Source organism: Dasypus novemcinctus, chromosome 22 (assembly GCF_030445035.2).
Source record: "Dasypus novemcinctus isolate mDasNov1 chromosome 22, mDasNov1.1.hap2, whole genome shotgun sequence".
NCBI classification, from domain to species: domain Eukaryota; kingdom Metazoa; phylum Chordata; class Mammalia; order Cingulata; family Dasypodidae; genus Dasypus; species Dasypus novemcinctus.
In genome coordinates, this window is record NC_080694.1 from 19,346,750 (window position 1) to 19,490,928 (window position 144,179).

General features: G+C 41.5%; 1 long non-coding RNA gene across 1 annotated transcript; it reads left to right on the forward strand.

The window, feature by feature from the left end:
• Positions 1–43,386: 43,386 nt before the first annotated feature.
• On the forward strand, positions 43,387–44,673 carry LOC131275197 (uncharacterized). Its single transcript, XR_009182603.2, has 2 exons — positions 43,387–43,754; positions 44,540–44,673. It is a non-coding gene; the product is annotated as an uncharacterized lncRNA (long non-coding RNA).
• The last annotated feature ends 99,506 nt before the right edge of the window (positions 44,674–144,179 follow it).

Here is a 144,179-nt window from a genome sequence, read left to right on the forward strand (position 1 = left end):
ACCCCGATGAAGGAAAATGCATAGCATGAATTATTTGAATCTGTCTTTTTTATTATCATTTAAAGGTTTAGACATAGGGATATTTATTCTAGAGAAACAGGGCAAAACTGTTGTTTGTAAGATAAGACTTTCAGATAAAGCATATAAATCTAAATGGCAGCATTATTGTACAGTTTTTGACTATGCTTTGAAAAGTTATGGTTTATACTTAAGATGAGAATTCTGAGGGAAGTGTTTTTGATGGCCAAATTTAATTTAATCTAAGTATATGGGTGGATACCTATTAAAGGTACAAATTGAAATGCAAATTCTTGAATAGTAAATAACTTGATTAGTGTCATTAAAATGTTGACTCACTGACTTTTGTTCTATGATAAAGGAAATAATTGATTGAATTTTATCCTAGAAATATACTGCTGTTAAATTTCCACTCTCTTTTCCTTGCTTCTATAGAGGAATTTTGTCACAAGTCTTAAATGTTTAGATTCAATGTTGTGGCTTTATTATATGTGGAATTTTTGAAAGTTCAGCTAAAAATACATGCAAATGTGAAAATTCTGTAGTTTCCCTTAATTCTGATTTGCGCTTAAGTTTCTGGTTTTAAAATGGTTATAACAATGGCAGTTGCCTCTTTCGGTATTTGTTAGATGTGTGAAGTGGTGATAAATGTCACAATGATGCTTTTATTTTTTAGATTATTGCTATAAGTAAGTTAGTCTTTACCACAAGAGAGTCATTTTTTTCAAACGTGCATTTTTTTAATGAATGGCTTTTACAAATACAACATTATAAATGTTACCGCTACCTTGAAAAAGGGGGGTGGTATAGGGGATGGAGAGCTTACATTAGAATCCCTCAAAAAAAATTTTCTTTCTTTATTTTTTTTAAATGTTACATTAAAAAAAATATAAGAGGACCCAATATATCCCCGACCCCCTCACCCCACTCCTCCCACATCAACAACCTCTTTCATCATTGCACATTCATTGCATTTGGTGAATACATTTTGGAGCACTGCTGCACCACATGGGTAATGGTTTACATGGTAGTTTAAACTCTCCCCCAGTCCACCCAGTGGGCCATGGCAGATCATACAATGTCCAGCATCTGTCCTTGCAGTACCACCCAGGACAACTCCAAGTCCTGAAAATGCCCCCACATCATATCTTCTCTTCCCTCTCCTTACACTCAGTAGTTACCATGACCACTTTCGCAACATCAGTGCTACAATTTCTTCCATTACTAATCACAATAGTTCCGTAGTAGATTATCACTAAGTCCACAATAAACCATACTCTATTCCTCCATCCTGTGGACCTTGGGATGGTTATGTCCACTCCAAATCTGTATCAAGAGGGGACTTAGATTCCACATGGATGATAGATGCAGTTCTCCTGCTTGCAGTTGTAGGCACTCCTGGCTTCCTGGTGTGGTGGTTGACCTTCACCTCCCTGTTAGCTGGCCAGGGTAAGTCCAATAAACCAGAGGGTAGGAGTTGCAAGTCTGCTGAGGCTCAGGGCATGGCTGTCACATGGAAGATCCAGAGATTCAGGTCTCCTGAGTATACAACAACCCCAGTGCCAACCACAGGTTCAGAAAAAGTGACAGAAGAAGCTTGTGTAGAAAGGTCACATCTGAGTCCAACTCCATCACACTCAGGAAGACAAACTCCAAAGTAGGGCCAGTTGACATGGCTCTGAACTCCAGAGCCATCTGCCATGACCATAGAACCTGTTGGTCTCTGTAGCCCTCATGAGAACCAGTACCTGGGGTTGTATCTACTTTGGCTGTTTCTGGGACCCTGCCAAGGCATGCATAAGCATGACTCTTCTGATGACCTCCAGACACTCTTCTGGAGACTCATAGCCATAGAAAATCATTTGTCCATTCCATTTCTCCCTTTTATTCAAGGTCAAAAAGCAGTTTTTAACACCTGATACTTTTGATATAACTTTTCTGTAATCTAAAGCAACAAAATTAAAAATAATTAGAAATAAATCCTCTCTTAATATAAAGTCCATTATATTTTTAAAAATTTTAAATAATAATAGTCATCTTTTTAAAAAAGATTTATTTATTTATTTCTCCTCCCTCCCCCATTGTCTGTTCTCTGTGTCCAGTCACTGTGTGTTCTATGTTCGCTAGTATTCTCATCAGATGGCACTGGATATCTGTCTCTTTTTGTTGTGTCATCTTACTGCATCAGCTCTCTTTTTTAGAAAACTGAATTTACCCTGTATTACTGTAATTATAGATACATGTTATTGTACATTTGTTAAAACACAATTAACTTGTCAACACAAAGAATGTACCTTAATTATGCTAATTAAAAATCAATTACAAGGTCAAGGGAATCTCAGATAGAAAAACATGTTGCAAATCTAACTTTATAAAAAATGTAGAATTTGTCCTGACAGGAGGGGCTGAAGGCAAAGGTGCTGGAGAGTAGTACTGGAGATGAATATAGAGCCCGTAAAATTAAGTCAAAAGAAATTGGGTATAAGTACTGTACTCTAGTTGATAAAATACCATTTCACCATGTATGGATTAACAATCCTGAAATTGTCCACTAGAATCAAGAAATCCATAGATAGATGGCAGTTAAAGTAATATTTTTCTCACTATGAAGTAAGAGCTTACAGATAAGCAAAGGGAGAAGGCTAGGAAGTTCTATGTGATAATGGTTTAGAGTTAGACAAATCAGTATGAACTCATGTGTAAGTGAATAATATGCAGAAGATTGTATGTACACGTATTTCTAGATATGGGCATGTTCACATCTTAGTATATACACATATATTTCCTTACACTCTCTGCAGAGAGGCCCTTGAGGCTGCAGTAACAATGAGCAGAGATAATGCCCAGGCTCTAGGTTTTAAAACCATTCTCCAATAAATGTCTTCTTAGAGAAATTGCTCTTTCTAGGAACGAAATATACAAGAAGGACCTGGAATATTTTGTAGTACGAAAAACTAAATAGGTGTAAAATAAATCCCTCAATGATGGGATTATAGTAAAGAGCAATAGGGTGCACTGGAAAGAGCTACCATGGCTGAAAAGTAGAACACATTGAAAATAAACAAAAGTAGTATCGTATCACACCCCAAAGTTTGAAATAAATGTCAGGAGTCAATCCTGTTAGAACTGAGGTAACTTCCCTCAAGAGTCTGTAGGACTTGGGTGGTCTTTGCTTATGTACTGCCTTTTGGCTCCCAGCTCTGAAACCTTCAACTAAGGCCCTATGGAAAGTTTCTAATCAGTTGAGCCTGCTCATGTCATTGGGATCCCATTGGGGGTCCTGGTCTGGGAACTGAGTGTGGGCATATTGATCACTGTCCAGGCTTCCACCAGATGGGTGCTCCTTGAGCCAGGTGAAAGCTCCTTTTGTGACTCACATTCTCTCATTGAAGTTGAGTAAGGTCATGAGGAGCTGTTCACAGTCAGCCCAGGTGGGTTTGTGGGTCTGAATGATGGACTGGAAGAGGTCCATCATGACCTGAGGCTTCTCCGAGTATGGTGGGGTGTGACTTTTCCAGATAAAGAGGTCAGTGGTAGTGAAGGGTTTGTAAATGAACATTTAGTTTTCTCCTTGTGTATGGCCATCAGCATCATAATAAATTGGAGCCCAGGCTTCAGAGAGAGGTAGCTGCAGGGTGGCCCTTCTCCCTGCTCCACCTGTCCCTGGGGCTCCCCGTGGTCTGAGTTGTCATCTTTCAAGGACTCCTTCATGAGTGATGACTGGCACTATGCTGCCAGGGGTCAAGATTGGTGGAGACAGCCATTGCAGAGGTGCAGAGGTACAGAGGCTGCGTTGTTTGGAGAAAGCAGCTGTGGCAGCGGCTGCGGGTGTGGCCGGGCCATGTTGCTTGGAGAAACTGGCTGTGAAACCGGCTGTGGGAGCCGCTGCGCTGTGTAGCTTGGAGAAAGAAGATGAGAAACCAGCTGTGGAAACAGCTGCAGGAGCAGCTATGGGAGCAGCTGGCTCTTGTTGCTTGAAGAAAGTGGCTGTGGAAGTGGCTGCAGGAATGGCTGCGAGGTAGTGCTGCTCAGGGAGGACGGTGGGTGTGGGGGCAGTAAGGTCACGCTGTTCAGGAAGGATGGCAGTGGAGACAGCTGTCAGGGTAGCGAGGTCATGCTGCTCAGGGAGGATGGTAGTGGAGATGGCTGTGGGGGCAGCGAGGTTGCATTGCTTGGGAAAATTGGCTCATCCCCACTCCTCGGCACTGGCACTGTAGGAACAATCACATAAGGTGGTGGGAGATCATCTTCATCTGGTCCTTCTAGAATGGATGAGTTGGCACTAGATTTGGGGCTCACTTTCTCTGGACCCTTTGCAAGGCACATGTTTGGCCTGGTTCCTGAGACAGCACCTGTGGGCTTTTGTTATCAGGCAAATCCTGACTTCCTTAGTCATACATTTCCTTAACCAGGGCAGACTTTGACTCACAGTTTCCTGCCAGGCATCAATGTAGGGGAACTGGCCAGGGCACCCTGGTTTTCTGGTTAACATCTCATGTACTTTACGGATGATCCGGGGTCAAAGGTGCCCTCCTGGGGCCAGCCCATGCCAAAAGTCATCCATTCTAATTTGCAAAGCATTTTAAGATTTCCTGGCTGGAACTTTATGCCACATACATCTTCGTGGAAAGCTCGGGGAAGTTTTCCGCATACAACTTAATGGCTTCCTATTCTGTGTGCTTCCCATGTTTCCTCTGTGGGTTGACACTGCACAACACTCACTCAGCCTTTTGTTTCATCCATCTCCAGCTCTGTCCCTCGTGGGAACACACGGTGCCTCTTAGCCAAAGTAGGTCAGTATAAGCCCAGGACTCACAAGAGGGTCTTTTTTCAGGGAGGTGCCCCAGACTGCCCTTGAACAGAGTGGTTACCACAGAACTGTGGATGTTTTCATGTGCTTTTTGGCCATTGGTATTTCTTCCTTAAAGACATATACAAAGAATATTTAAAACTAAACCATATATATTCTCCTGTTTCTAGCATTGATGGAGAATTAACAATGAATCATAACTCATGAATCTATTTTCCTGGTTAATCATAAGCATGTCTAACCTAGTACAGCTCATGATTAAATGTCTCATTGTGTGTTTGCAGCAGGCTATGTTCTGAATGTCACAGTTACTTTCGATGGGGAGAAAAATGAAGGAAGGAAGCTTCTTTTTGACCATTAAAAAAAACCTCAACCATAAGAATACAAACATTCTAATTTTAGAAATAGCTAAGTGATCCTAATAGTACCTTTTTAAAAAAAATACATAGGTGGGAAATAATATATGAAAGAAAAGCTCTACATAATAGCCATGAGAGAAATGCAAATTAGAACCTCATGAGATACAACTGCCACTAGTTTGAAAAAAATGAGAATATCAACTAGTGGCATGAATGCAGAACAATAGGAACTCATATGTTTTACTCATATGAATACCAAACAAAACAAAACAGCCACTTTGGAATATAATATCAGTTTCTTCTAAAGTAAATCATACACTTAACAAATATTCCTTTAGCCCCACTTGTACATATTTACTCAAGAGAATGGGAAATATTTCCACATACAATCTTGTACACAAATATTTAAGCAGCTGTTTTCTTGGTCACAAGAACTCAAAAAAATAAAAATGATCATCAACAGGTGGAAAAAGAGGGGAATGAGGAGAAAGGGCAGACTGGTAAGTATAATTGGGGGTGTGAGTGGCCCCTCTCATCCCAGAAAAAAAGAGAGACAGAGGCAATTGACTCCTAACGCTAAAGACTCTGAGGCCCTCCTCTATTTATGTGCAAAAGGAGGGAGACAGATCTCTGCAGAGCTGGCTGATAGACAAGGCAGATACCCACCAACAATTCATAAGGCCAGGTTTTTACATAAAAAGATGGAGATGATGCTATGGACAGAAATTTCTTTGAGCCTTGTGATAGAAGATACCCTGAGTATATCTCCAGCCTTGGGAAGGCCCCTTTGACACAGTCATGGAACATTTTTTGTGAGGAAATGCCTCTGCCCATGTTACCAGGCAGCCTGGATCAACCAAGGCTCCTGCTACCAGCAAGCCTTGGGCCAGGTGAGCTATCAGCAGGAGGGAGGGTCACACATCAGTCACAGATCAAACCCAGGCACCCACTCTACATGGGTCCACACACCCCTTTACGGAAGGGTCCCTGCCTCCTCCTCCTGTATAAAAAGCCCAGTCCCCTGCCCCTTGAGGAACTGTGACTATTGGAACAATTCTTATCCAAGAGCAGTGACTAGTAGTCACTTCTATTGCTCTTACTTCCCATAGTATTGTTATTGATGTTTTAACACCTTGCCTGGAATAAACAGAATCCCTGACAATTGCATACATAAGATCACAGGTGGTTCCCATTTGCCCTTCCCCAAGATCTAGGGATCAGTGGTCTCTGTGTTCTCAGGTCAAGGGTGGCATCAGCCCCATATAGTGGCCACTGGCTGGCCATCCTATGGTCTTCCCCTACCAACCTCCTTCCACAGGCCTCCCCAGGATTTTCTCAGCCAAAGCCAGATCCCAAAGCAGAGATATATGAAGGGCAGTCCCAGGATAAAGGTCTCATCCCCAAATGGGTCACCACCTTGGGGACTTTGCCTAAAACACCCATTGAATTTCAGCTGAAGAATTAACTTGCCTTTAGAGACCAGTCCTCACACTGTTATTCCACAGGAAGCTTCTGAGCTTAGATGGAACAATGTCACCTGTCACAGGAATTTAGTGCAGGTTCCCAAATGTGGCATTAATTAAGTTCTTTTAGTTATCTGAGAATAATTTCCTATAGATGGCTTCAGGCTTGGTTGTTCATTTAAGAAGCAACTCTAAGGAAGCAGCTGTGGCTCAAGCAATTGAGCTCCCATTTACCATATATAGGACTCAGGTTCAATTCCTGGATTCTCCTGTTAAAAATAAAGGCATCCCAGACCTGTGCAGTGAGGTGCAGCCCCTGCCCCCACATGCAAAATGAAGCACCAAAAAGAGGATGGTGCAACCAGATAGAAAAAAAAGATACAATCCCTTACCTTTGCTCCCAAACCCATAGCAGATTTCAATCACTTCTTTCAAATGCAGACATTCTGAAAGCTAGAAGCATCAGTGTAAATGCAGTATGGGATATAGCCACAGGCTTCTTTCAACTACTCCTGCCCAGGTGGCAGGGTAAAAATTAGAGGGCCTCTAGGACACTCCCCAGTCTGGGGCAAATCCCATTCCTCACTTTTCCTAGCCCTATTAGAGAATCACTGGCATGGAGGCAGACATTTAGCTTCTACCCAGATGAACTTTCTAGATCTCTGTGGACATTTCCTAAAAGGACACAGCAGAGAGTTGATGGGCATAAGAGAGGGAGGGCTCTGAGAGGGTGGGGACTCCATGGAGGGAGCCAAGCACCTGGGGGGAGGAGGGTGATGTGAAATGGTGGCCCAGTGTAACATCACATATATCTGATCAAGATGTCCCCGGTGCTACAATCGGAGCCTGGGCGTGACAGCTGGAGCTGGGATAAAATATGGAGAGAAGAGTCTGGGTGAAGGGAGGATGCTCTCTGGCACCTGTTCCTCCTTCTTGACTCCCCATGACATGTTTCCCAGTTGGGACATACTCCTGTCCAAATCTGGGGCCAGGATCCAGGTATCTGCTCCCCTTCCACACCTTCCCTCTCTGCCCTTGGGGCAGCTAAAGAAAAAGCAGTGGAACACCAGGTGAAGCCCCTTTTTGGGTCAGAAAGGAACTCTACAATTCACATGCTCAGGGAACACAGGAAGCCCATTAGCAGGATGTGCAACTGTGGGGAATTTAAATGGAGGATTTTGTCATTGACCCAGAAGACATAACCACCAGATGGCAGTGACAATCTATTCATCGGACATGGTGTTGACTGTTTTGTAGGATGGACCCCTACAAAAAAGCTTCCAAATGCTACAGGTGGGAAGGAGTCCCCGAAGGGGAAGCAGGGCAAGGCATGCCAAGGCAGCATGGGACCATATAAACATCCCTGCTTACCTACAAATTGAGAGCCTATGTTGGGCTAATTTCCTGGGGTATGCAAAACCAGTTAATGCTAAATGCCTAAAAAATGTTTATTGGGCTAATTTTAAGACAATTGCACGTGTAATTATTTGAGTTTAGCTGCACCCCAATAATCTCAAAATAAATTTATTTCTTCACAGGTATTTTCTCAAGAGGATTTTCTGCAAAAGTGACAGCTAGGCAAGCCAGTCATGAGAGTTTTAAAGCTACTATATCTGAAATGACTTATCAGCATTCCCAACACTGCTAAGCCCCTCCCACAAATGATTTGTCCCTGACCCTGTGCTGAGGGCTTTCAATGTGGAGGGATTCCTAGGGAAGCCTCCTCCTAGGGATGCATCCCCAAGGGCTGCTGCACAGGATGACAATCATCATGAGAGTTAAATACACCATTTGGAAGGCCTTTCATTTCTTGTAGTGTAAGGGTAAGGCCACATTGGGAAAATAGGAATAGAACTACATTAGGAAATAGGAATTGCAAGTGCCTTCAGATAAATAAATAACTTAGGCTGTCTCCATGGAGGATGCCAATAAATAACTTAGGCTCTCTCCAAGGAGAGTGCCAATAAATAACTTAGGGCTGTCCCCAAGAAAAGGGCCAATAAATAACATGGGGCTGCTCACAAGAAAGGGCTTTTTAAAAAGAAAAAAATAGATACACTATCTTCAGCTAACCACAGTGTTCTGCTTCCGTGCCTGCTTGCTTGCTAGTAACTCCCCCCCCCATCCTCAAAGGCTATAAAAACACCTCTTCCCTTAACTCAGGGCTGCTGTCTCCTCCGCATAGAATGAGACAGTCACTACGCAGCTAATGAAGCTCTCAATTGGACTTTATTCAAAGTCTGAGTCTGGTCAATATCACTAATCTAAAACAGTAGATAGATGTTTGTTTATTAAGAGACAATTCTAGGCCAAGTAATGCCATTTATAATGGCTTCCTGATTCTTTTTTCAATGTCAACTGACTTTCTTAAATAAACTCCCATGGGGATGTCTAAATCAAGGCAAAGTCCCACCTGGGTCTCTTATGACCACTTTCTGTCCTGGTCTACAGACCACAACCCTGTTTCCTACTCAGGCAGTTGCCTAAATAAGGCTGACTATAGGCCCTGGGGCCAGTAAGGCCAAACTAACAGTGGCTATATTTACCTACAGACACATTCACACCAATATTAATGTCTACCTATTTAGATATGTCTATGCATATTAACTTAAAAGTACACAATAAACCCTCTCTATCACTCTGTTTACAGGTGCTTTGACACAATTGTACATGATTTTTTTTTGCATGGAAACATGACAATTTAAGACAACTCCTTTCCCCCTCCCTGTCCTTTTTATGTAGTCCCTAACCCTCCCATTCCTCCATAAGCTCAGGAAAAATGCTGTTTTTGGTCAGCAGAATCCTGCTCATTCTCTGTCTTTCCCCACCAGCCATCCCCTGAGTGGTCACCTTCTCTGAGTCCTGTTCCTCCTGGGCCCCAGACCCACAGATACACAGCCCCCCTTTCACAGCTCTGATCCTGTGGGCAGAAGATGCAGATTAATGCCACGTGGTGGTCTAGGGTCATGGCAAACCTAGGCATCCCTGTTAGCTCTGATGATGATTTCAAAGTAGAAATCTTAACTACTTACAGATGCTTTTAGCTCTTGGTATGTATTTTATTTAAAGGATTTCTATGAACAGGAGAGCCAGTTAGGAGAGTTTGGTACATAAATGAAATAACAAACTGGTGTTATATTATTTATGGAAAAATAAAACAATAGAGGAATTTCTGTGACTGGATCTGCCAGGTAAGGGGCTTTGAATTTTTGTGATGTGGTGGGTTTTTTTGAGGTCCCAGGGCCAGGGATTGAACCTGGGATGTTTTAAGTGAGAAATCATCACTTATCCCCTGAGGTTTTTTTTTTCATTTGTTTCCTTGGTGTTTCTTTTTTGTTGTGTTTTTCAGAAGGCACCAGGAACCAAACCCAGAATCTCCCATGTCGGAGACAGGCACTCAATACGTAAGCCACAGTCACTCTCCTGAACTGTTTTTAGGTAACAATAACTCCCTGATTCTTTTAATTGTTCACAATAATTGGGAGAATAATAGAAGAGCAATAAATCCCTTACTCTGTTAATGTCTTATTTATGCCCAGTCATTTTAGGATTTTAGTTAGGGGTCAAGAGTCAAAACAGCTTTGAAATAATTTTTAAACAAAAAAATATCTGTGATTAAAATATTAGTTTCTTTTTCATAATAACCATTTCCAAAGATGATCATGAATTTAATTCTAGACATAATTTGCTTATGTTGGCTTATTCAAGGATAAATAAGGTAAAAGATAGTGAATCAACAAAAGCTCCCTCAGACTCTATTTCAATTCTACAATTGACATATGTGTCCTAGGCCCTCATTTAGGGATGGGGACACTGAGGCCATGTGAAGGAAAGGGAAAGACCAAGACCCATAAACCTGAAGAGGCAAGGGAGAACCAGGGTCAGCACTGGGCTCTCTTTCACATTCAGGACTGACCTTTGGTGTTTTGTCTGTGGGGAATGGGGCGGGTTCTCTCTCTCTGAAGCTATGTGTAATAGTCTGAAGATGTTGCCTGCAGACCAAGGTGGGGTGCAGAGAGGAATGGGGTGACCCTGAATTTCTGAGGTCCAGACCTCAACATGTGTTCTTTACCCTTAAACATGGCTACTGCTTACTGTGGTCTCATCAGCCCTGGCCCCACTGCTCAATGTCTGGTGGCCTTGGTCAGACCCAAGGGAGGAGAAGCAGATTTCCTGTTTGCTATGCAACCAGAAAATGACTCAAATTCAGAGGGCAAGTGCTGGGGGTCTTGAATGAGAAGAGCCACTTCTCTTCTGGGCTGAGGGTTCTGGCTCCAGACAAAAATGAGGGAATCCCAGTAGAAAGCTGTGCCCTACAGAGTTAGATGGTATGTGGGGGGAAAGGGTAGATATCATTCCCAGGTTTCTGCTTTTAAAATAGTTGAATAAACTGAGAAAATTGATTCACTTGTGAAAAGTACTTGAAATCATTATGTAAACTGTGATATGATAAAATTCTTTAAGCAATTGCAATTCATTCACCAACAAGGTGACAAATCCTATCAAATAGCAGTGACATGTCCTTCACCCTGTCTAGTTGCTGGGTTTGGCATTCCTGCACAAAGGTCCTTTCACACTGACCCATCCCTTCCTTCACCAGCACTCTTCCCAACTTCTCTTCCTTCCTATATTAACTTATTTTCTTCTGAAATTAACAAAGACTTTGCATAAAGAATTCAATCAAGAAAAAAAAAATGGAGAGAGGCAAGATGGTGACAGATTAAGTGCACCTACATCATCTCGCCTAAATAAAACAACTGAGTGCAGCAAAATCCTTCCTGACTGAGCTGTTTTGGGAACCCAAAAAGCAGGAGGCTTAAGGGCATCCATCTGCAGAGAGCATAACAAAAAGAATGATTGTGCAAGGTGAAACCATGAGTTTCTGATGCTTCATGCAGGAGCTATTGGACAGCTGAGCCCCTCCCTCAGGGCAGGAAGCCACAGCATTCCCTGACTCTTGCCAGTCAGTCAGCGAGAAGAGACAAATTCTGAGAGAGGGAGGGTTCTGGTGAAAGGTGGAGAGGGGTCCCCTGAGTGTGGGTTCTATGATCTGGACCCCCCTTTTTTTAGCTTTCAGAAGCATACCAGCTGGCCTCTGGAGAAACCAGGAAGAAGGGAGAGGTATTTCTGCTGAGGCAGTCTGATTTACCTAACCTCCCTGGGATAGGGAAAATTAGTCTGGGAGAAGGTGGAGCCAGGCAATTAACTAGTCCTGTACAACTCATCTAAGGGAGGGGGACAGTAGGAAGTGCTTAATAAGCTTCCAAGAGCATATTTAGGGTTCCCAGGAAGGTGTGGGTGCTCTCTTTCAAAGAGACTGAGAGTCATTTCGATGCTGCCAGCTTGTTTCTTGATTGGTGTGATTCCACTTTCTTGATTTTCTCATTTCTGTGTGTACTTATTTTGGCAATCAATGCTGTCTCATTTCCCTCCTGCATCTTTCTAACTTCCACCTTCTGTTGTTGTCCTTACATTCCAATTACCTTTGTTTAGTCCCCAATTTTTCTGACTTTTTAATTCTAACCGTTTTGTTTTCTATCCCTTATTAACTTTCTATTTTTATCCTTTTTTTCTCTTTCCCTCTCTCTTCATCATACTGACCTGTTAATTCACACTATATTCTTTTTGATATTCAGTTCCCCATTTCCTTGGAGGTGCACCACTTTTTTATTCCTGTATTTCTACACAGTTACATGAGTTTAATATCCAATCCCTTAGGTCTTATATGATTCTTCTGCTAACATTTACTATCAATATTACTATTAAATCTTTTTTTTTTTCACTTCTTTTGCTTCCCCTGGATGTAAACTTTTTCATTCAAGGGAACTTAGACAACAACAAGGAAATAAAATAAGAAGAAAAAAGTGTAAAATAGAAAACTTAATACACCCACAAAAACAGCAACTAAATAAAACCTGAGACTACATGGAGGACATAACCAACTGAAGAAACCCATCAAGATAAAATGATGAGCAGAGAGCCACAAAAAATTACAAAACATACCAATAATCAGGAAGACATGGCCCACACCAATGAAAAAACTTAAAATCAGGAAGAGAAGCAGAACATTGAACAACTAAACAAAGATGTCCAAACTAATATCATGGATCATTATAATGAAGTGAAAGAAGAGATTAAGGATATTAAGAAAACACTTGCAGAGCGTACTGAAGAAATTGTAAACATATGGAAAAAGATAACAGAATTGTTGGTAATGAATGGCACAATCCAAGAAATAAAAAAAAATTTAAAAAAAACTCTAAGAAAATAACAGCAGAATTGAATAGGCAGAGGAAAGAATTATTGAGGTGGAAAGCATTAAATCTGAAATCAAAGAAAGAGTAGAATTATTAGATAAGAAGTTAGAAGAAATCCAATAGAGACTTAGGGATCTGAATGACAACACAAAATGCACAAATATCTCAGAAGGAGAAGATAAGGGAAAGGGGACAGAAGGTTTTTTGGAGGAAATAATGGCTGAAAAATTCCCAAACTTACTGAGGGAGATGGATGGTACATGCCCAGGAATCACAGCACAACCCAAACAGTATAAATCCCAAAAGGCCTAGTCCAAAACATATCTGTGAAATTATCTGATGCTCAAGACAAAGAGAAAATATTGAAAGCAGCAAGAGAAAAGAGAACCATCGAACACAAGGGAGGCTCAATAATATTAAATGCTGATTTCTCATCTGAAACCATGGATGCAAGAAGACAGTGGTATGACATAGTCAAGATACTAAAAGAAAAAATTTTCCAGCCAAGAATACTCTATTGAGTAGAACTGGCATTCAAAATTGATGGAGAGCTCAAAATATTCACAGATAAACAGAAACTAACAGAGTATGCCAATAATGAATGTGCTCTTCAAGAAATACTGAGGGGAATTCTGTAGCTTGAAAGAAAAAAACTGAAGTCGGAGTTGGAGGACAGTTTAAGATGAACAAAAAAGACAAAAAAGAAATAAAAACAACATATGACACACACAAATTCAAAGAAAATATAGCTAATGTAAGTAATTTCTTGTGAGTAATAGCACTGAATGTTAATGGATTAAACTCACCTGTCAAGAGACACAGATTGGCAGAATGGATAAGGAAATGTGACCCATCTACATGCTGTCTATATGAAATTCACCATAGACCCAGTGATTTAAGAAGGTTGAAAGTGAATAGCTGAAAAATCATATTACAAGCAACTAATAACCAAAAAAGGCAAAAGTAACTATACTAATATCAGACAAAACAGACTTTAAAAACAAAACTATTGTGAGAGACAAAAATGGGCACTACATATTAGTAAAAGTGGTAATCTATCAAGAAAGAACAATCATAAATATTTATGCACCTAATCAGAGTGCCTCAAAATACATGAGGCAAACACTGGATAAACTAAATGGAGGAATAGATGACTCCACAATCATTGTGGGAGACTTTAATATACCATTATCATCACTAGACAGAACATCTTGACAGAGAATCAATAACGAAACAAAGATTTGAATAATTTATTAGAGAATCTGAACCTAATAGACATATGCAGAACACTACAAAAAAAAATACAGCATAAATATATTCTTCTCAAGTGCATATGGATCTTTCTCCCAGATAGACCACAGGCTAGGCCACAGAGAAAGTCTCAATGAATTCAGAAAGATGGGAATCATACAAAATAATTTCTCTGACCACAGTGGGATGAAACTGAAAGTCTGCAAGGGCTGGAGAACCAGATTAGGCACAAGGATATAGAAGTTAAGCAACACACTCTTAGACAAACAGTGGGCCCTGGAGGAAATCTCAAAAGAAATTAGCAACTACTTTGAAATAAGTGAAAATGCTAACACAACATATTAAAACTTATGAGATGCAGCAAAAGCTGTACTGAGAGGGAAATTTTTAGCCATAAATTCATATATCAAAAGAGAAAAATAGCTAAAATCAAACAAATAACTGCACATTTAGAGGAATTATTGAAAGAATAAATAACCCCAAAGGATGAAGAAAGAAAGAAAGAACTAATTTCAGAGCAGAACTAAATGAAAAAGAAAATAAGAAAGCACTAGAAAAAATAAACAAAACAAAGAGTTAGTTCTTTGAAAAAACCAATAAAATTGACAAACCCTTAGCTTTTTCCTGTGTTTGTTTAACACAGAAAAAAGAGCAAAGATGTGAATAGACAAAATAAGAAATGAGAAAGGGGATATCACCACTGAACCCACAGAAATAAAAAGAATCTTAGGAGGATATTTTGAAAAACTATATACCAACAATAACACATAAGCAGTTGACATTAACAAAGGAAGAAACTGATGATCTCAACAAACCAATCACAAGTAAAGAGAAAAAACTTGTCATTAAATCCTCCCAACTATGGAGAGCCCTGGGTCAGACAGCCTCGCAGGTGACTTCCACCAAACATCTGGAAGGAACTACCTCCAATTCTGCTTAACTCTTACAAAAAATTGAAAGAAAAGAAACATTGTGTAACTCATTCTATGATGTCAACATTACCATAATACCAAAGGCAAACAAAGACACCACAAGAAAGAAAATTAACAGACCAAACTCTCAAATGAACCTATATACTAAAATGCTTAACAAAATACTTGCTAATTGTATTCAGCAACACATCAAATGAATTATCGACCATGACAAAGTGGATTTCTTCCCTGGTATGCAATGAAATCTAAACATAAGAAACTTAATCAGAGTAATACACCATATAATCAGGTCAAATAAAAATCACATGATCATATCTATAGATGTAGAAAAAAGCATTTGACAAAATACCCACCCTTTCCTAATAAAAATACTGCAAAAGATAAGAATAGAAGGAAACTTTCTGAACAGGATAAAGGATATATATGAAAAACACACATCTAACATCATATACATGCTGAAATTGTAAAATCTTTCCCTCTAAGATTAAGAACAAGACAAGAATACCCATTATCACCTCTCCCATTTAAAATTGTGTTAGAAGTACCTTGTCAGACATGAGGCAAGAAACAGATATAAAAGGCATCCAAATTGGAAAGGAAGAGGTAAAATTTCACTCTGCAGATGACATGATTCTCTACATAGAAAGCCATGAGAAATCTAAAACAAAGCTTCTAGCATTTATAAATGTGTTCAGTAAAGTCACAGTGTATAATACCAATGTGTAAAGATCAGTAGGATTTCTCTACACCAATATTAAACAATCTGAGGAGGAAATCAAGAAAAAATACCATTTGCAATACCAATTATAAAATCAAATACCTAGGAATAAATTTATTTATTTATATTTTCATTGACTTTGTACTAATATTACATTAAAAATATATATATATGAGGTCCCATTCAACCCCACCGCCCCCACCCCACCCCTTCCCCCCCAGCAACACTCATTCCAATCATCATGACACATCCATTGCATTTGGTAAGTACATCTTTAGGCACCTCTGCACCTCATGGTCAATGGTCCACATCATGGCACATACTCTCCTCCATTCCATCCAGTGGGCCCTAGCAGGATTTACAATGTCCAGTGATTGCCCCTGCAGCACCATCCAGGGCAACTCTAAGTCCCAAAGGCGCCTCCACATCTCATCTCTTCCTGCCATTCCCCATACCCATATCAGCCACCCTGTCCACTTTTCCCACTCCACTCCAATGCCAACTTTTCTCTGTGGACCTTGGATTGGTTATGTCCATGGCATCTCTATGTCAAGGGGAGGCTCAGATTCCACATAGATACTGGATGCAATCCTCCTGCTTTCAGTTGTAGGCACTCTAGGCTCCATGGTGTAGTGGTTGTCATTCCTCAACTCCATCTTAGCTGAGTGTGCTGAGTCCAATAAATCAGATTGTAGGTGCTGGAGTCTGTTGAGGCTCAGGACCTGGCTATCACATTGTCAGTCCAGAGATTCAAATCCCCTAAATATATCTTAAACCCCAACACTAACTGCAACTCCAGCACATTAGCATGGAAGTCTTATGAAGAGACATCCCATCTGAGTCCAGATTCATCACACATAAACACCAGTTCCAAAGAGGGGCCATCTGACCTGGTAGTTAACCCCATCGGCCATGACCATAACTCCCATGGGTCTCTTTAGCCCTCAAAGGAACCAATATCTGGGGGTTATATCTGCTTTATCTGTCTCTCTGACTCTGCTCAGTTGTGCATAAGGGCAATCCTTCTGACAGCCTCCAGACTCTTTTTTAGAAACTCGTTGCCATATAAACTCATTTCTCCTTTCCATTTATCCCTTACTTTAGGTCAAACAGCATTTTAAAGTCATGTTATTTTATGTAGACAGGGATATTCTGCTGATCTGCATTGAACCTTCTGTACAAGGTCATTTTCCAGTTGCATCATCAGTTGCTAGTTGATAGTGATGTGCCAGGGAGGCTCATCCCCGGGTGTCATGTCCCATGCTGGGGGGAAGGCATTGCATTTACATGCTGAGTTTGGCTTCGAGACTGGCCACATTTGAGTAACATGAAGGCTAACAGGAGGAAATTCCCAGGCACAATGCTGCTCTAGGCCTTGTTCTTATTTTAGGCTTATCAGCTCACAAGCATAGTCATTAGCATCAGGGGCTCACTGTTGAACCCTCACTCCCTCCCGGTCCCCGCCGCTGCACCTGGGAGACTGTCGCTGCTCCCCTAGGGACCACGACAGAGCACCACTGGCCAGGAACCCAGTACCCCCCCGCTGTGGTTTTTAATTGTTGCCACTATGAGTATATCCAAACATTACCATGCACCCTGGACATATGTTCTGTACAGCTCCCTGTCAGCCATATATCAGTAGGAATAAATTTAAACATGTAAAGGACTTATATTAGAGAAAACTACACAACATTGTTAAAGGAAATCAAAGAACACTTAAATAAATGGAAGAATACTCCCTGTTCTTGAATAGGAAGAATAAACATCATTAAGATGACTATCCTATCCAAACTCATCTACACAGTTAATGTGCAAACCCAATAAAAATCAACACAGAATTTTTTAATGAACTGGAAAGACTAACTATGAAATTTATTTGGAGGGGAAAGTGGCCCCAAACAGTCAAAGACATTTGAAAACGAAAAATGAAATGTGAAGAAAAATATTACCTGATGTTAAATCATACAATAAAGCTACAGTGGTCAAAACAACATTGTATTGACAGAAGGATAGACACACTGACCAATGAAACTGAATTGAGAGTTCAGACACACATCCTCATATATACAGTCATCTGATATTCAAGAAAGTACAAAGCCCACTAAACTGGGAAGAATGGCCTCTTAAACAAATGGTCCTTGGAGAACTGGATATCCATATGCAAAAGAAGGAGAGGATTACCAACTCATGCCTTATACAAAAATCAACTCAAATAAATGAGAGATCTAAATATAAGAGCCAAGACCATAAAGACCTTGGAAGACAATGTAGGGAAGCATCTACAGGAACTTGTAGTAGGAAATTGCTACATGAACTTCACACCCAAAACACAAAAGCCAAAGAAAAAATAGATAAATGGGATCTCCTCAAAATTAAAGCATTTTGCACCTCAAAGGAGATTATCAAGAAAGTAAAAAGACAACTTGCCCAATGGAAGAAAATATTTAATAATCATATATCTGATAGGATCCTAATATCCAACATATATAAAAAATCCTATTTCTCAAAAATAAAAAGACAAACAACCCATTCAAAATGTGGGCAAGAGATTTGAGCAGATGCTTCTCCAAAGAAGAAATACAAATGGATAAAAGACACATGAAAAATGCTCAACATCACTACCTATTAGAGAAATACATAGCAAAGCTACAATGAGATACCATCTTACCAATTAGACTTGAGGCTATTAAAGAAATAGAGAACTACAAGTGTTGGAGAGGATGCAGATGAATGGGAACCCTTATCCACAGTTGGTGGAAATGTAGAAGAATCCAGCCATTCTGGAGGACAGTTTGGCAGTTCCTCAAAAACTAGCTATAGATTTGCCATATGACCAGCAATTTTACTGCTGGGTATATCCCCAGAAGAACTAAAAACCAGGACATAAACTGATACATGCACACCAATGTTCATAGTGGCATTATTCACTTTTGCCAAAAGTTGGAATCAACCCAAATGACCATCAAAAGACGAATGGATAAACAAAATGTAGTATATACATACAACAGAATACTACTCATCTGTAAGAAAGAATACAGTACTAACACATGGGATAACATGGATGAACCTTGAGGACCTTATGTTGAGTGAAGTAACCCAGACATTGAAGGACAAATACTATATATCATCTCTGACATGAATTAAGCAAATCAGACTGTTTCAGAGAGCTAGAGACTGGACGATATGCTTATAGGAAATGGGGGGGGTGTTGTGTGTGTGAGCTGATGTCTACATGAGAGAAATCTATGATAAAATGTGGGTAAGTTTTTGTGGAGTGAAAGGATAAGATGATGACATAGGTATACTATTGGGTGGGACTTTGAAGGCTTGGGGGGTTAGGGTTGGGAGGGTGGGTCAGCTGGCCCACGTAGTTGAGGAGAAGGGTTGGGTGAGGGGGAAAACATGGGAGATTGTCAGGTATGTGATTAAAACTATATGTTGAGAAAACTCTTTAGAAAATATATTAAGGAAAGGATACTTGTTTAAGGTGTTTGATGGGGAACATTTGGCACAGGATGTACCTGGGACAGACTTCTAGGGAGTGTGTGAGGGTTCATCTTCTAATATTGTGTTTTATTAGTGGGTGGAGATACGTACTATGAGTGGGAAGTTATTGTACCCCCATCCTGGGGAGGCCTGATATTCTCAAACAGAGGAGAGGGTGTCTCTCAAGAGCATGGGTGGTTCCCAAAGGGGGAGGATAGACTAGAGTGTCAAGCCCTCAGCATTGTTATAAGTATCTATGAATCTTGTTCTCCAAGCAGTGAAGCTTGGTTGTCGCTGTGGGCCCTGAGGGGAGTGGGAGAGAGGAATAGAATAGATGGAAGTGGGGGTTACTGGAGGGCAATGGAAGTGTTCCACAAGATCTTACAAAAATGGATGTAAGCCCTGTTAAATTTCACCAAAAATATATAAAAGTGAATAGTCAAAAATGTAAAACATAATGTAAACTATACAGTAACCAAAAAGTATACAGTCTAAAATATAAGCCATAATGTAAGCCATAACGGAATCACAGTTAGTAGTTATATTTTAATATCGGTACATCAGCTGTAGCAAGTGCAACATGCACATGTAAAAAGATCATTGCTGAGGAAGGGGGAAAAGGGTTTGATATTGGGTATATGGGAGTCACCTAATTGTATATGTGATTTTACTGTGATCTAAAACTTTAGAAGTCAAAATTAAAAATTTTTTACTGATGTAGATACTGCAGAAGGAATGAAAGAGATTGCCTTGCCACTGTACTTGCAGGGCAACACCTATTACAATGATGAAACACAGAATATCAGGAACAAAGTTTTATGATATTTTTCATTTTTTAATACCCCAATTTATTTCTTTATTTTAGTTTTTCTAAATTATTATAAATTCTATGTCTAATCTATAAGCATGCCAATACTGTTTCATTAACCTTCTAATTGGATTTGGCAATATATTAGACTTCATTTTTGAAGAAATTTTGGATCACAGAGGGGGTCCACTATGACATGGGAAGAGTACTGGTGAGCGGTGTCATTGAAAGGGAATGCATGGGTGGGAGGGAGTTCTCCAGGGTATGCATATAGGATATATAGATATGTTCAGATGTTCATTGGATATTGTCATAGTGAATAGAGTTACACATGACAACTGAGGGAATGCTGAGTTCCCATCCTGGGCAGCTCTGTTGCATCCCCCAGTGGAAGAGCATAATCCCCCAGGTGCAAGGGAAAAGACCCATGAAGAAGAATGGTCCAATGATGGGACCTTTGTACTGATGACTATGCTTATGAGCTTCTGTGCTTGATATTTAAACTAGGCCTTGAGCTACAGGGTGCCTAAGAGTTACCTCCTGAGAGCCTCCATGTTGCTCAAATGTGGCCACTCTCTAAGCCAAACTCAGCATGTAAATGCACTGCCTTCTCCCCAGCGTGGGACATGACACCCAGGGATGAGCCTACCTAGTGCTGATGGATTGCTACCAATCACCTGCTGTGATGCAACTAGAAAAATTCCTTAAATCAAAGGGGGAAGTGGTAAAGACAAATAAATTTATATGGCTAAGAGATTTCAAAATGAGTTGGAAGGTCATCAGAGGGGTCACACTTATGCACATCTCAGTAGGATCTGAAAGACAGCCAAAGTAGATACAACCCCAGATACTGGTGCTTCTGAGGGCTACAGAGACACACAGGTCCTATAGTCATGACAGATGACTGTGGAATTCATTGCTTTGCAGTGGGCCTTACTTTGGAATTTGTGCTCCTTACTGTGATGGAGTTGGACTCAGATGTGACCTCTCTACATATGCCTCTTCTGTCATTTTTACTGAACCTGTGACTGATGCTGCAGTTTGTGTATGCTCAGAAGACTTGAATCTCTGGATGGTCCATGTGTCATCTGGGCCCTGAACCTCAACAGAGTTGGAACACCTACTCTGTGTTTCATTGGACTTACCCAGATCAGCTGATGGGGAAGTATAATGGTCAACCACCACACCAGGCAACCAAGAATGTCTACAACTGCAAGCAGGAGAATTGCATCCATCAGTCATGTGGGATCTAAGCCCCCTCTTGATTTAGAGATGGAGTGGACATCTCCATCCCAACTTACACAGGATGGAGGAATATATTACAGATTTTAGTGGGCTTGCTGGTATTCTACTATAGAACTATTGTGACTCTAGCAATGGAAGAAAATTATGTCACTGATGTGGAGATTGTGGTCATGGAAGCTACTGAGGGCAGGGAGAGGGAGTAAGAGGTGTGATATGGGGCATTTTGGGGACATGGAGTTGTCCTGAATGATATTGCAGGGACAGATGAAGGACATTTTATATCCTGCCATAACCCACTAGGTGGACTGGGGTAGTGTAATCCACACCATAAACTATAATTCATGCTGTGTAGCAGTGTTCTAAAATGTATTCAGCAAATACAATGAATGCACCACACTAATGAAAGAAGTTGTTGATGAAGGAAAAGTGGGGAATGTGGGGGTGGGCCATATGGGAACCTCCCATATTTTTTCATGTAACATTTTGTGTAATCTATGTATCTTTAAAATATTTATATATATATAAAATATATATTAGAGGAACCAGCAAGATGGTGGCAGAGTAAGGAGCTCCTAGAATCAGCTCCTGCTACAGGGCAGTTAGTAAACACAAAGAGCTCTCTGGAGCTAGCTGAAGCACCTGTTTGGGTGCTCCAGGAAGCCAGAAGAGCATCCTGCAATGTCCTTGAAGGAGTAGAAGATTCATCTGAAGATGAATCTTCAGAGAAGACTCATAAGTAGAGTATTCCATGCCACGGAGGTCGGTGCTTATCATCCACTGGAGGCACAAGCCACCTTGGGAGCTGTTCCATGGCTGGAACTGAAAGCTCCACTTCCCCAAAATGGGGGAGGAAGAGTCAGTTGGGCACGAATTTCAGCTACTGATGAGTAAATTCAGTGTGCTATGGTATAATCCTAAGAACAGCTAAAGTTTGAGCCTGTTCAAGTCAGAAAGAGGTGGGTAGCCACCAACTTAACTCTGCGCCTGGCACGACAGGAAGCGGGGTAGACCGAGGATCCCAGTGCTGGTGGGGACCGGCTTCTTCCCACCCAGATCATATTACAGCTCAAGCCTAGGCCCCAGTGCCATATCCAGCAGGTAGGAAGCTGCAGAGACCTGCATCAGCCTCTCTGGGAAATTATCAGCCAAGCCATGGAGGCTGGTGACTATCCTACTCTGGCTGCAGGAGCCACCCCAGAGGCTATTCTGTGGCTGGAATTGGAAGCTCCATTTCCCAGAAATGGGTAAGGAGGAGACAGTTGGCTGCCAATTTGGGCTGCTGATTGGTAGACTCAGCTGGCTAAGATATAACCCTGGGAACAGCTGGGGTGTGAACCAGCCCAAGTCAAAAAGAGGCCAGTAGCCACTGTTCTGACTTCACCTCCAGCCTGAGGGGAAGCCAGGCTGACTGAAATTCTCAGTGTTGGCAGGAACCAGTTTCTTTCATTCAGATCAGCCTGCAGCCCATCTAGGCTTTCAACCCTGCCTCTGGCAGGGAGAAGCCTGAGGAGCCCTGCACCAGCCTATACAGGTAACTGCAGGTAACTTTGGCTGTAAAAGACTGAAAAATCAGAAGTCTACCAGGGCAACTGCAGTCATCTTGGACCTGCACTGCATAGATTGCTGCCCACACCTGCAGCTCTATCCCTGTCCCAGGCAGGGGAGAAAAAGTTATGAAGCTTCATCAGTCTCTCTGGGCAACTACAGTCTAGGCCTGCACTTGGGTTATTCTACATAGCTGTGACTCTGTCCCTACCCCTGGCAAAGGAGAAAATTGGAAGAAGCTTCATTGGCCCCTGGCACAATGAGGGCAGCTTGATCCTCCATAGCTTACAGCACCAACTACATGCTTGGCTCCTTCTGCTCAACCAGCAAGGGAGAAATGATAGGAAGCCCTAAACTAAAGAGAAAAACTGCACCCAGAATAAATACTCTAGTAAGCCAGATGCCAAAACACCAACAAAAATAGTACAATCCACACCAAGAAATAGGAAGCTAAGACCCAGTTAAAGGAACAAGATAAGCCTCCAGATGACATAAAGGAGTTGAGACAACAAATTATAGGTGTTCAAAGAGATCTTCTTAATAAATTCAATGAGATGGCCAAAGAGATTAAGGATATTAAGAAGACACTGGAGGTGTTTTTGGGACTTGGAGTTGTCCTGGGTAATGCTGCAGGGAAAGTTACTGGACATTGTATGTCCTCCCATGGCCCACTGGATTGAACGTGTAAGAGTGTGGGCTATAATGTGGACCATTGACCATGAGGTGCGGTGGTGCTCAGAGATGTGTTCAACAAATGCAATGAATGTCTCATGATGATGGAGGAGGTTGTTACTATGGGGGAGGGGGAGTGAGGGAGTGGGGGGTATATGGGGACCTCATATTTTTTGACTATAATATTAAAATATAAAAATAAAGACAAAAATAAAAAATAAAAAAAAGAGGACACTGGATGAGCATGAAGAAGAATTTGAAAGCATACATAGAAAAATAGCAGATCTTATGGGAATGAAAGGTGCAATCAATGAAATTTAAAAAACATTGGAATCATATAAGAGCAGATTTGAGGAGGCAGAAGAAAGGATTGGTGAACTTGAAGAAATGGCCTCTGAAAGTGAACATACAAAAGAACAGATGAAGAAAAGAATGAAAAAAAAATTGAACAAGGTCTTGGGGAAAGAAATGACAGCAAAAGGGGGAGAAGAAATATTTGAAGAAAAAATGGTAGATAATTTCCCAACCTTATTGAAAGACAGATCCCTGTCCAAGAAGTACAATGTAATTCCATCCAAAAAATATCCAAATAGACCAACTCCGAGACACATACTCATCAAAATGTCAAGGGCCAAAGACAGAGAATTCTGAGAGCAACAAGAGAAAAGAAATACATAACATATAAGGGACATCCAATAAGAGTATGTGCTGATTTCTTAACAAAAATCATGGAGGCAAGAAGACAGTAGTCTGATATATTTAAGATACTACAAGAGAAAAACTTCCTGCCAAGAATCTTATATCCAGCAAGTCTGTCATTCAAAAATGAGGGTGAGATTAGAATATTCACAGATGAACAGAAACTGAGAGAATTTCTAAGCAAGAGACCAGATTTTTTAGAAATACTAAAGGGTGTGCTACAGCCTGAAAAGAAAAGACAGGAGAGAGGGGCCTGGAAGAAAGTATAGAAATGAAGATTATATCAATAAAAGTAACTAATACTGTCAAAAGAGTGGTTAAAATACAATATAACAGATAAAACTCAATAGTCAGGAATAAACCTAACCAATGTTGCAAAGCACTTGTATTCAGAAAACTGCAACTCAGTGTTAAAACAATTCAAAAAATGGCCTAAATAACTGGGAGAACATTCCATGCTCATGGATTGGAAGACTAAATATCATCAAGATGTCAATTCTACTCAAGTTGATATATAGACTTAATGCAATCCTAATAAAATTTCCACCAGCATTAAAGAAAAAATTGAAAACACAATTATTAAATTTATTTGGAATGGTAAGGAGTCCTGAATAGCTGAAACATCATAAAAAGGAAAAGCAAGCCCTCATCTCCAGACTTTAAATCATAATACATACATATAGTGGTAAAAATAGCATGGTTCTAGCCTAAAGACAGACACAATAGACCAATGGAATCAAATTTATGGTTCAGAAACAGACTCACATATATGTTCAAGTGATTTTTTACTAGCCTGTCAAAGTCACACAGCTTGGACAGAACAATCCACTCAACAAAAGGCATTGAAAATATTGGACATCCATAGCTTACAATAGGAAAGAGGACTCCTATCTCACACCTTATCCAAAAATTAACTCAAAATATATCGTAAACTGAAAATAAAAGCAAGAACCATAAAACTTATAGAAGAAATTTTAGGAAAATATCTTCAATACCTGGTGGTGGGTGGTGGATTCTTAGAAGAGATAAGAGAAGGACTGAGTGGACTACTGATGTTTAATGTATGTAGAATTTTTAATTAGCTTTACTGTAAAGGTATGGAAATGTATAGAGTGGATGGTAACACACAGTGAGTAACAGCTGGTTTATAAATGGGGATGCTGCTGAAAATGGTAGTCTAGTTATATAAATGCCAATTGACAGAATGCTAGGAAATAATCTAGGAACTAAGTAGCATAGTAAACTAAGAGGTGGGTGAGAATTGTGATTGATGATACAGATGCAAGAGTGTCCTTTGTTAGGTAAAACAAATGTAGATCACTACTGCAGGGTGTTGGGAATGTGGAGAAGGATGGGAAAAACACAGCTGGAGTCACCTATGGACTGTGGTTAGTAGTAATAATATAATATTCTTGCATCTGTATGAAAGATGTACTGTGTTGGTACTGAGGCAGTACAGAAAAAGTGAGCCAAGTGTACACTATGGACATGGTAACAATCAGTTGATATTATTTCATCTGTAGCAAATGACACACCACATTGTGGTGCTTTGATGGAGGAGTTTTGTTTGGGAATTCTGCACATGTGCATGATTTTTTATAAGGTTACAACTTCTGTCATAGAAAATATTTAAAAAATAATGAGGTGGGTTGGGGGAAAACACAACAAATGTAACATAAGGACTATGATTAATAGTAAGATTTTGACAATATTCTTTCATAATTTGTAACAAATGTCTCATGACAGTGCAAGGTGTTGGTGGAGGGTTAATGTATGGGACCCTTGTATGATGTTATGCAGGTTTGCTTTGTAAGTTCACAACTTATACTATACACTTAATTGTTTATGTATGCTCATATATGAATGATATAAAGATAATTGGATTGGTTAGGGGAAAATTGTTTAGTAGTAATATTTTGACAATACTTTTTATTGGTTAAAATTTTTAAAAATAATACAAGTTATTGGTGGTAGGGTGAGATATTATATATGTTTGTTTGATGTTATATATGTTTTGTAAGTTTACAACTATTATACACTTACTGTTTATGTATGTTTATGTATGAGTGATATAGTTCAATGAATTTAAAAATACATTAGAGGCAATAAAAGCAGTTTTGCAATGTTCAATGACAGAATTAGTGATTTCAAAGACAGAACACCTGAACTGGAAAAGACAGGAAAGTAAAAGAGAAGACAGTGGAAAAAGTGAAACAAGTGTTCAAGAAATCAAAAAACAATGCAAAGTGCACAAATTTACACTATTGGTTTCCCTGAAGAAGAGAATGGACAAGGGGTAGAAAGAATATTTGAGGGAATAGCAAATGGAAACTTCCCAACCCTTATGAAGGATATAAATATCAAAATCCAAGAAGGACAATGCACCAGAAGTAGAGTAAATCCAAATAGACCTACTCTGAGACACCTGCTATTCAGAATGACAAACATAAGAGATAAAAAGAATTCTGAAAGCAGCAAAAGAAAAGCATCACGTGCAATAGAACCTCAGTAAGATTAAGTGCTGACCTCACATCTGAAAATGTTGTGGAATTTAAGAGAAGTCCAATTATTTGAGTATAGAGAGGCCAGGACTCAGCAATGATTTTGAGAAGGAAAAATGGTTTATTGATGGCCGGCCGGACTCGGGAGCTTTCAGTTTGAATCCTGAGCCCTGAACAAGATTTTCAAACGTCTTTTATACAGAGAGGAAAGGCCAAATGGTCCCTTTGTTTCAGTTCTCAATAGGCTTCAATTAGCATATATCTTCCACATCTTAGGTAAGCTTTTAGCATGGACTCCAGACATTCTAGATAAGCCTTTAGCACATTTGGTTTTTGCATTTCCCCTAAATACTTAAAGTTTATAGCCCCCGCATTGTTAAACATTTCCTGGGACTGGAGCCGCTGCCAGTCCCCAAGGGCAGGACTGCAGCCCTCCACCGTTCCACACCCACAAGTCAAACAACTTAGTTATCTCTGAAGAGACAAAGAGCCCTCCACCCATAGCCCACATCAAAACCATGAAGAAGAGAAGAAAGTGGTATGAAGTCCTTAATGTACTTAAAAAGAAAAATCCATCAGCCAAGAATTTTGTATCTGGCAAAGCTGAACTTCAAAAATGAGGGTGAGTCCAAAGTTTTCACAGGAAAAAAAAACGAACACTAATAGAATGTTACCAAAAGACTTACAAGAGATACAAAAGGGACTACTGCATCCTGAAAGGGAAAAAAAGAGAGAGACTTGGAGAATAGCGTTGAAATGAAGATTATTACAAAGGGTGAAATAAATGGTAAAAAGACAGAAAATAGTATGATATTGTTGTAGAATTTGAGAGAGGTTCAATTATTTGTGTATAGAGAGGCCAGGACTCAGGAATGATTTTGAGAAGGAAAAATGGTTTATTGACGGTTGGTCGGACTCAGGAGCTTTTTGTTTCAATCCTGAGCCCCGAACAAGATTTTGAATCCCTTTTATATGGAGGAAACATTAAATGGTCCCTTTGTTTCAGTTCTCAATAGGCTTGAATTAGCATATATATCTTCCACATCCTAGGTTAGGTTTTAGCATGGACTTCATACATTCTAGATAAGCTTTTAGCATATTTGGTTTGCATTTCTCCTAAAGACTTAAAGTTTATAGACCTTGCATTGTTAAACTGTTTCCTGGGACTGGAGATGTTGCCATTGTCACCAAGGGCAGGACTGCAGCCTCTTACCATTTCACACCCACAAGTCAGACAGTTTAAGTTATCTCTGAAGAGACAAAGAGCCTCCCACCCATTGCCCATGTCCTAGAGACCTTCCTGAGGTAGCACAGCCTTCCCCTTTGCTAGCCCATGGAAATGTCCACAGCCAGTGATTGCTAAATTCTCTTAAATATGGTCCCTCCCTTCTACCCCCATGAGATTATCTCAATTTGGCGTTTATGGCAAAAAGAACACAAAAGGAAGATTTTTCTTTCCTGAGGCTTTATCAGCAGTCTTTCTAACCAATAGGCCTTAAAAGCAATCAGCATTATGATCAGAGTCTACCTGATGAAACTCTGTGCATACAAGGGCCTGGCTGAGAGGGGTTCCCCCAACCCACCTGCCAGCAGTCACAGCATCACCTGGGAATTTGTTAGAAATGCAAATTCTCAGACCCAGATCCAGACCTGCTGAATCAGAAACTCCAGGGATGGGGCAGGCTGTTTTATTTAGCAGTTGTCCAGGAGACTCTGATTCAAGGTCAATCTTGAGACCCTGTGGCTGAGAGTCCAGGCACTAGACCAGCCCCTGTATTTTACAAAAACAAAACTGAGTTGCAGAGAGGATAAGGGACTTCTCCAAATTTTCACAGTTGGCCAATGGCTGAGGCAAGAGTGGAATGGATATTTGCCTCTTCCCTGAATTCTAAGACAGAGTAAAACCTACGCAAAGCTTCAGGCAACTGAAAACAACTCTATGAGCTAAAAATGCAAATCAGAAGCCTTGGAGTTCACTTCTGTCAAGCCAATGAACAATGGCATCCATAAGTGAGTAAAAATGCCCATACTCAAAGTTCTCCTAAACCCTTAAGCTTTGTAGGAAGTATTCTTTCATTAAAATCACTTTAGGGGAAGCAGATGTGGCTCAAGCAGTTGGGCACCACTTGGGAAGCCTGGCTTCAGTTCCCAGTGTCTTTTAAATAAAACTAACAATACAGAGAGCTGATGCAAAGTGTTGGTGCAGCAAGCTGACACAACAAAATGACACAATGAGACAACACAATGAGGAAACACTACAAAAGATGCTGCAAGCAGGGAGCAGATGTATCTCAAGTGGCTGGAACACATCACACCCATATGAGAGATCCTGGGTTCTGTTCCAGATGCCTCCTAAAAAAAAAAAACAAAAAAAAAACTAGACATAGAGAGCAGGCAGTGAGTACAAACAATGAGAGGGTGAGAAATATAGAGATAAATTAAATAAATAAATGAATAAATAAATAAATAATAAAATCTTTAGAAAACACAAAAACACTTTAAGTCCACACCCTTTAAAATTCCAGTATTTCAAATCATCTGTTTAGAAATGACTAGGCTTTGTCTTGAATCCTCTATATTATTCTTTTTCCAAACTCAATGTGCAATTCTTAAAGCCAGCAACCACTCCACTTCCCCTTGCTCTAGATATGTCTAACAATAGAAAAATCATTTTTGACTAATGGTGGATATCTGATTAAGTAAAACAAATGATTTTAATCTAAGAATATGTTTCTGCTTGATATGGCTTTAATGGGCAAACTTAACACATTTAAGTTGAAAATGTCTCATCTACAGAAATACATTTAATTTCCCTAGCTGTCTAACAAACATGAGAGCTTTTGAAATCTTGCCCATTTCAAACACTGCTTATTAAAAGTAAGCACTAAAAGGTTAAAGGTCTAATTTAAACTAAATGAAAATAACTTAAGTTTGAAATTAATTTATTGCTGTCACTTTCAGATGAAGGCATCTCCCACAGATGCATTGTTTTTCTTGGTAATCTAGACTGAAGAAAGAGTTATTTATAAAAATGTCTATAACCCAAACTTTATATATTTTCTTTTATGGCATTACCAATATGATATCATGGACCCAAAGGCATTCTGAATAAAATATTGTTAATTGTTTGAAAAAAATAAAAGGCACATATCGTGAAAAAAGCTGGCTTCAAATTAATAAAGACATATTTAAAAGTCACTCAGCCTTGAAATTACCAGTCATTCAATGTCATGGGTCCTTTGAGAATGACCTGGTCTTCAAAATAATGAAACCAATGATTGAGGAATCAGGGTTGAAATCAACTAAATCACCTACCTTTCAACTACTAAACTGGAGAATTTAATCACAAAAGATGAGGGATTATCTCTTCCAAGGGATCACTTCATTAAAAATATAGATAGTATCTTAACACTCGCACAATTTCTCATATTCTATCCAAAGTAAACATTTCCAAATGAGGTTAAAAGCGACTGCCTTAAAAACCACCCAAAGTTGATGATCATCACCATGATTGTTGAGCAGGGTGGTGTACCACAGGGCCACCTGTTTCATGACCAACTCTGGGAGCACACCAAGCCCCTCACAGACTTAGTGATGGGGACTGACTCATATTCCCGAAGACACATTCAAATCCTGGTCCCTGGTGCTGTGGGTGGGAGCTATTTGGAAGAATCTCAAAGATCCTTTTAAGATAAAACCAAATTGAGCCAGGAGGGCCTTCATCCTACAGGACTGGAGACCTCACAAGAAGAGAATCTAGACAGATGGACCCCTGTGCAGAAGTGGAGACCACAGGATTCAGATGGCCATGTGATGAGCAGAGGTTGAGCCACCAGTAGGATGCCCCCCTGCACGACCGTGTGGCTGCTAATCCCTTGATTTGATGTCTAGCCTCCAAAACCTGAGACACTAAATTCCTGCTGCCTATGGTATGTGTCACAGTCAACCAGCCAGACTCAGACAGACGAGGCTAGCATCCCCCACTGTAAAGATGGGGGAATGTAGGCTCAAAGAGATGACATGACTTACACTAGACCTCAGAGCTAGAAAAAGGAAGAGCCAGAATTTTATCCAACCCTGGTGAATGCCAAGCCCCATGCTTTCCTCATGACCTCAGCTGCTTCTCACTTACAGGGTGACAACAGAAAATGCTGGCCACCAGGGCCATCCATCCTCCTAGGGATTTTTGTCCTCAAGTGAACAAAATTCCATTTTTTGCAGTTCAGATCATTGGGGAGAAAGTGCATTGCAGTATATCTAGAGTTCAATTGTGCTAAAATGTAACTTTCCTGATATTTCCTCTTGAAGAAACTAAAATGCAAGCATTGTTTTAGGTACACTAGAGATAATATCAGGTAGTAGTAGTGGCTTCTGTGACTATTAGGAAAATAACTGCACACCCCTCCCCAAATACAAACGCAGAGAATCCATGAACAAAAATCCCAGTCACTTAAGATGGGGGGATATTTTTAATGTTGTGAAGGTGCCTGCAGTCAATGAGTCACCAGCATCACTTAATCTGAAATAGTCTCATGTAAAAGTCCACCTGCTGGATGTGCCTACATCCTAAAGGTGTCTGCCAGGCTCTTGACCAAGGCCCCTTACGGAAGCTGCTTGTCTTTCATTATACCCGCCATAAGGCCAAATGTGGGCATCTCTGCAGATTCTAGATGTCAGCAGAACCAGGATATAAGGCCCTAGGTTCCCCACCCCCTGTGAAAGGAGCCCCTGGGCCTTTGGGGCCTGGGGTGACCCTCAGGCTGGAGAAAAGTACCTAAAGCCAGGAGCCTTGATGCTGGGGATGTCGTTCTTCCTTAGAAGTCAGCCCTCACATGGTTGGCGCTGCCATGGTGGTGATTCAGTGGCTGGATGGGCTGGTGGATGTGCTTCCTATAGGTGGAAGACATCAGCACCTCAATGGGCCATTCATGCTCCTGTGGGGGATCACCGAGATGCTCCCATTAGCAGGGGTCTGCTGCTGTAACTGCCTGACTCCCAACAAGGGGCAGAAGTTAGGAGCTGGGTTTGTAGAAGTCAAAATAAGATGTCACTGGTTAAGCAAGCATGAGGGCATAATTCTAACAAGTTCATTTTCTAGTGTCACTTAAAAATCCATCACACTTCTGGAATGAATTAATTAGTGCTGGATGTTCATGATTTTTTTCATTACATGTACCAAAATTCAAGCATAACTGATTGGGATATTTTCATTTCAGGTGAAGAATCATATCTGGACAGACTGAGTCTAGCACAACAGACACAACTTTACTTATTCTCAGTCATAGAATATCCTTTCTATAAGGTAAAAACAAAAGGTGTATGGCATTATTTCACTGAGGGCAAACAGTTTTCTTGTGCCCCTTCTGAAAACTAAGTCTTTTCTCTTTTGACCTGTCTCCGTAACTTTATTAAAAGGGAAAACTTTCATTTACTTGGAGCTAGGTGCAACAGCTGGCCTTTTCTTTGATAAATTGACCCCATTTCTGTCTTGTCCTATAGGACCAATTCCTGCTGTGTGAGATTTCTAGATGGTTTCAAGTGTTGAAGGCATACAAATCTTAATATTCCTTGATTCATTTCAAGGGTTTTAAAGGGTTTAGCACGCACAATAGCCATTTGATTAAAAAGTCTGAATCTCTGAACTCTACAAATCCTAATTATTTCTGAGTGCATTTTTTAACCAAGTCAGAAATTTCACTCTTCTCTGGTAGACTTTATTTTAGGTGGTATCTGTGCTATAAAGATTCACTCTCATAAACTTCACAGCACACCTTTTTGTGTGATTGGAAATAGTCCCAATAGACTTCCTCACCTTCTGCTTTGTCCTTCAAACTTGACTCAGGATCATATTCTGGTAAAAGGTAAAGAAGTGGAAAGCCGTTACTCTTTTCTTTTAAAATTTTTTAACAATGCCAAGGCATATAAACACTAAAATTAGTTAACCCCAAACACCTCCCTTCCCTGAAATAACAAATTTGTAACTGTGCTTTCTATGCCCAACATACACAAATATATAAACCAATTTTCTTTTCTCTTTATGTCCAGTATATCATATAATTTACCATTATGTCCAGTATACATAGACCTTCCTGAAGGCCAATGTGTGTGGATCAAATACGTTCTTTCTCAAAGTGGTGCAGTATTTTATGGGACTTACTCACCAGTTTCCCAGCTTATGATCTTTCAGGTTCTTTCCAACTTTGGTCTCTATCAGCAGTGCTGTAGTAAACACCCTTGTGTGTCATTCTACTGCAACCCATGTTCCTTTAAGCTGCAGACTAGAATGTTAAGAGTGGGACCAGTGGTGTAACGTCAGTAGGTAGTGACTCTGAATGGTAGACGTCACACCTCCCCAGCAGTGAGTGAACGTGGCTGTGTTTTTTTAGTCCTGTTAGCTTTTGCCACTCAGTTCAGTGGAAAAGGGTGTCTTGTCATGTTTTTAAATTGCATTTGAGTGAGCAATAATGAAGTTGAGCATTTTGTCAAATGTTTATTGGCCATTTGTATTTCCTAGGAATTGCCTTCCTGCTCGCTAATTCATCTTTCTATTGCTTTGTGTTTTTAAGTTTTGTGTGACCAAATCTACCTGTCTTTTAATGGTTCCTGACTTTTCCATCATGCATAAGATTATTTCACCAAATAAGTGTTAGTGCAAATATTTACTAATTTTTCCCCATTGGATCTTTAATCCACCTGTGAGTTCCAGGCCACCATAATAAAGTGAGTTACATGCATGTTTTGGTTTCCCACTGCACGTGTACTATAGCCTTTTCAGTATGCAAAAGCATTATTTTTATTTTTAAATGTATACACCTCAATTAAAACGTGACACAGATGAAGAAAGCACACATTGTTGGAAAACTGGAACTGAAAGACTTGCTTGACACAGGATTGCCACAAACCCTCAGTTTATTTAAAAAAACAAACACAATATCTGCAAAGTGCAATAAAGCAAAACTCAGTAAAAGGAGATATGCTCATAGTCTGATGTTTGGTAGGAGTTTAACTCTTCTTTACTAGACAGATAACTAATTTTCCAGCACTAGTTGTTCCATTGCAATCCTTTATTTATTGAATTGAGATGTCAGTTTTATCATTTCTTCTTGGATTAAAAATTTTAACTGAGTGTCCTTCAGGTCCTTAAACAATTCTGAGAGTTTCAGAGATGTTTCTTGAATTTGACAGCATTGTCATGATGTTTATTGTTCTTTTTTCAGGGACTACTTTTAAGACACATTTTAAGAATATTTTGAGCTATTACACTTTAACTATAACAAGAATATTTTTCATTGCTGTGTTAAGAAAGATATCAGTCCTAAGTCCTAGAAAAATATCATTCATTAAAGGAATTTTGTATCAATCTTTTATACATAGGTAACTCACTACCTTCACTTTATTCTCTGGTTTTGTATCTTATTTTTCTCTCATGATTGAATATATGATTTTTAGGATCCCAAACTCCTTCCTAAATATCAAATGAAATCATTTTTTACTCCATACCATTCCCTGGAGACCCCTGTGGATTTTCACTTTCATAAATCTCTGGTAATTGAATTGATCGACCTTTTAGGAGCAAGATCCTACTTTGCTTCCAAAATGTTAATAACCTATTGGTATACAGTAGGTAAGTAACAGGGGATTTATTTAGAGAACCTTAGTGGTTGTTATCTCTTTGGGAGACAGGTGGAGCTTAGTAGCCACAGAATGCAAAATGGAATCTTCCCTGCCCCACATGAGGCTCTAGAGTGTAGATGGTAGAATATAGTATATAGACTGTATTTGAATCCAGCTTGCCACAGAATAGCAGAATGTCTTTGCACAGTGTACTTACCCTTTTTAACCTTTTTCTGTTTGCTTCCTCATCTGTAAAATGTGAGTAAGAAGAATATTGACCTCAAACACTTATGGTAAGAAGGAATAAATGAGGGAATAACACAGTAAGTGCTCATGTCTGTTTAGCCGCTCTTATAGTCTAGGCCTGCACTGTCCAGTATAGTAGGCACTAGTGCAGATGGCTACTTAAATTTACATTAAACATAAGTAAAGTTTATATCACATTTCAAGTGCTCCAAAGCCTCCCATAGCTGGTGGCTACCACATTAGCACAGATATAAGCACACAGATCCTCCCAGAAATAGCTGCTGGACTATGCTGACTTTGAGTAGAAGTCCTTCCTTTCATCAGTTAAAAAATCATCTCAAAGAGAACCATCTCTGATAGGCTTCAAATGATCACATGTTCCACCTCTGCTGCTCTCATGGCCCTTTCTACAGAAGGAATGGCATATACCAGAGGGCTTGGAAGGGAATACCAGCCACTCCCCTTGGCCACATGTTGCAGTTGTGGGGTGCCACGGTCATGGGCTGCATTAGCTGTCAGGAGACATGGAAGAGATGGATGTGTTGAGCTGCTTAGTTGTCTAATTTTGCTGAACTTAGAACATTTTCTTCACTGTCTGAATTGAAAGTGTGCCACCATTTGTAAGGAGAAGGATAAAGTGTGTGGTTCCTACTGCTCCCCTGTTAATTTGAGGACCTACTGCTTGCTTTAGCCCAGGAAGCCTCCCTAATTTCAGGCTGACAGGCTTGTTCCTGAAGCTGCGTGAGTGAACATCCTCACCCTCATTTGGTTGAGGTCATTACTTTGCAGCCTTCTGTCCTATTGATAAATACAGTTTGGAAGAAATCAAAATAGAACAAAGAAGTAAAGGAAGATAGTGTTTGTGAGGGTATCACATGAAGAATTTTTTCTTTCTCTCACTAGATATTGAAATTAAATTAGATAAAGAAGGATTTGTATTACCTTTTACAGTTGATGAAGATGTACACAAAAGATAAAGAAATTGTTCTAGTTTTTATGTTAAAAGGCCTGTTGAGGTGAATAGGAAAGGATCATTTTCTTAAAAAGGTGAGAAAAATAGACAATTCCAGAAATAAAACTACATTTCAGGGTATGTTTTCTGGAAATTCCTTGTAATATTTTATAAACAGCATCATTAATTAAGCCAAGTACTTTTTCAGTAGGCTAAAGAGTAACACATTCATGATTGATGTGAGAGTACTGGCCATTAGGAAAAGCCACATTTTGAGTAAACTTTGGCCAAAAAAACAATATTTTGGATTGTTATAAAAACTAAGTTTATTTCTCTTTGATTTTTTTTTCAGAGGAGCACTATGCATTAATGGCCCCAAAAGAGTTTGTTTTAACAGCAAAAATTTACTAGGAATAGAGGCTATTAAACAACGGCAACTCCATTTACTTGGTTATCAAGTTGTCCAGGTATGGGTCCATTCCCTCAACCCCCCAAAGTAATCCCTCATTCATACTTGCTTTTTCCAGGGTCCTAAGTAGTCTGCTAGGACAGTGGGCTGAGAATCTTATATCTCTAATTGAAGTACCCACTTTGTTAATTAGGCTTTTCAGTGTACTTGATATTTTTTATAAATCTTCGGCTTATGTTTTGAAATACAGAATTTTCTTTTTTTTTTTTAAGATTTATCTATTTTATTTATTTCTCTCCCCTCCCAACCCCCACCCCGGTTGTCTGTTCTCTGTGTCTATTTGCTGCATCTTCTTTGTCCACTTCTGTTGTTGTCAGTGTCACGGGAATCTGTGTCTCTTTTGGTTGTCTCATCTTGTTGTGTCAGCTCTCCGTGTGTGCAGCACCATTCCTGGACAGGCTGCACTTTCTTTTATGCTGGGTTGCTCTCCTTATGGGGCGCACTCCTTGCACGTGGGGCTCCCCTATGCAGGGAACACCCCTGCATGGCACAGCACTCCTTGCGCGCATCAGCACTGTGCATGGGCCAGCTCCACACAGGTCAAGGAGGCCCCAGGGTTTGAACCATGGACTTCCCATGTGGTAGACAAATGCACTAACCACTGGGCCAAGTCCGCTTCCCTTGAAATATACAATTTTCTGATGTTCAGTTTTCCAAAAGCAGAATATGCCTATATTCTTCATAAGCTATGCTCAACTCTGCTTTTAGAGTTATTAAATTATTGGAATATCTGTTTTAATTTCCCCCTGATGTAAGTGTAAGAATGGACAGGATGACTCACTAAAACCATTATCTTCATCACTACCTAATATCTAAGACCTTATTGTTTCCTTTGCAAGTTACTTAAAAAGGCATTATGATGATGAGTGACTAGAATGTAGATGAATTTCCCAAGTTCTCTAAGGTATTGGAGCTAGTCTGCTACCTGATTTCCTCTCTGGCTTACTCTTGTCCAGTTCATCTTGCACACCCCAGACTAATCTTCTGAAAACCCTCAGCATGCCAGCCTGTGATCAGAAACCTTGTTTCTTTCCTACTCACGGGATACAGTAGAACCTCCTCTGCTCTGACTTTTGGGATCCCCTGAGGCTGCACCTTGTTACCTGTCTTCAAGCTGGCGGTCTCTTCTCTCCCACCTAACCCACTCCAATCTCTCTTGCCTTGCTCCTTTGACCAGGTGTCCCTTCTCCCTCCAGACAGCATCTCCCCATGACTAAATTCTGTCCATTCAGCAACACCCCACTCAGTTCTCTTCTTTCCCCACAACCTAAAACCCTGACCTCCTCTGAGGGCTGGAATGTTGATTTTCTTCACACACTCTGCTTTGGCTTGTTGCATACCTCTAGTATTGATTGTGTCTTCGAGGACAGGAATCATGTTTGATCCTTTAAATATCCCTCTTATTTAAGCAACTAATATTTATTGAGCTCTTATTATGTACTAAGCATTGTTCTGGGCTCTGGGAGTACACAAGTAAGATAGCTGTGACTTTGCCCTCGAGGAGCTTCCATTCTTATGTGTGTGCAAGCATTTGTGGGCAAGTTGTTAGAGACAAACAAGTTCAACATGGTAATTTCAATTGTTAAGGATTATACTAGCCAGTTCCTCTTTTCTTTATTCTTCCCATAACAGATTCATTTTCATGAGGCTGAGATGCTAAAATCAAGGCTTGAATTTGTCAAATCTTTATCAAGAAAATTGTTTTTTTCAAAACCCCGGGGTTCAGTGCTGACAAGAAGAAATAGTGACTTCAGAACTTAGATCATGAAAGAAGTTGTGCTTTTATGGGACTCAGCATAAAAAGAGCCTTATTTGTGAATTAGCCATTTTGCAGAATTATGGACTATTTGGTGATCTGAAAAGGATCTGTCTAGATCTTACAGAGACATGGAAGGAGCCTTTATTTTCCCTATACCATGAATACCAAGTGTCAGTGATTGATTTAAAATTAAAGTTCAATTTAATATTAGTATCATAGATACTTGATTTTATATGTCAAACAGAATCGATCAAGTAGAATAAATGAATACAATGAATGACTATTTTTAAATCTGCCATCTTGTAACAGTTATCTGCTCAATGAAAAGAGTATGCTTTTTAGAGACCTTCATTTCCTCCTCCTACAAATATAAGAAATGTTTTTTTTTTTTCCCATTTCCTGATGTACTTTGTTAGCAGATATAATGTATGGTGAGGAGGAGCAATGGGAAAACAGATGACAGCACTTTGGATTACTATAACATTTATAATTGTAGAATTATACAGAAATAATCCTTTAATAAAATATAGGGAAGTGGATGTGTCTTAAGCAGCTGGACTCGTACCCACACTGTGGTAGATCCCAGGTTCAGTTCCCAGTGCCTTGTAAAGATGATGAGCCAAATAGCAAGCTGACAGGACTAGCTGACTTGGTGAGCTGATGCAACAAGATGACACAGTTAGCTGATGCAACAAGATGATGCAGTAAGAGACACAGTGAAGAAACACAATGAGACATATGAAATGGAGCAGAGGTGGTTTGAGTAATTAGGTGCCTCCCTCCCACATTGGAGGCCCCAGGTTCGGTTCCCAGTGCCTCCTAAAAAGAAGATGAGCAGAGAGCAAGTGCAAACAACCGGGGAGAGGGGTAAATTAAAATAAAATCTTTAAGTATATATATATTCAGGAGTATTCTCTTTTTAAATATACAATGAAGTAAAGTAAATTTAGGTAGGGTTGTAAGGGGGCAGGTTTGATTGGGGGAAAATCTAAAATGTAAATCATGCATGAATTACATTGTATTTAGTGAGGTACAGATGCTTCACTCTCCAATTACGGTCAGGTTAAAGCTTGAGGGGAGAGCGAGACAAGGCAGGCAGATGTGGAAAGGGCTGCAGAGTTTGGAGACTGGGTTTCTACCTCTGGCTTGTTCTGGGGCCTTGGACAGGGAAAGGAGCTTCCATTTACTTTTCACCCACTCTGTGCTGAGCTCTATGCTAAGCACTTGAACACAGGCTTGTATGATTTCCAGGGGCCTTGGACTTGGGCAGTGTTTCCTCTCCAAAGCTCAGAGATGGTCAATGCCTGCCTTGGATACAGAACCACGGGTGAAGATGAGACTTTAACCTGGTCTGAGCAGCGATACAGCAGAGGACTGAGAATCTGTGTTCAGGAGTCAGGCACGTGGGGTTGATTTCAACCTCTTTTGCAAATTGTATGACCTTGGGCCTCATTTCCAAATGGCTAATCAGAAAATAAAGATGAAATGAGTTAATACACATAAAAACATTTAGCAAAAGGCCCACCACAAAGTAATCACAGGACATATTAGCTAGTAATGTCTGCATTTCTACCAGTATTAGGGTTCTCTGAAGAAACAGCCAACAGGATATGGGCCCATACGTAAATAGGGAGGGATTTGTTAGTAGAATTGGCTCAGTGACCCTGGGGATAGGCAAGTTCAGATTTCCTAGGGCAGGCCATGCATTGGAGACAGCACAGGGGATGACTTCCTTGGGAGAAGCTGGAGAAGGAGAGAAAGGTGTTGCCACTGCTGAGGGCCTTGTTGATGCTTTAAGACCTCCAGCTGCTGGGGTGATGGGACTCCTCTCCTTGCTGAAGGCAGTCGCCCTTGTTTGTGGATGTAATCAACCATAGCTGCAACTGCCTAATTGTCTAAAGCCACCTACAGAATGCCCTCACACTGGCAGGCCAGGGCTTGCATCATCCAATGACTCGGCACCAACTGGATGGTGATTAACCATCGCATGACCCCATCATGCTGTAACATTTTAGATCTCTTTATCTTTACTTTTTAAGGCTTTTTAAGCTTTAGCATTGGTTATTGAAACTCTATGAGTTCTAGAGCTCCAAGTTCACTTTTAAATTTTATGCTTCTTTGCAGAGAAGGAATGAGACAAATAGAAGCAAATGAAAGATTGACCAGGAGAGAGCTGCAATCGATTCCGATGTGTTCATATACCCAAGTGAATTCCCGCTCACCTGGGGGCCAGGCCAAAAGGATTCTCACATCTCTGGGAAACCTGTGAAGTGGTCTCACTTACAGTTCTTAGAGCATTTCATGGCTTTGGGCCTGAGCACCATTCTGGATCATACTATGCCTCGGAAACCCTTCCACAGTCCCTCTTTGCTACCCAGACCAAGCCCAGTGTCACTTCTGCCTTCTGTGAGCTCTCTTGTCCCTCCCTGTCACACCCTATACCCCCCACCCCCCTCACCCCACTCCAACCCCCATAACAACAATCTCTTCCATCATCATGAGACATTCATTGCATTTGGTGAATACAACTCTGAGTATCGCTGCACCTCATGGTCAATCGTCCACACCATAGCCCACACTCTCCCACAGTCCACCCAGTGCGCCATGGGAGGACATACAATATCCAGTAACTGTCCCTGCAGCAACACCCAGGACAACTCCAAATCCCGAAAATGCCCCCACATTTACATTTCTTCCTCCCACTCCCACCCCCAGCAGCCAACATGGCCACTTTCTCCACACCAATGCCACATTTTCTTCAATTACTAATCACAATAGTTCATGAATAGAAATATCAGTAAGTCCACTCCAATCCATACTCTATTCCTCCATCCTGTGGACATTAGAATGGCTGTGTCCATGTGTAAGGAGGTGTAGGAGGAGCACAGACTGGCTTGCTGGGTCATACTTCTAGGGGTGCCATAATTCTAGGGTTCCCTACTGTTAGGTGTGCTGTACTTCTAGGGGTGCCATATTTCTAGGGTGCTCTACTTCTAGGTGTGCCACTGTAAGTGTGTTGTTATTGCTTTTGTTAATTAGCATCAAGGACATGGTACTGAAAAATCTCTAAAACCTCTGCCTGAATCAAGGACATACAGGCAAGAAGCATCCTGAGAGGGGTGCTCGTTGGTCCGGGCCTGAGACCGTCCCCTCCCCTGCCTGCCTGTCCACCTGCACTCCCTGCTGCCTACCCCTTCTGAAAGCTGCACCGTCCTTGTCCTCCCTTTCTGCCGCCTGCACATCAATGGGCTCGGCCTCAGGGCCACCACAGATGCTCTTCCCTCTCCCTGGAATGACCCACTGTTCCCCAGATTTCACAAGTCTTGCCCCTCATTATCATTTATGTTTCAAGCCAGTCTTCCTAGAGCCGCCCTGGTTAAAGTATTCCCAAGGCCTGTTTAGTTATCCTTTTCCTTTTTACTGATACACACACATATCCCAGGCTTTAGAATTAAGTGGATTTTCGACAAAAGGAACACACTTCTTGAACCAGCATTTGACTCAAGAAACAGCAGAGCGCTTCGGAACAGCTCAGTTTTGCCAGATACCACTTGGCTGGATTCGATTCGTGCCGCTGCACACCCGCACCTGCCAGTACCTTGAGCGGTGGCCCCTCGTGGTGACCGAGGCGCTGAAAACAGACTCGTTGCACGTTGACACGATGCTGCTGCGGACACACTGAGTTAATATACGATGGCAGTGAATTCCACCTGCGTCTTCCACTACTGTTCCGCGGCTCCTGGAGGGTTTCAGATGCCGCGCACGGGTGGCCTGCACTTCTCCCGGACAGCCCGCTTGGATCGCTCCGGGAGCGCAAGGGCAAGGGCAAGTGCAAGCAGGCGGAGGCCCCCAGTCCAGCAGACGCGGCTCCTTGTGTCCCAAGTGGGCCCTCCAGGGACCCGCAAGGAGACGGGAGGGCACGGTCCCATCCTCAGCCCAGCTGCGCCCTCCACCCTGCGCCCCTGGCCCAGAGCCCCAGCCCTGCGCTCCCCGCCCAGCTTTGTGACGCGAGGCCGCGGTTCCCCGGCAACTGCCGAACGCGGGCGCCGGGCAGCCAGGGAGGCGGACTCGGGCGGGGCCCCCGGCCGGGTGGGACCGACCTGGTCTGGGCGGAGAAGCTGGACGCCGGTGGCCTGGGGGACGAGGAGGAGATCACCGCCGCCACGCTGCGGTCAAGCCCCGGCCGCCGCCCATCGCGGCTCTGTCCGCCTTCAGCTACGTCCCGCCATGGCGCCTGGACCCCAAGGAGCGCAGCTACTTCTCCCTCCAGGCCCGGGTGAGGCGGGACGGGCGGCACCGCGCGGCGGGGGTGAGGCGGGGCTGGGGGCAGGGGTGCCCTGCCAGGGAGGGGCTGGGGCGGGGCTGTGCCACCCGCAGCGGGGACTGGACACCCAGCGGCACCGCGTGGAAGGGGTCTGGGGGCCAAGCAGGGCTTGGGGGCGGGGACCGGGTAGGGTGGGGGATGCTTCTGTCGGGGTGAGAGCAGGACATCATAGTGGGAAAGTGCTACCGGGAAGGTCAAGTGTGTGTGGGTGGGGGGGGGGGGGCAAGGAGGGAGTGCTCACCAGGGAGGAAGACTTCGATGGGGCGCCCGGGGGTGGAGGGGGCAGGGGCTGCTCGGCGGGGTCGGTGAGATGGGCGCCTGGACCCGAAAGAGCAGAGCTTTTAGTACTGCAAGACACAGAGGCACCCCTCCCCCGGGCTGGAGGGGCCTTGTGGCAATCCGGGGGTGCGCGGACAGTCTAGAAAGGGCGCCCCGAGGCTATCCAGTGTGCAGGGTCCAGCCCCCTGAGCAGTATGTGCGGTGGTTCCCGGGGCCGTGAATAAGCAGACAGGCTGATGGAGGGTCCTGGGCCACGGGAACCCTCTGGCCGCCTTCCCACCCGACAAGGAGAACCAGGAATAGGTCTGTACCGTCTGGCCCGGCCCCTCTGGGAAGGTGTGCGTGGTGGGAAGACCTCGGCGGTCTAAGCAGCCGAAGCACCCGAGAAAGGGTGGAAGGAAGGAAGAGAAGAGTGTTCAGAGTTGTCCAGGTCACCCATTCCTTTCTTTTCAACATTGTTTCTGTCATCCCCAGGGCGTTCCTCAGGGCATCTGATTAGATAAAAGCCTTCCTTGGGGACCCTCAGCCTGGCAGACAGCTGGGCACCTGGGCTATCCCTCAGCCCTCCTGGATGGATGGAACTGCCAGAAGAGGGACACCTCACTTTTCTCAGGCTGCTGTCACAAGTGCCATGAACTGGGTGGCTAAAAACACCATGAACCACTCTCTCAGCCCTGCATGCTGAAGCCACAAGTGCGTGGGCCCTGCTGGAGGGTCAGTCCCGGCCGCTGGGGCACCTGTCCCTTGGCCAGCAAGCCTTGGGTTTTCAGTGCCTCCTCAGTCACCCTATGGCCTGCTCTCTTTTCCCATGGTGCCCCCACCCCCCACTTTTGCCTGTGCCCACACCCCCCTTCTAAAGACACCAGCCATCCTGGAATAAGGGTCCACCCACTGCAGTCGGCCTCATTCAATTTAAATGATTCTGCTTGCAATAATGCTTTTGCAAAAAGTTCATGTTCCCAGGTACCCAGGATTAGGACTTCAAGGTATCTTTTTGGGGTACACAGCTCAACCCATAACGTGGAACACAGATTGCCTTGGAAAGGAAGTTAATGGTGTATAAAATAATCCCACAAAATGCCTCCTTCCTCTTCTCCTAGCCACCCACAATCAGTGGTGCCCAGGTGAGTCCCCAATTCAGGTCAACTCTTGCTGGAGTACTGATGGGAGGCCCCTTGAGTCTCATGAGCTTCACTTCACACACAGAAGCATAGTTTCCAGTTGAATCAACCATGGCCCTCAGCCTGCCCCTGGGATGTCTCTTGAATCTGAGGTACCCCTCTGCCTGGCTTCTAGCATGTGGAAGAACTGGATGGAAGAAGGGGACTTCTGGGGCCGTTTGACAAGGTACCTGTCTCTGCTGGCCGTTAAAACATGAGGGGGGTGGAACGGAAGGGTTCCTGACCTTCTGTAAACACACACCTCATCTGGTTTCTTCCTGTGAGCAATAGCTTTTGAACAACTGTAAATAGTTTCACTACTAAGTGGGGTTTACATTTTTAGTCTACGGTACCTATGATGGCCATTATGAGATAATAGTCAAAAAGCCAGGACTCTTTGTGTGTGAAGTTGTTCAATGCTTCTTTATCGAGAGAATATAAAATTCATCTGGATTTTCAGAATAACAAAGACAGTTCACACTACACTGTTTTGTTTGTACCTTTGAGGAGTCCCTTTCCACAGCACCCTAAGGTGGACTGTAGACTGCTCCTCGATGGGGTGTCACTGATGGAAGGTACCGCTGAGGACTGCACAGTGGGGCTTTTGGATTCTGAAGCTTAAATGTGGTAGAAATGCAGAGCAGAACCCCTGCCCCCTGCGGGCCAGGCCCAAGAGGGAGAAGGGCAGAGTGAGCCTGAAGACTCAGTGTCTCCTTCCTGAATTTGGCGGTCTGATAAATGGCCCTGCCTTCCAGGGCTAACTGAACAAGGGCCAAAGAGGGGCCCCGAGGTAGGAAGTGACCAGGGCTCTATTTCTTGGTGGGACATCAGGAATGAGCCATAAGCATGCCTTTCTATATGACAGGGTTGGCAAACTAAGGCCTGCAGGTCAAATCTGGCTGCCTGCCTGTTTTGATAAAGTTTTATTAGAACACACCCACACCCATTCATTTCTCTAATGTTCCTGTGCAGGATGTTGGGGTTGAGTGATAACGACAGAGCCCACAGGGCCAGAAGAGTTCCCCCCTGGCCCTCCAGAAAGAAAGTCGCTGACTGCTGCTCGAATGCCTTATTGCCTCCTGGAAAATGGGAAATGTCTTTATTTATTTATTTTTTTGTCTTTATTTTTTTAATATTACATTCAAAAAATATGAGGTCCCCATATACCCCCCACTCCTCTCACCCCTCTCCTCCCCCCATAGCAACAATCTCCTCCATCATCATGAGACATTCATTGCATTTGGTGAATACATCTCTGAGCACCGCTGCACCTCATGGTCAATGGTCCACATTATAGCCCACACTCTCCCACAGTCCACCCAGTGGGCCATGGGAGGACATACAATGTCTGGTAACTGTCTTTAGAATGCATGCATTCAAATGGGATTTTATGCGTTTAAAGCATTTCAGGGCAGTTTTGGTTAGCTGAGGTTACAGGCAAATTCAAGTCCTGGGGCTTTGTGCATGCCAAAAGGAAATGATGCAACCAATATAAATATTAATCAAAATCTAAAGAAAAGAGCCTTAAAAGCAACAAGAACAGCAAAAGGCATTTCAAAGTCTATTTGAACCATTGTTCACACCATGGTATTGGGATTATGGGCACTGGTGTCTGATCAGCTCCAGGGCTCCAGGAGCAGTTTCTCTGACCTTGGGATCATTGGTCATAAAGAGGGTGAATTCTGTACTACAGCTGATCAAACTCTGTACTAAAGCTGATCAAATTAATTCCTAAATCAATTTCCTTGGAGCACAGTTAACAGTAGTAAGTGTGTTGGTTAGCAGCCCAGGCTGAGGAGTCCTGGGTGGAAGTATCAGCTCTATGGTGACTAGCTGTGGAGCCTTCACAAGTCACAGCCTCTCTGTCTCACTTTGCCATTCTAGGACAGATCAAACAAAACTGACCTCATGGACCACTTAAGAGAATGAATGTGCTTAGTGCACATACAGTGGCTCACAGTAAGCCCTGGGTCAGTGGAGCTCTATTTACTGGTTTGTTTTTATTTTTTTATTTTTTAATTATCTTTTTTCAAAGTTAATAGATCACACAAATTGTTACATTAAAAAACATAAGAGGTTCCCATATACCCCACTCCCCACCCCCCACCCCTATCAATTTTTTAGTTGTATTTTTTGAAGATACATAGATCACAAAAAATGTGACATTCAAAAAATATAAGAGGTTCCTATATACCCCCAACCGCCTCACTCCACTCCTCCCACATCATCAACCTCTTTCATTAGTGTGGCACATTCATTCGATTTGGTGAATACATTTTGGAGCACTGCTGCACCCCATAGACTAATTGGCTTTGGCTAGTGATGGTCAGTGCCCTTTTGCTAAGGACTGGGTCCACTGGGCCAAGCCTTTCCTTCCTGATCTGATTACTGTCAGAGAGGCACATGATAGAACTGTCAACCTGGGGGCTTAAATAAGCAGTTCTGGGGCATTGTCAGACTAGCCCTGGCAAACTGAGACAGTGGCTAAAAGTAAAGATAGACTTCCCATGCCAAGGGGTGTGTGTGTGTGTGTGTGTGTGTGTGTGTGTGTGTGGCAGGGAGGCTCTGCTCAGTCCAGTCTCAGGAGCCGAGGTGGAGGGAGGGCCACCACTCAGGCTGTTGTCCTTTCAGTGTGAAGTCTCTGGAGCTGCTGGCCATGGGTGCTTACATGCTTCTGCCTGAAGAGTTGCGCATGGCTCCTTGGTCACATGCAAGCACCTAGCAGAGGAGCAGGGATGGGTACTCCTGTGGGTGACCAGGAGTGGAGGAGAATTGGCTATTGGTGCCATCTACCACTCAGCTGATCCTGAAGAACACTCTGGGGTTGTGTCTCTGGCTCCACTTCCCACTGTTAGAAAGCCCTTGCTTCTCCTACCAAGTGCCCTTTCAGCCAGCAGCTCTATCTACCTGCAGTAGCAAGGTCTCCTCCGCTGTTACGTCTGTTTCCTACCCCCAGCACCAACGACCTCAGCAACCCTCCTTCTATGTCACCCTGCACTTTGTTCACACCTCAGCTATTTTCTGTGGGAAAACTGATGGTAGACAGCAAGGGCCAAACCAGTATCAGGAAACACTTAATTTCAACAATACTCAAAACACAAAGGGCCAAATGGATATCAAGAGAGAAAAGTAAGTGGGGTTCCTTTTGCTTTGTGTTTTAAAAGCAACATCCTGTGTGAAACAAGAAATCCCTTGAGAAATGGTAATAATGAAATACCAATAAACCCAGAAGCTCCGTTTTGTGGTAGCATGTAAATCTGGGTCGGTTTTATTAATGACATTCTGCTTCAATCCATAAAGTAGTGAAAGAAAAAAAGAGGAAAGAAGAAAAATTGGTGAAACAAATCAAGGAAAAGCAGATTTTTCAGTTTGATTAGTTGTTGGAAATGGATAGTCATGTTACTAACTGAGGCTGGCTGGTGATGAATATTTTTTTCTTTATTTTTCTGTGATAGAAAATTTCATTTTGTTCTTCAAAAGTTCTGAATATGCGAAATCCCCACGAGGAAGAACTGTCTAAGATTCTGATAACATCACCAGCATTGCTAAGGAAAGTTATTCTGAACTATGATAGGCTCCTGGTAACTAATCCAGGGCTTGGGGGACAGGCATTGCTGTTTACTCATCTTTCTTACTTTAAAGAGAGATTTAGAACTGATTAGGAAAAGAAATGGGCATTTTTTAATAATGTTGCATATCATACTCTATTATGCTGGTTATCTCCAGCTTAGGGAACAAAATAAAGTGCCATTAGCTCTTACATTCAGTGTAGGATGATTGCGTGTTCTGTTCTTGAGTCCATCCTTCCCCTTTAGGATCTTTCTCTCAGAATAAGAACTTTGGGGTTAACTCAGCTCACAAGGGTCAGAGGAAGCACAAGCCCAGCCTTTTCCATGAGGATCTTCTGTTTCCTTGTTCCCCTGCTGTTAGCGCTGCCCCCTGCTGGCTGACCTGCTGCCCTATCCCCTTTGGCACCAGGCTTTCAGGTGTGAGAGAGGAAGGTGCCTCCCACCTCTCCACCAGGTGTCTGGAGGCTTGGTCTATGTGTTGGACCCTGTGGCTCTTCTCCAGCCACACATGTGTTCCACTGGTGGGCTGGCCAGGAAGGACTTAAGCCACAGAATGACCAGGAGCCCAGCTTCATTCTAAGTCCTTAATTTACTAGGCATATGGAGGTGGTGTGAATGATGGGGACCATGTTATCTTTTTTCCTTTCTAGCTGGCCTCAAGTGGGCTGGGCAGTAACTCTGAACCTCAGAGGGGAGGTTCTGGATTCCAGAACTTTCCCTGACAGGAGACCAAGTTCCTCCTTTGGAGAATTGACCTTGTATCATCCCAGAAGAGTGGGTGGGATGCTTGGGTTTCCTTGGGTTCCTGAAGGGCCTTCTGATCTGGGGGTTTACCTACAAAGTTTCCTTCAAGAGGACATAACACTGCCTGCAAGAGCTGACTCTCGGCCAATCAACATCCTATGTTATGTATATTAAAGATAATGTGATCTCTCCATGGTGCATTACGTTTCTTAAAATGTTGGATTTTATTTGATTTAATTCAAATATCTTTAGTTTTTATATAGTGTAGCCATTTGATACTGTTTATGAATTCCAAACATAGATATTGGATTATGTTTGTAAACTGGTCTCTTCCTATGGGCATAATAGATTTTATTAACTTCAGAGGTTTCACTTTTACTTTATTAAATTATGATCAAGGGTTGAAATGGCCCATGTCAGTAGGACATTGAGTCTTCACCCCCTTGGTGGGCAGGAACTCACTAAGAAAAAGACATGGCAAAGGAAGTAGTTGGAGTTTTGATGCTGGATCCCAGGGAAATAAACACACAGGAGAAGAACACAGAGGAACAGAGATGGCTCTATAGACATGGCAGAGGCCTGGAAAGAGAGAGAACCGGATGGTCAACAGCTGACCTTGTGGAGACACCAGAGCAGCCAAGCCAATAAAGAAACAAGCCCCAGACAGAGAGACAAGCCTTATGCCAGCCTACAGCTGAGACCAGAAGAAGCTGGGACCATGGAGTCTGAAGAAGAAGGCTGAATCCTCACAGAGACCAGCAGCCATCTTGTTCCAACATGTGGTAACAGACTTTGGTGAGGAAAGTAACTTACACTTTATGGTCTTGTGACTGTAAGCTTCTACCCAAAATAAGCCCCCTTTGTCAATGCCAACAGATTTCTTGTACTTTGCATCAGTACCCCTTTTGTTGACTAATGCATATAGTCAAAGTGTTTGATATTTTCTTTTTGATTTCTCCCCATTGCTTTGATGATTAAAAGGCCCTTAGAGCTGTTTTTTCACTTACCTTTTAAAATCCATCCAGAATTTTCTTTTGTCTGCAATGAAGTGGGAAAATACAAGTTTATTTTTAACCCAAAGAGCTATCCAGTTTTCACAGTACCAAACACTGAAAACTTTATCACTGGCCATGGTTTGGGCTTCTTGTTAACCTAGGAGTGTAGGAGCCGTACTGGAGGTGATGCTTTCCACAGAAGTGAAAGCCACAGTGGACCAGGGCACCCTGTGACTATGCCAGAAGTGGACAAGCTTGAAGGCAGCAGTGGAAGGAAGCTCGGGTGTGGTGGGCTGGTTCTGGCTAGCCGTCGTGTGGGAGCAGGAGCCCTGAGCCCATTCTGGGAGGTTTTCTGTCCTCCCCGTCCTGTAAAGTGACTTGGAGCACAGGCACACCAGGATTTCCAGCAGCCATGGGACAAGTTCCTTTAGTATGGCACCCCTGGAATTCTCAAGAACTTTAAGAAAATACTAAGGATTGCCTTGTTGGCCTTAGCATGTGGCTGTGGACAACAACCAGGCTGACTTATCTTCACACCTCCCCCAGAATGACCAGGTGTCTTGCACAGGATGGAATGTGTTTGAAGGGTTTGTAGAGGCTCAATTGAAGCTGCTTTCACCCAGTATGAGTTCCTGGAGCCAGTGAGCTTGGGGGTTACTGGGTTTTCCAACATACTCTGCATATGTGCTGCATTCTCTTAACTGTACTTTCTACCTTGTGCCTTGTAGTTGGTAGAAATGCTTCCTTTTGTTACCCACCCAGAGGAAAAAAGTAAGGCAAAAACAAACTTAGGCAACCTGGCATTAGGTTCGAGACCTGATCCTGCCCAAATCCAGCAAGACCACGTGTCTGAGTTCACTGTCGGAAGGATATAAGCAGGCAAAGTGATATACATGGCTAACCAGGGGAGGATTAAAGAACAGCTAGCAAGTGCATTTCTTCATCTTTTTTACATAATGAGGCAGACGTACTTTCCCTTTAAGGACAAGCTGGGATGAACAAATGGAGATATTAAAAGATGATAGCTGATGGGTGGGGAAAGATGGCACCTGAGTGAATGCACTTCATAATTGTTCCTGCAAAAGTCCGGCTGAGTACAGTTGGAATCTTGCTGCAGTGGGCTGTTTCGGGGACGTGCAAGGCAGGAAGTGTTTGGACATTGATTTGGAGAGACTGGAACAGAAGTCGTGCTTGCTAAGGGTAGAATTGTGGGTTTCTAACACTGAGGGCAGAAGTTGTGGAGAGGTGGGACTCTTCCCCCTAGGGCATTCCCTGGACTGTTAGTAGTGTGGCGATATTCCCAAGCCCTGTGTTCCCCAGAAGAATGCTCCCCAGGTCCGTGACCCCTAAGCCACCACAGCCCACATTACACAGACCCACAGACCCCAAGCCGACAATATCCCAGACTTCCCACTCCCAAATCCAGCATTCTCCCAAATCCAGTGCTCCCTGCGGTAAGGGAATACACTAGCCCTTCAGTTTTGGAGTGACTCTGTGAGTTGGAGGGTTTTGGTGGGAGGTGCAGAGGGGCCAAATGAGATGGGGGTTCAATTTTCAGGTCCTGCCATCCCCCCCTTTTTTTTTTTTTTGAGCTGAGGAGCATTCCAGCTGGCTTGGGGAAAACTGGGTAAGAAAGGAAAGGCAAATCTGCCAAGAAAGTCCAATTTACCTAAAAATGCTGGGATCGGAAACTTGGTCTGGGAGAAGGTGGAGTCAGAAAATCAACTAGGCAGCAGACTTGGCCCAGTTGTTATAGTGTCTGCCTACCACATGGGAGGTCTGCGGTTCAAACCCCCGGGCCTCCTTGACCTGTGTGGAGCTGGCCCATGTGCAGTGCTGATGCACGCAAAGAGTATCCTGCTAAGCAGGAGGGTCCCCCACGTAGGGGAGCCCTATGTGCAAGGAGTGTGCCCTGTAAGGAGAGCCACCCAGCATAAAAGAAAGTGCAGTCTGCCCAGGATTGATGCCGCACACACAGAGAGCTGACACAACAAGATGATGCAACAAAAAGAAACACAGATTCCCATGCCACTGACAACAACAGAAGCGAACAAAGAAGACACAGCAAATAGACACAGAAAATTGGGGGGGGGGAAGGGGAGAGAAATAAATAGATAAATAAATCTTTTTAAAAAATTCAACTAGCCCTCCTGTAGTACAACTAAGGGAGATGGACTGTAAGATGTGTTTTGAAATTTTCTATTAGCATATTTGGTGTTCCTGGTGATGTGTGGGCACGCTCTCTTTGGAAATTAAGACATTGTTTTCTCTGGTGATTTGGTTCACCAAGGACCCACTTGATTCTCCTACTGGACACCTCACACAGCTTTCCTGCTGCCCTGGAAGAGAGAGAAGGGAAAAAGGGAGAAAGGGGGAAGGTCAGACTCCTAAGCATTTTATTTAAATGCAAAGAGGACTCCTTGCTCGAAACGTTGGTCTTTTTTATTGGTTTATTTTTTTGTTTTTCCTTCCTCTTTATAACCCCACAGCCCTTTCCTCCTCCCCCTCCTACTTCTCCTCCTCCTCCTCCTCCTCTTCTTCTTCATCCCCCTTTTCTTGCTTGAATTTCCACCCCCACTGTTCCCCCTTTTTTCCCTTTCTCTTCTTTTTTATATTTTTTATATTAGGTGTGGCAGGGAGTGATTTACATTTGCTGTGTTTCCTCATCCTCTATTTCCTCTTTTCTGTGTGTACTGATTTTGGCTACCAATACTTACCCCTTTCCTCTACATCTTTCTATCCTCCATCATTTAGTGTTTCTCTTACATTCCACTGCTCTTAATTTAGCCCCCAATTTTTATTTCTAATACCTTTGTACTGTTTTCTGTCTTTTATTCACTCTCTATATTATTGTCCTTTCCTTTCTCTTCCCACTTTCCTGACCACACTGGTCTTTTAATTAATACTATATTCCTCACCATATTCAGGTTACTGTCTCATTATAGATACTCCATTTTTCTTACTGTTATAACTCTACACAGCTTACATGAGTCTAATACCCATTCTTCTAGATCTCACATGGTTCTTCTGCTAATATTTACTAACAATACTACTATTATACTTTTTTCTTTTCTTACTCTTTTTGCTTTCACTTACCCTAATATTTTCCTTCAAGTGAACTTAGCCAACAGGACAGAAATAGAATAAGAAGAACAAAATGGCAAAGAGAAGACTTAACACACATGAAAAGCAGCAACTAATTAAACCTTGACACTAGACAAAGAAGCTAATCAACCCACCAAGATAAAATGATGACCAGGCAGCAACAAAAAACTACAAGCCAAACCAATAATCAGGAAAACATGACCCAATCCAATGAACAAACTAAAAAGTAGGAAGAAGAGCAGAACATCAAACAAGTAATTAAAGCTCTCAAAACATTTAATAGGGGCCAATTTAATGAGGTGAAGGAAGAGATAAGACTATGAAGAAAACACTTGGAGAGCATACAGAAGAAATTGCAATCATGCAAAAAAAAAGACAATGGGTATGATGGGGAGTAACAGCACAATCCAAGAAATCAAAAATACACTCTCAGCAAATAACAGCAGATTTGAAAAGGGAGAGGAAAGAACTAGTGATGTACTGTCTTCTATTATGGAAGATAGTACATCCTAAATCAAACAGACAGTAGAATTGATAGATAAAAAGAGAGAAAAAATTCAACAGGGACTTTGGGACCTGAATGACAAAGCAAAATGTGAAAACATATGCATTATAGGCATCCCAGAATAAGAAGAGAAGGGAAAGGGAACAGAAGGGGTGTTGGAGGAAATAATGGGTGAAAACCTCCCAAACCTATTGAGGGAGATGAATGTCCACATCCAGGAAGCACAATGCACCCTAAATAGCATAAATCCCAACAGGCCTACCCAAAGACATATACTTGTCAAATTATCCAATGCTCAAGACAAAGAGAAAATACTAAAAGCAGCAGGAGAAAAGAGAAACATCACATGCAAAGGAGGCTTCATAAAACTAAGTGCTGATTTCTCATCTCAAACCAAGGAGGCAAGAAGGCAGTGGTATGATATAGTCAAAGTACTAAAAGAAATAATTTCAAAAAAAGAATACTCTGTCCACCTAAACTGACATTCAATATTATAGAGAGTTCAAATATTCACAGACAAACAGAAATTAATAGATTATACCAACAAGAATCCTGCCCTTCAAGAAATACTAAAGGAAGTTCTATAGGAGGAAAGATAAAAAACAGGAGAGACAGAGTTGGAGGAGAGTGTAAGAACAATAAAAAGACAAAAAAAAGTAAAAAACCAAACAAAATATAACAAACACAAATCCAAAGAAAATATGGCTAATATAAATAATTCCTTGAAAGTGATAACACAGAATGTCAATGGATTAAACTCACCTGTCAAGGGACTCAGACTGGAAGATTGGATAAGAAAGTATGATCCATCTATATGTTGTCTACATGAAAAACATCTTAGACCTAGGGATTCAAGGAGGTTGAAAGTGAATAGCTGGAAAACATCTTACAGGCAAATAATAACCAAAAATGGGCAGGAGTAACTATGTTAATATCAGACAAAATAGACTTTAAATGCAAAATAATTGTGAGAGACAAATATGGACACTACATATTAGTGAAAGGGATAATCATTCAAAAAGGAAAGAACAGGTATAAACATTTATGCTCCTGGGAAGCAGACTTGACTCAGTGATTAGGGCATCTGTCTACCACATGGGAGGTCCGCGGTTCAAACCCTGGACCTACTTGGGGCCTCCTTGACCCATGTGGAGCTGTCCCATGCACAGTGCTGATGCGCACACGGATTGTTGTGCCATGCAGGGGTGTCCCCATGTAGGGGAGCCCCAAGCGTAAGGAGTGCACCCTGTAAGGAGAGCTGCTCAGTGTGAAAGAAAGTACAGCCTACTCAGGAATGGCACTGCACACACAGAGAGCTGACACAGCAAGATGATGCAACAAAAAGAAACACAGATTCCAATGCCACTGACAACAGAAGCGGACAAAGAAGATGCAGCAAAAAGAGAGAGAACAGACAACTAGTGTGGGGGAGAGGGGAGAGAAATAAATAAATACATCATTAACAACAAAAACAAAAACAAACAAAAAACATTACACTCCTAACAAGGGTGCCTACAAATATGTAAGACAAACACTGGAGAATCTAAGGGAAGGAATTGATGCCTCTACAGTTACAGTGGGGGAATTTAATACACCACTATCACCTTTGGACAGAACATCTCAAAAGAAAATCAATAAAGAAGAAAAGACTTTGAACGATATATTAGAGGAACTGGACCTAATAGACATATACAGAACATTACACCCAAATAAAGCAGGATAAACATTCTTCTCAAGTGCACATGGAACATTCTCCAAGATAGACAACAGGATAGGTTGCTGGGAAAGTCTCAGTGAATTCAGAAAGTTTGAAATCATACAAAATAATTTCTCTGACTACAGTGGAATGAAGCTGGAAATCTGCAAAGGTCAGAGACCCAGATTTGGCAACAAGATATGAAAGTTAAATAAAACACACTTAGAAAAACAGTGGGTCAAGGAGGAACTCTCAAAAGAAATCAATAACTACCTTGAAACAAATGAAAATGATAATGCACATATCAAAACTTATGGGATGCAGCAAAAGTGGTACTGAGAGGGCAATTTATAGCCATAAATACACACGTGATAAAAGAAGAGTTAAAATTGAAAAACTAACTTCACAGTTGGAGGATTTAGTAAAAAAAACAATGACAAACTAAACGCAAAGGAAAAGGAAAGAAATAACAAAGATCAGAGCAGAACTAAATGAAAAAATAAGAAAGCACTTGAAAAAATAAACAAAACCAAGAGCCAGTTCTTTGACAAGATCTATAAAATTGACAAACCCTTAGCTAGACTAACAAGAAAAAAAAAAGATGCAAATACAGAAAATAAGAAATGAGAAAGGGGATATCACCACTGACCCCACAGAAAAAAGACTATCATAAGAGGATACTTTGAAAAATTATTTCCAACAAAAATGAAAATTCAGAGAAAATGGACAAATTCCTGGAAACACATAAGCAACCTATATTAATGAAAGAGGAAGCTGACAATCTCAACAAATCAACCACAAGTAAAGATATAGAATCAGTTATTAAAAGCCTCCCAACTAATAAGAGTTCTGGGCCAGATGGCTTCAGAGGTGAATTCTACCAAACTTTCCATAAAGAACTAATGCCAATCTTGCTGAAACTCTTCCAAAAAATTGAAACAGAAGAACATTGCTTAACTTATACTATGATGCCAATAGTGCCCTAATATCAAAGCTGAACAAAGATGCCACAGGAAAGGAAAATTACAGACCAATCTCTCTAATGAACATAGATGTGGAAATCCTCAACAAAATACTTACTAATCATATTCAGCAGCACATTAAACGAATTATACACCATGACCAGGAAGAATTCATTCCTCGTATGCAAGGATGGTTCAACATAAGAAAATACACTAATGTAAACACCACATAAACAGATTGAAGGAAAAAAATCACATGATCATATCTGCAGATGCAGAAAAAGCATTTGACAAAATACAGCACTATTTCTTAATAAAAACTCTGCAAAAGATTGGAGTAGATGGAAACTTTCTGAACATGATAAAAGATATATATGGAAAACCCCCAGTTAACATCATTTACAATTTTGAAATCTGAAAATCTTTCCCTCTAAGATCAGGAACAAGACAACGATGCCCATTATTACCCCTTCTATTTAATATTGTGTTAGAAGTACTTGCCTGAGCATTGAGGCAAGAACCAGACATAAAAGGCATTCAAATTGGAAAAGAAAAAAGTCAAAATTCCACTATTTGAAGATGATATGACCCTATACATAGAAAACCCTGAGAAATCTACAACAAAGCTTCTAGAATTTATAAATGAGTTCAGTAATGTCACAGGTTATGAGATCAATGCGCAAAAATCAGTAGCATGTCTGTACAACACTAATGAAAAACTTGAGGAGGAAATCAATAAAAAATACCATTTACAATAGTAAATTAAAAAATCAAATACCTAGAAATAAATTTAACTAAATATGTACAAAATTTATACACAGAAAACTACACAACACTGTTCAAGGAAATCAAAGAAGACTTAAATAAATGGAAGAATACTCCCTGTTCATGGATAAGAAGGCTAAATATTATTAAGATGCCTATCCTACCAAAACTGATCTACACATTCAATGTAATCCCAATGAAAATCAACACAACATTCTTTAATGAACTAGAAAAACTCGCTAAGAAATTTATTTGGAAAGGAAAGAGGCCCCAAATAGCCAAAGACATATTGAAAAAGAAAAAACAAAATTGAAGGAATTACACTACCTGACTTCAAAACATAGTACAGTAGTGAAGACAGCATGGTACTGGCACAAGGAGAGACACACTGACCAATGGAACCAATTTGAAAATTCTGATATAGCTCCTCATAGATACAGTCATATGATATTCACAAGACCACCAAACCCACTGAAAGAGGATTACCAACTCACATCTTATAAAAAAATCAACTCAAGATGGATCAAAGACCTGAATATAAGAGCCAAGACCATAAGACCATAAGGACCTTAGAATGCAATGTAGGGAAACACCTATAGGACCTTGTAATAGGAAATGGCTTCATGTACTTCACACCAGAAGCACGAGTAGAACAACAAATAGATACATGAGACTTCTTCAAAATTAAAGCCTTTTGCACCTCAAAGGACTTTGTCAAGAAAATGAAAAGAGAGCCTACCCCATGGGTAAAAATATTTGGTAACCATATATCTGATAGGAGACCAATATCCTTCAAATATAAAGAATTCCTATATCTCAACAATAAAAAGACAACCCACCCATTTTAAAAAGTGGCAAGACTTAAATAGAAACTTCTCCAAATAAGAAATTCAAATGACTAAAAAGCACATGAAAAATGCTCAAAATCACTAGATATTAGGGAAATGCAAATCAAAACTACAATGAGATACCATCTTACTCCCACGAGACTGGCAGCTATCAAAAACACAGAAGACTACAAGTACTGGAGAGGATGTGGAGGAATGGGAACACTCACTCATGCTGGTGGAAATGCAGAAGGATACAGCCATTCTGGAGAACAGTTTGGTGGTTTGTCAAAAAAAAAAAAAAACTAGCTATGGATTTGCCATATGGCCCAGCGATTCCACTGGTGGGTATTTACCCAGTAGAACTGAAAACAAGGATACAAACTGATATATGCACACCAATGTTCATAGCAGCATTATTTACTATTGCCAAAAGTTGGAATCAATGCAAATGCCCATCAATAGATGAATGGATAAATAAAATGTGGCATATACATACAATGGACTACTACTCAGCTATAAGATGGAATACAGTACAAACACATGTGATAACATGGATGAATCTTGAGAACCTTATGTTGAGTGAAGCAACCCAGGCATTGAAGCACAAATATTACATGGTAAGTTGTCTCAGAGAGCTACAGACTGGTTGATAGGCTTAAAGAAAGTTTGGAAGAGAGCTAACACCTACATGGGTGAAATCTATGATAAGCTGTATGTAAGTATTTGTAGAGGGAAGGGATAAAATGGGGGCATAGGGATGCCTTGGGTGGAGCTTTGATGGCTTGAGGGGGGCTAGGGATGGGAGGAAGGGTCAGATGGCCCTAGAAATTGGGGGGAGGGTGGGGAAATATTTGGACATAGTAGATTGTCAGCTATGTGGTTGAAACTGTAATGTTGAGAAAACTTTTTAGAAAATATAATAAGGAAGTTTACCTGTTTAAGATGCTTAAGCAGGGACATCTTACACAGCTCAGGCTTCCAGGGAGTGTGTGAATGCTCATTTTGTCATAGTGGGTTATATCACTCAGTGGAGATCCATACAATTAGTGTGCAGTTATACCCACATCCTGAGGACTGATGATCTCAAACAGGGAAATGTGTCTCTCAAGAATACTGGTGGCTCTAAATGGGTTAGGACAGTCGAGTATGTCAAGACATCAACACTGTTGCAAGTATCTCTGAATATGGTCCTTCAAGTAATGAAGACTGATTGTCACAGTGGGTGCTCTGGGGAGGGGGAGAGGGGTATTGAATAGATGGAATCAGGGTAACTGTAGGGTAATGGAAGTGTTCCACAAGATCATGCAATGATGGATATAGGACATGTTAAATTACACCAAAATTGTATAAAAGTCTATAGGTTAAAATGTAAACTATAATGTAAAACATAAGATAACTAAAAATTTAGAAAAGTGTATAGTCTAAAATATAGATCATAATGTAAGCCAACATGGAACCTTGGTTGAAATTTATGTTTCAATATCTGTACATCAAGTGCAGCAAACACAATATGAACATGTAAAAATATCATTGCTAGGGAAGGGACAAAATGTTTGATATTGGATATGTGGGAATACCCTATATTATATATGTGAATTACTGTGATCTAAACATTTTGTGAAGACAAAACAAATAATTAGAAAAAAAGAAAGGATGTAGACACTGAGGAAGAAATGAAATTGCCTTGCCACTGTACATACGGGGCAACACCTATTGCATTAATGAAAGACAAAACATCAAAAATGAAGCATTTTCATTTTTTGATACCCCAATTTATTTTTACTTTATTTAGTTTTTCTAAATTACTATGTATTCTATATCTAACCTTTAAATCCATCACTATCTTGCGATGGCTTGCTCGGTCGGTAGAGGTGGGGTCTGGCTGCAGACGAGGGGTTGGTCCAGCTCTGGACGAGGGGTCGGTCCCGCTCAGGATGAGGGGTCGGTCCGACTTGGGACGAGGGGTCGGTCCGGCAGCAGACGAGGGATCGGTCTCACAAGGGGTTGCGCGGTTCGGCTGACGGGGTCACCCGGCAAAGCCAGCGACGAAGGGGTCGCCCGGAGAAGCAGGCGACGAAGGGGTTGCCTGGAGAAGCAGGCAATGAACTGGGGACAAGGGAGGCCAGGCCCTTGTCGGGGGCTCTCAGGACTGGAGGGCGCACGGCAGAAGAACTACCGTGGAGACAAGGTAAACACGCAAGTCCACTTTATTGAGGGAGAGGCAACAGTTTTATAGGGGCTGGGGAAGGCTGATTGGTCGAAGCCACGCCCTGTTCTGATTGGTTGCTGGCGAAAGGTCAGTGGGCGGTACTGGATGGGGGAGGGGTGGTGGTTAGGGATTGGCTGTCACTGTTGCTGGGGGAAGGGGCAGGGTTTAGGGATTGGTGGCTGCTGTTGCTGGGGTGGAGGGCAGACTGGATTTTTCCACCCACGCCTGGCTGTTGCTGCTGTCGGGGGAGGGGAAAAGGGCAGACTGGAATTTTCCACCCTGCACCTGCGCAGGGAGAAAGAAGAAGAAGGGTGCTGCCCCACAGGCATCGTGTGGCGCCATCCGGGAGGAGAGGTGGCCGTGGAAGCATGGCTGCCGAGAAGGGGAGACCCGAGGGCACTCTGCGCCCATGCCGAGCTCCTTTCAGGGGTGGCGGTGAGTCCGACTAGCCACCCTATTATGGGGGCATCAGAATTAGGCCTACCGCGGCTGCTCCCCCGCCAGGCCAGCAAACCACACTTCAGGCCGAGGGGTGACCGCACTATCTTCCACTTTATTATTTGTGGAACTTGACAATATATTAGGCTTCATTTTTTAAGAAGTTTTTTTTTTGTGTGTGTTGAACAAAATTTTAATATTCTAAATTTAATCAACATCCAGCAGGTTATTTTGACTATATATTGTACATTGGAAGGAAGAATCAATTATTTTCAAAATCACATTTAGATTTCAAAGAGTAAGTATTAAAATAGTCTCAGTGTGAACAGAGAGGTTCAACTCTGGCAGGGGAGGAACACTGTGTGGGATGTTATTGATGGGAGCCACATGGCTGGGAGGGAGTTCTCCAGGCATGTATATAGGGTACATAAAAATGTTTGGATATTTTCATAGTGGTTACAATTAAAAACTTCAAATAAGGGAATGTTGAGTTCCTAAACTAGGGAGCTCTATCACATTCCCCAATGGAACAGCATCAATCCCCAAATGCAATGACAAAGACTAATAAGGATGGTCCAACAATGAGCCTTTTATACTGATGACTATGCTTATGAGCCTGTGTGCCTAAAATATGAACTAGGCCTAGAGGTGCAGTTTGCCTAAGAGTTACCTCCTGAGATCCTCCATGTTGGTCAAATGTGGCCACTCTCTAAGCCAAACTCAGCATGAAAATGCATTACTTTCCCCCAGCATGGGACATGACTCCCAGGGATGAGCTTCTCTGGTGCTGAGGGATTATTACCAAGCACCAGCTGATGATGTAACTAGAAGAAGACTTTGAATAAAAGGGTCAACTCAGACCAGCAGAATATCTCAACCTTCACGTAATAACATAATAACAGCTGTTAAATACTGTTTTTTGATTGAATAAAAGGGGGAAATGGAAAGGAGAAATGAGTTTATATGGCTATGAGTTTCCAAAAAAGAGTCAGGGGGTCATCAGAAGGGTCATGCTTATGCATGCCTCAGCAGGGTCCCAGAGACAGCCAAAGTAGATAGAAGCCCAGGTACTAGTTCTCCTGAAGGCTGCAGAGACCCATGGGTTCTGTGTTCATGGCTCTGGAGTTCAGCGCCATATCAGTGGGCCCTACTTTGGAGTTTGTATTCCTGAGTATGATGGAATTTTACTCAGATGTGACCTTTCTGCACATCCCTCATTCATTTTTAATTTTAGTCATTCAACAACCATTTAGTCATCAAACACATCATGGAAGTTACTAAATAATATTTTGTGAATAAAGAGATAAGTAAAATATTCTTCCACATCTTATAGAGATTATGTGCAAGCAAAAATAGTAGTGACTACATGAAATACCCTGAGATGGCACTGACATTCTGGTGAAGTGGATCTAAAAGTTTATGCTCATTCTGTGGAGACAAGTGAAGGCTTCACAAGGGAGATGACTGCACTGACACTGAAAGTAGAGATTGGGGTAACTTCAAGAGGAGAAAGGTGTAGAAGCACACCAAGAAGAAACAAGAGGGAAACAATCCAATCAAGATAACCATATGGTGTGTTGAGGTTTTAAAATTAGTTCTTGCTATCTGATGAACAATGAAGGGGTAGGATGTGAAAAGGGGATAAGCAGCCTGACCAGTTTGGCAGTAGTCATAGTATAGAGAGCCTGGTGTTTTGTGCAGAACATGGATATTTATGTTTTAAATTATTGAGAGTCAGGGCAGGTTTATAGAAGGTGATGGTCGTGATGAAAGCTTGCCATGATGAAAGCTTACTCTCAGTCAACATGACGATCGCTGTTGCCAAAACCCTACAGAGAGGATGAGGGATGGAAATAGCACAATTGTAGTGGGAAGTGAATCTGTGTGGCCTTGGACTACAAAAAAAAATATTCATTTTTATCCTAAGCACAGTGTCAGGCATTTTGTATTCATTATTTCATTTAATTCAATTATTCCATGAAATTGTTTTTCACTATTCTGATTTAATGGAAGAATAATGTGAGGCAGCAATGCTATATTCTTATCCAAGATATGTAAATGTAATTGTCATGGATTGAACCTTGGAGTTCAAAGTTTCTGGAATTTTGCACTTCACTAATAACTTATTTATTAATAACATTAATATTTTAAAAATGTGTTAGATTTACAGAAAAGTTGCAAGGATAGTAGAGAGGATTTTCAAGAACTTCTCAAATACTTTTCCAACATCTTAACACCTCCAAGCCAGAATAGCAAATTATATTTATTTTCAAAAATTCTTAAGCCACTCAGGCAGTGACAACGTCTCAGATTTTCTCCTCATGTTTTATGAGTTGTATACTTTTCAGGAGTGTAGGTCGGGTATTTTGTAAAGTGCCCCTCACTCTGAATTTGCCTGATATTCTTCTCATGTTTAGACAGGGTTAATGGGATTTTGGAGGAAGATCCCAGGATAATGTGTTATTTTCATTGCATCATATCTAGGGTGCATCCTATCAACATGACTTATCACTCTTTTTTTTTTTTTTAAGATTGAAATTTTTTTTATTGACTTTGTAATAATATTACATTAAAAATATATATGTGAGGTCCCATTCAACCCCACACCCCACCCCACCTCTCCCCCCCCCCCCCAGCAACACTCATTCCCATCATCATGACACATCCATTGGATTTGGTAAGTACATCTTTGGGAACCTCTGCACCTCATAGTCAATCGCCCACATCATGGCCCATACTCTCCTCCATTCCATCCAGTGGGCCCTGTGAGGATTTACAATGTCCGGTGATTGCCTCTGAAGCACCATCCAGGGCAGCTCCATGTCCCAAAGACGCCTCCACCTCTCATCTCTTCCTGCCTTTCCCCATACCCATCAGCCACCATGTCCACTTTTCCCAATCCAATGCCACCTCTTCTATGTGGACATTGGATTGGTTGTGTCCATTGCACCTCTATGTCAAGAGGAGGCTCAGATTCCACATGGATGCTGGATGCAATCCTCCCACTTTCAGTTGTAATCACTCTAGGCTCCATGGTGTGGTGGTTGTCCTTCTTCAACTCCATCTTAGCTGAGTGTGATAAGTCCAATAAATCAGATTGTAGGTGCTGGAGTCTGTTGAGGCTCAGGACCTGGCTATCAGTTTGCCAGTCCAGAGATTCAAATCCTCTAAATATATCTTAAACCCCAACATTAACTGCACCTCCAACACATTAGCATGAAAGTCTTATGAAGGAAGATCCCATCTGAGTCCAGATTCATCACACATAAACACCATTTCCAAAGAGGGGCCATCTGACTTGATCAACAGTGTTTGGAGCTTCCCCAGCTTCCCCAATACTCATCAATTCTCTGCATTTCCATATATGGCTTTTGGAATGAAATTAATACGTGAAGCCCACATTCAGGAGTGTGATGTTTGTGCCACTGCCTTGAGAGAAAAATATCTCCATATATTATGGAATTCATCTTCACAATAAATATGTATCTTTTAAAAATAAATTATTTATATTAGGATTGCCTCATGACATTTATTTCTTACTTTGGGTTGTGATACAGTACTACTTTATTTTGTTTTTCAGTTTATTCCAGTTTTGACCTTTGGAACCCTTTTGGCTATGTCCTGTGTCTATTTGAATTTATCCCCAACATTACCAGTTTTATTTTAACACATACTAGCTTTTTGGTACTAAGAGATACTCCAGACTCTTTTTGTATATTTCTTGACCTAGTCCTGCAGGCAGCTATTTCTCCAAGAAAATTCTTCTTGCAAAAATGCTTTTAATATCTAAAGTCTGGACACTATATGTGCCTTGCTACTGGGCCATCTCCATGGATATTACAAGAACACACATGTGTGTACACAATCCTATGTATATATACATATCTGCAAATATTTCTACATGCAACCCTGTGTAACTATATTTACCTCCACACAAATTCACACTGATGTGTCTGTCTCTAACTCATTAACAGAACAATCTAACATCCTCCCCTTGCTTATCTGAATCCTTCCACACCATGTTGGGAAGCATATTTCCCATATTCCATTCATTTACTTCATTGCTTAATTCCAGTGTACATGTATAAAAGTAAAATTTGTTAACCCATACCCTGATGGGACACAATATCAAATAGAGTAGCATACCTGTGTACAGTGCCCATTGATTTCATATTACAGATACTGTTCATATCCAATATTACTAATCCAGCATCTTTTCCTCCCATACCCCTCAGATAGGGCATTTGATGCATTTACAATACAGTTAGATTATTTTTGAACTTGGATGTTGTCAAGTTCAATGGGTTTTGAAAAATACATAATGTCATATGCCTGCAATCCCAGTATAACAGAGAATAATTTCACTGTTCTGAAAATTTCTGAGCTTCACCTACTCAATGTACCTCCCTCTGCCTAAGGCCTGGGCAAACAGTGATCATTCTAATATCTCTGCTGTTTTGTCTTATCCTACTTACACTGGTTTCTTTTTTAAAAAATATTTTTTAAAATTATTTTATAGGCACTTAGATTACATAAATGTTACATAAAATGTGTAGGAATTTCTATATGCCCTGCTCCTCGTAGCTCCCACATTCTCCCACATAAACAACATCTTTCATTAGGGACATACATTCATTGCAATTGATAAACACATTTCAGGATATTGCTACTGAGCATTGATTATAGTTTACATTGTAGTTGACACTCTCTCCCACATAATTTTGTAGGTTATGGGAAGACATATAATGGCCTTTATCTTTCATTGCAAAGCCATTCAGAACAACTGCAAGTCCCCAAAATGCCCCCATGTTACAACTGTTTTTCCCTCTCCTTGCCCTCAGATCCTCCAGCGGTCACTGCCTCCACACCAATGTTATAATTTCTTCCATTGCTAGAATTACAATAAGTAACAATAAGTATAGACAATAAGGCTATAGAAGAATACCAGTAAGTCCACTCTAGTCCATAGTTCTTTCCCATTCTTAAGGATTCTGGGATGGTGATGCCCAATCCACCTCTAATTGAGAGGGGAGTTTGATCCCATATATGGATGGGATGCTCTTGCTGGCAGTTATAGGCTTTCTTATTTCCTTGGTATAGTGGTTGCCCATCCTCACCTCTTTGTTAATTGCCCTGGGTGGGTCCAATGAACTGGAAAGTAGGTGTTGCAACTCCACTGAGGCTCAGGGCACAGCTGGCACATGGGCAGTCCAAAGACTTAAGTTTCTTGGGTGTACACCTACTAACACCATCACCAAGTATAAGTTCAAATAGAAGGGACAGATGAGCTATGTGTAGGGAAGTCATAACTGAGTCCCAACTCTGTCACAATGGGGAGCACAAACCCCAAGGTAGGCCCACTGGGAAGGCACCAAATTTCTGACCTATCTACCATGACCATAGGACCTAGGTGTCTCCAGAGCTCTCAGGAGACTCACTATTTGGGGTAGTATCTATTTTGGCAGTCTATGAGATCCTGCTGAGATGTGCATAAGTGCTACCTCTATAATGACCTCCCAATTCACTTTGAAGTCTCTCAGCCTTATGAACTCGTTTGTCTTTGCATTCCCCCCTTTTCTTTTACATATTTTTCCAGTTACCCTGCTATTTGATTGGTGATGGTAATCCCTCAGTGTACAGAAGGCTCATCCCTAGGAGTCATGTCCTACTCTGGGGGGAAGACAACGCATTTGTATGCTGAATTTGTCTTAGAAAGAGGCTACATTTGAGCAACAAGGAGGATCTCAGAAGGTAACTTTTAGGCACCCTAAACACAAGGCTAAGTTTCAATTTCAAGAGCAAAGGCTCATAAGCATAGTCATCAATATCAAGGGTCCATCAATGGGCCATTTTTCTTCACTAGTCATTGCCCCTGTACTTGGGGGATTGCTGCTGTTCCATTAGAGAATGTAGCAGAGCTCTCCATGATTAGAATTCAATATTCTCTCAGTTATTGTGTGTCTCTCCATCCACTGTGGCAATGCCACATGAATATTTGAAAACATTTATATACCTTATGTGTATTTCCAGGTGAAATTCCTCCCATGTATCCCTCATTACTGACACTCCACACTAATGATTCTCCCCTTCTCCAATTGTAACTCTTCTGTGATCCAAAGCTTCTTCAAAAATGAAGCCAATAAAATAGCCAAATACAATTATTAGGAAAATCAAATAATAATGATAGGTTAAATATTAAAAATAAAATACAAAAAAATTTTAAATAAAATTTAAAATTTGGGATATTACAAAATAATGAAAACTATTATTTTTTTAAAAACTTTTTTTCTTTCATCAATTTAATATATATTGTACTGTGTGTATACTGACATTTCCTTCCATTTACTCCATTTTGTTTATTCCATTAAACAAAACTATAAAATTTTGTTTTCAAAGAAGTTTTAGTTCACAGAAAAGTCACAAACAGCATATAGGGGACTGCCATATACCCAACATCCTCCCCCATTTTCCCCTTCCCATGTTAATACCGTTTTATATGTGGATGGTATATTTGTTTCAACTGTTATACAAGCAGTAAATCATAGCTACTAACCACGGTCAATGGTTTATATTGTGGTTTATATTTTACAGCACATACATTTATAAATTTTGATGACATTTAACATGACCAGTGTCCATCATTGTAAGATCATGTAGAACACTTCCATTGCCCAATAAATACCCCTCTTTCATGTACTCTATGTGCTCCCTCTGCCTCCCCTTGGGGCCAATATTGATCATCTGGCTTCACTACTTGGATAAGATTCATAGTTACTTGCAACACTGAAGTCTTGACATTCTGGTTTGTCCTCCCCTCCTAGGAATCACCTATGCCCTCAAATGACTCCTGTCCCATTGTTTGAGAAGATATAGGTTCTCCCCAGGATGGGAGTTCAACAGCTTCCCACTCATTATGTGGGTTTCCACACACCGACCCAAAACATTATGACAAAATGATCTCTCACACTCTCCCTGGAAGCCTGCACCAGGTGCACCCTGTCCTGAATGCTCCCCATCCAACACCATAAGGCAGTAACCCTCCCTTGTCATATTGCCATAGGAGTGTTCTCAACTTTTTACGTTCAGCCACATACCTGACAATTCCCAGTGTTCACATGGTCCATTGCCCAACCCTCCCCCAATTCCATGAGCCCTCCAACCTACCCTCACTACCCCACCCCTGTCAAACCAGCAATGCCTAACCCAATAGTATCACCAATGTCTTGTCATAGTCCTTCACTACCCAATGACACACTTTCACCTTATCATAGATTTGGTCCATATGGGCATTGGCTCACAAACTTCTCCCTTTGTATTTCCTCTAAATATCTCTTACAGACAATAGCTCTCTGAGTCTGCTTGATTTGCTTAATTTATATCAAAAGTCATGTAATATTTGTCCTTCAATGTCTGACTTGCTTCACTCAACATAAGGACCTCAAGGTTCATCCATGTTATTCCATGAGCTAGTTCCGTATTCTTTCTTTTTACTTATTAAATTGTATGTTTCTTAAAGATACATAGATCACAAAATAAAGTTGTATTAAAAAAAGTAAAAGGTTCTTCCATTTCCCACACACCACCCTCCCACTCCTCCCACATCAAAAACCTTGTTTATCATTGTGGCATATTATTTGCATTTGGTGACTACATTTTGGAGCGCTGCCAGACTGCATGGATTATAGTTTACATTGTAGTTTACACTCTCCCCAGTACATTCAGTGGGTTATGGCAGGATATATAATGTCCAGCATCTGTCCCTGCAATATCATTTAGGACAACCTCAAGTAGCAAAAATGTCCCACATCTCAACTCTTCCTTCTCCCTTCCCTCAGCAACTACCATAGCCACTTTCCCCAGATCAATGCTACAGCTGCTTCCCTTACTGTTCAAAATGATTCTACAGTAGAATACCATTAAGCTCACACTATTCCATAATTTATTCCTCCATCCTGTAGACCCTGGGTTGGTGATGTCCATTCCACCTCTATACTGAGAGGGGACTTATTCCAACATGGTTGGTGGATGTGATTCTCTTACTTAAAGTTGTAGGCAATCTCAGTTCCCTGGTGTGGTGGTTAGCCATTTTCACTTTCCTGTTAGCTGGCCGGTGTTCAACAAACCAGAGAATAGGAGGTTCAACAAACCAGAGAATAGGAGGTTCAAATCTGCTGAGGCTTAGAGCCCAGCTGCCACATGGCCAGTCCATAGCTTCAAGTCTTCTTAGGATACACCAACCCCAGTGAAAAACTACAAATTCAGTAAAAGTGACAAAAGAGGCATGTGTAGAAAGGTCACATCTGAGTCCAACTCCATCACACTCAGGAGCACAATTTCCATAGTAAGGCTCACTCCAGAGGCATCTGCCATGACCGTAGAATCTGTGTGTCTCCATACCTCTCAGGAGCACCAATACCTGGAGTTGTATCTACTTTGTCTTTCTCTTTTCCCCATTTTTAAAAGGGTTGTTTGTCTTTTGTTTTTAGATATGTTTTCTTTATATATGCTGTATGTTAGGCTACTATCAGATATATAATTACCAAATATTTTCTTCCATCACATCTTTGAGGTGTAAAAGTTTTAATTTTGAGGAATTCCCATTTATCTATTTTTTCTTTCACTGCTTGGGATTTGGATGTGAAGTTCAAGCCAAACTCAGAATGTAAATACATTACCTTCCCCCCATCATGGGCCACAACTCCCAGGGATTCCCCTCCCTGGTGCTGAGGAATTACTACCAAGCACCAGCTGGTGATGTAACTAGAAAAAGGCTTTGAATAAAAGGGTCAACTCAGAAGAGCAGAATACCTCAGCCTATATGTAATATTAGGCGTTAAAAACTGCTTTACAATCTTGAATAAAAGGGGGAAATGAAAAGAACAAATGAGTTTATATGGCTATGAGTCTCTAAAAGAGAGTCAGGAGGTCATCAGAGAGGTTGTGCTTACACACACCTCAGCAAGGTCCCAGAGACAGCCAAAGTAGATACAACCTCAGGTACTGGTTCTCCTGAGGGCTATAGAGACCCACAGGTTCTATGGTCATGGCAGATGGCTCTGGAGTTCAGTGCCATGTCAGTGGGCCCTACTTTGGAGTTTGTGTTCCTGAGTGTGATGGAGTTGGATTCACATATGACCTTTCTACACATGCCTCTTCTGTCACTTTTACTGGACCTGTGGTTAGCACTGGAGTTGGTGTATATTCAGGAGACCTGAATCTCTGGACTGTCCATGTGATAGGCCCTAAGCCTCAGCAGACTTGCAACTTATACTGTCTGGTTTATTGGACTTACCCTGGCCACCTAACAGAGAGGTGAAGAAGGTCAACCACCACACCACAGAGCCAAGAGTGCCTACACCTGCAAGCAGGAAAATTGCATCCTTCATCCATGTGGAACCTAAGCTCCTGCAATATAGAGGTGGAGTGGACATAAACATCCCAGGGTCCATAGGCTGGAGGATTAGAGTATGGATTAGAGTAAACTTACTGATATTCTACTGTGATGGTTTGTTCGGTTGGTAGAGGTGGGGTCTGGCTGCGGACGAGGGGTCGGTCCAGCTATGGATGAGGGGTCGGTCCCGCTTGGGACTAGGGGTCGGTCCGGCAGCAGATGAGGGATCGGTCTGTGGAGTTGCCTTGCCCCACATTGGGTGCCAGCTGCGACGGCTTGCTTGGTCGGTAGAGGTGGGGTCTGGCTGTGGACGAGGGGTCGGTCCAGCTTAGGATGAGAGGTCGGTCCCGCTTGGGACGAGGGGTCGGTCCGACAGCAGACGAGGGATCGGTCTCACAGGGGTTGCGCGGTTCGGCTGACAGGGTCGCCCGGCAAAGTCGGCCATGAAGGGGTTGCCCGGAGAAGCAGGCAACGAACTGGAGACAAGGGAGGCCAGGTCCTTGACGGGGGCTCTCAGGACTGGAGGGTGCACGGCAGAAGAACCACCGCGGAGACAAGGTAAACACACAAGTCCACTTTATTGAGGGAGAGGCAACAGTTTTATAGGGGCTGGGGAAGGCTGATTGGTCGAAGCCATGCCCTGTTCTGATTGGTTGCTGGAGAAAGGTCAGTGGGTGGTACTGGATGGGGGAGGGGTGGTGATTAGGGATTGGCTGTCGCTATTGCTGGGGGAAGGGGCAGGGTTTAGGGATTGGTGGCTGCTGTTGCTGGGGTGGAGGGCAGACTTGAGTTTCCCGCCCACGCCTGGCTGTTGTTGCTGTCGGGGGAAGGGAAGAGGGCAGACTGGATTTTTCCGCCCACGCCTGGCTGTTGCTGCTGTCGGGGGGAGGGAAAAGGGCAGACTGGATTTTTCCGCCCACGCCTGGCTGTTGCTGCTGTTGGGGGAGGGGAAAAGGGCAGACTGGAATTTTCCGCCCTGCGCCTGCACAGGGAGAAAGAAGAAGAAGGGTGCCGCCCCACAGGCATCGTGTGGCACCATCCGGGAGGAGGGGCGGCCGTGGAAGCATGGCTGCCGAGAAGGGGAGACCTGAGGGCACTCTGCGCCTATGCCGAGCTCCCTTCAGGGGTGGCGGTGAGTCCGACCAGCCACCCTATTATGGGGGCAGTGGCTTGCCCTGCCACGGCCGCTCCCCTGCCAGGCCAGCAAACCACACTTCAGCCCGAGGGGTGACCGCATTCTACTATGGAACTATTGTGATTAGTAATGGAAGAATTTGTAGCATTGATGTGGAGAAAGTGGCCACAGTACCTGCTGAGGTTAGGGAGAGGGAAGAAGAGATATGATGTGGGGGCATTTTCAGGACTTGGAGTTGTCCTCGGTGGTACTGCAAGGAAAGACACTGTACAATGTATGTCCTGCCATGGCTCACTAGGTGGACTGGGGGACAGTGTAAACTACAATGTAAACCATTATCCATGTGCTCCAAATTATAGTCACCAAATACAATGAATATCCCACAATAATGAAAGAAGTTGTTGATGTGGGAGGAGTGGGGTGAGGGGGGTGGGGGGTATATGGAGGCCTCATATTTTTTTAATGTAACATTAAAAACAATAAAGAGATGAAAAAATATTCCCTATTACAAGGTCCTGTAAATGCTCCACTACATTATCTTTCAAGGTCTTTATGCTGTTTGCTCTTACATTTAGATCTTTGATCAATCCTGAGTTGATTTTTGTATATAGTGTGAGATGGTGTTTCTTTCAAATTCTTTGGGATATGGATTCCAGTTTTCCAAGCACAATTTGTTGGAGATGCCATTCTCTCCCAGTTGAATGTGTTTGGTAGCCTTTTTGAATATCTGATTCTATATCAGAACTCTCAATTTGGCTCAATTTGTTGGTATGTTTATCCTTGTGTCAATACCATGAAGTTTTGACCACTGTAGTTTTATAGAATGTTTTAAAGTGAAAAAGTGTGATTCCTCCAATTTCATTTTCCTTTTTCAATATATCTTTTGCTATTTGGGGACACTTGCCCTTCCATTTAAACTTCATATTTAGTTTTTCCAATTCAATAAAAATGATGTGTTGATTTCTATTGAGATTGTTTTAAATGTGTAGATCATTTTCAGTAGGATGGACATCTTAATGAAGTTTAGTCTTTCCATCCATGAAAATGGAATATTCTTCATTTTTAAAAAAAGTCTTCTTTGATTTACTTTAACAGGGCTGTGTAGTTTTCTGTGTAGAAATCCTTTACATTTTCGATAAGTTTATTCCTAGGTATTGGATTCTTTTATTTGCTCTTGTACATTGGATTTTTGTCATGATTTCCTTCACAGATTGCTCATTACTAGTGTACAGAAATGCTACTGACTTTAGTGCATTAATATTATAACCTGTGACATTACTGAAATAATTTATAAGTTCTACAAGTTTTGGTGTAGATTTCTCAGGGCCTTTCATACATTGGATCATGATATCTGCAAATAGTGAAATTTTGAATTCTTCCTTTCAATTTGGATGCATTTTATATCTTTTTCTTGCCTAAGTGCTTGAGTAAGTACCTCTAACACAATGTTAAATAGAAGCAGGGGCAGTGGAGATCGTTGTCTTGTTCTTGATCTTAGTGGGAAAGGTTTTAGGATTTCACCATTGTACATGTTGTTAGCTGTGGCTTTTTCATATATACTCCAGTTCAAAAATTTTCCTCCTATTACTATCTCTTTTGCAGGATTTTTATCAGGAAAAGGATGATGTATTTTGGTGAATGCTTTTCTGCATCTGTAGATATGATCATGTGATTTTTTATTTCAATCTGTTTATATGGTGTATTACATTGATTGATTTTCTTTTGTTGGATAATCCTTATATACCTGGGATGAAACTCACTTGGTTATGGTATATAATTCATTTGATGTGCTTTTGAATATGATTAGCAAGTTTTTTTTGAAGATTTTAGCATCTGGACATTGCAGAAATTAGTCTGTAATTTTCCTTTCTTGTGGTGTCTTTGTTTGGCTTTGTTTTTAGGGTAATGTTGGCATCATAGAATGAGCTAGGCAATGGTCCTTCTACTTTTGTTTTTTTTTTTGGAAGAGTTTAAGCAGGATTGGTGTTAGTTCTCTGTGGAATGTTTGGTAGAATTCACCTGTGAAGCTGTCTGATCCTGCACTCTTCTTATTTGGGAGGTTCTGATTCCATATTTACTTGTGATTGGTCTGTTGAGTTCATCAAATTCTTTTGTCAATGTAAGCTGCTTGTGTGTTTCTAAGAATTAGTGCATTTCCTTTAAATTATCCTTCTTGTTGGCATATAATTTCTCAAAGTATCCTTTTCTGGTACTCTATTTCTGTGGGGTTAATGGTGATATCCCCTTCTTCATTTATTATTTTGTGTATTTACATCTTATCTCCTTTTTTCTTTGTTGATATAGCTAAGAGTTTTTCGATCTTAATGATCTTCTCAAAGAGCCATGTTTTAGTTTTCTTAATTTTTTCTAGTGATTTCTTATTTTCTATTTCATTTATTTCTACTCTAATCTTTATTTAGTTCTTTCTACTTCATTTGGGGTTAGTTTGTTTTTCTTTTTCTAATTTCTACAGGTGTGTAGTTAGGTCTTTGATTTTTGCTCTTCTTTTTTTTTTTTTTTCATTTATATATTTATGTCTATAAATTTCCCTCTCAGTACAGCTTTGGCTGAATCCAATAAGTTTTGATATGTATTGTTGTCATTTTCATTCATTTCAAGGTATTTCCTGATTTCTTTTGTAATTTCCTCCTTCACCCAGTGTTTGTTGTAGAGTGTGTTGTTTAATTTCCATATATTTGTGTCTGACCTAGTTTTCTGGCCCCTGCTAATTTCAAGCTTCATACTATTATAATCAGAGAAATTACTTTGTATAATTTCAATCTTTTTTAATTCTTTGAGTGTTATTCTGTGGCTTAGTATGTGGTATATATTGGATAATGGTCCATGTGCACTTGAGAAGAAAGTATATCCCACTGTATTTGGGTGTATTGTTCTGTATATGTCAATTAGGTCCAGATCCTCTAATGTATTATTCAGAGTCTTTGTTTCTTTATTGATTCTTTGTTGAGATGTTCTGTCTAGTCATAATAATTTTGTATTAAATTACCCCACTATACTTGTATAAGCATCTATTTCTCCACTTAATTTTCCCAGTGTTTGCCTCATGCATTTTGAGCCTCATGCTTAGGTGCATAAATCTTTATTTTTGTTCTTTCTTCCTGAAAGTTTACCCCTTTTACTAATATATGGAACCCATCTTTGGCTCTTAAAATCATTTTGTGAGAAGAGAACCTCTGCTCTTGTGTCCTGGACAGTTCTCTCATGTATGTCTGATGGGAAGAAAAGAGGCAGAAAAAGCTACAGGAAAAAGAAAGTGGCTCTGTGGTGGAAAGTCAGAGGCAAAACTACCTCCACTAGGGGCCACTGTTGGATAAGAATTGTTCCTCCCTCACACTTGCTGGAGGTCAGGGGGCTGAATTCAAAGGCAGGGGGAGAGGGACGGGGCAAGATGGTGGTTGAGTGAGTGCACCTGAGTGTCTCTCCTGCATAGAAGCAACTGGGCAGCATTGGAAATTCTTCAGGACCAGGCTGTTTCAAGATTTTGCAGGGCAGGAGGTGTCTGGACATTGATTTGGTGGGAAGGCAATAGAGAAAATTCATGAATAAGATAAAATTGAGGCTCTTTTACACGGTGGTGGGGGCTGCATGTGGGACACTCCCTCCTGGGGTGGGCGGAGCTGCAAGAGGCCTTCACAGACCGATTTGGGGAGACAGACGGAAGTTTTGTGTGAGGTGGGGAAATTTTTTATTTCTGACATGAATAATAGTGCTTCTGGCTAGAGCCCCACCCCCAAGGTTGGCTGCCAATCTGCAGCAGCCTTAAATCACTCACAAAAAAGAGACATCACCAGGAGGTTGGTTCAGGGGCCTGCAGGTTGGGAGATGTCTGGAAGCCGATTAGGGGAATCTTTTGCAAGGCATGGGAATTTCAGGTTCAGACACTGATATCTGCGCTTCCGGCTGGAGCCATGCCGGCTGGGCCTGGCTGCTGATCTGCAGCGTCATTAAATTGGCTGCAGTTTAGAGGGACTCACAGATGGCTGTTTCAGGTGATTGCAGGATGGGAGCTGTCCTGAAGTCGAATTAGTGATACAGCCGCAGAGGAGACACTAGTGAGAGGGTGAATTGTGGGGTTCTGAAGCATAGGTCAGAGTTTGTGGATGTGATCTCCCCCATAGGTCTGGCACTGAGCTGTGGGGATCCCTGTAGGCTATGTTGCACTGCGGTGCTCCCAGGCTCCCTGTTAACCAGATTTGAGGTTGCCAGGTCTGTGTACCCTAAACCCTGGTGGCCTACACCCCAAGAATCACACCTCTTGAGTCTGCAATATCACAGACTTTCCTTCCTTGAATCCACCACGCCCTGTGGTACATCTGATGTCATTGAATGTCCTAGCCCTCAACATTTGTGTTTTTTCTTTTTGTTTTTTTGTTTTGTTTTTTTAAAATTTTTTTTATTTTTTATTGTAGTGATTGCTAACATTGCATTATCTCCTAATCTTTTCTCCCATTGTATCCCCCAAGGTCTTTTTTTTCTTCTTTCTCTCTTGTCACTCATTTTCTTCTTATTTTATCTTACTTATACAATAGGTGCTAGAGGGAACACCTCACATTTGCTGGGTTTCCTCATTCTCCACTGCCTCATGTCTGTATTAATTGATTTTGGCTACCTACACTATCTCCTTTCCCCCACATATTGATATCCTCCATCATCTATTGTCTCTCCTATATTCCACCTCCCTTTCTTTGATCCCCAAAATTGTCTAACTGTTAATTTCTAATACCTTTGTTTTGTTTTCTGTCTTTTATCCACTCTTGAAACCATTGTCTTTCTTTTCTCTTTCCCTCTCTCACGAAAACACTAACTTTTTAATTCATACCATATTCCTCCCATATTCAGTCAACTACCTCATTAAAGGTACTCTACCTACTGCTATAACTCTACACAACATACATGAATCTATTATCCATTCTCCCAGAATTCATATTGTTGCTCTGTTAACATTTCTTACCAATACTACTTTACACATTTTCCTTTCTTACACAATTGCCTTTCCTTGGCCCTAATACTTTCCTCCAAAGTGAACTCACCCAGCAACAAGAAATTAGAATAAGAAGAACAAAGTGACAAAGAGAAGATATAACACTTACACAAAAAAACAGCTAACTAATCCCCAAGACTAGACAAAGAAGCTAAGAAACTGATTAACCCATCAAGATAAAATGATGACCAGACAGCAACAAGAAACTACAAAACAAACCAGTAATCAGGAAAACATGGCCGAATCCAATCAACAAACTAAAAATCAGGAAGGGGAGCAGAACTTTGCACAAGTAATTAAAGATCTCAGAACATATATCACAGACAAATTTAATGAAGTAAAGGAAGAGGTTAACAATATGAAGTCAACATTTGGAGGGGAAATTGCAGACATATGCAAAAAGATAACAGATATGATGGGAATGAACACCACGGTTCAAGAAATAAAAAATACACCTGCAGCAAATAGCAGCAGATTAGAAGAGGCAGAGCAGAGAATTAGTGATGTGGAAAACAGTACACCGGAAAACAAAGAGATAGAAAATTGATTGATAAAAAGATAAAAAATATCCAGCTAGGACTTAGGGACCTGAATGACAATGCAAAATGCACAAACATACATATTATAGGCATCCCAGAAGGAGAAGAGAAGAGAAAGGAGTCAGAAGGAGTGTTGCAGGAAATAATGGCTGAAAACTTCCCAAATCTACTGAAAGAGACAGATGTACATATCCAAGAAGCACAGTGAACCCCAAACATCATAAACCCCTACAAGCCCACCCCAAGACATACACTTGTCAAATTATCCAACACTCAAGACAAAGAGAAAATTCTAAAAGCAGCAAGAGAAAAGAAAACCATCACATACAAGGGAAGCTCCATAAAATTAAGTGCTGATTTCTCATCTGAAACCATGGAGGCAAGAAGACAGTGGTATGATATAGTCAAAGTACTAAAGGAAAAAAATTTCCAACCAAGAATACTCTATCCAGCTAAACTAGCATTCAAAAATGATGGAGAGTTCAAAATATTCAGAGATAAACAGAAATTGAAAGAGTATGCCAACAAGAAACTTCCCCTTCAAGAAATTCTAAAGGGAGTTCTGCAGGAAGAAAGGATAAAACAGGACAGGCAGAGTTGGAGGAGAGTGTAAGAGCAACAAAAAAGACAAAAAGAGAAGAAGAAAATAAACAAAATATGACAAACAGAAGTCCAATCAAAATATGGCTAACATAAATAATACCTTGAAAGTAATAACACTGAATGTCAATGGATTAAAATCACCTATGAGAAGATTCAGACTGGGACATTGGATAAGGAAATATGACCCATCTATATGTTATCTACAAGAGACACATCTTAGAGCCAGAGATTCATGGAGGCTGAAAATGAATGGTTGGAAAACAATCTTACAAGCAAACAATAACCAAAAAAAAAAAAAGGGCAGGAGTAGCTATATTAATAGCAGACAAAGTAGACTTTAAATGCAAAACAATTGTGAGAGACAAAGAAGGATACTACATATTAGTGAAAGGGACAATCTGTCAAGAAGAATGAACAATCATAAATATTTATGCTCCTAAAAAGGGCTCCTCTAAATACGTGAGGCAAACACCAGAAAAACTAAGTGAAAGAATAGATGCATCTACAATTATAGTGGGGGATTTTAATACACCAGTATCAACTCTGGACAGAACATCTCAAAACAGAATCACTAAAGAAATGAAATATTTGAACAATTTATTAGAGGAGCTTGTCTAATAGACATATACAGATCATTACACCCAAACACAGCAGGATATACATTCTTCTCAAGTGCACATTGATCATTCTACAAGATAGACCTATGCTAGGCCACAAAGAAAGGCTTAATGTATTCAGAAATATTGAAATAATACAAAATAAAATCTTTGACCACAGTGGAGTGAAGCTAGAAATCTGCAAGGGCCAGAGGCCCAGATTTCACACCAAAATAATGAAATTAAACAGAACACTCTTAGAAAAACAGTGGGTCAAAGAGAAATCTCAAAAGAAATCAATGACTACCTTGAAACAAATGATAATGATAACACAACATACCAAAATTTATGGGATGCAGCAAAAGCCGTACTGACAGTGAAATTTATAGCCATAAATTCATACATCAAAAAAGAAGAAAGAGCAAAAATTGAAGAACTAACTCTATATTTGGAAGAATTAGAAAAAAAACAACAAAGTAATCCCACAGGAAGAAGAAGGAAGGAAATAACAAAGATAAGCGCAGAACTAAATGAAATAGAAAATAAGAAAGCACTTGAAAAGATAAACAAGACCAAGAGCTGTTTTTTTGAGTAGATGAATAAAATTGACAAACCTTTAGCGAGACTAACAAAGAAAAAAGAGAGAAGATGCAAATACACAAAAAAAGGAACGAGAAAGGAGATATCACCACTGACCACACAGAAATAAAGACTATCATAAAAGGATACTTTGAAAAGCTATATTCCAACAAAAATGACAATTCAGAGGAAATGGACAAATTCCTAGAAACACAGAAGCAGCCTATATTGATGAAAGAAGAAATTGATGATCTCAACAAACCAATCACAAGTAAAGAGATAGAATCAGTCATTAAAAACCTCGCAGCTAAGAAGAGCCCAGGGCCAAATGGCTTCACAGGTGAATTCTACGAAACATTCCAGAAAAAATTAACACCAATCCTGGTGAAGCTCTTCCAAAAAATCGAAACTGAAGGAACATTACCTAACTCCTTTTTCTTGCCAACATTATCCTAGTACGAAAGCCAAACAAAGACACCACAAGAAAGGAAAATTACAGACCAATTACTCTAATGAACTTAGATGCAAAAATACTTAACAAAATACTTGCTAATCATATTCAATAACACATTAAATGAATTATACACCACGACCAAGTGGGATTCATTCCAGGTATGCAAGGATGGTTCAACATAAGAAAATCAACCAATGTAATACACCATATAAACAGACTGAAGGAAAAAAAATCACATGATTTTATCTAAAGATACAGAAAAAGTGTTTGACAAAATACAGCACCCTTTCTTGATAAAAACACTCCAAAAGACTGGAATACAAGAAAATTTTTTGAACATGATAAAGAGTATATATGAAAAAACCTACAGTTAACATTGTTTACAATGGAGAAATCCTAAAATCCTTCCCTCTAAAGTCAAGAACAAGACAGGGATGCCCACTGTCTCCCCTTCTATTAAACATTGTCTTAGAAGTACTTGATCGAGCACTGAGGCAAGAACAAGATATAAAAGGAATTCAAACTAGAAAGGAAGAAGTCAAAATTTCATTATTTGCAGATGACATGATCCTATACATAGAAAACCCTGAGAGGTCTACAACAAAGCTTCTGGAACTCATAAATGAGTTTAGTAAAGTCGCAGGTTACAAGACCAATGCGCAAAAATCAGTAGCATTTCTGTACACCAATAATGAGCAAGATCAGGAGGAAATCAAGAAACAAATACCATTCACAATAGTAAAGAAAAAAATCAAATACTTAGGAATAAATTTAACTAAAGAGGTAAAAAACTTATACACCGAGAACTATACAAGACTGTTCAAGGAAAACAAGGAAGACCTAAATAAATGGAAGAATATTCCCTGCTCATGGATAAGAAGACTAAATATTGTTAAGATGTCTATCCTACCGAAGCTGATCTACACATTCAATGCAATCCCAATAAAAATCAACACAGCCTTCTTTAAGGAACTGGAAAAATTAGCTATGAAATTTATTTGTAAAGGAAAGAGGCCCTGAATAGCCAAAGACGTATTGAAAAAGAAAAATTAAAATTGGAGCAATCACACTACCTGACTTCAAAACATACTACAAAGCTACAGAAGTGAAAACAGCATGGTATGGGCATAAGGAGAGACACACAGACCAATGGAATTGAATTGAAAGTTCTGATATAGAACCTCATATATATAGCCATATAATATTCGATAAAGACACCAAACCCTCTCAACTGGGAGAGAATGGCCTATTCAACAAATGGTGCCTGGAGAACTGGATATCCATATGTAGAAGAATGAAAGAGGACTACCATCTCACACCTTATACAAAGATCAACTCAAGAGGGATCAAAGACCTAAATATAAGAGCCAAGACCATAAAAACCTTGGAAAGCAGTGTAGGGAAACATCTACAAGACCTTGTAATAGGAAATGGGTTCATGAACATCACACCAAAAGCACGAGCAGCAAAAGAACAAATAGTTAAATGGGACTTCTTCAAAATTAAAGCCCTCTACACCTCAAAGTAGTTTGTCAAGGAAGTAAAAAGGGAACCTACACAATGGGAGAAAATATTTTTCAACCATATATCTGATAAGAGACGAGTAACTTGCATATATAAAGAACTCCTATATCTTGAAAATAAAAAGATAAACAACCCATTTAAAAAATGGGGGAAACATTTAAACAGACACTTCTCCAAAGAAGAAATACAAATGGCTAAAAAGGACATGAAAAAATGCTCCAAATCTTTAGCTATCAGGAAAATGCAAATCAAAACTACAATGAGGTACCATCTTACTCCCTTAAGATTGGCAGCTATGAAAAAAACAGAAGAATACAAATGCTGGAGAGGATGTGAAGAAATGGGAATCCTCATCCACTGCTGGTGTGAATGCAGAAGGATCCAACCATTCTGGAGGACAGTTTGGTGGTTTCTCAAAAAATTAACCATAGGTTTGCCATTTGACCCAGCAATACCACTGCAGGTATACACCCAGAAGAACTGAAAACAAGGACACAAACCGATATATGCCCACGAATGTTCATAGCAGCATTGTTCACTATTGCCAAAAGTTGGAATCAACCCAAATGCCCATTAACAGATGAGTGGATCAATAAAATATGGTATATATATACAGTGGAATACTACTCAGCTTTAAGAACAAATACACTACAAACACACGTGATAAAATGGATGAATCTTGAGAACCTTATATTGAGTGAAGCAACTCAGGCATTGAAGGACAAATACTACATAACCTCAATGATATGAAATAAGCAAGCTGTCTCAGAGAGCTAGAGACTGGAAGATAGGCTTACAGGAAATCGGGGGGTAGAGGAAGGATGTAAGCTGACGTCTGCAGGGGTGGAATCCATGATGATCTGGCGGTAAGTATGTGCACAAAGAAGAGATAAAATGGGGGCAAGGGATTGCCTTTGGGTGGGGCTTTGGGGGTTTGAGGGGGCCTGGGGATGGGCGGAGGGGTAATATTGCCCAAAAAATTGGGGGAGAGAGGGGCAACATGTGAACAAATGAGAGTGTCAGGTGTTGGTTGAGAGTAAAATGCAGAGAAAACCGTATCAAAATATAATTAGGAGGGTTACCTGTTTAGGATGCTTGGAGGGAATGGTCTGATGCGGGACAGACTCCTGGGGAATGTCTGAATGCTCATTTTGCCAGGGTGGGTTGTACCATTGGGTAGAGACCCAAGGAGTGAGAGTGGGGGTGGGCCCACACCCTGGGGAGGACTAATGCCATCAAATAGAGGGAACTGTATCAATCGAGAGAAAGGATGACTCCCAGGGCATTAGGGCAGTTGAGCAAGCCAGGCCCTGAGCACTGTTGCAAGTATATCTGGGCGTGGCTCCTTGGGAAATGGAGATTGGCTGTCGCTGTGGGCCCCAAGGGGAGGGGAAAATGGATGTTGAATGGATGGAACCATGTAAATGTGGGGGCAAGAGAGGAGTTTCGTGAGAGTACACAAGGATGAATATAAAACATGTAATATTACAGCAAAAACATATAGGGGACGACAGACTAATAATGTAAACCATAATGTAAAACAAAGGATAACTAAAAAATTTAGAAAACTGTATATCCTAAAGTATGGACCACAATGTAAGCACAAATGTCACCTTGTTTGAAAGCTATTGTCTCAGATTCTGTACATCAGTTTAAGTAAATATGATATGAATAAGTTGAAAGATTATCGCTGTGGAAGGGAAAAGGTTTTATGGTGGATGTGTGGGAGTACTATACATTGTATATATGAATTACTGTGATCTGGGACTCCTCTGAAGAGAAGCTGTATAATTAGGAAAAAAGAAAAGAAAAAGATAGGATGTAGTATTTTTCCAAATCAATATGCATTCTACAGCTAACCTTTAAACTCATTGCTATATTCCATTTTACTAGTAAGGGAACCTGACATTATATTGGGCTTTACTTTTCAGTAAGTTTTGGATCACAGAGTGGTTCAACAATGGCAGCGGAGGAATACTGGTATGGGATGTTATTGACAGGCGATATATGATTGACAGGGAGTTATACAGGGCATACGCCCAGAGGGTATGGAAATGTTTGGATATACTCATAGTGGAAAAAATTAAATACAACAGCTGGGGGGGTACTGGGTTACTGGCCAGTGGGGGCTCTGCTGTTGTCTGGAGGGGAGCAGCGGTAGTACCCCAGGTGCAATGGTAAGGATCAGGAAGGAATGAGGGTCCAACAGTGAGCCCCTGAAACTAATGACTATGCTTGTGAGCCTATATGCCTGAAATAAGAACAAGGCCTAGAGCAGCACTGTGCCTAGGAATTCCCTCCTGACAGCCTCTGTGTTACTCAAATGTGGCCAGTCTCGAAGCCAAACTCAGCATGTAAATGCAATGCCTTCCCAACAACGTGGGACATGACACCCAGGGATGAGCCTCCCTGGCACCGAGGGATCACTTCGAAGTACCAGCTGATGATGCAACTAGAAAATGACCTTGAATTAAAGGTTCAATGCGGACCAGCAGAATATCCCTATCTACATATAATAACAGGAGTTAAAAATTCTGTTTGACCTAAATTAAGGGGGAAATGGAAAGGACAAATGAGTTTATATGGCTATGAGTCTCTAAAAAAGAGTCTGGAGGTTGTCAGAAGAATTGCCCATATGCACACCTGAGCAGAGTCTTAGAGACAGATAAAGTAGATACACCCCCAGATATTGGTCCTTTTGAGGGCTAAAGAGACCCACAGGTTCTATGGTCATGGCAGATGGGGTTCACTGCCATGTCAGTTGGCCCTTCTTTGGAACTGGTGTTTCTGCATGATGAAGATGGACTCAGATGGGATCTCTTTTCACAAGCCTTTCATGCTTCTTTACTGGAATTGTAGTTGGTGCTGGGGCTTAAGATATATCTTGGGGGTTTGAATTTCTGGACTGACAATATGATAGGCAGGCCCTGCCCTCAACAGACTACAGCTCCTACACTCTGATTTATTGGACTTACTCCACTCAGCTAACATGGAGTTGAAGAATGTCAACCACCACAACATGGAGCCTAGAGTGCCTACAACTGAAAGCAGGAGGATTGCATCCAATATCCATGTGGAATCTAAAACCCCTCTTGACATAGATGTGGAATGGACACAACCAAGCCAAGGTCCAAAGGAAGGAGGAATACAGTAAGGATCAGAGTGGACTTAATGATATTCCATTTATGAGCTATTGTGGTTAATAATCAAGAAAATGTGGCATTGATGAGGAAAAAGTGGCCATGGTGGCTGCTGGGTGTGGGGAAGGCAAGGAAGAGAAGAAATGTGGAGGCATTCTCGGGACTTGGAGTTGTCCTGGGTGGTGCCCCAGGGACAATTGCCAGATGTTGTTTGTCCTCCCATGGCCTACCCGATGGAACGTAGGAAAGTGTGGGCTATGGTGTGGAATACGGGACATGGGGTACAGCGATGCCTGGAGATGTACTCGCCAGACGCAATGGATGTGACATGATGATGGGGGAGAGTGTTACTGTGGGGGGAGTGGTGGGGTGGGGGCGGTGGGGGAATGGGGACCTCATATTTTTTTTAATGTAATATCTTTTTAAAAAATGAATAAACTGAGTAGAATTTGAAAAAAAAAAGCAGTCTGCTTTAAAATCATCAAAAGTTGATGATCTTCAGCACGATTGATGAGCAGGGTGGTGTACCAGAGGGCTACCTGTTTTATGACCAACTCTGTGAGCTCACCAAGCCCCGCACAGACTTACTGATGGGGGCTGACTCATATCCCCTAAGACACATTCAAATCCTGGTCCCTAGTGCTGTGGGTGGGAGCTATTTGGAAGAATCTCAAAGATCCTTTTAAGATGAAACCAAATTTTGAGCCAGGAGGGCCTTCATCCTACAGGACTGGAGACCTCACAAGGAGGGAATCTAGACAGATGTACCCCTGTGCAGAAGTGGAGACCACAGGATTCAGATGGCCATGTGATGAGCAGAGGCTGAGCCAACATCAGGATGCCCCCTGCAGGACTGTGTGGTTGCTAATCCCTTGATCTGATGTCTAGCCTCCAAACCCTGAGACACTGAATTCAGACTCAGACACAGACAAGGTTAGCATTCCCCACTGTAAAGATGGGGGAATGTAGGCTCAGAGAGATGACAAGACTTACACTAGACCTCAGAGCTAGAAAATGGAGGAGCCAGAATTCTACCCAACCCTGGTGAATGCCAAGCTCCATGCTTTCCTCATGACCTCAGCTGCTTCTCACTTACAGGGTGACAGCAGAAAATGCTGGCCACCAGGGCCATCCATCCTTCCTAGGGATTTTTGTCCTCGAGTGAACAAAATTCCATTATTTGCAGTTCAGACCACTGGGGAGAAATTGCACTGCAGTATATCTAGAGTTCAGTTGTGCTAAAATGTAACTTTCCTGATATTTCCTCTTGAGGAAAGTAAATTGCAAGCATTGTTTTAGGTACACTAGAGATAATATCAGGTAGTAGTGGCTTCTGTGACTATTAGGAAAATAACTGCACACCCCTCCCAGAATACAAATGCAGAAAGCCCATGAACACAAATCCCAGTCACTTAAGGTGGGGGGATATTTTTAATGTTGTGAAGGTGCCCGCAGTGAATGAGTCACCAGCATCACTTAATCTGAAATAGTCTCATGTAAAAATCCACCTGCTGGATGTGCCTACATTCTAAAGGTGTCTGCCAGGTTCTTAACCAGGGCCCCTTAGGGAAGCTGCTTGTCGTTCATTGTCCCCACCATAAGGCCAAATGGGGGAATCTCTGCAGTTTTGAGATGTCAGCACAATGAGGATTTAAGGCCCCAGGTGTCCCTCCTCCCCCATGAAAGGAGCTCCTGGGCCTTTGGGGCCTGGGGTGACCCTCAGGCTGGAGAAAAGTACCTAAAGCCAGGAGCCTTGATGCTGGGGATGTTGTTCTTCCTGTAGAAGTCAGCCCTCACATGGTTGGTGCTGCCATGGTGGTGGTTCAGTGGCTTGATGGGCTGGTGGATGTGCTTCCTATAGGTGGAAGACATCAGCACCTCAATGGGCCATTCATGCTCCTTTGGGGGATCATCGAGATGCTCCCATTAGCAGGGGTCTGCTGCTGTAACTGCCTGACTCCCAACAAGGGGCAGAAGTTAGGAGCTGGGTTTGTAGAAGTCAAAATAAGATGTCACTGGTTAAGCAAGCATGAGGGCATAATTCTAACAAGTTCATTTTCTAGTGTCACTTAAAAATCCATCACACTTCTGGAATGAATTAATTAGTGCTGGATGTTCATGATTTTTTTCATTACATGTACCAAAATTCAAGCATAACTGATTGGGATATTTTCATTTCAGGTGAAGAATCATATCTGGACAGACTGAGTCTAGCACAACAGACACAACTTTACTTATTCTCAGTCATAGAATATCCTTTCTATAAGGTAAAAACAAAAGGTGTATGGCATTATTTCACTGAGGGCAAACAGTTTTCTTGTGCCCCTTCTGAAAACTAAGTCTTTTCTCTTTTGACCTGTCTCCGTAACTTTATTAAAAGGGAAAACTTTCATTTACTTGGAGCTAGGTGCAACAGCTGGCCTTTTCTTTGATAAATTGACCCCATTTCTGTCTTGTCCTATAGGACCAATTCCTGCTGTGTGAGATTTCTAGATGGTTTCAAGTGTTGAAGGTGTATGAGTCTTAGCATTCCTCGATTCACTTCAAGGGTTTTAAAGGGTTTAGCATGCACAATAGCCATTTGATTAAAAAGTCTGAATCTCTGAACTCTACAAATCCTAATTACTTCTGAGTGCATTTTTAAACCAAGTCAGAAATTTCACTCTTCTCTGGGAAACTTTAGTTTAGGTGGTATCTGTGCTATAAAGATTCCCTCTCATAAATTTCACAGCACACCTTTTTGTGTGATTGGAAATAGTCTCAACAGACTTCAACACCTTCTTCTGTGTCCTTCAAACTTGACTCAGGATCATATTCTGGTAAAAGCTAAATATATAAAAAGTCATTACTCTTTTCTTTTAAAAAAATTTTAGCAATGCCAAGGCCTATAAAGATAAACACTAAAATTAGTTAACCCCAACCACCTCGATTCCCTGAAATAACAAATTTGTAACTGTGCTTTCTATGCCAAACGTACACAAATATGGAAACCAATTTTCTTTTCTCTTTGTTATGTCCAGTGTATCATATAATTTACTGTTATGTTCAGTATACATAGACCTTACTCAAGACCAATATGTCTGGATCAAATACGTTCTTTTTTGAAGTGGTGTAGTATTTTATGGGAATTACTCACCAGTTCCCCAGCTTATAATCTTTCAGGTTCTTTCCATCTTTGGTTTCTATCCACAATGCTGTAGTAAACATCCTTGCATGTCATTCTACTGGGGCCCATGCTCCTTCAAGACTCAGACTAGAATGCTAAGAGTGGGACTACTAGTGTAATGTCAGTAGATAGTGATTCTGAATGGTAGATGTCCCACCTCCCCAGCAGAGAGTGAATGTGGCTGGGTCACCCCCACCTCCACTGTACAGTTTTTTTTGTCCTGTTAGCTTTTGCCACGCAATTCAGTGGAAAAGCGTGTCTTGTCATGTATTTAAATTTCATTTGAGTGAGCAATAATGAAGTTGAGCATTTTGTCAAATGTTTATTGACCATTTATATTTTCTAGGAATTGCCTTCCTGCTCCCTAATTCATCTTTCTATTGCCTTGTGTTTTTAAGATTTGTGTGGCCAAATCTACATGTCATTTAATGGTTCCTGACTTTCCCATCATGCATAAGATTATTTCACTAAATATGTGTTAGTGCAAATATTTTACTAATTTTTCCCCATTGGATCTTTAATCCACCTGGGATTTATTATATAGGTATACCTCAGAGATTTGGCAGGTTCAGTTCCAGACCACCATAATAAAGTGAGTTACATGCATGTTTTGGTTTCCCAGTGCACATATACTATAGTCTTTTAAGTATGCTATAACATTATTTTTTATTTTTAAATACATATACCTCAATTAAAATGTGACACAGATGAAGCAAGCACATGTTGTTGGAAAACGGGCAAAATAAAATGTGACACTGATGAAGCAAGCACACGTTGTTGGAAAACTGGCACTGATAGACTTGCTCAACACAGGATTGCCACAAACCCTCAGTTTATTTAAAAAAACAAACAAACACAATATCTGCAAAGTGCAATAAAGCAAAACTCAGTAAAAGGAGATATGCCCATAATCTGATGTTTGGTAGGAGTTTACCTGTTCTTTTCTAGACAGATAACCAATTTTCCATCACTATTTGTTCCATTGCAATCCTTTATTTATTGAATTGAGATGTCAGTTTTATCATTTCTTCTTGGATTAAAAAATTTAACTGAGTGTCCTTCAGGTCCTTAAAGCAATTCTGAGAGTTTCAGAGATGTTTCTTGAACTTGAGAGCATTGTCGTGATGTTTATTGTTCTTTTTTCAGTGACTACTTTTAAAACACATTTTAAAGATATTTTGAGCTATTAGACTTGAACTATAACGAGGATATTTTTCATTGCTGTGTTAAGAAAGGTATCAGTCCTAAGTCCTGGAAAAGCATCATTTATTAAAGGAATTTTGTATCAAACTTTTATACATAGGTAACTCACTACCTTCACTTTATTCTCTGGTTTTGTATCTTGTTTATCTCTCTCATGTTTGTATATATAATTTTTAGGGTCCCAAACTTCTTCCTAAATATCAAGTGAAATCATTTCTTATTCCATACCATTCCCTGGAGACCCCTGTGGATTTTCACTTTCATAAATCTTTAGTGATTGGATTGGTTGACCTTTTAGGAGCAAGATCTACTTTGCTTCCAAAATGTAACACCCTATTGGTATACAATAGGTAAGTACCAGGGAGTTTGTTTACAGAACCTTAGTGGTTGTTATCTCTTTGGGAGACAGGTGGAGCTTAGTAGCCACAGAATGCAAAATGGAATCTTCCCTGCCCCGCATGAGGCTCTAGAGTGTAGATGGTAGAATATAGTATATAGATTGTATTTGAATCCAGCTTGCCACAGATCAGCAGAATGTCTTTGCACAGTGTATTTACCCTTCTTAACCTTTTTCTTTACTTCCTCATCTGTAAAATGTGAGTAAGAAGAATATTGACCTCAAACACATATGGCAAGAGGGTATAAATGAGGGAATAACACAAGAAGTGCTCATGTCTGCTTAGCTGCTCTTATAGTTTAGGCCTGTGCTGTTCAGTATAGTAGCCACTAGTGCAGATGGCTACTTAAATTTAAATTAAACATAAGTAAAATTTAAAATTCATTTCCCTAGTCATATATCACATTTCAAGTGCTCCAAGGCTTCCCATTGCTGGTGGCTACCACATTAGCACAGATGTAAGCACATGAATCATCCCGGAAATAGCTACTGGACTATGGTGACTTCAAGTCCAAATCCTTCCTTTCATCAATTAAAAAGTCATCTCAAAGAGGACCATCTCTGATAGGCTTCATGTCACATGTTCCACCTCTGCTGCTCTCATGGTCCTTTCTACAGAAGGAATGGCATACACCAGAGGGCTGGGAAGGGAACTCCAGCCACTCCCCTTGGCCACATGTTGCAGTGATGGGGTGCTGCAGTCATGGGCTTCATTAGTTGCCAGGAGGCATGGAAGAGATGGATGTGTTGAGCTGCTTAGGTGTCTAACTTTGCTGAACTTAGAAGATTTTCTTCACTGTCTGAATTGAGAGTGTGCCACCATTTGTAAGAAGACGGAGAGAGTGGGTGGTTCCTACTGCTCCTGGCTAATTTGAGAACCTACTCCTTGCTTTAGCCCAGGAAGCCTCCCTAATTTCAGGTTATAGGCTTGTTCTTGAAGCTGAGTGAGTGAACATCCTCATTTGGTTGTGGTCATTTCTTTGCAGCCTTCTGTCCTATTGATAAATAGTTTGGAAGAAATCAAAATAGAACAAAGTAGTAAAGGAAGATAGTGTTTGTGAGGGTATCACATGAAGACTTTTTTCCTTCTCTCACCAGATATTGAAATTAAATTAGATAAAGAAGGATTTGTATTACCTTTTACAGTTGATGAAGATGTACACAAAAGGTAAAGAAACTATTGTGGTTTTTACATTACAAGGCCTGTTGAAGTGAATAGGCAAGGATTATTTTCTTAAAAGGGTGAGGAAAATAGATGATTTCAGAAATTAAAACTACTTCTCAGGATATTTCTTTTTGAAATTCCTTATAATATTTTATAAATAGCATCATTAATAAAGCCGAGTACATTTTCAGTAGACTAAAGAGTAACAGATTTGTGATTGAAATGAAAGTATTGGCCATTAGGAAAAGCCAAGTCTTGAGTAAACACTGGCCAAAAAATATTAAGAATGTTTTGGATTGTTATAAAAAATAAGTTTATTTTTCGATTTTTTTTCAGAGTAGCACTACACATTAATGGCCCCAAAAGATTTTAACAGCAAAAATTTGCTAGGAAAAGAGGCTATTAAACAATGCCACTTCCAGTTACTTGATTATCAAGTTGTCCTTGTATGGTTCCATTTCCCCCACCCCCAAAGTAATCCCTAATTCAAACTTGCTTTTTCCAGGGTCCTAAGTAGTCTGCTAGCCCAGTGGTCTAAGAATCTCATATCTCTAATTTAAGTACCCACTTTGTTAATTAGGCTTTTCTGGGTACTGGATATTTTTTATAAATCTTTGGCTTCTGTTTTGAAATATGGAATTTTCTTACCTTCAGTTTTCCAAAAGCAGAACATGCCTATATTCTTCATAAGATATGCTCAACTCTGTTTTTAGAGTTATTAAATTATTGGAATATCTGTTTTAATTTCCCCCTGGTATAAGGGAAAGAATGGACAAGATGACTCACTAAAACCAATATCTTCATCACTCCCTAATGCCTAAGACCTTATTGTTTCCTTTGCAAGTTACTTAATAAGGCATTATGATGATGAGTGACTAGAATGTAGATGAGTTTCCCAAGTTCTCTAAGGTATTGGTGCCAGTCTGCTCCCCGGTTTCCTCTCTGGCTTACTCTTGTCCAGTTCATTTTGCACACCCCAGACTAATCTTCTGAAAACCCTCAGCATGCCAGCCTGTTATCAAAAACCTTGTCTCTTTCCTACTCACAGGATACAGTAGAACCTCCTCTGCTCTGACTTTTGCGACCCCTGCAGGCTGCACCTTGTTGCCTGGCTCCAAGCTGGTGGTCTCTTCCTCCCACCTAATCCACTCCATTCTCTCTTGCCTTGCTCCTTTGCCCAGTGCTCCCTCTCCCTCCAGACAGCATCTTCCTGTGACTAAATTCTGTCCATTCATTAGCACCCAACTCAGGACTCTTCTTTCCCCACAAATTAAAACCCTGACCTCCTCTGAGGGCTGGAATGCTGATTTTCTTCACACACTCTGCTTTGGCTTGTTGCATACTTCTAGTATTGATTGTGTCTTTGAGGACAGGAATCGTTTGATCCTTCTTTAAATATCCCTCTTATTTAACCAACAAATATTTATTGAGCTCTTATTATGTGCCAGGCATTGTTCTGGGCTCTGGGAGTAAAAGTAAGAAAACTGTGACTTTGCCTTCAAGGAGCTTCCATTCTTATGTGTGTGCAAGTGTTGGTGGGCAGGTTGTTAGAGACAAACAAGTTCAACATGGTAATTTCAGTTATGAAGGATTATACTAGCCAGTTCCTTTTTTCTTTCTTCTTCTCATAACTGATCCATTTTCATGAGGCTGAGTTGGTAAAATCAAGGCTTGAATTTGTCAAATATTTATCAAGAAAATTCTTTTCTCAAATCCCTGGGGTTCAGTGCTGACAAGAAGGAATAGTGACTTCAGAACTCAGATCATGAAAGGAGTTGTGTTTTTATGGGAGTCAGTATAAAAAGATCCTTATTTGTGAATTAGCCATTTTGCAGAATTATGGAGTATTTGGTGATCTGAAAAGGATCTGTCCAGATCTTACAGAGACATGGAAGGAGCCTTTATTTTCCCTATACTGTGGATACCAAGTGTCAGTGATTGATTTAAAATTAAAGTTCAATTTAATATTAGTATCATAGATACTTGACTTTATATGTCAAACAGAACTGATCAAGTACAATATAGGAATACAATGAATGACTATTTTTAAATCTGCCATCTTGTAACAGTTATCTGCTAAATGAAAAGAGTATGCTCTTTAGAGAACTTCATTTCCTCTTTTTACAAATATAAGAAATATTTTTTCCCCATGTCCTGATGTACTTTGTTAGCAGATATAATGTATGTTGAGGAGGAGCAATGGGAAAACAGATGACTGCATTTTAGACTACTATAACATTTATAATTATAGAACGATTCAGAAAAAAATCCTTTAATAAAATACAGGGAAGTGAATGTGTCTTAAGCAGCTGGACTCCTACCCATAATGTGGTAGGTCCCGGTTTCAGTTCCCAGTGCCTCCTAAAGAGGATGAGCCAAATGACAAGCTGACAGGACGAGCTGACTTGGTGAGCTGATGCAACAAGGTGACACAGTGAGCTGATGCAACCAGATGATGCAGTGAGTGATGTAACTAAGAGACACAGTGAAGAAACACAATGAGACATATCAAAAGGAGCAGAGGTGGTTTGAGTAATTAGGTGCCTCCCTCCCACATGGGAGGCCCCAGGTTCTGTTCCCAGTGCCTCCTAAAAAGAAGATGAGCAGACAGCAAGTGCAAACAACTGGGGGGGGGGGTCAATTAAAATAAAATCTTTAAGTATATATGTATTCAGGAGCTTTTATTTTAAATGTACAATGAAGTAAAGTAAATTTAGGGAGGGTTGTGAGGGGGCAGGGTTGATTGTGGGGGAAATCTTCTAAAACGTAAATCATGAGTGAATTACATTGCATTTAGTGAAGTACAGATGCTTCACTCTCCAATTACGGTCAGGTTAAAGCTTAAGGGGAGAGTGAGACAAGGCAGGCAGGTGTGGAAAGGGCTACAGAGTTAGGAGACTGGGTTTCTACCTCCGGCTATTTCTGGGACCTTGAACAGGGGAAGTAGCTGCCATTTACTTTGCACCTGCTCTGTGCAGAGCTCCATGCTAAGCACTTGAACACAGGCCTGTATGATTTCCAGGGGCCTTGGACTTGGGCAATGTTCCCTCTCCAAAGCTCAGAGATGGTCAATGCCTGCTTTGGATATAGAACCACGGGTGAAGATGAGACTTGAACCTGGTCTGAGCAGCAATGCAGCAGAGGACTGAGAATCTGTGTTCAGGAGTCAGGCACGTGGGATTGATTTCAACCTCTCTTGCAAATTGTATAACCTTGGGCCTCATTTCCAAATGGCTAATCAGAAAATAAGGATGAAATGAGTTAATACACATAAAAACATTTAGCAAAAGGCCCACCACAAAGTAATCACAGGACATATTAGCTAGTAATATCTGCATTTCTACCAGTATTAGGGTTCTCTGAAGAAACAGCCAATAGGATATGGGGCCATATGTAAATAGGAAGGGATTTGTTAGTAGAATTGGCTTAGTGACCCTAGGGATAGGCAAGTTCAGATTTCCTAGGGCAGGCCATGCATTGGAAACAGCACAGGAGATGACTTCCTCGGGAGAAGCTGGAGAAGTAGAGAAAGGAGTTGTGACTGCTGAGAGACTTGGTGTTGCTTTAAGACCTCCAGCTGCTGGGGTGATGGGACTCCCCTCCTTGCTGAAGGCAGTCACCCTTGTTTGTGGATGTAACCAGCCTTAGATGCAACCAACTGCCTAATAAGCTAAAGTCACCAACAGAATGTCCTCACAGTGGCAGGCCAGGGCTTGCATCATCCAATGACTCGGCACCAACTGGATGGTGATTAACCATCACATGTAGCTTTTTAGATCTCTTTATCTTTACTTTTTAAGGTTTTTTTTTTTTTTATCTTTAGCATAGGTTATTGAAACTCTATGAGTTCTAGAGCTCTAAGTTCCCTTTAAAATTTTATGCTTCTTTGCAGAGAAGGAATGAGACATATAGAAGCAAATTAAAGATTGACCGGGAGAGAGATACAATCGATTCGGATGTGTTCATATGCCCAAGTGAATTGCCACTCACCTGGGGGCCAGGCTGAAAGGACTCTCACATCTTGGAAACATGTGAAGTGGTCTCATTTACAGTTCTTAGTGGTACTTACTTACAGTTCATGCAGTTCATGGCTTTGGGTCTGAGCCCTGTTCTGGATGCCTCAGAAACCCTTCCACAGTCCCTCTTTGCTACCGAGACCAAGCCCAGTGTCACGTCTGCCTTCTGTGAGTTCTCTTGTCCTTCTCTGCCTCACCTTGCAGCCCTCCCCCACCAACCCACAACTCTAGGCAATCCTCCTTGTTTCTCAGCTCACCCTTGGTATGAAAGTAAACCCTGAGTTTAGAGTTTAAAGAGGGGAGACCTGACTACATTGCCATGCACATTGGTAATGTGGTTGTGAATACTATGAAGAAAATGTGCAGCCTAGAACATTCCTCCATCCTCTCCACTCAGGTCCTCGTCCATCATGGCCTTTTCCTGCATTGCTCTTTCAGTTCCCTCCTCCATGGAGCCCTTGCCTCATCTGGCCTCCCCCTGCCCACTTCACACATCTATCATATAAGGGATTCCCACTTGCAGGTGTTGTGCTAAGTGCTCCAGGGTAAAGGAGAAAAGACCCCCTGTGCTTGCCTTAGCAGTTGTGTGGGACAAAGAGATAAGTGAGCCCACATTCCAGTGATGTGCAGCCTGCATTCTGCAAACCTCTGCGGGAGTGCAGGAGACTTCAGGCCAACCCAGGGAGTGAGAGGAGGCCCTTGGGTGGGTTCCTGAGTTGCAGGCTGCCGTGGATGGGGAGCATCTGAGACATGGTGCCGGCTGCAGCACACTGTGCAAAGCATGAAGCAAAGTCAGGCCACGGGGCTGGCGCTCCCTCTGCAACTGCTTAAAATGTTTCATCCTGCAAGAATGTATGTGCTTGTTATGAAAAATTTAAGCTACTGAGTACATGACTGCTGCTTTCACTAACCATCCCACTACAAGGGGAGGGATTTGACAAGTTGTTAGATTTCAAAGTCCAGTCCTTAAGACCCGAATCCTCATGTATATCTAATTCTAATGTTTCTATAGACACAAGCCAAATGGGCGATAATGCTGGGACCATCTGAATTTCCTCATATAGTCTGCCCCCCAACCCTGTAGTGGTGTTAGACAAAGCAGGTGACATCTAGTAGCAAGTGAAACCAAGATTCAAACCATTTTAGTATTCACTGCGTAGCACTGGTCTCTGATGATGACCCTGAAGAATTTGAGGTGACATTCACATAAATGGTTAGAGATTAGCAAAACATTTCCCAGTGTCCCTGTTGGAAGTGTTGGAGCCATGCATTTGAAGATAATTTTGAACACAGCATCTTCTTGCCATTAGTCTTCAAAATTAAAGCAGAGAAAGGAAAATGATTAAAAGAGCTGTACTTGTGAGCATCACCTCTTAAGCAATGGAGGTATTCTCCGGTCAGTAGGGGGCAGCAAAGCTTAGATTTATTGGCCACCCATGAAACTCTGGATGGTCCCTGGATCCTGTAATTGCTGGGCAGAGCAGTAGCTGCAGAAGGGTACAGTGACCATTCCGGCTGAGCAAAAGGGGAGCAGTTTCTCTTGCACTGCTTACCTTCCTCCCAGTGAAGAAGCACTTTGCCTGAGCCAGGCCTGGAGGCAGAGGGATGGTGCTGCTGGGAGAGGTGCCTGTGGAGTGTGTGGTCCTAAAGTTGCTGCCTTCCAAGCCTTCGTAGGCTGGTGCATAAGGAACTTGGGGAATGCTTGTCAGATGGAAGGAAAACTAGGGAGAAGCAGAAATCAGTGTAGTTGAGATAGTCCTGGGGAAGAAGAGCAGTCAGTTCCCTCCAAAAATGCTACACCACCACAAGGGCTTGGGCCACAAATCCAGAGGAGATTTTGGCTCATTGGTGAACTGAGCACCTCTGGAGGCTGAGATATCCCCAAAATTTCAAATAAGTGTAGTCTAAATAGTGGAGGATAGTCAATGAAACATGCCATGGAATTGCTTAGGGCAGCACCTAGCAAACAGTGAAGGGAATGCTTAGTCAATGGCAGGTGCTATCGTCGCTTCTCATAGAGGTGCTAGGGTGCTTTCTTTTCCAGTCAGATTTTATTGACACAGCTTTTGGTGAGGGTACATGTAAGGAGGGGTAGGAGAAGCACAGACTGGGTTGCTGGGTCATACTTCTAGGGGTGCCATAATTCTAGGGTCCCCTACTGCTAGTGTGCTGTACTTCTAGGGGTACCATACTTCTATGGTCCTCTACTTCTAGGGGTGCCACTGTGAATGTGTGGTTACTGTTTTTGTTAATTAGCATCAAGGACATGGTACTGAAAAATCTCTAAAACCTCTGCCTGCAGCAAGGACCTGCAGGCAAGAAGCCCCCTGGGAGGGGTGCTCCTTGGTCCCGGCCTGAGAGCGACCCCTCCCCTGCTTGCCTGTCCACCTGCACTCCCTGCTGCCTACCCCTTCTGAAAGCTGCACCGTCCTTGTCCTCCCTTTCTGCCGCCTGCACATCAATGGGCTCGGCCTCAGGGCCACCACAGATGCTCTTCCCTCTGCCTGGAATGACCAACTGTTCCCCAGATTTCACAAGTCTGGCTCCTCATTATCATTTATGTTTCAAGCCGGTCTTCCTAGAGCCCCCCTGATTAAAGTATTCCCAAGGCCAGTTTTGTTCCCCTTTTCCTTTTTACTGATACACACACACACATTCGAGGCTTTAGAATTAAGTGAATTTTCGACAAAAGGAACGCACCTCTTGAACCAGCATTTGACTCAAGAAACAGCAGAGCGCTGCGGAACAGCTCAGTTTTCCCAGATATTACTTGGCTGGATTCGATTCGTGCCGCTGCACACCCGCACCTGCCAGTACCGTGAGCGGTGACCCCTCATGATGACCGAGGCGCTGAAAATTGATTCGTTGCACGTTGACACGATGCTGCTGCGGACACACTGAGTTAATATACGATGGCAATGAATTCCACCTTTTTCTTCCACTAGTGTTCCGCGGCTCCTGGAGGGTTTCAGATGCAGCGCGCGGGTGGCCTGCACTTCTTCCAGACAGCCCGTTTGGGACCCCCCTCGAGCTCAAGGGCAAGGGCAAGGGCAAGCCGGCGCAGGCCCCCAGTCCAGCAGACGCGGCTCCTCGCGTCCCAAGTGGGCGCTCCAGGGACCCGCAGGGAGACGGGAGGGCACGGTCCCATCCCCAGCCCGGCTGCGCCCTCGGCCCTGCGCCCCTGGCCCTGCGCCCCAGCCCTCCGCTCCCCGCCCAACTTTGTGACGCGAGGCCGCGGTTTCCCGGCAACTGCCGAACGCGGGCGCCGGGCAGCCAGGCAGGCGGACTCAGGCGGGGCCCCCGGCCGGGTGGGACCGACCTGGCCTGGGCGGAGAAGCTGGATGGGGGCGGCCTGGGGGACGAGGAGATCGCCGCCGCCACGCTGCGAGGCAAGCCCCGGCCGCCGCCCACCTCGGCGCTGTCCGCCTTCAGCTACTTCCCGCCGCGGCGCCTGGACCCCGAGGAGCACAGCGACTTCTCCCGCCAGGCCAGGGTGAGACGGGAGGGGCGGCATCGAGCGGGGGGGGGGGTGAGGCGGTGCTGGGGGCAGGGCTCCCCTGCCAGGGAGTGGCTGGGGCGGGGCTGTGCCACCCGGAGTGGGGACTGGACACCCAGCGGCACCGCGTGGAAGGGGTCTGGGGACCAGGCAGGGGGTGGGGGCGGGGCCCGGGCAGGGAGGGGGATGCTTCTGTGGGGGTGTGAGCAGGACATCATACTGGGAAAGGTCTACCGGGAAGGTCAAGTGACGGGAGGGGGGCGGGGATTGCTCACCAAGGAGGAAGACTCCATGGGGCACCCGGGAGTGGAGGGGGCAGGGACTGCTCCGCGGGGTCGTTGGGACAGGCACCTGGACCCTGAAGAGCAGAGCTTCTATTACTGTGAGACACAGATGCACCCCTCCCCCCCCCCCAGAGCTGGAGGGGCCCCGCGGCAATCCGGGGGTGCTCGAAGAGTCTAGAAAGGGAGCCCCGAGGCTATCCAGTGTGCAGGATGCGGCCCCCTGAGCAGTATGTGCGGTGGTTCCCGGGGCTGTGAATAAGCAGCCAGGCTGATGGACGGTCCTGGGTCCCGGGAACCCTCGGGCCGCCTTCCCACCCGCCAAGAACCAGGAATAGGTCTGCACCGTCTGGCCCGGCCCCTCTGGGAAGATGTGCGTGGTGGGAAGAGCTCTGGGGTCTAAGCACCCGAAGCACCCAAGAGAGGGCAGAAGGAAGGAAGGAAGAGAAGCGTATTGAGAGTTGTCCAGGCCACCCATTCCTTTCTTTTCAACATTGTTTCTGTCCCTCCCCAGGGCGTTCCTCAAGGCATCTGATTAGATAAAAGCCTTGGTTGAGGACCCTCAGCCTGGCGGACAGCTGGGCACCAGGGCTATCCCTCAGCCCTCCTGGAGGGATGGGACTGCCAGAAGAGGGACACCTCACTTTTCTCAGGCTGCTGTCACAAGTGCCATGAACTAGGTGGCTAAAAACACCAGGAACTGCTCTCTCAGCCCTGCAGGCTGAAGCCTCAAGTGCGTGGGCCGTTCTGGTGGGTCAGTCCTGGCCTCTGGGGCACCTCTCCCTTGGCCAGCAAGCCTTCGGTTTTCCGTGTCTCCTCAGTCACCCTATGGCCTGCTCTGTCTCTCTTCCCATGGCTCACTCCCCTTCTATCTGTGCCCACACCCCCCTTCTAAAGACACCAGCCATCCTGGACTAAAGGTCCACCCACTGCAGTCGGCCTCATTCAGTTTAAATGATTCTGCTTGCAGTAATGCTTTTGCAAAAAGTTCATGTTCCCAGGTACCTGGGATTAGGACTTCAAGGTATCTTTTTGGGGCACACAGCTCAACCCATAAGGTGGAACACAGATTCCCTTGGAAAGGAAGTTAATGATGTGGAAAATAATTCCAAAAAATGCCTCCTTCCTCTTCTCCTAGCCACCCAGTATTAGTGGTGCCCAGGTGAGTCCCCAGTTCTGGTCAACTCTTGCTGGAGTCCTAGTGGGAGGCCTCTTGAGTCTCATGAGCTTCACTTCACACATAGAAGCGTAGTTTCCAGTTGAAGCAACTATGGCCCTCAGTCTGCCCCCCGGGATGTCTCTTGAATCCGAGGTACCCCTCTGCCTGGCTTCTAGCATGTGGAAGGACTGGATGGAGGAAGGAAGGAAGGAAGGAAGGAAGGAAGGAAGGAAGGAAGGAAGGAAGGAAGGAAGGAAGGAAGGAAGGAAGGAAGGAAGGGGACTTCTGGGGCCATCTGACAAGGTACCTGTCTCTGCTGGCCATTGAAACGGAGAGGGGTGGAACGGAAGGGCTCCCGACCTTCTGCCAACACACACTTCATATATTTTCTTCCTGTGAGCAGTAGGTTTTGAACAACTGTAAATAGTTTCACTTATTAAATGGGGTTTACATTTTGAGTCTACGGTACCTATGATACTGCCAGTGAGTTGATGGCCATCATGTGATAATAGTGAAAAAGCCAGGACTCTTGGTGTCTGAAGTTGTTCAATGCTTCTTTATTGAGAGAATATAAAATTCATCTGGATTCTCAGAATAACAAAGAGAGTTCATGCTACACCGTTTTGTTTGTACCTTTGAGGAGTCCCTTTCCATAGCACCCTAAGGTGGATTGTAGATTGCTCCTTGATAGGGTGTCACTGATGGAAAGTACTGTTGAGGACTGCACAGTGGGGCTTGTGGTTTCTGAAGCTCGAATGTGGTGAAGAGCAGAGCAGAACCCCTGCCCCCTGTGGGCCAGGCCCAAGACAAAGAAGGGCAGAGTGAGCCTGAAGACTCAGTATCTCCTTCTTGAATTTGCCGGTCTGATAAGCAGTCCCACCTTCCAGGGCTGACTGAACAAGGGCTGGAGAGGGGCCTGGAGGTAGGAAGTGACTGGGGCTCTACCCCTTGGAGGTAAATCAAGAATGAGCCATAAGCACGCCTTTCTATATGACACTGTCGGCACACTAAGGCCTGTGGGCCAAATCTGGCCCCCAGCCAGTTTTGATAAAGTTTTATTAGAACATAGCCACACCCATTCATTTTTCTATCCTCCCTGTGTAGGATGTCGTGGTTGAGTGATAGTGACAGAGCCCCTGGGACAGGAGAGTTCCCACCTGGCCCTTCACAGAGAAAGTCACTGACTCCTGCTCTAATGCCTTACTGCCGCCTGGAAAATGGGAATTGTCTTTAGAATACATTCATTCAAATGGGATTTTATGTGTTTAAAGCATTTCATGGCCGTTTTGATTAGCTGGGGTTACAGGCAAATTCAAGTCCTGGAGCTTTGTGTATGCCAAAAGGAAATTATGCAACTGAAATAAATATTAATTAAAATCTAAAGAAAAGAGCCTTAAAAGCAACAAGAACAGCAAAAGGCATTTCAAAGTCCATTTGTACCAATGTTCACACCATGGTATTGGGATTATGGGCACTGGTATTTGATCAACTCCAGGGCTCCAGGTGCAGTTTCTCCAACCTTGGGATCATTGATCATAAAGAGGGTGAATTCTGTACTACAGGTTTGCTGAAGGACCAAACTGCCCCAAAATTCATTGCAGGTACGTTCAGCCCCTAACAAAGCTGATCAAATTACTTCCTAAGTCAATTTCCTTGGAGCACAGTTAACAGTAGTCAGTGTGTTGGTTAGCAGCCCAGGCTGAGGAGTCCCGGGTGGAAGTATAAGCGCTACGGTGACTAGCTATGGAGCCTTCACAAGTCACAGCCTCTCTGTCTCACTTTGCCATTCTAGGACAGATCAAACAGAACTGACCACAAGGACCACTTATGAGAATGAATGTAATTAGCATGCATACAGTGGCTCACAGTAAGCCCTGGGTCAGTGGAGCTCTAATTACTGTTTGGTTTTTAATTTTTAATCTTTAAATTATCTTTTTTTAAAGTTAATAGATCACACAAAAAGTTACATTAAAAAACATAAGAGGTTCCCATATACTCCACTCCCCACTCCCATCAATTTTTTAGTTGTATTTTTTAAAGATACATAGATCACAAAAAATGTTACATTAAAAAAATATAAGAGGTTCCCATAAACCCCCACCCCCCTCACTCCACTCCTCCCTCATCAACAACCTCTTTCATTAGTGTGGCACATTCATTCGATTTGGTGAATACATTTTGGAGCACTGCTGCACCCCATAGACTAATTGTCTTTGGCTAGTGATGGTCAGTGCCCTTTTGCTAAGGACTGGGTCCACAGGGGCAAGCTTTTCTTTCCTGATCTGATCACTGTCAGAGAGGCACATGATAGAACTGTCAACCTGGGGGCTTAAATAAGCAGTTCTGGGGCATTGTCAGACGAGCCCTGGCAAACTGAGACAGTGGCTAAAAGTAAAGATAGACTTCCCATGCCAAGGTGTGTGTGTGTGTGTGTATGTATGTGGCAGGGAGGCTCTGCTCAGTCCAGTCTCAGGAACCCAGGTGGAGGGCGGGTCACCAGTCAGGCTGTTGTCCTTTCAGTGTGAAGTCTTTGGAGCTCCTGGCCATAGGTACTTACATGCTTCTGCCTGAAGAGTCACACATGGCTCCTTGGTCACATGCAAGCACCTAGGAGAGGAGCAGGGACGGTTACTCCTGTGGGTGGCCGGGAGTGGAGGAGAATTGGCTATTGGTGCCATCTACCACTCAGCTGATCCTGAAGTGCCCTCCAGGGTTGGGTCTCTGGCTGCATTTCCCACTGCTGGAAAGCCCTTGCTTCTCCTACCAAGTGCCCTTTCTCAGCCAGCAGCTCTATCTGCAGTACCAAGGTCTCCTCCACTGTCACGTCTGTTTCCTACCCCCAGCACCACCAACATCAGCAACCCTCCTTCTGTGTCACCCTGCACTTTGTTCACACCTCAGCTATTTCCTGAGGGAAAACTGATGGTACACAACAAGGGCCAAACCAGTATCAGGAAACACTCAATTTCAACAATACTCAAAACACAAAGGGCCAAATGGATATCAAGAGAGAAAGGTAAATGGAGTTTGTTTTGCTTTGTGTTTTTATTTTTTTTAATTCATTTTTTAAAATATTACATTAAAAAAATATGAGGTCTGCATGTACCCCCCATCCCCCTAACCCCACTACTCCCCCCATAGCAACATTCTCTTCCATCATCATGACACATTCATTGCATTTGGTGAATACATCTCTGAGCATCGCTACACATCATGGTCAATGGTCCACATCATAGCCCACACTCTCCCACGTTCCATCCAGTGGGCCATAGGAAGATCTACAATGTCCAGTAATTGTCCCTGCAGCACCACCCAGGACAACTCCAAGTCCCCAAAATGCCTCCACATCTCATCTCTTCCTCCCATTCCCCACACCCAGCAGCCACCATGGCCACTTTTTCCACACCAATGCCACATTTTCTTTGAATACTAACCACAATAGTTCATGAATAGAATATCAGTAAATCCACTCTAATCCATATTCTATCCCTCCATCCTGTGGACCTTAGATTGGTTGTGTCCATTCCACATCTATGTCAACAGGGGGCTCAGACTCCACATGGATGCTGGATGCATTCCTCCTGCTTTCAGTTGTAGGCACTCTAGGCTCCATGGTGTGGTGGTTGACCTTCTTCAACTCCATGTTATCTGACTGGGGTAAGTCCAATAAACCAGAGTGTAGGAGCTGAAGTCTGTTAAGGCTCAGGGCCTGACAATCGCGTGGTCAGTCCAGAGATTCAGATGCCCTAGAAATATCTTAAACCACCGCACCAACTACAATTCTGATAAAGTAACAGGAAAGGCTTGTGAAAAGAGATCACATCTGAGTCCAGGTCTATCACACAGAAACACAAACTCCAAAGAAGGGCCAACTGACATGGCACTGAACTCCATCTGCCATGACCATAAGACCTGTGGGTCTCTGTAGCCCTCAGAAGAACCAATACCTGTGGTTGTATCTACTTTATCTGTCTCTGAGACTCTGCTCAGGTGTGCATAATGGCAAACCCTCTGATAACCTCCAGGCTCTTTTTTAGAGACTCATAGCCATATAAACTCATTTGTCCTTTCCATTTCCCCCTTGATTTAGGTCAAAAAGCGTTTTTAACTCCTGTTATTATATGTAGACAGGGATATTCTGCTGGTCTGAGTTGAACCATTTATTCAAGGTCATTGTCTAGTTACGTCATCAGCTGGTACTTGGTAGTGATCCCTCAGCACCAGGGAGGCTCATCCCCAGGAGTCATGTCCCATGCTGGCGGGGGGGGGAGGCAATGCATTTACATGCTGAGTTTAGCTTCGAGACTTGCCATATTTGAGCAACACGGAGGCTCTCAGGAGGTAAGTCTTAGGCACACTACGGCTTTAGGCCTTGCTCTTATTTCAGGTGCACAGACTCACAAGCATAGTCATTAGTATTAGGGGCTCATTGTTGGAACTTCATTCCTTTTTTGTCTTTGCCATTGCACTTGGGGGATTTTTGCTGTTCCCTTAGGGACTGTGATAGAGCTCCCTGGTTAGGAATTCAGCTCTCCCTCAGTTGTTATTTTTAAATGTTTCCACTAAGAAAATAACCAAACATATATGCCCTGTAGAACTCCCTGTCAACCATATGTCCCTGTCAATAACATACCACACCAGTATTCCTCTGCTGCCATTGTTGAACTACTCTGTGATCCAAAACTTCCTGAAAAGTGAAGCCCAATATATTGCCAGGTTCCCTTAATAGTAAAATGGAATATAGCAATGAGTTTAAAGGCTAGATATAGAGTACATACTAATTTGGAAAAATTCAACATCCTATCTTTTTCTTTTCTTTTATCTCATTATTAAACTTATCTTCACAAGAGTTTTAGATCACAGTAATTCATATATACAATATACAGTACTCCCACATATCCAACATAAAACCTTTTTCCTTTCACAGCAATAATCTTTTAACATAGTCATGCTATATTTACTGAAACTGATGTACAGACATTGAGACAATAGCTTTCAAACAAGGTAACATTTGTGTTTACATTGTGGTGTATACTTTAGGCTATAGGATTTTCTAAATTTTTAGTTATCCTATGTTTTACATTATGAGTTACATTTTATCCTATCAGCCCCTATGTATTTTTGGTGTAATTTTACATGTCTTATATCCATCCTTATGTACTCTTATGAAACACTTCTATTGCCCTCACAGTTATGTTGGTTCCATCTATTCAATACCTATTTCCCCCTCCCCTTAGGGCCTACAATGACAGTCCATCTTCATTTCTTGAAGAGCCATATTCAGAGATACTTGCAACAGTGTTGAGGGCTTGACATGCTCAACTGCCCTAATGCCCTGGGAGCCACCATTTCTCTTGAGAGATACAGTTCCCTCTATTTGATGGCATCATTCCTCCCCAGGATGTGGGTATACCTTCACTCACATTATATGGGTCTCGACCCAATGATATAACCCTCTCTGGCAAAATGAGAATTCACATATTCCCTAGGAGTCTGTCCTGCATCAGATTATCCCCTTTAAGGATGTTAAACAGGTAACTTTACTTATTATATTTTTGAAAGGTTTTCTCAGCATTATACTCTCAACCAAATACCTGAAAATCTCCTATGTTCGTATGTTGCCCAACCTCCCCCCAATTTCTTGGCAATATTACCCATTTGCCTATCCCTAGCCCCCCTAAAGCCCACAAAGCCCCACCCAAAGGTAACCCTATGCCCCAATTTTATCCCTTCTGGGTACACATATTTACCTCCAGCTTATCACAGATTTCACCCATGTAGATGTCAGCTTACATCCTTCCTCTACACCACGATTTCCTGTAAGCCTATCATCCAGTTTCTAGCTCTCTAAGGCACCTTGTGTTTACTTATTTCATATCATTAATGTCATGTAGTATTTGTCCTTCAATGCCTGGGTTGCTTCACTCAACATAAGGTTCTCAAGATTCATCCATGTTATCACATGTGTTTGTAGTGTATTTGTTCTTAAAGCCAAGTAGTATTCCATTGTATGTATATACTACATTTTATTGGTCCATTCATCTGTTGATGGGCATTTGGGTTGATTCCAACTTTTGGCAATAGTGAACAATGCTGCTATGAACATTGGTGTGCATCTATCGGTTTCTGTCCTTGTTTTCAGTTCTGCTGGGTATATACCCAGCAGTGGAACTGCTGGGTCATATGGCAAATCTATGGTTAGTTTTGAGCAACAGCCAAAATGTCCTCCAGAATGGTTGGATCCTTCTGCATTCCTACCAGCAGTGGATGAGTGTTCACATTCCTCCATATCCTCTCCAGCATTTGTATTCTTCTGTTTTTTTCATAGCTGCCAATCTTATGGGAGTAAGATGGGATCTCATTGTAGTTTTGATTTGCATTTCCCTGATAGCTAAAGATTTGGAGCATTTTTTCATGTCCTTTTTAGCCATTTGTATTTCTTCTTTGGAGAAGTGTCTGTTTAAACCTTTCCCCCATTTTTTAAATGGGTTGTTTATCTTTTTATTTTCAAGATATAGGATATCTTTATATATGCAAGTTATAAGTCTCCTATCTGATATATGGTTACCAAATATTTTCTCCCATTGTGTAGGCTCCCTTTTTACTTTCTTGACAAACTCCTTTGAGGTCCAGAAGGCTTTAATTTTGAGGAAGTCCCATTTATCTATTTGTTCTTTTGCTGTGCGTGCTTTTGGTGTGAAGTTCATGAATCCATTTCCTATTACTTGACACTTATATTTAGGTGTTTGATCCATCTTGAGTTGATCTTTGTATAAGGTGTGAGATGGTAATCCTCTTTCATTCTTTTACATATGGATATCCAGTTCTCCAGGCACCATTTGTTGAATAGGCCATTGTCTCCCAGTTAAGAGTGTATGGTGGCTTTATCAAATATTATATGGCTATATATATGAGAATCTATGTCAGAACTTTCAGTTCGGTTCCATTGGTCTGTGTGTCTCTCCTTATGCCAATACCATGCTGTTTTCACTACTGTAGCTTTGTAGTATGTTTTGAAGTCAGGTAGTGTGATTCCTCCAATTTCATTTTTCTTTTTCAATATGTCTTTGGCTATTCCGGGCCTCTTTCCTTTCCAAATAAATTTCACAGTTAGTTTTTCTGGTTCCTTAAAGAATGCTGTGTTGATTTTTATTAGGATTGCATTGAATGTGTAGATCAGTTTTGGTGGGATAGACATCTTAATAATATTTAGTCTTCCTATCCATGAACAGGGAATATTCTTCCATTTATTTAGGTCTTCTTTGATTTCCTTGAACAATCTTGTGTAGTTCTCTGTGTATAAGTTCTTTACCTCTTTAGTTAAGTTTATTCCTAGGTATTTGATTTTTTTCTTTACTATTGTGAATGGTATTTGTTTCTTGATTTCCTCCTGAGCTTGCTCATTATTGGTGTACAGAAATGCTACTGATTTTTGTGCTTTGATATTATAACCTGTGACTTTACTAAACTCATTTATGAGTTCTAGAAGCTTTGTTGTAGACCTCTTGGGGTTTTCTATGTATAAGATCATGTCATCTGCAAATAATGAAATTTTGACTTCTTCATTTCCAATTTGAATGCCTTTTATATCTGGTTCTTGCCTCAGTCCTTGAGCAAGTACTTCTAAGACAATGTTTAATAGAAGATATGATAGTGGACATCCTTGTCTTGTTCCTGATCTTAGAGGAAGAATTTTAGGATTTCACCATTGTAAACGATGTTGGCTGTGGGTTTTTCATATATACTCTTTATCATGTTCAAAAAATTTCCTTGTATTCCAATCTTTTGCAGTGTTTTTATCATGAACGTGTGCTGTATTTTGTCAAATGCTTTTTCTGCATCTATAAATATAATCATGTCATTTTTTTTCATTCAATCTGTTTATATGGTGTATTACATTGATGGATTTTCTTATGTTGAACCATCCTTGCATACCTGGAATGAATCCCAATTGGTCATGGTGTATAATTAGTTTAATGTTTTGTTGAATATGGTTAGCAAGTATTTGTTAAGTATTTTTGCGTCTAAGTTCATTAGAGAAATTGGTCTGTAATTTTCCTTTATTGTGGTGTCTTTGTTTGGCTTTGGTACTAGGGTATTGTTGGCATCATTGAATGAGTTTGAAAATGTTTCTTCTTTTTCAGTTTTTTGGAAGAGTTTTAGCAAGATTGGTGTTAGTTCTTTCCGGAATGTTTTGTAGAATTCACCTGTGAAGCCGTCTGGCCCTGGGCTCTTCTTAGTTGGGAGGTTTTTAATGACTGATTCTATCTCTTTACTTGTGATTGGTTTGTTGAGATCAGTAATTTCTTCTTTCATCAGTATAGGCTGCTTATGTGTTTCTATGAATTTCTCCATTTCCTCTGAATTGTCATTTTTGTTGGAACATACTTTTTCAAAGTATCCTCTTATGATAGTCTTTATTTCTGTGGGGTCAGGGGTGATATCTCCTTTCTCATTTCTTATTTTGTGTATTTGCATATTTTCTATTTTTTTCTTTGTTAGTGTAGCTAAGGGTTTGTCATTTTTATTCATCTTCTCAAAGAACCAGCTCTTGGTCTTGTTTATCTATTCAAGTGCTTTCTTATTTTCTATTTCATTTATTTCTGCTCTTATCTTTGTTCTTTCTTTCTTTCTTCTTCCTATGGGGTTACTTTGTTGTTTTATTCCTAATTCCTCCAAATGTGCAGTTAGTTCTTTAATTATTGCTCTTTCTTCTTTTTTGATGTATGAATTTATGGCTATAAATTTCCGTCAGTACTGCTTTTGCTGCATCCCATAAATTTTGGTATGTTGTGTTATCATTATCATTAGTTTCAAGGTAGATATTAATTTCTTTTGAGATTTCCTCTTTTACCCACTGTTTTTCTAAGTGTGCTGTTTAATTTCCATATCTTGGTGTGAAATCTGGGCCTCTGGCCCTTGAAGATTTCCAGCTTCACTCCACTGTGGTCAGAGATATTATTTTGTATGATTTCAATCTTTCTGAATTCATTAAGCCTTTCTTTGTGGCCTAGCGTATGGTCTGTCTTGGAGAATGATCCATGTGCCCTTGAGAAAAATGTATATCCTGCCGTATTCTGGTGTAATGATCTGTATATGTCTATTAGATCCAGCTCCTCTAATATACTGTTCAAATATTTTGTTTCTTTAGTGATTCTGTTTTGAAATGTTCTGTCCAAAGTTGATAGTGGTGTATTAAAATCTCCCATTATAGTCGTAGAGGCATCTATTCTTTCTCTTAGTTTTTCCAGTGTTTGCCTCACGTATTTGGAGGCGCCCTTGTTAGGAGCATAAATATTTATGATTGTTTGTTCTTCTTGAGACATTGTCCCTTTCACTAATATGTAGTATCCTTCTTTGTCTCTCACAATTGTTTTGCAATTAAAGTCCATTTTTTCTGATAAAAATATAGCTACTGCTGCCTTTTTTTTTTTTTTTTTTTGGTTATTGTTTGCTTGTAAGATTGTTTTCCAACTATTCACTTTCAGCCTCCATGAATCCCTGGGTCTAAGATGTATTTCTTGTAGACAGCATATAGATGGGTCATATTTCCTTATCCAATGTCTCAGTCTGAATCTTTTGATAGGTGAGCTTAATCCATTGACATTCAGTGTTATTACTTTCAAGGAATTATTTATGTTAGCCATATTTTGATTGGACTTTTGTTTGTCATATTTTGTTTGTTTTTTTTCCTTCTCTTTTTGTCTTTTTTGTTGCTCTTACACTCTCCTCAAACTCTGTCTCTCCTGTTTTTCCCTTTCTTCCTGCAGCGCTCCCTTTAGTATTTCTTGAAGGGGAGGTTTCTTGTTGGCATACTCTTTCAATTTCTGTTTATCTGTGAATATTTTGAACTCTCCATCATTTTTGAATGCTAGTTTAGCTTGGTAGAGTATTCTGGGTTGGAATTGTTTCTTTTAGTACGTTGACTATAGAATACCACTGCCTTCTTGCCTCCATGGTTTCAGATGAGAAATCAGCACTTAATCTTATGGACCCTCCTTGTATGTGATCGTTTTCTTTTCTGTTACTGCTTTTAGAATTTTCTCTTTGTCTTGAGCATTGGATAATATGACAAGTATATGTCCTGGGGTGGGCCTGTTGGGATTTATGATGTTTGGGGTGCATTGTACTTCCTGGACATGTACATCTGTCTCTCTCAGTAGATTTGGGAAATTTTCAGTCATTATTTCCTGCAACACCCCTTCTGACCCCTCCCCCTTCTCTACTCCTTCTGGGATGCCTATAATACGTATGTTTGTGCATTCTGCATTGTCATTCAGGTCCCTAAGTCCTAGCTGGATTTTTTCTATCTTTTTATCAATGAATTCTAATACCTGTTTGATTTCCGATGTACTGCCTTCCATGTTGCTAATTCTCTCCTCTGCCTCTTCTAATCTGCTGCTATTTGCTGCAAGTGTATTTTTGATTTCTTGAACTGTGGTGTTCATTCCCATCATATCTGTTATCTTTTTGTGTATGTCTGCAATTTCCTCTCCAAGTGCTTTCTTCATATTTTTAAACTCTTCCTTTACTTCATTAAGTTGGTCTCTAATATATGTTCTGAGATCTTTAATATCTTTAATTACTTGTCCAATGTTCTGCCCCTTCCTGGTTTTTAATTTGTTCATTGGATTCAGCATGTTTTCCTGATTATTCTTTTGGTTTGTAGCTTTTTTTCGCTGTCTGGCCATCGTTTTATCTTCATGAGTTTAATCATCCTTAGTTTCTTTGTCTAGTCTAGGGGATTAATTAGTTGATGTTCTTGCATAAGGGTCATATCTTCTCTTTGTAACTTTGTTCTTCTTATTCTAATTTCTTGTTGCTGGATGAGTTCACTTTGAAGGAAAATATTAGGGCCAGGGAAAGGAAATTGTGTAAGAGAAGAAAATGTTTAAAGTAGTATTGGTAATAAATGTTAACAGAGCAACAATATGAGATCTGAGAGAATGGATATTAGATTCATGTAAGTTGTGTAGAGTTATAACAGTAATTAAAGTACCTATAATGAGACAGTCAACTGATTATGGGGGGAATATAGTATGAATTAAAAGGCCAGTGTTTTCATGGGAGAGGGAAAGAGAAAAGAAAGACAATAGTATCAAGAGTGGATAAAAGACAGAAAACAGAACAAAGGTATTAGAAAATAAAAGTTAGACAAGTTGGGGACCAAAGAAATGGAGGTGGAATGTAAGAGAAACAGTAGATGGTGGAGGATAGAAAGATGTGGGGGAAAGGGGTTAGTGTAGGTGGCCAAAATCAATTCACACAGAACTGAGTAAATGGAGGATGAGGAAACACAGCAAATGTGAGGCGCTCCCTGTAGCACCTATTGTGTAAATAAAATAATATAAAATAGGAAGGAAAAGAGAGAAAAGAAAAAAAGAGAAGGAAAAAAGGGGGGTGGGCAAAGAAAAGAGAGGGAAACAAGCAAGAAAAAGAAAAGAAGAAAGAAAAAAAACCCAATAAACAAAAAAGGACCTTGGAGGATACAATGGGAGAAAAGACCAGGAGATAATGCAATATTAGCAACCAAGACAATTAAAAAAAAGAAAAAAGGGAAAAAAGGAAAAAAAAATACCCACAAACGCTGAGGGCTAGGACAGTCAAGGACCTCTGATGGCCCTCAGGGCATGGAGGATTCAGGGATAGGAAGTCTGTATTATTGCAGACTCAAGAGGTGTGAGTCTCTGGGGTGTGAGCCACCAGGGTTTAGGGGGCACAGACCTGGGAACCACGAATCCAGTTAACAGGGAGCCTGGGAGCACCACAGTGCAACACAGCCTTCAGGGATCCCTGCAGCTGGGCACCAGCCCTATGGGGAGTGGTCACACCCACAAACTCTGACCTCCTGTCAGAAACCCAAAATTCCCCCTCTCACAAGAGTCTCTTCTGTCACTGTCTCACCAAGTTGACTTCAGGATACCTCCTGCCATGCAAGCCCCTGAAACAGCCTGCTGGGGATGCCACTGTACTATAGACAATTCAGGGACTGCCACAGATGGGCCACCAGCCCTACAAGAAGGGGCTCTAGCCGGAAGCTCTGAGCTCCATGTCAGAAATCCAAAATTCCACATCTTGCAAAAATCTCCATCTTTGTCTAATTGGCCTCCAGACACCTCCCACCCTGCAAGCCCCTGAAACAGCCTGCTGGGGGCATCGCTGTACTACAAGCAGTTTGGGGATGCCGCAGATGGGCTGTCTGCTCTAGTGGGAGGGGCTCTAGCTGGAAGCTCTGATCTCTGTGTCAGAAACCCAAAATTCCATGTCTCGCAAGAATGCCTCCGTCTCTGTCTCACCAAATTGACTTCCAGACACCTCCCACCATGCAAGCCCCCGAATAGCCCTCTCAGGTCTTGGGAATTCCCTGGTGCAGCAAAGTCTCCAGGACTGCCCACCCCAGGGGGAATCTTCGTGCGAGCAACCCCAATCTCCATGAAAGAGACCCAAAATTCTACATTATACACGAATCTTCTTTTTCACCGTGCCACCAATTTGATATCCAGACACCTCCTGCCCTGCAAATGCCTGAAACAGCCCGGTCCAGCAAAATTCCAACCCTATTCAGCTGCTTCTTTGCAGGAGAGGTTATAAGGTGTACTCACTCAGACGCCGTCTTGCCTGAGTATAGCCTTGCTTTGTGTTTTAAAAGCAACATCCTGTGTGAAACAAGAACTCCCTTGAGAAATGGTAATAATGAAATACCAATAAACCCAGAAGCTCCGTTTTGTGGTAGCATCTAAATCTGGATCAGTTTTACTAGTGACATTCTGCTTCAATCCATAAAGTAGTGAAAGAAAAAAAAAAAGAGGAAAGAAGAAAAATTGATGACACAAATCAAGGAAAACCAGATTTTTCAGTTTGATTAGTTGTTGGAAATGGATAGCCATGTTATTAACTGAGGTTGACTGGTGATGAATATTATTTTCTTTATTTTTCTGTGATAAAAAAATTTCATTTTGTTCTGCAAAAGTTCTGAAGACATGAAATCCCTACAAAGAAGAGCTGTCTAAGATTCTGATAACATCCACCAGCATTGTTAAGGAAGGTTATTCTGAGCTATGATAGGCTCCTGGTAACTAATCCAGGGTTTGGGAGGCAGGCATTGCTGCTTTCTTATCATTCTTACATTAAAGAGAGTTTTAGAACTAATTAGAAGGAGAAGAAATGGGCATTTTTCTGTCGTGTTGCATATCATACTCTATTATGCTGGTTTTCTCCAGCTTAGGGAAAAAAATAAAGTGCCATTTGCTCTCACATTCAGTGTAGGGTGATTGCATGTTCTGTTCTTGAGTCCCTTCTTCCCCTTTAGGATCTCCCTCTCAGAATAAGAACCCTAGGGGCTTACTCAGCCCAGAAGGATCAGAGGAAAGCACAAGCCCAGTCTCTTCCATGAGGATCTTCCCTTTCCCTGTTCCCCTGCTGTTAGTGCTGCCCCCAGCTGGCTGACCTGCTGCCCTATCCACTTTGGCACCAGGCTTTCAGGTGTGAGAGAGGAAGGTGCCTCCCACCTCTCCACCAGTTGTCTGGAGGCCTGGTCTATGTGTTCTCCAGCCACATATGTGTTCCACTGGTGGGCTGTCCAGGAGTGACTTAAGCCACAAAATGACCAGGAGCCCAGCTCCCTTCTAAGTCCTTAATTTACTGGGCATATGGAAGTGGTGTGAGTGATGGAGAGCATGTTATCTTTCTTTCTTGCCAACTGGCCTCAAGTGGGCTGGGCAGTAACTCTGAACCTCTGGATTCCAGAACTTTGCCTGACAGGAGACCAAGTTCCTTCTTTGGAGAATTGACCTTCCATCATCCCAGGAGTTTGGGTGGGGTGCTTGGGCTTCCTTGGGTTCCTGAAGGGCCTTCTGGTCTAGGGGCTTACCTACAAAGTTTCCTTCTAGAGGACATAACACTGCTAGCTAGAGGTGACTCTCAGCCAATCAACATCCTACGTTAGGTATGTTAAAGATAATGTGATCTCTCCATGGTGCATTACATTTTTTAAACTGTTGGATTTTATTTGATTTAATTCAAATATCTTTAATATTTATATAGTGTAGCCATTTGATATTGTTTATGAATTCCAAACATAGATATTGGATTATGTTTGTAAACTGGTCTGTTCCTCTGTGCATGATAGATTGTATTAACTTCATAGGTTTCATTTTTACGTATTAAATTATGATCAGGGGTTTGAATGGCCCATGTCAGTAGGATATTGAGTCTTCACCCCCTTGGTGGGCAGGGACTCAGCAAGAAAAAGACATGGCAAGGGAAGTAGTTGGAGTTTTGATGCTGGAACCTGGGGACGTAAACACACAGGAGAAGAACACAGAGAAATAGAGATGGCTCCATAGACATGGCAGAGGCCTGGGAAGAGAGATAACCTGAGGGTCTACAGCTGACCTTGTGGAGAGACCAGAGAAGCCAAGCCCATAAAGTAAAAAGTGCCAGATAGAGAGACAAGCCTTATGCCAGTCTACATCAGAGACCAGAAGAAGCTGGGACCATGGAGTCTGAAGAAGAAGCCTGAATCCTCACAGAGACCAGCAGCCATCTTGCTCCAACATGTGGCAACAGACTTTGGTAAGGGAAGTAACTTACACTTTATGATCATGTGACTGTAAGCTTCTACCCAAAATAAACCCTCTTTGTAAATACCAACAGCTTTCTGGTACTTTGCATCAGTACCCCTTTAGTTGACTAATACATATAGTCAAAGTGGTTGATTTTTTTTGTGATTTCTCCCCATTGCTTTGATGATTAGAAGACCCTTACAGCTGTTTTTTCACCTTTTAAAATCCAACCAGAATTTTCTTTTTTCTACAATGAAGTGGGAAGATACAAGTTTATTTTTAACCTAAAGAGCTATCCAACTTTCATAGTACCAAACACTGAAAACTTTATCACTGGCCATGGTTTGGGCTTCTTGTTAACCTAGGAGTGTAGGAGCCATACTGGAGGTGATGCTTTCCACAGAGGTGAAGGCCACAGTGGACCAGGGCACCCTGTGACCATGCCAGAAGTGGACAAGCTTGAAGGCAGCAGTGGAAGGAAGCTCGGGTATGGCGGGCTGGTTCCGGCTAGCCATGGTGTGGGAGCAGGAGCCCTGAGCCCATGCTGTGGGTTTTCTGTCTTTCCCATCCTGTAAAGTGACTTGGAGCACAGGTACACCAGGATTTCCAGCAGCCATGGGACAAGTTCCTTTAGTATGGCACCCCTGGAATTCTCAAGAAGTTTAAGACAATACTAAGGATTGCCTTGTTGGCCTTAGCAGGTGGCTGTGGACAACAACCAGGCTGACTTATCTTCACACCTCTCTCAGAATGACCAGGTGTCTTGCACAGGATGGAAGGTGTGTGAAGGGTTTGTAGAGGCTCATTTGAAGCTGCTTTCACCCAGTCTGAGTTCCTGGAGTCAGTGAGCATGGGTGTTACTGGGTTTTCCAACATATTCTGCATATGTGCTGCATTCTCTTCACTGTACTTTCTGCCTTGTGCCTTGCAGTTGGTAGAAATGCTTCCTAGCGTTACTACCCAGAGGAAAAAAGTAATGCAAAAACAAACTTAGGCAACCTGGCATTAGGTTTGAGACCCGATACTTCCCAAATCCAGCAAGAACAAGTGTCTGGGTTCACTGTTGGGAGTATCTAAGCAACCAGAGTGATATACATGACTAACCAGGGGAGGATTAAAGAACAGCTAGCATGTGCATTTCTTCATCTTTTATTAGATAATGAGGCAGATGTACTTTCCCTTTAAGGACAAGCTGGGGTGAACAAATGGAGTGCGCCCATGAGGAAAGCCGCCCAGTGTGAAAAGAAAGAGCAGCCTGCCCAGGAATGGCGCCGCCCACACTTCCCGTGCCGCTGAGGACAACAGAAGCGACAAAGAAACAAGACGCAGCAAATAGACACCAAGAACAGACAACCAGGGGAGGGGGGGAAATTAAATAAATAAATAAATCTTTAAAAAAAAAAAAGATGATAGCTGATGGGTGGGGCAAGATGGTATCTGAGTGAATGCACTTCATGATTGTGCCCTCAGAAGAGTGGCTGAGTAGGGTTGGAATCTTCCTGCAGTGGGCTGTTTTGGAAACTTGCAAGGCAGGAGGTGTTTGGACATTGATTTGGAGAGACAGAAATCATGCTTGCTAAGGTAGAATTGTAGGTTTCTAGCACCGAGGTCAGAAGTTGTGGAGAGGTGGGACTCTTCCCCCTTAGGCATTCCCTGGACTGTCAGTAGTGTGGTGGCTTCTGTGTTCCCCAGAAGCATGGTCTCCAGGTCCATGACCCCTAAACCACCACAGCGGACGTTCCACAGACCTACATACCCTAAGTCTGCAATATCCCAGACTTCCCACTCCCAAATCCAGAGCTCCCTGCAGTAAAAGAATACACTAGCCCTTCAGTTTTGGACTGACTCTGTGAGTTGGAGGGTTTGGGTGGGAGGTGCAGCGGGGCAAAATGAGTGCGGGTTCAATTTTCAGGTCCTGCCCCCCCCTTTTTTTTTTGAACTTGGAGGAGCATACCAGCTGGCTTAGGGAAAGCTGGGGAAGAAAGGAGAGGAAAATCTGCCGAGAAAGCCCTATTTACCTAAAAATGCTGGGTTAGGAAACTTGGTCTGGAAGAAGGTGGAGTCAGAAAATCAACTAGCCCTCCTGTAGCACACCTAAGGGAGATAGACTCTAAGATGTGTTTTGAAAACTTCCATTAGCATATTTGGGGTTCCTGCTGAGGTGGGGACACTCTCTCTTTGGAAATTAAGACACATTGTTTTCTCTGGTGATTTGGTACACCAAGGACCCACTTGAATCTCCTACTGGACACCTCACACAGCTTCCCTGCTGCCCTAGGAGAGAGGGAAGGGAGAAAGGGAGAAAGGGGGAATGCCAGACTCCTAAGCATTTTATTTAAATGCAGAAAGGATTCCTTGCTTGAAATTTTGGTATTTTTTATTGGTTTATTTTTTCCTTCCTCTTTATACCCCCACAGCCCTTTCCCCCTCCTCCTCCTCCTCTTCTTCTTCTTTTTCTTCATCTTTCTGTTTTTCTAGCTTGCATTTCCACCCCCGCTTCCCCCCTTCCCCCCCTTTTTTCCTTTCTCTTCTTTTTTTATATTAGGTGTGGCAGGAATTGATTCACATTTGCTGTGTTTCCTCATCCTTGATTTCCTCTTTTCTGTGTGTACTGATTTTGGCTACCAATGCTAACCCCTTTCCTCTACATCTTTTTATCCTCCGTCATTTAGTGTTTCTCTTACTTTCCACTGCTCTTAATTTAGCTGTCAATTTTCATTTCTAAAACCTTTGTGTGGTTTTGTCTTTTATTCACTCTCTATATTATTGTCTTTTCCTTTGTCTTTCCCACGTTCCTGACCACACTGGTCTTTTAATTCATACTATATTCCTCCCCATATTCAGTTTACTGTCTCATTATAGATACTCCATTTTTCTTATTGTTCTAACTCTACACAGCTTACATGAGTCTAATACCCATTCTCCTAGATCTCACATGGTTCTTCTGCTAACATTTACTATCAATACTACTATTCTACTTTTTTCTTTTCTCACTTGTTTTGTTTTCACTTGCCCTAATATTTTCCTTCAAGTGAACTTAGCCAACAGCAAGGAAATAGAATAAGAAGAACAAAGTGGCAAAGAGAAGACTTAACACACACGCAAAAACAACTAGTTATCCCTGAGACTAGACAAAGAAATTAATCAAACCAACAAGATAAAATGATGACCAGACAGCAACAAGAAACTACAAACCAAACCAATAATCAGGAAAACATGACCCAATCCAGTGAACAAATTAAAATTAGGAAGAAGAGCAGAACATCAAACAAGTAATTAAACCTCTCAAAACATTTAATAGGGACCAATTTAATGAGGTGAAGTAAGAGATAAGAGTATGAAGAAAACACTTGGAGAACATGCAGAAGAAATTGCAATCATGAAAAAAAAAAAGGACAACGGATATGATGGAAAGGAACAGTATAATCCAAGAAATAAAAAATACACTCTCAGCAAATAACAGCACATTTGAAAAGGGAGAGGAACTAGTGATATGGAAGACAGTACATCTGAAATCAAAGTTAGTAGAATTGATAGATAAAAAGAGAAAAAAAATTCAACAGGGACTTTGGGACCTGAATGACAATGCAAAATGTGAAAACATATGCATTATAGGCATCCCAGAAAAAGAAGAAAAGGGAAAGGGAACAGAAGGGGTGTTGGAGGAAATAATGGTTAAAAACTTCCCAAACCTAGTGAGGGAGATGAACATCCAGGAAGCACAATGCACCCTAAATAGCATAAATCCCAACAGGCCTACCCAAAGACATATACTTGTCAAATTATCCAATGCTCAAGACAAAGAGAAAATTCTAAAAGCAGCAAGAGAAAAAAAACACACATACAAAGGAGGCTTCATAAGATTGAATGCTGATTTCTCATCTGAAACCATAGAGGCAAGAAGGCAGTGGTATGACATAGTCAAGGTACTAAATGAAAAAAAAATTCCAAAAAAGAATACTCTTTCCAGCTAAACTAACAATCAAATATGATAGAGAGTTCAAATATTCACAGATAAACAGAAATTAATAAAGTATGCCAACAAGAATCCTGCCCTTCAAGAAATACTAAAGGAAATTCTATAGGAGGAAAGAAAAAAACAGGAGAGACAGAGTTGGAGGAGAGTGTAAGAACAATTAAAAAGACAAAACAAAACAAAACAAAACAAAATATAACAAACACAAATCCAAAGAAAAAATGTCTAATATAAATAATTCCTTGAAAGTGATAACACTGAATGTCAATGAATTAAACCCACCTGTCCAGAGACTCAGACTGGAAAATTGGATAAGAAAGTATGATCCATCTATATGTTGTCTACATGAAAAACATCTTAGACCCAGGGATTCAAGGAGGTTCAAAATGAATGGCTGGAAAAGAATCTTACAAGCAAATAATAACCAAAAATGGGCAGGAGTAACTATGTTAATATCAGACAAAACAGACTTTAAAGGCGAAACAATTGTGAAAGACAAATATGGACACTACATATTAGTGAAAGGGATAATCATTCACAAAGAAAGAACAGTTATAAACATTTATGCTCCTAACAAGGGTACCTCCAAATATCTGAGGCAAACACTGGAGAAACTAAGAGTAGGAATAGATGTCTCTACAATTATAGTGGGGGACTTTAATACACCACTATCAAGCTGAAAATTTGCAAGGGCCAGAGGCCCAGATTTCACACCAAGATATGGAAATTAAACAGCACACTCTTTGAAATACAGTGGGTCAAAGAGGAAATCTCAAAAGAAATTAATAACTACCTTGAAACTAATGAAAATTATAACACAACATACCAAAACTTATGGGATGCAGCAAAAGCAGTACTGAGAGGGAAACTTATAACCATAAATTCATACATCAAAAAAGAAGAAAGAGGGAAAATTGAGGAACGAACTGCACATTTGGAGGAATTAGAAAAAAAAACAACAAAGTAACCCCGCCAGAAGAAGAAAGAAAGAAATAACAAAGATAAGAGCAGAACTAAGTGAAATAGAAAATAAGAAAGCACTTGAAAAGATAAACAAAACCAAGAGATGGGTCTTTGAGAAGATCAATAAAATTGACCAATCCTTAGCTAGACTAACAAAGAAAAAAAGAGAGAAGATGCAAATACACACAATAAGAAATAACAAAGGAGATATCACCACTGGCCCCACAGAAATAAAGACTATCATAAGAGTATACTTTGAAAAACTATATTCTAACAAAAATGACAATTCAGAGGAAATGGATAAATTTCTAGAAATACATAACCAGCCTATATTGATGAAAGAAGAAATTGATGATCTCAACAAACTAATCACAAGTAAAGAGATAGAATCAGTCATTAAAAACCTCCCAACTAAGAAAATACATTAATGTAAAAACCACATAAACAGATTGAAGGAAAAAAATCACATGATCATATCTATAGATGCAGAAACAGCATTTGACAAAATACAGCACTATTTCTTAATAAAAACACTGCAAAAATTGGAGTAGAGGGAAACTTTCTGAACATAATAAAAGATATATATGAAAACCTCCAGTTAACATCATTTACAATTTTGAAATTTGAAAATCTTTCCCTCTAAAATCAGGGACAAGGAAGGAACCCATTATCACCTCTTCTATTTAATATTTGTTAGAAGTACTTGGGTGAGCATTGAAGCAAGAATCAGACATAAAAGGCATTCAAATTGGAAAGGAAGAAGTCAAAATTTACTATTTGCAGATGATATGATCCTATACATAGAAAACCTTGAGAAGTCTACAACGAAACTTCTAGAACTTATAAATGAGTTCAGTAATGTTGAAGGCTATAAAATCAATGCGCAAAAATCAGTAGCATGTCTGTACACCAATAATGAAAAAAGTGAGGAGGCAATCAAGAAAAAAATACCATTTATAATAGTAAATAAAAAAACAAATACCTAGGAGTAAATTTATCTAAAGATGTAAAAAATTTATACACAGAAAACTACACAACACTATTCAATGAAACCAAAGAAAACTTAAACAAAAGGAAGAATACTCCCCGTTCATGGATATGAAGGCTAAATATTCGTATGATGTCTATCCTACTAAAACTGATCTACACATTCAATACAATCCCAATAAAAATCAACACAGGATTCTTTAAGAACTAGAAAAACTAGCTATGAAATTTATTTGGAAATGAAAGAGGCCACGAATATCCAAAGATATATTGAAAAAGAAAAATGAAATTGGAGGAATCACACTACCTGACTTCAAAACATAGTACACTAGTGAAAACAGCATGGTATTGGCACAATGAGAGGCACACTGATCAATGGAACCAATTTGAAAATTCTGACATAGATCCTCATAGATACAGACACATGATATTCCGAGGCCACCAAACACACTGAAAGGGAATTACCAACTCACACCTTATACAAAAACCAACTCAAGGTGAATCAAAGACCTAAATATAAGAGCCAAGACTATAAGGACCTTAGAAAGCAATGTAGAGAAACATCTACAGGACCTTGTAATAGGAAATGGCTTCATGAATTTCACAACCAAAACAAGAGCAGCAAAAGAACAAATAGATAAATGAGACTTCTTCAAAATTAGAGCCTTTTGCACCTCAAAGGACTTTGTCAAGAAAATGAAAAGAGAGCCTACCCAATGGGAAAAAATATTTGGTAACCATGTATATGATAGGAGATTACTATCCTTCAAATATAAAGAACTTCTATATCTCAAAAAATAAAAAGACAACCTACCCATCTTAAAAAGTGGCAAGACTTAAACAGACACTTCTCCAAATAAAAAATACAAACGGTTAAAAAGCACATGAAAAATACTCAAAATCACTAGATGTTATGGAAACGCAAATCAAAATTACAATGAGATATCGTCTTACTCCCATGAGACTGGCAGCTATCAAAAACACAGAGGACTACAAGTGCTGGAGAGGATGTGGAGGAATGGGAACACTCAGCCATTGCTGGTGGAAATGCAGAAGGATCCAGCCATTCTGGAGGACAGTTTGGCAGTTTCTCAAAAAACTAGCTATAGATTTGCCATATGACCCAGCAATTCCACTGCTGGGTATATACCCAGTAGAACTGAATACAAGGACACAACCGATATATGCAAACCAATGTTCATAGCAGCATTGTTTCCTATTGCCAAAAGTTGGAATCAACCCAAATGCCCACCAACAGATGAATGGATAAATAAATAAATAAAATGTGGTATATCCATACAATGGAATACTACTCAGCTTTAAGAATGAATACACTACAAACACAAGTGATAACATGGATGAATCTTGAGACCCTTATACTGAGTGAAACAACCCAAGCATTGAAGGACAAATGCTACATGATCTCAATGATATAAGTAAACCAAGCTGCCTCAGAGAGCTAGAGACTGGATGATAGGTTTAAAGAATATTGGGGGGTAGAGGAAAGATGTAAGCTGACACCTACATGGGAGAAATCTATATAAGCTGAAGATATTTGCACAAGGAAGGGGTAAAATGGGACATAGGGCTAAATTTGGGTAGGGCTTTGTGGGCTTGAGGGGAGCTAGCAATGGGAGGATGGGTAATATTGCCCAAGAAATTACGAGGACGGTGGGGGAACATAGGAACATAGGAGATTGTCAGGTATTTGGTTGAGAATACAATGCTGAGAAAACTTTTTCAAAAATATAATAAGGAAAGTTACCTATTTAAGATGCTCAAAGGTGATAATCTGATGCAGAACAGGCTTCTAGGGAGTGTGTGAGTGCTCATTTTGCCATAGTGGGTTATATCATTGGATAGAGGCCCATATAATGAGAGCAAAGTTATACCCATTTCCTGGGGAGGACTGATGTTCTCAAATAGAAGAAATTGTATCTCTTGAGAGAAATGGTGGCACCCAATGCATTAGGGCAGTTGAGCATGTCAAGCCCTCAACACTGTTGCAAGTATCTCTGTACATGGCCCTTCAAGCAGTGAAGATTGACTGTCACTGTGGGTCCTGATGGGAGGGGGAGAGAAGTATTGAATAGATGGAACCAATATAACTGTGTGGGCAATAGAAGTGTTCCACAAGATTATACAAGGATGGATATAAGACATGTTAAATTACACCAAAAATGTATAGGGGTTGATAGGCTAAAGTGTAAATCATTTTTATTTTTAATATTATACAGTCCCATGTTTTAAAATGTAAATCATAATGTAAAACATAAGATAACTAAAAATTTAGAAAATTGTATAGTCTAAAATATAAACCACAATGTAAACCCAAATGTTACCTTGTTTGAAAGTATTGTGTCAATATCTGTACATCAGTTTCAGTAAATATAGTATGAATATGTAAAAAAAATTATTGCTGTGAAAGGGAAAAGGGTTTAATGTTGGATATGTGAGAGTACTGTATATTGTATATGTGAATTACTGTGCGCTAAAGCTTTTGTGAAGGTAAGCTTAATAATTAGGAAATAAAAGAAAAAGAAAGGACATGGACAGTGAGGAAAAGATGGAAGAAGTTGCCTTGCCAATTTGCATACAGGGCAATACTTATTGCAGTGATGGAAAACAGAGCATCAAAAACAAAGCTTTGAATTTTTTAATTTTTTGATTCCCCAATTTATTTGTACGTTATTTTTTCTAAATTAATATGTATTCTATATCTAACCTTTACACTCATCACTATGTTCCTTTTTACTATTAATGGACCTGGCAATATATTGGACTTCATTTTTGAAGAAGTTTTGGATCACAGAGAAGCTCAACAATGGCAGGGTAGGAATACTGGTGTGGGATGTTATGGACAGGTGATGCACGTTTGGGAGGGAGTTTTCTAGGGCATATATCCAGGGTACATAAAAATGTTTGGATATTTTCATACTGGTTACAATTAAAAACAACTGAGGGAGTGCTGAGTTCCTAGCCAGGGGAGCTCTATCACAGTCCTGAAAGGAACAGCAGCAATCCCCCAAGTGCAATGGCAAAGACCAAAACAGAAGGAAGGTCCAACAATGAGCCCTTGGTACTAATGACTATGCTCTTAAGCCTGTGCACCTGAAATAAAAACAAGGCCTAGAGCTGCAGGGGACCTAAGAGTGACCTCCTGAGAGCCTCCGTGTTGCTAAAATGTGGCCAGTCTCAAAGACAAACTCAGCACGTAAATGTGTTGCCTTCCCCCCAGTGTGGGAAATGACTCCTGGGGATGAGCCTTCCTGGCACCGAGGGATTACTACCAAGTACCAGCTGATGATGTAACTAGAAAATGACCTTGAATAAAAGGGTCGACTCAGACCAGCAGAATATATCAGTCTACATAAAATATCAGGAGTTAAAATGTTTTTTGACCTGAATAAAAGGGGGAAATGGAAAGGACAAATGAGTTTATATGGCTATGAGGCTCCAAAGTAGCTGAGAGCTTATTAGAGGGGTTGCCCTTATGCACACCTCTGCTGAGTCCCAGAGACAGATAAAGTAGATACAACCCCAGGTATTGGTTCTTCTGAGGGCTACAGAGACCCACAGGTTTTATGGTAATGGCAGATGGAGTTCAGTGCCATGTCAGATGGCCCTACTTTGGAGCTTGTGTTTCTGTGTGATGGAGCTGACCTCAGATGTGTTCTTTGTCCACAAGTCTCTCCTGTTGCTTTTACTGGATCTGTAGTTGGTGCTAGGGTTTAGTGTATACCCAGAGGACCTGAATCTCTAGACTGACCATCTGATAGCCAGGCACTGAGCCCCAACAGACTTGCAACCCCTGTACTCTGGTTTATTGGACTTACCCCACTCAGCTAACATGAAGGTCAAGAAGGTCAACCACCACACCAGGGAGCCAAGAGAGCCTACAACTGAAAGCAGGAGAAGTGCATCCGGCATCTATGTGGAATCTAAGCCCCCTCTTGATATGGATGTGGAGTGGACACAACCGTTCTAAGGTTCACAGGATGGAGGAAAAGAGTATGGATTAGAGTGAACTTACTGATATTCTGTTCATGAACTATTGTGATTAGTAATCGAAGAAAATATGGCATTGGTGTGGAGAAAGTGGCCATGGTGGCTTCTGGGGGTAGGAAGTGGGAGGAGATGAGATGTGGGGGCGATTTTTGGACCTGGAGTTGTCCTGGATGGTGCTGCAGGGACAGTTACCAGACATTGTATGTCCTCCCATGGCCCACTGGGTGGAATGTGGGAGTGTGCGCTATGGTGTGGACCACTGGCCATGAGGTGCAGTGGTGCTCAGAGATGTATTCATCAAATGCAATGAATGCCTCATGATGATGGAGATTGTTGTTATGGGGGGAGGAGTGTGGTGAGGGTGTGGGGGGTATATGGGGACCTCATATAGAGGGGATATATGAGAACCTCATATAAAGAAAACAAAAATGAAAATTTTTATAATTTTTTTTTAAGGTTTTGCCTTTCATCACTCTAATAGGTGTTGTCTTGTATATATAGTGGCAAGGCAATCTCTTCCATTTCTTCCTCAGTGTCTTGCTTCTTTTATTTTTCATTATATCTTCAAAAAAGTTTAAGGTCACAGTAAAGTCATGCACAGAATATAGGTATCTCCCATATACCCAAAATCCTCCCTCTTCCTCACCAATGATGTTTTTACATGTGGATGTTACATTTGCTACAACCGATGTACAAATATTGGATAGCTACCAAACATGCTCAGTAGTACACAATATGGTTTACAATTTAGACCATACACTTTTATAAATTTTTGTTGAAATTTATCATGGCCTGTATCCATCATTGCAAGATCATACAGAACACTTCCATTTACCCCCAGTTACCCCCTCTTCCATCTATTTTCTCTCTCTCTCTCCCTCTCCTTGGGGACCACATTGGCAACCAAGCTTCATTGCTTGAAGGACAAGATTCCTAGATACTTGCAACAATGCTGAGGGCTTGACAAACTGGTCTATCCTCTCCCATTTGGAGCCAGCCTTGCTCTTGAGAGATACTCTCTCCTCTATTTGAGATCACCTATGTGTCCTCTCCATTATCGGTGTACAACAATTCTTGCTCATTGTATTGCTCTACACCCACGAATATAATACACTGGGTCAGATGGTCCATGGAATTGTGGGTATGTTCGGGGTGGAAAGGTGAACACGCAGGATTGATGTGTGCGTGGTTGATATTATAATGTTGAGAAAACACTTTTTTTTTTTTACTATAATCCTGATTCTGCATCTTTATTATATTTTCACTTTTTTTGGTCTTTATTCATTTTTTTAATATTACATTCAAAAAATACGAGGTCCCCATATACCCCCTACTCCCCTCACCCCACTACTCCCGCCATAGCAACATTCTCCTCCATCATCATGACACGTTCATTGCATTTGGTGAATACATCTCTGAGCATCGCTGAACCTCATGGTGAATGGTCCACATCATAGCCCACACTCTCCCATGTTCCATCCAATGGGCCATGGGAGGGCCTACAATGTCCGCTAATTGTCCCTGCAGCACAACCCAGGACAACTCCAAGTCCCCAAAATGCCTCTACATCTCATCTCTTCATCCCATTCCCCACACCCAGCAGCCACCATGGCCAATTTCTCCACAACAATGCCACATTTTCTTCGATTACTAATCACAATAGTTCATGAATAGAATATCAGTAAGTCCACTCTAATCCATATTCTATTCCTACATCCTGTGAACCTTGGATTGGTTGTGTCCATTCCACATCTATGTCAACAGGGGGCTTAGATTCCACATGGATGCTGGATGCAATTCTCCTGCTTTCAGTTGTAGGTACTCTTGACTCCATGGTGTGGTGGTTGACCTTCTTCAACTCCATGTTATCTAACTGGGGTAAGTCCAATAAACCAGAGTGTAGGAGCTGAAGTCTGTTGAGGCTCAGGGCCTGGCTATCATATGGTCAGTCCAGAGATTCAGATCCCCTGGGTATATATTAACCCCCAGCAACAACTACAATTCTGGTAAAGTAACAGGAAAGGCTTGTGAAAAGAGATCCCATCTGAGTCCAGCTCCATCACACAGAAACACAAACTCCAAAGGAGGGCCAACTGACATGGCACTGAACTGCATCTGCCATTACCATAAAACCTGTGGGTCTCTGTAGCCCTCAGAAGAACCAATACCTGGGGTTCTATCTACTTTATCTGTCTCTAAGACTCTGCTGAGTTGTGCATAAGGGCAACCCCTCTGATAAACTCCCAGCTCTTTTTTGGACTCATAGAAATATAAACTCATTTGTCCTTTCCATTTCCCCCTTAATTTAGGTCAAAAAGCATTTTTAACTCCTGTCATTATATGTAGACAGAGATATTCTGCTGGTCCGAGTTGAGCCTTTTATTCAAGGTCATTTTCTAGTTACATCATCAGCTAGTACTTGGTATTAATCCCTTGGCACCAGGGAGGCTTATCCCTGGGATTCATGTCCCACACTGGGGGGAAGGCAACAAATTTACATGCTGAGTTTGGCTTCAAGACCGGCCATATTTGCGTAACACGGAGGCTCTCAGGAGGTAACTCTTAGGCACATTGCTGCTCTAGGCCTTGTTCTTATTTCAGGTGCACAGGCTCACAAGCATAGTGATTAGTAGCAGAGGCTCATTGTTGGACCTTCATTCTTATTTGTCTTTGTTGTTGCACTTGGGGGATTGTTGCTGTTCCTTTAGGGACTGTGATAGAGCTCCCCTGGCTAGGAACTCAGCACTCCCTCAGTTGTTTTTAATTGTTTCCACTATGAAAATATCCAAACATTTTTATGTACCTTGGATATATGCCCTGTAGAATTCCCTGTCAACCATGTGTCCCCTGTCAATAACATCCCACAGCAGTATTCCTCCCCTGCCATTGTTGAACCTCTCTGTGATACAAAACTTCCTAAAAAGTGAAGCCCAATATATTGCCAGGTTCCCTTAATAGTAAAATGGAATATAACGATGAGTTTAAAGGTTAGATATAGAGTATATATTAATTTGGAAAAATTCAACATCCTATCTTTTTCTTTTCTTTTTTCTAATTATTAAGCTTATCTTCACAAGAGTTTTAGATCACAGTAATTCATATATACAATATACAGTAATTCCACATATCCAACATAATATCTTTTCCCTTCCACAGCAGTAATCTTTTAACATATTCATACCATATTTACTAAAACTGATGTACAGATATGAGACAATAGCTTTCAAATAAGGTAACATTTGTGTTTACATTGTGGTTTATATTTTAGACTATACAATTTTCTATATTTTTAGTTTTCTTATGTATTACATTATGATTTATATTTAGCCTATCAGCCCCTATATATATTTTTGTGTAATTTTAAATGTCTTATATCCATCCTTGAGAAAACTCTGTAGATGATATAGTAAGGAAGGGTTACTGTTTTAGGGTATTGGATGGTGGACATCTGGCACAAGGTGCACCAGGGGCAGGCTTCTAAGGATTGTGTGAGTGCTCATTTCTTGGCTTTTTAAAATTGTGAACAGTTTGTTAGAAAACACAGTACCTTTGTCTTCTCTTCATTCCCAGAATGTACTTTAAGATTTACCATACAGTATTGCTGAATAAATATTGTTGAATGACTGAGAAACCAGATGATTGTGTGGGTTGAACAGATATTGCTAATTATGGGGGAGAAAGGAGAAGCAGTGAGACAAGAGGAAATTCACTTGTGAGTGGGTGTCTCCATTCATGACAGCCAACTCCAGAGGAGAAAAATTGGGAAATAAGATAGTTTAGTGTATTCAGAATCTTTCTCCAGAAGCAACAAGAGGGAAATCAGTATGGGAAACCTGACAAGACTAGAGCCCACACCTTAATAAGGGTGACCTCCTCCTGGGAGGTGGTGTCCACAGGGATAAGAGATGAACATGGAGCTCCAAAGCGGTCACAAGGGACTAAACTGGTGCAAATTTGCATTGTGTTTTCTTTTCTTATCTCCAGAGAAATAATTATCTCAGGGACAAAAGAATACTTCATTAATGTGGTTCATGGGAATGGAATCCCTAATTGCTCAGATAATCTAGTGCTTCTCCTTCACTATATCAAAGAAAACACAATTTGTCTTCTACAGACCTTATGACTCGTTCCATCTCACTTCACTTCTTGGGAACAGAGCTTCCAACTTCTTTCATCATTCAAGGAAGAACCTGCATTGGTGAACTTAGACCCTGCCTTGATAATTTCAGAGCGACTTACAGAATCTTCACAGGTACTGGGGGAATATATTTTTGACTCCATGAACACCTTTTATTGGTAGAAGCTTTAAGGAAATCAGCAGATTATGACCACAGAGAAAGCTTAAAACACAAAGTTCTGTCTTATTAAAAAGCCTGAGTGAAAATAGCAGATAAACTAAAATAGATTTTTTTTCCCAATCTGTTTCCTCTGATCTCTTACTCTTGGGTCTTCCCTCTCTCAGAAGCATTGTTTCCTTGTTTCACTTATTCTTCTTTCTCTACACTTGTAGAAATTATCTGTTTACCTGTGTTTATCATTTTTTTTTCTTTTAGTCATTCAATATATGTGGCTCTGGAATTCTGCTGAAGTGGATCAAAAATTACAGACTCATCCTGGGGAGGTTAGTAAAGGCATCACAAGGAAGATTTTAATTGTAATAAGGCTTGAAGGAGGATTTAGAGTAATTTCAGAAGGAGAAAAGGATAGAAGTACACGAAGAAGAGATGACATGGACACAAATATGGAGTCAATAATGTGGTGAGGTTTTAAAAATAGTTCTCTTTAAAAAAGAAATCAACTTTATTGATACATATTAAAAAGCAAACAATTCCCGTGACATGTAAAATTTGTTGTATTTGCCATAATGACATAATTGTGCATTTATTACTTCAGTCATTATTAGAGTATGTTCACTGAAAGGTAAAGATTTTTCTTGTTTGTTTTTATAAATTCGCTATGAGATTTCTTTAGCAAAAATTATTATGGTCTTCTTTTTTTAAGATACATAGATCACACTAAATTTTACATTTTAAAATATGACATCCCATATACCCCACTCCCTAAATTCCCCATCCTCCCACATTAATAACCTTTCATCAGTGTGGCACATTCCCTTTATTTAATGAATATCTTTTGGATCATTGCTACAAAGCTTGGATTATTGTTTACATGTTAGTTTACACTCTCTTCCAGTCCATTCAGTGTGATATGGTAGGATACATAATATCCTGCATCTGTCCATGTGATATATTTCAGGACAACTCCAAGTCCCCAAAAAAGCCACCATATCACACCCTCTTCTTCCCTCTCCCTGCACTCAACAACTCCAGTGGTCACTCTCTCTATGACAGTGACACAATTTCTTCAATTGCTAGAGTCACAATAAGTCTATAGTAGAATACCATTAAGTTCACTCTAATTCTTATTTTGTTCCTCTATCTTGAGGATCTTGGGATGGTGATGACCACTCCGCCTCTAAATCAAGAGGGGCCTTAGATCCCACATGTCTGATGAATGGAATTCTGCTTGTAGTTGTGGACTTTCTCTGTTCCCTGTTGTGGTGGTTGACCAACATTTTGTTTGCTTTCAGATTTGGAGCTTACAAATATAGCTGCTGTAAACGTTCATGTGTGGACTTTTGTATGGACTCTAATTTTCATATCATATATATATACCTAAAAGCAAAACTGCTGGATTGTATGGTAAGACAATGTTTAGTTTTAAAAGAAACTGTCTTCTGGCTGAACCATTTTGTGTTCTCACTAGCAGTGAATGAGAGTTGTATTGCTCCATAGTTCCATATACTCAACAGCAATTGGAATTCTCAGTTTTTAGGTTTTTATCTCTTCTGACAAGCATGTGGTCATATATTATCGTGTTCATAGTCTGCCAATTCCCTAATGACAGATGATGTTTAATTTTTAAAAGTTTTTTTATGAGTTTATTTATTCTTTTATTTATTTAAATTTTTAAAATTTTAAAGTAGGTTTTTATTACATAAATGTTACATAAAATATAGAGGGAACCCATATGTCCCACCCCTTCACCCTCCCACTCTTTCCCATAGTAACGACATCTTTCATTAGTATAGTACATTTGCTACAATTGATGAACGCATATAGAAACAATGCTGCTAACCATGAATTATAGTTTATATTATAGTTAAGAGCCTGTCCTGCACAATTTTAGGTAATGACAAACATATAATGGCCTGTATCCATCATTGCAATATCATGCAGAACAATCCCAATGTCCTGAAAATGCCCTGATATTACACCTATTCTGCCTGCTCCCTCCTCTCAGAATCTCTGGTGTCCATGGCCTTTATATCAATGATAAACATTCTTCCATTGCTAGAATAATAAGTCTATAATATAAAAACAATGTCTACTTTAGTCCATTGTTCATTCCCCAATCTTCAGGTTTTTGTGATGGTGATGCCCACTGTTTCTAATTGAGAGGGGGCTTAGATCCCTTGGGATATATGGGTGGAACTAGCTTGCTTAGAGGTGCAGACATTCTTTGCTCCTTGGGATAGGTGTTGTCCATTAGCATCTCCTTATTAGTTGTTCTACATAGGTCCAATGAACTGGAGAGTAAGTGTTGAAACTGCTTAGATTAAGGGTTCAACTGGCACATGAACAGACCAAAAACATAATGCTCTGGCTCATGTATTTAACAAGGATAGTGCCAACACATGGCTTTATGTAAATAACATGTAGAGAAGAGCCACATGTTGGGTCCCTTGTCTTTTTGTCTTTTTTGTTGCTCTTACACTCTCCTCGAACTCTGCCTGTCCTGTTTTTTCCTTTCTTCCTGCAGAATTTTCTTTAGAATTTCTTGAAGGGAGGGTTTCTTGTTCTAGATATGTGCATGTACACATCTTAGTATATAAACATATATTTCCTTACACTCTCTGCAGAGAGGCCCTCAAGGCTACAGTAACAATGAGCAGAGATAATGCCCAGACTTCAGGTTTTAAAACCATTCTCCAATAAATGCCTTCTTAGAGAAATTTTTCTTTCTAGAAAACAAATATGCAAGAAGGATCTGGAAATTTTGTAGTACCAAAAAGTAAATAGATGTAAAATAAACCCGTCAATGATAGGGTTATAGTAAAGAGCAATAGGATGCACTGCAAAGATCTACCATGGCTAAAAAGTAGAACAAATTGAAAATCAACAACAAAAGTAGTATCGTATCACACCCCAAAGTTTGAAATAAATGTCAGGAGTCAATCCTGTCAGAATTGAGCCAACTTCCCTCGAGAGTCTGTAGGACTTGGGTGGTCTTTGCCATGTTTACTACCTTTTGGCTCCCAGCTCTGAACCCTTCAACTAAGGCCCAATGGAAAGTTTCTAATCAGTTGGGGCTGGTCATGTCATTGGGATCCCATCGGGGGTCCTTACCTGGGAACTTAGTGTGGGCATATTGATCCCTGTCCAGGCTTCCCCCAGATGGGTGCTCCTTGAGCCAGGTGAAAACTCCTTTTGTGACTCACATTCTCTCCTTGAAGTTGAGTAAGGTCATAAGGAGCTGCTTACAGGCAGTCAGCCCAGGTGGGTTTGCAGGTTTGAATGATGGACTGGAAGAGGTCCATCATGACCTGAGGCTTCTCCAGGTATGTGGGGTGTGACTTTTCCAGATAAAGAGATCAGTAGTAGTGAAGTGTCCTCCTTATATATGGTCATCAGCATCATAATAAATTGGAGCCCAGGCTTCAGAGAGAGGTAGTTGTAAGGTGGCCCTTCTCCCTGCTCCACCTGTCCCTGGGGCTCCTCGTGGTCTGAGTTGTCATCTTTCAGGGACTCCTTCCTGAGTGATGGCCAGCACTATGCTGCCAGTGGTCAAGATTGGTGGAAACAGCCATTGCAGAGGTGCAGAGGCTGCATTGTTTGGAGAAAGCGGCTGTGGGAGCGGCTGCGGGAATGGCTGGGCCATGTTGCTTGGAAAAATTGCCTGCAGAACCTCCTGTGGGAGCAGCTGCGGCAGGAGCTGTGCTGTGTTGCTTGGAGAAAGCAGCTGCGAAACCGGCTATGGAAACAGCTGCAGGAGCAGCTGGCTCCTGTTTCTTGGAGAAAGTGGCCGTGGAACTGAACCGGCTGTGGAAAGGACTGTGGGAGTGGCTGTAGGAACAGCTGGGCTGTGTTGCTTGGAGAAAGCAGCTGCAGAATCGGCTGCGGGAATGACAGTGGAAGTGGCTGCAGGAATGGCTGCGAGGAAGTGCTACTCAGGGAGGATGGTGGGTGTGGGGCCAGTGAGGTCATGCTGTTCAGGAAGGAAGGCAGTGGAGACAGCTGTCAGGGTAGCGAGGTCATACTGCTCAGGGAGGACGGCAGTGGAGATGGCCGTCAGGGCAGCGAGGTTGCATTGCTTGGGAAAATTGGCTCATCCCCACTCCTCGGCACTGGCACTGTAGGAACAATCTCATAAGGTGGTGGCCCCTCTAGAATGGGTGGGTTGTCACTAGATTTGGGGCTTACTTTCTCTGGACCCTTTGCAAGGCACCTGTTTGGCCTGGTTCCTGAGAGAGCACCTGTGGGCTTTTATATCAGGCAAATCCTGGCTTCCTTACTCGTACATTTCCTTAACTAGGGCGGACTTTGACTCGCAGTTTCCTGCCAGGAATCAATGATTTCTTTTTTTTTTAATTACTGCAATTTTTTAAATTGACTTTGTAATAATATTACATTAAAAATATATATATATGAGGTCCCATTCAACCCCACCACCCCCACCCCACCTCTCCCCCCCAGCAACACTCATTCCCATCATCATGACACATCCATTGCATTTGGTAAGTACATCTTTGGGCACCTCTGCACCTCATGGTCAATGATCCACATCATGGCCCATACTCTCCCCCATTCCATCCAGTGGGCCCTGTGAGGATTTACAATGTCCGGTGATTGCCCCTGAAGCACCATCCAGGGCAGCTCCATGTCCCAAAGACGCCTCCACCTCTCATCTCTTCCTGCCTTTCCCCATACCCATCAGCCACCATGTCCACTTTTCCCAATCCAATGCCACCTTTTCTATGTGGACATTGGATTGGTTGTGTCCATTGCACCTCTATGTCAAGAGGAGGCTCAGATTCCACATGGATGCTGGATGCAATCCTTCCACTTTCAGTTGTAATCACTCTAGGCTCCATGCTGTGGAGGTTGTCCTTCTTCAACTCCATTTTGCTGAGTGTGGTGAGTCCAATAAATCAGATTGTAGGTGCTGGAGTCTGTTGAGGCTCAGGACCTGGCTATCACATTGTCAGTCCAGAGATTCAAATCCCCTAAATATATCTTAAACCCCAACACTAACTGCAACTCCAGCACATTAGCATGAAAGTCTTATGAAGAGAGATCCCATCTGAGTCCAGATTCATCACACATAAACACCAGTTCCGAAGAGGGGCCATCTGACCTGGTAGTTAACCCCATCGGCCATGACCATAACTCCCATGGGTCTCTTTAGCCCTCAAAGGAACCAATATCTGGGGGTTGTATCTGCTTTATCTGTCTCTCAGACTCTGCTCAGTTGTGCATAAGGGCAATCCTTCTGCCAGCCTCCAGACTCTTTTTTAGAGACTCATAGCCATATAAACTCTTTTCTCCTTTCCATTTCCCCCTTACATTAGGTCAAACAGCGTTTTAAAGTCATGTTATTTTATGTAGACAGGGATATTCTGCTGATCTGCATTGAACCTTCCGTATAAGGTCATTTTCCAGTTGCATCATCAGTTGGTAGTTGATAGTGGTCACTCGGTGCCAGGGAGGCTCATCCCCGGGTGTCATGTCCCATGCTGGGGGGAAGGCATTGCATTTAGATGCTGAGTTAGGCTTCGAGACTGGCCACATTTGAGTAACATGAAGGCTGACAGGAGGAAATTCCCAGGCACAATGCTGCTCTAGGCCTTGTTCTTATTTTAGGCTTATCAGCTCACAAGCATAGTCATTAGTGTCAGGGGCTCACTGTTGAATCCTCACTCCCTCCTGGTCCCCGTGCCAGGCATCAATGTTGGGGAACTGGCCAGGGTACTCTGGTTTTCTCGTTAACATCTCATGGACTTTACAGATGATCCGGGGTCAAAGGTGCCCTCCTGGGGCCAGCCCATGCCAAAAGCCAGCCATTGTAGTTCACAAAGCATTCTAACATTTCCTGGCTAGAACTTTATGCCACATCTTCGCGGAAAACTCAGGGAAAGTTTTTCTGCTTATAACTTAATGGGGTCCTACTTTGTGTGCTTCCCACATTTCCTCTGTGTGTTGACACTGCACAACACTCACTCGGCCTTTTGTTTCATCCATCCCAAGCTGTGTCCCTTGTGGGAACACAAGGCGCCTCTTAACCTAAGCAGGTCGGTATAAGCTCGGGACTCAGAAGAGAGTTTTTTTTCAGGGAGGTGCCCCAGACTGCCCTTGACCAGAGTGGTTACCACAGAACTGTGGATCTTTTCATGTGCTTTTTGGCCATTTGTATTTCTTCCTTAGAGATATATACAAAGAATACTCAAAACTCAACCATATATATTCTCCTGTTTCTAGCCTTGATGGAGAATTAACAATGAATCATAACACATGAATTTATTTTCCTGGTTAATCATAAGCATGTCTAACCTAGTACAGCTCATGATTAAATGTCTCATTGTGTTTTGCAGCAGGCTATGTTCTGAATGTCACAGTTACTTTCAATGGGGAGAAAAATGAAGGAAGGAAGCTTCTTCTTTGACCATTAGAAAAAACCTCAACCATAAGAATACAAACATTCTAATTTTAGAAATACCTAAGTGATCCTAATGGTACCTTTTAAAAAAATACATAGGTAGGAAAAAATATATGAAAAAAAGTTCTACATATTAGCCATGAGGGAAATGCAAATTAGAACCTCCTAAGACACCACTACCACTACTTTGAAAAAAATGAGAATATCAAATAGTGGCATGAACGCAGAACAATAGGAACTCATATGTTTTACTCATATGAATACCAAACAAAACAAAACTGCCACTTTGGAATATAATATCAGTTTCTTCTAAAGTAAATCATACACTTAACAAATAGTCCTTTAGCCCCACTTGTACATATTTACTCAAGAGAATGGAAAATATTTCCACATACAATCTTGTACACAAATCTTTAAGCGGCTGTTTTCTTGGTCACAAGAACTCAAAAAAAAAACATAAAAATGATCATGAACAGGGTGAAAAATAGGGGAATGAGGAGAAAGGGCAGCCTGGTAAGTGTAATTGGGGGTGTGAGTGGCCCCTCTCATCCCAGAAAGAAAAGAGACAGAGGTAATTGACTCCTAACACTAAAGACTCTGAGGCCCTCCTCTATTTACCTACAAAAGGAGAGAGACAGTTCTCTGCAGAGCTGGCTGATAGACAAGGCGGATTCCCACCAACAATTCATAAGGCCACATTTTTACATAAAAAGATGGAGATGATGGTATGGACAGAAATTTTCTTTGAGCCTTGTGGTAGAAGATACCCTGAGTATATCTCCAGCCTTGGGGAGGCCCCTTTGACACAGTCATGGAACATTTTTTGTGAGGAAATCCCTCTGCCCATGTTACCAGGCAGTCTGGATCAACCAAGGCTCCTACTGCCAGCAAGCCTTGGGCCAGGTGAGCTATCAGCAGGAGGGAGGGTCACACATCAGTCACAGATCAAACCCAGGCATCCACTCTACATGGGTCCACACACCCCTTTACAGAAGTGTCCCTGCCTCCTCCTCCTGTATAAAAAAGCCCAGTCCCCTGCCCCTTGAGGAACTGTGACTATTGGAACAATTCTTATCCAAGAGCAGTGACTAGTAGTCACTTCTATTGGTCTTACTTCCCGTAGTATTGTTATTGATGTTTTAACACCTTGCCTGGAATAAACAGAAACCCTGACCATTGCATACATAAGATCACAGATGGTTCCCATTTGCCCGTCCCCAAGATCTGGGGATCAGCAGTCTCTGTGTTCTCAGGTCAAGGGTGGCATCAGCTCCATATAGTGGCCACTGGCTGGCCATCCTATGGTCTTCTCCTACCAACCTCCTTCCACAGGCCTCCCCAGGATTTTCTCAGCCAAAGCCAGATGCCAAAGCAGAGATATATGAAGGGCAATCTTGGGATAAAGGTCTCATCCCCAAATGGGTCACCACTATGAGGACTTTGCCTAAAACACTTGTTGAATTTCAGCTTAAGAATGAACTTACCTTTAGAGACCAGTCCTCACACTGTTATTCCACAGGAAGCTTCTGGGCTTAGATGGAAGGATGTCACCTGTCACAGGAATTTAGTGCAGGTTCCCAAATGTGGCATTAATGAAGTTCTTTTAGTTATCTGAGAATAATTTCCTATAGATGGCTTCAGGCTTGGTTGATCATTTAAGATGCAACTCTAAGGAAGCAGCTGTGTCTCAAGCAATTGAGCGCCCATTTACCATATTTAGGACTCAGGTTCAATTCCTGGAACCTCCTGTTAAAAAATAAAGGCATCCCAGACCTGTGCAGTGAGGTGCAGCCCCTGCCCCTACATGCAAAATGAAGCACCAAAAAGAGCATGGTGCAATCAGATAGAAAAAAAAGATACATTCCCTTACCTTTGCTTCCAAACCTATAGCAGATTTCAATCACTTCTTTCAAATGCAGACATTCTGAAAACTAGAAGCATCAGTGTAAACGGAGTATGGGTATACCCACAGGCTTTTTTCAACTACTCCCCCCACCCCTGCAGGACACAGGTTGAAAATTAGAGGGCCTCTGGGAAACCCCCAGTCTTGGGCAAATCCCATTCCTCACTTTTCCTAGCCCTCTTAGAGAATCACTTGCATGGAGACAGACATTTAGCTTCTACCCAGATGAACTTTCTAGATCTCTGTGGACAGTTCCTAAAAGGACACAGCAGAGAGTTGATGGGCATAAGAGAGGGAGGGCTCTGAGAGGGTGGGGACTCCATGGAGGGAGCCAAGCACCTGGGGGGAGGAGGGTGATGTGAAGTGGTGCCCCACTGTAACATCACATATGTGTGATCAAGATGTCCCCGGTGCTACAATCGAAGCCTGGGCGTGACAGCTGGAGCTGGGATAAAATATAGAGAGAAGAGCCTGAGTGAAGGGAGGATGCTCTCTGGCACCTGTTCCTCCTTCTTGACTCCCCATGACATGTTTCCCACTTGGGACGTACCTCCTGTCCAAATCTGGGGCCAGGATCCAGGTATCTGCTCCCCTTCCACAGCTCCCCTCTCTACCCTTGAGGCAGCTAAAAAAAAGCAGTGGAACACCAGGTGAAGCCCCTTTTTGGGTCGGAAAGGAAATTCCACAATTCACATGCTCAGGAAACACAGGAAGCACTTTAGCAACATGTGCAACTGTGGGCAATTTAAATGGAGGATTTTGTTGTTGACCCAGAAGACATAGATTGGCAGTGACAATCTATTCATCGGGCATGGTGTTGACTGTTTTGTAGGATGTACTCCTACAAAAAAGCTTCCAAAGGCTACAGGTGGGAAGGAGTCCCTGAAGGGGAAGCAGGGCAAGTCATGCCAAGGCAGCTTGGGACCATATAAACATCCATGCTTACCTACAAATTGAGAGCCTATGTTGGGCTAATTTCCTGGGGTATGCAAAGCCAGTTAATGCTAAATGCCTAAAAAATGTTTATTGGGCTAATTTTAAGACAATTGCAAGTGTAATTATTTGAGTTTAGCTGCACCCCAATAATCTCAAAATAAATTTATTTCTTCACAGGTATTTTCTCAAGAGGATTTTCTGCAAAAGTGACAGCGAGGCAAGCCAGTCATGAGAGTTTTAAAGCTATTATATCTGAAATGACTCATCAGTATTCCCAACACTACTAAGCCCCTCCAACAAATGATTTGATCCTGACCCTGTGCTGAGGGCTTTCAATGTGGAGGGATTCCTAGGGAAGCCTCTTCCTAGGGATGCATCCACAAGGGCTGCTGCACAGGATGACAATCATCATAAGAGTCAAACACATCATTTGGAAGGTCTTTCATTTCTTGGTAGTGTAAGGGTAAGGCCACATTGTCGCTGCATGGCTAATGAAGCTCTCAATTGGAAATTTATTCAAACTCTGAGTCTGGTCAGTATCACTAATCTATAACAGTAGATAGATGTTTGTTTATTAAGAGACAATTCTAGGCCAAGTAATGCCATTTAAAATGGCTTCCTGATTCTTTTTTTAAAGTCAACTGACTTTCTTAAAGTAAAGCCTCGTGGGGACTCCTAAATAAAGGCAAAGTCCCACCTGGGTCTCTTATGACCACTTTCTGTCCTGGTCTACAGACCACAACCCTGTTTCCTACTTCAGGCAGTTGCCTAAATAAGGCTGACTATAGGCCCTGGGCCCAGTGAGGGCCAAACTAACTGTGGCTATATTTACCTACAGACACATTCACACCAGTTTTAATGTCTACCTATTTATATATGTCTATGCATATTAACTTAAAAGTACACAATATACCCTCTCTATCACTCTGTTTACAGGTGCTTTGACACAATTGTACATGATTTTTATTTGCATGTAAACATGACAATTTAAGACAACTCCTTTCCCAATCCCTGTCCTTTTTATATATTCCCTAGCCCTCCCAACCCTCCCTAAGCTCAGGACAAATGCTATTTTTGGTCGGCAGAATCCTGCTCATTCTCTGTCTTTCCCCACCAGCCATCCCCTGAGTAGTCACCTACTCTGAGTCCTATTCCGCCTGGGTCCAAGACCCACAGATACACAGTCCCCATTTCACAGCTCTGATCCTGTGGGCAGAAGATGCAGATTAATGCCATGTGGTGGTCCAGGGTCATGGCGGGCCTAGGCATCCCTGTTAGTCCTGATGATGATTTCAAAATAGAAATCTTAACTACATACAGATGCTTTTAGTTCTTGGCATGTATTTTATTTAAAGGAATTCTATGAACAGGAGAGCCAGTTGGAGAGTTTGGTATATAAATGAAATAACAAACTGGTGTTATATTATTCATGGAAAAATAAAACAATAGAGGAATTTCTGTGACTGGATCTGCCAGGTAAGGGGCTTTGAATGTTTGTGATGTGGTGGGTTTTTTTGAGTTTCCAGGGCCAGGGATTGAACCTGGGCCCTTTAAAGTGAGAAACCATCACATAACCACTGAGTTCTTTTTTTTTTTTTTCATTTGTTTCCTTGGTGTTTCTTTTTTCTTGTGTTTTTTATTCATTTTTTTTATTGATTTTGTAAAAATATTACATTAAAAATATATGAGGTCCCATTCGACCCCACCACCCCCACTGCACCCCTCCCCCCCCCCCCAGCAACACTCACTCCCATCATCATGACACATCCATTGCATTTGGTAAGTACATTTCTGGGTATCTCTGCACCTCATGGTCATTGGTCCACATCATGGCCCACACTCTCCCCCATTCCATCCAGTGAGCCCTGGGAGGATTTACAATGTCCGGTGATTGCCCCTGAAGCACCATCCAGGGCAACTCCAAGTCCCAAGCACACCTCCACATCTCATCTCTTCCTGCCATTCCCCATACCCATCAGCCACCATGTCCACTTTTCCCACTCCATTGCCACCTTTTCTCTGAGGTCCTTGGATTGGTTGTGTCTGTTGCACCTCTATGTCAAGAGGAGGCTCAGATTCCACATGGTTACAGGATGCAATCCTCCTGCTTTCAGTTGTAGGCACTCTAGGCTCCATGGTGTGGTGGTTGTCCTTCTTCAACTCCATCTTAGCTGAGTGAGGTGAGTCCAATAATTCAGACTGTAGGAGCTGGAGTCTGTTGAAGCTCAGGGCCTGGCTATCATATTGTCAGTAAAAAGATTCAATCCCCTAAATATATCTTAAACCCCAATACCAACTACAATTCCAGTAAAGTAGCATGATAGTCTTATGAAAAGAGATCCCCTCTGGGTCCAGTTTCATCATGCAGAAACACCAGCTCCAAAGAAGGGCCATCTGACATGGCAGTGAACCCTATCTGCCATGACCGTAGAACCCGTGGGTCCCTTTAGCCCTCAAAGGAACCAATACCTGGGGATTGTATCTACTTTATCTGTCTCTTAGACTCTGCTCAGTTGTGCATAAGGGCAATCCTTCTGACAGCCTCCAGACTCTTTTTTTTTTTTTAGAGACTCATAGCCATATAAACTCATTTCTCCTTTCTATTTCCCCCTTACATTAGATCAAACATCATTTTAAAGTCATATTATTCTATGTAGACAGGGATATTCTACTGATCCGCATCGAACCTTCAATTCAAGGTCATTTTCCAGTTGCATTATCAGTTGTTAGTTGATAGTGATCCCTTGGTGCCAGGGAGGCTCATCCCCGGGTGTCATGTCCCATGCTGGGGGGAAGGCATTACATTTAGATGCTGAGTTAGGCTTCGAGACTGGCCTCATTTGAGTAACATGAAGGCTGTCAGGAGGAAATTCCCAGGCACAGTGCTGCTCTAGGAAGGCTCCAGGAACCAAACCCAGTATCTCCCATGTGGGGGGCAGGCACTCAATACATGAGCCACAGCCAGTATCCTGAACTGTTTTTACATATCAATAACTCCCTGATTCTTTTAATTGTTCTTAGTAATTGGGAGAATAATAAAAGAACAATAAATCCCTTACTCTGTTAATATCTTATTCATGCCCAGTCATTTTAGGATTTCAGTTAGGGGTCAAGAGTCAAAACAGTTTGGAAATAATTTTTAAACAAAGAAATATTGTTTTCCTTTTCATAATAACCATTTCCAACGATGATCATGAATTTAATTCTAGACATAGTTTGCATATCCTGGCTTATTCAATGATAGATAAGGTAAAAGATAGTGAATCAACAAAAGCTCCCTCAGGCTCTATTCCAATTCTACAATTGACATGTGTGTCCTAGGCCCTCATTTAGGGATGGGGACACTGAAGCCATGTGAAGGAAAGGGACAGACCAAGACCCATAAACCTGAAGAGGCAAGGAAGAGCCAGGGTCAGCACTGTACTCTCTTTCACATTCAGGACCCCTACTCTCGTTGACATTTTGTGCTTTGTCTGTAGGGAATGGGGTGGGTTCCCTCTCTCTGAAGCTATGTGTGATAGTCTGAAGATGTTGCTTGCAGACCAAGGTGGGGTGCAGAGAGGAATGGGGTGACCCTGAATTTCTGAGGTCCAGACCTCAACATGTGTTCTTTACCCTTAAACATGGCTACTGCTTACTGTGGTCTCATCAGCCCTGGCTCCACTGCTCAATGTCTGGTGGCCTTGGTCAGACCCAAGGGAGGAGAAGCAGATTTCCTGTTTGCTATGCAACCAGAAAATGACTCAAATTCAGAAAGCAAAGGCTGGGGGTCTTGAATGAAAAGAGCCACTTTTCATCTGGCCTGTGGGTTCTGGCTCCAGGCAAAAATGAGGGAATCCCAGTAGAAAGCTGTGCCCTACAGTCTTAGATGGTATGTGGGGGAAAAGGATAGATATCATTCCCAGCTTTCTGCTTTTAAAATAGTTGAATAAACTGAGAAAATTGATCTTGTGAAAAGTACTTGAAATCATTATGTAAAGTGTGATCTGATAAAATTCTGTAAGCAATTGCAGTTCATTCACCAACAAGGTGACAAATCCTATCAAATAGCAGTGACATGTCCTTCACCCTGTCTACCTGCTGGGTCTGGCATTCCTGCACAAAGGTTCTTCCACACAGACCCATCCCTTCCTTCACCAGCACTCTTCCCACCTTCTCTTCCTTCCTATATTAACTTATTTTCTTCTGAAATTAACAAAGCCTTTGTATAAAGAATTCAATCAAGAAAACAAATATGGAGAGGGGCAAGATGGTGACAGATTAAGTGCACCTACATCATCTCTCCTAAATAAAACAACTGAGTGCAGCAAAATCCTTCCTGATTGAGTTGTTTTGGGAACCCGAAAAGCAGGAGGCTTAAGGGCATCCATCTGCAGAGAGCATAACAAAAAGTATGATTGTGCAAGGTCAAACCATGAGTTTCTGATGCTTCAGGCAGGAGCTATTGGACAGCTGAGCCCCTCCCTCAGGGCAGGAAGCCACAGCATTCCCTGACCCTTGCCAGTCAGTCAGCTAGAAGAGACAAATTCTGAGAGTGGGAGGGTTCTGGTGAAAGGTGGAGAGGAATCCCCTGAGTGTGGGTTCTATGGTCAGGACCCCCCTTTTTTTTGCTCTCAGAAACATACCAGCTGGCCTCTGGAGAAATCAGGAAGAAGGGAGAGGTAAATCTGCTGAGGCAGTCTGATTTACCAAGCCTCCCTGGGATAGGGAAAATTGGTCTGGGAGAAGGTGGAGCCAGGCAATTAACTAGTCCTGTGCATCTCATCTAAGGGAGGGGGACAGTAGGAAATGCTTAATAAGCTTCCATGAGCATATTTAGGGATCCCAGGAAGGTGTGGGTGCTCTCTTTCAAAGAGACTGAGAGTCATTTTTTTTTTTTCCTGTGGTGAGATAAGTCAACAGGGTCCCATTTGAATTTCAGAAGGGAACTCACACACAGGCTTTTGCTTAATGCTGCCTGGGAAAGAAAGTAGTTAGAAAAAATAGGGTGGACAAGGACAGATTCCTAATTTGCAATTTATCCAAATCCAAAGAGTCAATCCTTCCCCAATATTGAAGAGCTAATCAGCCCAGCAGGAAAGTTTGTCTCCATGGAGGAGTTTCAGGCTTGAATATACAAGGTCTATATTTCAATTCCTGGCTCCTCTTAGAGTAGCGACTCAATGGGATATGAAATATCTAGCTGATACTTTAGGACAGGGAAAGCATGAAAAGTACCCTTGTATTAGCTTCCCTTGGGTCTCTTATTTTTCCTAAAATAAGTTACTTTTGTTATATAATTTAATTTAGTATACTCACTAAACTCACTTCAAAATATGCAGTGAGAAAACTGCAGAGTAATTGTAGCCTGACAAGCTCCACAGAGGCTTAAGAGGGAAGTCTGATTGTTCTTAGTGTTTGCTTGTGGGCTTGTCTGTTTTGTTTTGTTTTTTCCTTACCTTTCCTTTTTTTCCCTTGCCTTTTAAAATTCAATGATGCCAGCTTGTTTCTTGATTGCTGTGTTTCCACTTCCTTGATTTTCTCATTTCTGTGTGTACTTATTTTGGCAATCAATTCTGTCTCTTTTCCCTCCTGCATCTTTCTAACTTCCCCCTTCTGTTGTTCTTACATTCCAATTACCTTTGTTTAGTCCCCAATTTTTCTGACTTTTATTTCTAACCGTTCTTTTTCTATCCTTTATTAACTTTCTATTTTTATCCTTTCTTTTATCTTTCCCTCTCTCTTCATCACACTGAACTGTTAATTCACACTATATTCTTTTTGATATTTAGTTTTCCATTTCCTTGTAGGTGCACCACTTTTTTATTCCTGTATTTCTACACTGTTACATGAGTTTAATATCCAATCCCTTAGGTCTTATATGATTCTTCTGCTAACATTTACTATCAATATTACTATTAAAATCTTTTCTTTTTTTACTGCTTTTGCTTCCCCTGGATGTAATCTTTTTCAATCAAGGAAACTTAGACAACAACAAGGAAATAGAATAAGAAGAACAAAGTGTAAAATAGAAAACTTAATACACACACAAAAACAGCAACTAAATAAAACCTGAAACTAAATGGAGGAGATAACCAACTGAAGAAACCCATCAAGGTAAAATGAAGAGCAGAGAGCAGCAAAAAATTACAAAACATGCCAATAATCAGGATGACATGGCCCACACCAATGAAAAAACTTAAAACCATGAAGAGAAGCAGAACATTGAACAAATAATCAAAGATGTCAAAACTAATATCATGGATCAGTGTAATGAAGTGAAAGAAGAGATTAAGGATATTAAGAAAACACTTGCAGAGCATACTGAAGAAATTGTAAACATATGGAAAAAGATAACAGATTTGTTGGTAATGAATGGCACAATCCAAGAATTAAAAAAAAAATTACACTGTAAGCAAATAACAGCAGAATTGAATAGGCAGAGGAAAGAATTACTGAGGTGGAAAACAGCACATCTGAAATCAAAGAAAGAGTAGAATTATTAGATAAAATGATAGAAGAAATCCAATAGAGACTTAGGGATCTGAATGACAACACAAAATACACAAACATCCCAGAAGGAGAAGATAAGGGAAAGGGGACAGATTTGGAGGAAGTAATGGCTGAAAACTTCCCAAAACTACTGAGGGAGATGGATGTACATGCCCAGGAATCACAGCACAACCCAAACAGTATAAATCCCAAAAGGCCTAGGCCAAAACATACTTGTGAAATTATCTAATGCTCAAGACAAGAGAAAATATTGAAAACAGCAAGAGAATAGAGAACTATTGAACACAAGGGAAGTGCAGTAAGATTAAGTACTGATTTCTCATCTGAAACCATGGAGGGAAGAAGACAGTGATATGTCATAGTCAAGATACTAAAAGAAAAAATTTTCCAGCCAAGAATACTCTGTTGAGTAGAACTGGCATTCAAAATTGACGGAGGGCTCAAAATATTCACAGATAAACAGAAACATGCAGAGTATGTCAATAATAAATGTGCTCTTCAAGAAATACTAAGGGGAAATCTGTAGCTTGAAAGAAAAATACAAGTTGGAGTTAGAGGACAGTTTAAGACCAACAAAAAAGAAAAAAAAGAAATAAAAACAACATGTGACACACACAAATTCAAAGAAAATATGGCTAATGTAAGAAATTTCTTGTGAGTAATAACACTGAATGTCAATGGATTAAAATCACCTGTCAAGAGACACAGATTAGCAGAATGGATAAGGAAATGTGACCCATCTATATGCTGTCTATATGAAATTCACCATAGACCCAGAGATTCAAGAAGGATGAAAGTGAATAGCTGAAAAATAATTTTACAAGCAAATAATAACCAAAAAAGGTGAAAGTAGCTATACTAATATCAGACAAAACAGACTTTAAAAACAAAACTATTGTGAGAGACAAAAATGGGCACTACATATTAGTAAAAGTGGTAATCTATCAAGAAAGAACAATCTTTATGTTATTTTTATGCACCTAATCAGAGTGCCTCAAAATACATGAGGCAACCACTGGATAAACTAAATGGAGGAATGGATGACTCCACAATTATAGTGGGAGACTTTAATATACCATTATCATCACTAGACAGAACATCTTGACAGGGAATCAATAAAGAAACAAAGATTTGAATAATATATTAGAGGATCTGAACTAATAGACATATGCAGAACACTACAACAAAATACAGCATATATACATTCTTCTCAAGTTCATATGGATCATTCTCCAAGATAGACCACAGGCTAGGCCACAGAGAAAATCTCAATGAACTCAGAAAGATTGGAATTATACAAAATAATTTATCTGATCACAGTGGGATGAAACTGAAAGTCTGCAAGGGCTGGAGAACCAGATTAGGCACAAGGATATGGAAGTCAAGCAACACACTCTTAGACAAACAGTGGGCCCAGGAGGAAATCTCAAAAGAAATCAGCAACTACTTTGAAATAAGTGAAAATGATAACACAACATATTAAAACATGGGATGCAGCAAAAGCTGTACTGAGAGGGAAATTCATAACCATAAATTCCTATATCAAAAGAGAAAAAATAGCTAAAATCAAACAAATAACTGCATATTTAGAGGAATTATTGAAAGAACAAATAACCCCAAAGGAAGAATAAAGAAAGAAATAACTAAGATCAGAGCAGAACTAAATGAAAAAGAAAATAAGAAAGCACTAGAAAAAATAAACGAAACAAAGAGCTAGTTCTTTGAGAAAACCAATAAAATTGACAAACCCTTAGTTTTTCTGTGTTTTTTAACACAGAAAAAAGAGCAAAGATGCAAATAGACAAAATTAGAAATGAGAAAGGGTATATCACCACTGAACCCACAGAAATAAAAAGAATCATAGGAGGATATTTTGAAAAACTATATACCAACAAGAACACATAAGCAATTGACATTCACAAAAGAAGAAATTGATGATCTCAGCAAACCAATCACAAGTAAAGAGAAAGAGTCTGTCATTAAATCCTCCCAACTATGAAGAGCCCTGGGTCAGACAACCTCACAGGTGACTTCCACCAAACATCTGGAAGGAACTAACTCCAATTCTGCTTAAACTCTTACAAAAAATTGAAATAAAAGAAACATTGTGTAACTCATTCTATGATGTCAACATTACCATAATACCAAAGGCAAACAAAGACACCACAAGAAAGAAAATTAACAGACCAAACTCTCAAATGAACCTATATACTAAAATCCTTAACAAAATACTTGCTAATTGTATTCAGCAACACATCAAATGAATTATCCACCATGACAAAGTGGATTTCTTCCCTGGTATGCAATGAAATCTAAACATAAGAAACTTAATCAGAGTAATACACCATATAATCAGGTCAAATAAAAATCACATGATCATATCTATAGATGTAGAAAAAGCAT